Source organism: Myxocyprinus asiaticus, chromosome 41 (assembly GCF_019703515.2).
Source record: "Myxocyprinus asiaticus isolate MX2 ecotype Aquarium Trade chromosome 41, UBuf_Myxa_2, whole genome shotgun sequence".
NCBI lineage: Eukaryota > Metazoa > Chordata > Actinopteri > Cypriniformes > Catostomidae > Myxocyprinus > Myxocyprinus asiaticus.
Window position 1 is genome coordinate 10,140,450 of NC_059384.1, and position 119,998 is coordinate 10,260,447.

A 119,998-nucleotide genomic window follows, 5' to 3' on the forward strand; every position below is an offset into this window, starting at 1 on the left:
CCTTTTTGGAGCAAGGTTTTTTTTTAACCCTTTAAGCTCGGATGGGCCCGCTGGCTGAAGAATATTGATAACTACAATCTAGACCAAAACAAAGTAGGTATTGTATTAAAGCTTAGAAGCTGTACTTTATGTGTCATGGCTCTGGTGAGTTTGTCGGTTTGTCTTGTATGTTTTGTCATTTTCTCTCCCTCATGTCTCGCAGGCACGGCCGGCATGCATGATCGGCGTTTCCATGGGAACACTGATTGTTCCTGGGGGAACGCTGATCATGCCACTGATTAGCGTGCTGAGCAACACCTGTTCTCCCCTTATTCACTCCCTTCTTAAGCCCGTCGTGTTCTCAGTATCTTTGCTAGATTGTTGTTTGATGTTGAGTACTAGCCTCACTCTCTAGCCTGGTTGGTCTTATCTCGTGTATCTGTTGGTTGCCCATGTGTCGGGTGTGTGGTTGCCTTCCAGTATTGCTGTGTGTCAGCTGGTCTTCCACGGAGGATACCTCGTCTCTGCCCGCGTGTCAGGAGTTAAGTTCGCTCTTCTCTGCTGGGCATTGTTCTGCATCTCACTAAGCTTCAACAGAGGATTCTACAAATCTGTTCCTGACTTCCACAACGGACACACTCATCCTACGAACACACTCTTCACGGACTGCCCCTTGTGCGACTACGACGCGCACGCCATTGGAGATCACTCCCCGCTGCTGCAGCCGGTGTATGGATTTTCTACATTCTTCAACCCAGTGACTGCTCATTATTACTGTTAATAAATCCTTTGAACTGTTCCTCTTCTCTTGGGTCTGTTTGTCTCACTATCATTCATTACAGAATGACCAGAACTGAGCAAGTGCTTTGATATTTTCAGGCAAATCAGATGTGTTGCTTTTTGAAAAAGTATTTAAAATTTTGCACTGCACATATTATTGTAATTGGTAAAAACATTGAACTGATCAAATATGTCATATGTTGTTGAAAAGCTCTCAAACAGTAGAATACAACCAGCCCATTTGTTTTACTCCCAGACAAAAATGTAGCGAGTAATAAATAAGTATATGTCTTTGAAATACATGTTACATTGAAAAAGGTGTTGCTTTTATGCCACGTTTTTGCTTAGAACTTCACCAAAAATAAACAGAACATGAAATATCACATACTTTTATTTAGAGGAGCCAATTATCTTTAAAACAAGCCCACACACAATGTAATCGGAAGCATAGATCATTAGATAATCCACAAGAAGCACAATGTGTACACAGCACATAATGTGCTATTTGGCTAAAACACTTTAGCTTTCCCTTATCAGATGACTTAATCAGAAATGATGTAGTGCATTGTCCAGTGTAATGGAATGCAAATCCAATCACATTAGGATTCAGATCGCCTCAACCAGAGGTAGAAGTCATTCAAATATGGGCAGAGAGGATTGTTCACAATAATTACATATGGCCACCAGGAGATGGCACCAAGTACATGACACAGACTCAATGATGGCTCAAATGACACAGAATGGAACTGCATGAGATCTCGTAACTCATGCCTGCATGCTTTGGAGCTTACCTTTAGTCATTTTTGTGTAATTAGTTCTTATGTACAATTATTATGTTTTATTTGTTTGGAGAGGCTTTTGGAAACTTGGAGATGACTTTGGATACTAGGATAAATTATTTACAAATTATTTATAAATTATTTACAAATTATTTATAAATTATAACGTTATAACTTGATTGTTTTGTCGTATCAACACAACATTTTACTGTTATAGTTAACATGATTGAGAACAAAACAAAAGTTTTTCGGAGCTACCTTATTTATATATAATGTCAAATAAAAAAATGTACAAACATTTTCAACAGTTTCTTAGGCTGAGAGTCTCAGAACTTATCATAATCTATATCATTAAAACATTTGAACATTTTTATTTTAAATAATACCAAGCAATTTTTTTATTGTACAATATTTTTTTGTATGTACAACCCCAATTCCGAAAAAGCTGGGACAGTATGAAAAAAGGAGTTATTTGTAAATTATATTCACCCTTTGCTATATTGAAAGCACTACAACTAAACATTTTATGATGATTTACCTTGTGAATTTCATTGTTTGTTTATTTATTTATTTATTTATTTATTTATTTTTATGTACAGTAATTTCAAATCAGTTGATTGCAACACACTCCAAAAAAGTTGGGACAGTCGAGTGTTTACCACTGTGAAACATTACCATTTCTTCTAATAACACTTATTAAGCATTTAGGCACTGAAGACACAAATTTGTTAAGTTTAAAAAGTGGAATTTTTCCCCATTCATCCATTATGCAGGTCTTCAGCTGCACCATTGTATGGGGTCTTTGTTGCCGTATTGTGCACTTCATAATGCACCACACATTCTCAATTGGAGATGGTCAGGGCTGCAGCAAGGCCAATCTAGCACCCACGCTCTCTGCTTATTCGGCCAGTATGTGGTTTGAAGTTGTCCCACTGAAAATGCCGGGACATCCCTGGAAAAGACGGTGCTGGATGGCAGTATATGCTGCTCCAAAATTTGTACATATCTCTCTGAATGAATGGTGCCCTTACAGATGTGCGAGTTACCCATGCCATGGGCACTGACACACCCCTGGCCCATACAAATACTAGCTTTTGGACCTGACGCTGGTAAGAGCTTGGATGGTCCTTTTCCTCTTTGGCCCGGAGAACATGATGGCTGTGTATTTCACAAACCATTTGAAATGTGGACTCATCGGACCAAAAAACACAGTTCCACTGTTCTACTTACCATCTAAGATGAGACCGTGCCCCAAGAAGTCGGCAGCGCTTCTGGACTGTGTTGATGTATGGCTTCTGCTTTGCATAGTAAAGTCTTAACTTGCATCTGTGGATGCAACGATGAATGGTGTTAACTAACAAAGGTTTACTAAAGTAATCTCAAGCCCATGTTCAAGATATCCATTACAGATGAATGATGTTTTTTTAAGACAGTGACGTTTGAGGGATCAGAGGTCACGCACATTCAGAAATGGTTTTCGTCTTGCCCTTTACGCACTGAGATTTGACCAGATTCCTTGAATCTTTTAACTGTATTGTTCACTGTAGAGGGTGAAATGGCCAAAATCCTTCCAATTTGTCTTTGGGGAACATTGTTCTCAAAGTGCTGGATTATTTGCTGAAGCATCTGTTGGCAAATTGACAAGTCTCGAATGATCCTTGCTCTTGAAGGACTAGGCTGTTTTTGGAGGCTCCTTATATACTATGACATGATTGCCTCACCTGTTTAACATCTCCTGTTTCATATTGCCTTGTTATTTTAACTTGTCAAACTGTTATTAGTCTTAAATTGCCCCTGTCAACTTTTTTGGAGTGTGTTGCTATCATCTGATTTGAAATTATTGCACATAAAAAAAAAAAAAAAAAAATAAAAAAATGAAATTCACAAGGTAAAACATCATATAATGTGTAGTTGTAATGTTTTCAATTTAACAAAGTGTGAATATAATTTACAAATCACTTTTTATTAGCATTTTTCATACTGTCCCAACTTTTTTTGAATTGGGGTTGTATATTTACTCAGATAAAGTTAACAGAAGTCACCCCTTTGGGACAACGTGCACGTTACAGATGTAGGCGCTCTGAAAATCAAAGCAATCTTAGACCAGCATTCATTTTGGTCCCCACCACGGTAAACCACAGTGAAAATAACTGGCTTACAATCCCAGAATGTACCCAATGACAGTCCGTCCTCTGTCTAGAAAGTTTTACCTCAGGTAGTCTTCTCAAATTGAGTATTTTTTTTTATTGTTTCTCATAAGTTTAGGTTGAGGGAATGTGTTCTGTGGGAGTTCTTTATTAAAGACAGAGCACAGGTTGTATGTTGAGTGACTGAGCTCTCAGCCCGCTCTGGCCCTGACTGGACACAGAAAGAGCTCTTTATACTCTCTCAGGCTCTGTGTGTTTAGACCCTGATGGACAGAAGCTGGTGGCTGGTTAGTGTGTGCCTGTGAAAAGCTCTCCCCTTGCGATTCCTGTTAAGGTCAAATGCTCATGCAGGAGGAAAGTAATGTTGGTCAAATCCAAATGACCATTGTGTCAGGATTGTGAAACCATTACTGTCCACCAGAGCTGAGTAAACTGGTTGGTAATTTCCCTGCTAGTTGTCATTTAACATACAGTGTGGTCCAATCTCTTAAGGCGTGGTCACATGTACCTTCCCAAGGTGTAATTCCGCGAGCAAAGATGGCGTTGAACGGCGTGTGAAACCAGCAAAAATATAATTGTCAAGCAGCCTCTTTTTAATACTGTACTTTATACTCTGTGAGACTTAAGTTAAAAAGCAACTCACCGCTAAAATTATATCCTTGTCCACTGTGAATATTCAGTGTAGCTGTGAACAAAGCACTGCCCACACAAAGGTCACTGCCAAACCAAGCAACTTCCCATCGGTCAACGCAGCGAATTCACCTGTCAAAGTTCACCAAATTTCTGGTGGGTTAAAGTCATGTCGGAAAGATCGAATTTACGAGTTAAGCGCACATGAATGCCACCACAAAGTCGTCTTTTTGAGTGGGAAGCTCTGGATTTCCATCTAGCCACGACTTTCTGAGTTGGGGATGTGTTGATTTAAGAATCATGGCGAAAGCATATTGTTGTTGGTAATAATTACATTTTACTTGAGGATTTTGATTGTGCAGTTTAGTTAAAGTGCATTTTTTGTACTGTTCATGAGGAATAGCAACAAAATTTGCCAGAAATAAGAATCATTCAGCTGGTTTATGCAACAAAACTACATTTCCCATCTTTAAATGTAATAGCACAAAAATGATAATATAGGTAGATAAAGCATTAATTACACGCCTAATGCATGGCTTTGAGCTTTATTTTGTTCCATTGGTGCTAAAAAAGCTTTCTCCCTACGCTAGTATGTGAAAAAGAGAGAAAAAAAAGATGAAATTGCAAAACGGGTCTGTTTTATTAGACTAAAATCACTTTAACGCACATTGCATCGTATTTATGATTTCCAGACTTGTAAGTACAAACTTCCCAGGAGGACTTGAACGCACCATTGAACTCCACGCGAAATCTGCTTTGAGTCCATCAGACGTCCATTGTGCGAAATTCACGATCGTTTGGATTCCCATTGAGATGACTGTATTTTGCCTGTTTCGCCATGCAAAGGTATGAGTGACCGTGCCTTAAGACCATGTTTAACATCTTATTATTATTATTATTATTATTATTATTAATAAAGTTTTTTTGAAAATAAGAATTTTGACAAATTTAAAACAAAGAAAAGTTATGGCCTGCTCAAATGCATGCTTCATTAAAACAAATGGGCACACACCAAATACAATGAAATTCAAAAATGTATGTAAATTGTTTCACTGACATTGTTATGCTGATATTATCCTTTTTAATGAAAAGTTTTATTTTAAATCAGAATAGAATGCAAAGCATTTTCAATGATAGTCTCAGACATTTTGGGTGTTGAAATGATGCAACATATTATTTCTAGGTTTGGCTTTTTCTATGCGGTATGGTCTTTCCACAAACTGTTTATTGTTCACATAATAATTTTACTCAGTTTCAGACCTTTATAAAATAGTGAAGAATGTTTTATTATTTAGCTGGCTGGCAGCAGTATACAGTACTTTCATGTCATAAGATTTAGTCCTGCTGGTGCACAGGTCACCGATGAACAGCCTTGAATCTGAACCAGTATTCTTTTATTTCTATTCTGTCATGGAGAGATGCAACAGCCTTACTTGTCCAAGTCTTGTATCAGATGATAGACAGGAATTGTGTAAATGTGTTAATGAGAACTTGTTCTGCATACATCTTGACACATGTTCTTGGCAATGAGGAGTACTTTTTTGTATGTATTTATTAATTTATGGAATTATGATAGCTTTGTGATTATGCACCCTGACCAAATTAGTGCATTGGATAATGAATATACAGTGGAGTCCATACTGTAAGTCTGAGACCACAAGTGAAAATGCTTCTATTTGCATTCTTTTCTAATTTAACAGATTTTTCTCTTTGGAAAGTATATAAAAATGAAACATTAATTATGAATTTCAGAATTTCCTAGTATTTATGTCCCCCTTTTGCTTTAAACTTTGAACTTTGTTGGGACCCCACTGTAACAAGAATGTTAATTTGTTATATCTGAGTCATGTAACTGTCAGAACAAGTTTTGACTTTTGATCTCTGACAGCATCCATCAATAGAGAAAAGTGAATAACAACCACCACAGAGAATGTATAAATGCACTTCCTCATAATCAATTTAAAGTCTAAAATGTCAGCACTGTGGCATCCAGCACAAGTTTCTCATTTATTGTTGAATTAATAAACATTTTAATATATTGTTTCAATCATGGCAAATCATTTTGTCATTAAATCAGATATTTGTAAGCATGATCAATAACAATGTCAATAATCTTATCTCAGAATCTTGAGAATCTACTGTGCATGTTTCTGCAGACAGTTCACAGAGTACAGTTCCAACTGAGGTGATGACATAATGCTTTTTCTTATATGAATTACCTTACTAGTTTTGCTTTAATCATTTTACTGATTTGGTATCACAGACAAATGTCACAGATAGCCACTCATTCATTGTATCTTCTTTTTATTTAGTCATTTTTTTGTTTTTAAGTATTCTTCAATTGTTCACTTCAAAATGAAAATTCTATTTACTCACCCTCATGTTGTTTTAAACATATATGCCTTTTTTTTTTTTCTTGTGTGGAACACAAAAGCAGAATTTTTTTTTTTTTAAAGAATCAATTATTTTAAAATACTGAGTCTGCCACCATTAGTCATTATGTGATTAACTGGCAATGCAGCATTCAAATTTAGACTGGAGGGATCATATTGGAAAATATAACTGCATGTCAGTCTTTCTGTCGATTAAACTCAGTTCCTCCCTAACACAACCTCCACATGCACTCTTGCAGGATAGAAGGCTGCAAAACATTAGAAAGTGTTCCTGTTGCAATTTCCTTTTCTTTCTTCATTTTTCCCTGCTCATTGACATTCAAAGCCTATATGTTTGAACTTCACAAGGATTTCACAGTAAACATGAAAATTGACTGAGAATGAACCCATTTGACTGGGTTACTGCACTGTAAAATGTGGTAACCTGCAATGTGTTTTCTTAAGGAGATGTTTCTAACTGATAATCCTACAGTAGGGATAACGTAGAGTATTCAGATAAATTCAGTGATGTCAAAGAATTTTTTTTTTTTTTACTTGAATAAAACTTTAGTTAAATTAGATGTTAACATATGAAGTTGTTTATATATTTGTTTTAGTTAAGTAAATGCAAATTAAATTAAATATAAACAAATTAATGGAATCATATATCCAACATTATGTTATATTATGATTGACAGTAGTTCATGCACTTTAAAATATGAACATACACTATATAAAACTGTGTAAATCAAAGTCTTTTGGCATTCCTATGTGAATATACATTAATGATCTGTCAAGGATGTTAATGTTTGTAAGTGTTAAAAGGAGAGTTTACTCACTTTCATGCCATCCCAGACATGTGGCTTTCTTTTTTCTGCAGAACTGAATGTGAAGATTTTTAGAAACATATCTCAGCTCTGTTGGTCCATACAATGCAAGTGAATCTTGACCAGGTGTGTTTCTTGCCTAACTACCTGGAAAGAGCGAACTTGGAAGACATGAGGACGTAAAACGCAACTCTGTGAGTTTTGAGATGTGCTGCCTGAATTCAATAACCTCTTAACTATTTTCTTTTTTTTTTTTTTTTTTTGGAGGTGGGTGATAATATCAAACAAGTCCACAAGAACATAAGAAAGCAAAATAATCTCCACTTTCACTTTTACTTTCGCATTCTTCTTTTGTTTTTTGGCAATTCACATTCTTCATGCATGTCATCACCTACTGGTCAGGCTGGCCAAAGGTGGAGATTTATAGGGGGGACTTTAATATTGAACTGTTTCTCACCCACATCTAATATATCTCTTCTGAAAACCTGTATTAAACCACTGGAGTAATATGGATTCCTTTTATTCTACATTTATGTGATTTCTGAAGATTCAAAGTTCTGATCACCATTCATTTGCATTTTATGGACCTACAGAGCTGAGATATTCTTCTAAAAATCTTTGTGTTATGCAGAAAAAAAGAAAGTCACACATCTAGGATGGCATGAGGGTGAGTAAATGATGAGAGAATTTTCATTTTTGGGTGAACTATCCCTTTCAATTGAGGTTAATATAAATTGTTACATTAGAGCTCCCCATCTCTGGCTCTCTCTCTCATTCTCAGGCTACTCCAGGGAAATTTCTCCCGGCTTTCATGGGGGGACGCGCAAGAGGGCGACCAGGAGAGGCTTTGGAAAACTGATGGGTGGATCCCTAGCCAACTTTCAAGACCCGTGATTTGCTAATCGTGGTATGTTACCCTTGTCATTTTCTTGTAATCCAGGGTCTGGGTCCAGCCCTCTTGACGGTGAGGCGATCGAGCATTCCGCGTCTCATTTTGATTAAAGCCCGAATCCCTTCAGTCCGAAGGCTGGGCGCAAGGAAAGAAGGATCGAAGGGGGCCTGGCGAAACCAAATACATCACACCTATGGCTGTTTAGAGCACATCGGGCACATTTGGGATTGTAAAAGGGACACCATTTAAAACTAAGCAGAGGTCGCCCCGGGTTTTGTGCACATTTGTGGGCGCCCGACCATGGAGAGGCCAAGGTGGTCCCCAATGTGGAAAACGAAAAGGTGGCTTTTGGATTCCACTATTACCAAATTCATCGCAGTTTCATCCCTCGTTCTGGTTCTGCAGGCTCCAAATGTCAGAGCAGGTAAGGAAAGATAGACTTCCAAACTTTTTTATGAAGTTGTAGGGACCGTCAGAAAGAAGAAGCGCATCCATTACGTTGCGCCTCCTGAATTTTGTGCATTTGATATCGATTTTTCGCGACAGGTGATCGCAGATCTGCACCCCACGTAGGCTATGTGAGCTACTGGTTGGAATATTATTATCATTGTTGTCCCTTGAAATGAAGAACATTATATTCTTAAAGAAGAAAGTAGTGAGTGGAGTTCATTGAAATGAAGTCAATAGTTCCCCCAAAAGATTTCATGAGTGTTTAATGCTTTTAATTATGTAAATTTGGAAAATTATGAAATTAAGGACATTTCTTTATTAATATACTAATCTATTTTTATAGAAAGATATTAATTTTATTGCAAAATAGTCAGAATGTTGATTACATTGCAATTGTTTTAGCCTGTAGGCTACTTAAAAGTTGTCTATAGGCATGTTTAGATGAGTACATAAGTAAAACTATATAGATTTTACTCACAACTCAGTTTGTCCTCTCAACAATTTGCATAAGCCAAACTATTCTACTAATAGCATGAAGGAATTGTATTTTATTTCATTTATGTTTTCTGGTCTTATCCAATTTTGGGAGAGTGGAGAGGAGGAATGTGTCAAGAGAGTGTCATGGAGAAACAGTTTAGGATTTACTCTGGGAAAAAACAGCTCTTTGTTTGAACCTGTGGTCCGTTAGGTGTGTGTGGACATGGTTAGCAGGGTGGAATTCCTTGGGGTTTTACATCCATGCCACACATTTAGGAAAAGAAAGTGAAGTATCTTCTTGATTTGTGCGATTCCAGGAATACGATTTTTGACCAAATGATGTCTTCAAATAGAGGCAAACAAATAAGGAGGTTATCTGTAATTGCAATATTAATTTGTGTTTTTTACTTATTATTTGTCTGCATGAAATTGAAGATTAGTTATTACAGCTTACAGTCTTTGATTATTATAAGAGTTTGATTTATGTTGACTGAGAGCTGGGAGGTCCAATTTACAATGGGCGTGACATCACACAAGAACAAGGACCAAAACAAATGATTTGATTGTGAATACATAAAACAGACGAGTCTTTGATTAGTTCTGAAGAAGAGTGTCAAAATTTTGGTTACAGAAATGTGGAGAATGCACATGATGGAATGACATTACTGTTTGAGGCAATTATTGCTTCACCAAAGTGTTAGCATTACATAGTTTTCTTTCAATTTCAGACATTTTAGTCATCAAGTTTTTGTAGAAAGGGTATGCGTTTTACGTAATATTACTAGAGATTGTAATGAATTACATGAATTACAATAAATACTGGTAGGAGGCTATAACCACCGGTAATTTCCCCATTCACCCCAGGTCCCACTGAAGCCCAGGGGGGTCTCATTCAACATGGTGCTTATTTTTCTCCCTTTGGACTTGCATTTCTTCCTAAAAGTACTTACTAGATTTCCCCTACATTGTGGTGGGAATGTTTCTGTACTAAGTGCTGTGCAGTTATTTGATGACTGTCCTCTCTGCTCATCCCTATTATTTTGGAGGCTTCAAAGGGCCCAGAGTCATCTAGGGGCCCCAGCCTGGCCTTATGATAGGTCTTACTCACTCTTACAGGAACAAAGGTCCCTGTTGAATTGAATTAAGCATTTATTTTGTTGCTGAGTGTGAACTTGAAGTATGAAATGACTGAAAAGAGCACAATATTGTTGACTTTATTTTATACCCATTGCTACATTTCTTCAGTGTTGGCTTAACAATTAAAGCCACTTGAAAATAGTAGATTTGTTATTAGGTTTAGCCTTTCTTGTCCCTGGAGAGCCTGGATTTCATCAGCGAAACAGTTGGTCTAATAACCCCCCATTAAAGCTGATAATAAATGTTATGTTTTAATCTCATTTGACATCTGAAGCGACGCTTTACATCCCTTGCGGTTTGTGACTTGTGAATGCATTTCTGCTGGGTGCCCTCTTGAGCTGGCAGTGTACTGACACGTTTCTTCAGACCCTGGGGCTGAGGAACATCAGATGTACATTCCTTCAGACAATGCACACATTTAAGAAATATTTTGCTACTCTAATGGTAGACTGCCCCGAACAGGTCTTATAATTCACTCAAAAATGAACATTTGGTTGTTCCAAACAAAAATTACTTTCTTTCTTGCAAGGGAAACAAAAGGAGATGTTAGACAGAATGTTATCCTCAGTCACCATTCACTTTAATTACATCTCATTTTTTTTCTTCCATACAATGAAAGTGAATGGTGACGGATGCTGTCATTCTGCCTAACATCTCATCTGTGCTATTCTACTATGCAATGGCTAGTCAAAACTATACATGTGTGTTTCTATATTGCTTAATTCCATTTCCAGTCCATCCAAAGTAAAACTTTTGATGTTTTATAATTAAATGCAGTTTTACCTGTAATAAACTGAGTATTAATACTGGAATATGAAGTGAACTGCTAGATTATTCTGCATTTTTGGAAAGCAGATGGTTGAAAGGGGTTATTGTTCTTTGATGTTTCTTTACAGTGGTGTAAGGGGGGGAAAGACGGGGAATTTTTTTTTTTTTGTGCAGAAATTCCACCAGTAAAGTTGTCTCTCCGAGAGAGATTTTTTGCATAATACAGTCTTGTTCAAGTGGTAAGCATGTGTCAAAGAGTACAGAGAGAGGGGGGAGAGTGGCAAGAGAGAGAGGTAGAGAGAGATATAGAGGATGAGAGGGTGGGGGGGGGGGGGGGGGTATTCTGGCTGAATTCATTAAGAGAGTCTCAAGGAGCACCAGGTAAAAAGGTCTCCAGCATTTTCTGTTTCAGTTTACACTTTAAAACACACAAACACACACACACACACACACACACACACACACACACACACACACACACAAACTAATTTAACGCAGAAACTTTACATTAAACTTTAATTTCTTACTGCTCTGAGTGTTTCTCCTTACTTTCTCATGAGATCTTACAGATGCTGGTGTGTCAGTCAGTTTTTTATCAATGCATTTATACCTTCCTGCTAACACACCAGGCATTTTCATAACGAAATGATTTATGCAAATGTTAGACACTCCGTCCTTCCTGTAGGCCCCTCCCACTTTTAGTACAGTAATAATAATGGTGGGTATTTAATCCAGTCTAGTTAGTACATCCCTCCACATTTATCTCCACACTAAATCTTTAATCAGCCCTCTCTCTCTCTTACACACACACACACCCCTGTCTAATGCAAAGAATGATAGAGTGAAATAGATTGGGGTGTGTGTTTGTACAGCAGTCTGGTTAAAATCACACTAGCCCATCTGCTGCACTCTCCTAATGAAAACATATTCTCAGTTGGTTTTCGAAAGGATTTAGGAGTACTGACACTTTTCTTTGACACTTGCATGGCAAAAGGGCCAAGCCCAGGCTACAGGACTACATCTGGAATACATGAGGACCGAGGTTATGCAGAAAGACAGTTGCATTCAGAAGAAGCATCTTAGTTGAAAGACACATCACGCAAATGTTGAGATCCCTACAGCAACACTTCTCCACAACGTTTTTGTTGTCTTGGAGTAGTTTGAGATGTCTCTAGTTCGTATAATCAGAGCGAAACTGACATTGAAGCCCTCAGATGTGTAATGTATCGTACACTGTGAACTAAGCAACAATAGGTTGAAAGTTTTGCTTCTGAATTCGGTCTGTGCTTACTGAAATTTGAACCACTGCCCCCAGTGGCCGAAGCTGGAAGTGTTGTTGAACATTTGGACTTGTGTGAGCTCGGTGAAATGTCCACAGAGTGGTGCCAAAAGCGAGTTGTATTTTTAGTTGTAAATGATTTTTATTGTCAACAGGCATGCTTATTTTACTAACTCGAGCCTCTAACCCAAACCCCATCCCTAAACCGAACCATCAGTGGAGTAAGAATTTAATTTTAGAGAGAAAATGCAACTTCGGAATTGTGCTCACCATTGTTTATGTGAACACATTTACTTTCTGGTTTCCATGGGACCAGAACCCAAGTCTTAGAGTTTGGAAAGGTGATCACAGTTGAATTGATGCAAAAATGATGGGGGATGGCGCTTTTCAGTAATTTTTAATGTCGATTAATATCTAGCTTATAACAGTTTTACTCACCAAATAACAATGCATTAGGTAGACTTCTTTTTCCAAAGCAACTTACAGTACATTTGAACTATACATTTTATCTGTCAATACCTTCCCTGGGAATCAAACCAATAACCTTATCATCACTTGCACCATGCTCTCTGCCAGTAGAGCTACAGGACCTTGGACATGAAGGACGTGAAATATTGATTTAAATTTTATTGTGAGAAGAAAGGGACAAAGAGACATGTTGTAAATTGTTTGCCTAGGCCCTAGAACAACGGTCAGTTATGCATTTTAGCGGTCATCATTCAAATATATTTGCAATAATTGACCATTCCAAATAAAGTATTTCACAGAGCCTTGTAAGAGAGATAGTGGGGATTGTTCACTCTGTGAGCATGCAGATAACTCAACACAAAGAGCCGACAGAAGAATGTAGTCTCAGCTGTGCTTTTCAGAGATTTAAATGAGGTGGTAAATGTGTTCTTAGCACGGGGAATGCCCCAACATTTTTATTACAGAATTTTTAACCTCCCAGATAAGTCCAGCCCTTTGTGACGTAGCATGCCTTTATTGTTTGAAGTGAAGCTTATTTTTTATTTTTTTTTTGTGGTTGATGCCAAAGATGGCCATTCACTAAAATCTGCCTTGCAGACACATGTCACACTTTTGCCTTTAGAATCTGGATCACACATGGCAGACATACTATACATGTGCTAGTGGCTGATGAACTAATGCAGTTACAATGAATCATGGAGAAACTTTGGTTCTCTATTTCCTCTTCTATAAGGCTAAATGGACACATAAGTACAGCTATAGTTTGTTATACAACAATTATACAACAGCTAGTTCCAGTCCTTGAATATGGTTGGCCAAGCAGTGTTCACTTCACTATATGTATCACTCCGCTTGTCTGTGTTCATGGCTATCAAATAATAATGGGGATTTTGATTAGTCCCACTGATGGTCGGACACATTCTTGAATCCATTCATCAAAAACTTTTTTATTTTTTTAAGATTCATTCATTTATTTGTTGTCATTCCTACAAATTACATTTTTACACCAGTAGGTGGCGACAAATAAGTATCTTTTATGTTATAAGTGAGTCTTTGAATCATTGACTCTACTGATTCGGAAAAAAATAAAATAAATGATGCTCACCTGCTGAAACAATGGAAGTGAATGAGAACATTTAGTTTAACACGTTAATTCAGTGTGATTAATTATTTAAAAAATAATGCGTTAAAAAAAATCAATGCAATTAATCATGTCCTTGGACTGGAATAAGGAATTTCCTACCCTCGGAGCAATTCAGGCTTGCTGTACCACCTGTTTTCTCCAGGGGGCAGTAAGCGAAACTCCAGCTGTATAGGCAACGCACAGCTTAAACAGAGAACAAACCACACTCACCGACAGCAGACAGCACAACATGAGGACCAGAGACTATTTAGCAGAGACAGGCCACTTCTATTAAAATGAACTGGAGAAATTGGAACTCCCAGCGGTCAACAGAAGTAGAAAGCAAGTCCCGCCTTATAGGTAAAAGAGCCAATCACCTCTTAGATACAGATATCACCTGTCAATCAATTAAATAACGTGAATGCGCATTAGCTATTCAAGCCAGGAAAATTGGATTTTTAGTGTAGTCTGAGGTAAAGAAGCACATTTTATGATTCCAATGTTGTCTGATTTTACTGCTGATTTGAAATATGTTCTTCGATCGTAACCTTGACAAACTGTTGGAGATTTCGGTCTTTACCCATTCAAGTAGATAGGAGCTGCCTTTGCCGCTTGTTTACATAGAAAAATAGCTGCCCGAAAGCATTCCAAAGATGGCTGCCAGTGGACTGACTTGCTAGAAAAACTTTGATGAGGACGGACACATTCTTGCGTTCAAAGACTTGATGGAGCGCAAATCCGAGCACAGGGATCCCAAGACATGTTTTTTCTGAGTTTCAAACTACGTTTAGCTTGACACTAAAAATGGTATGTTTTTGATGCGAAATAAACAATATATTGGATTATAAAGACACTTTTTGTAGTGTCTTAATGCTTTACTCATCTGTCACAACAATATAATGGATTTTAATTATCTGAATTATAATAATTATATATATATATATATATATATATATATATATATATATATATATATATATATATTTGTTTATTTTATTTTATGTTATTATGATTTTTTTTTAAATAATTTAAATATAACTAATTATAATTATTTCATCATTATATATTACATAATTGTTATTTGAGGGGCTTTCTCTGCAAATATTTATATGTGCGATTAAAACTGATTAATTTGATTAATTAATCGGCATCACCATGTAATTAATTAGATTAAAAAATGTTAGCGATTGACAGCCTTACTTAAAATATTCTTTTAAAAACAATTATTACACAACTAGTTCAAAAAATTTTGCTGGTGGAAAAGAAATGCACAAACTAACTGGCCCATTTTTGTCTGAAATGTAAAATATTCAATATAAAGTGTTTTTTGAAATGTTGTATACTCTCTCAATCATGATGTTGTTCTGAATATCAATCTATTACAGCACTCTTGCTGTATTGTTTTTGTTCAGATAAGGTGACACTGAGTACTTATTTCTTAATATATAGTAAACTCTCAATGAAGCTCTGAACAATGGACATCCGGATGGATCCTGGGTGAACATTGTTTATCTTTCCTCTTGCTGTCATTTCAGTCATGAAGCAAAGTTAAACAGATTATTGAATTTCAGATTTTGGCCTAAAACTTTAATTTCTTTGTCATTCTTAGGTTCCATGAATGTTACCTTGAAGGAATGTTCTGGGTTCAATACAAGTTAAGCTCAATCGAAAGCATTTGTGGAATAATGTTGATTTCCACAAAAAAATCATTTTGAGTTGTTCCTCTTTTTCTTTAAAAAAAAGCAAAAATCAAGGTTCCAGTGAGGCACTTACAATGGAAGTGAATGGGGGCCAATTTTGTAACATTAAAATACTCACTTTTTCAAAAGTATAACCACAAGACATAAAGGATATAAGATGATTTTAGTGTAATAAAATCACTTACAAACCTTTTCTGTGTAAAGATATAACCAATTTTACAACTTCGTTACCACGAAGATGCAATGTCAAGAAACCCTAAAACGACTGTAAAAATGACAATATAAACAACTTTACAGCTCAAATAATACAGAAGTTTTAACAGAAGAATGAATGCAAGTGCTTTTATAAAATTATAAGCTTCACAGTTCTGTTTAAACCCTCCAAAAATTGGCCACGCTTACTTTCATTGTCACCATTCACTTCCATTGTCTCACTGTAACCTCGTTTCAAACATTTGCGTCAAATCAAAAGCTAATTTGCATGTGAAAATAATGAGCTGCAAATTTACGGCTAGTTTAGATTTTTTGTATGGGCGAGTCTAAATTAATTTTTGTGGTAATAAACATTATGCCACAAATGCTGTCGATTTAGCTTAACTTTGAATCCGGAACATTCCTTTAATTTGGGCAAGAATATAATGTTAGAATTCAGATATAATGTTTAGAATTTTGATACCCTTTCTCTGGTTGTCATTAGATTCAGGACTAGGCTTGCATGGTTAGAAAAAGAGTTCCTTATGGTTTGTGAGTTAAACTGTACAGCCCTAGTGCCCTCAACTCTCATGAAACTTACCAACCACAACCTGTTATATATGACCAGCTGTGGATACTTCATTATGGTGATCTTTGTTGGAGATTTGTCTTGTCAAATTAAACCAGCAGATGTATTTAAACATACTCCAGCCTGAGTGAATTTGTATGCCACTTTTTACCTTGGTCTTTTGTGTTTTAATTTAATAGACTAAGTGTTTGAAGGTAAAATGTGGCCAGTGCATGAGCTTTTTTTCTGATTTGATTTTAGATTTGTGATTATATTATATACATATATACATTATAAGAATACAGTATATGCAGGATATTGTCTTAAGTAAGTTTTATTGAGTCTTAATAAGTTGATTACATTTTTATATCTTTTATAAGTTCAAATGATTAAAATGAGAAAATTCTCGATTGACTAAAGGTTCAAGTTGATCAATGTCAGATTCAGAAGCAAGTAAATGCAGTAGAATGTCTAGCTACTGAACCCTTAGTCTTCTCATGCTAGAAACATGATGATACTGCATTTCTCCTTATTTAAAGCCTTCTTTTCTACCCCATACAGCAGAACCCGTGGATGTCCTAAAAGTATTGCAATTTCCCACTGTCCCAGAAGGAGTACAGAAAACCTCAGGATTTTGCACGAACCGAAGAGCATCACAGCCAGACACTGCCTACACAGTAGGCAAAAATGCCCAGATCACTGCCCCAACCAAGCAGCTTTTCCCAGGTAAGCCGAACCCCACGAACATCCCTCCAAATCCAGCCTACCTTTAGCTGCGTTTAAATGTGCCTTTTGTTGCGGTTGCCAAGGCTTTTGACAGGAGATGCCATCCCTGATTGTGGAGGGCCATGTTTCACTCAGACTCTTGTATTGTTAAGCTGCAGGAGAACTTTGCTGAAATCTCCTGACCACAGCATGACTTGTCTGCTTAGTTGCTTAAGAAATTAACAGAAACCTTAAAGGAATAGTTCACCCTAAAGATAATTTTCTCACCCTCTTGTCGTTCTAAATCTGTATGACGTTTTTCCTTCTGTGGAACACAAAAAGAAACATTTTGCAGAATGTCCAAGCAGCTCTTTTCCTTATAAGGATAGAAAGCAGTTTTTTAAACACAATACAATTTGGGATGTGTAATTAGAATGTGTGATTAAAATGTTGCAACTGATGCAGATGGTTTTTATACAGTGGAAAGCAGATGCATGTTTATGACTTTTTTATAAACTCATATATCTGTTTTTTTATTAAAAGTTTCTTGCATCTCCCCTTTTAAACTGGAAACAAAGGATTACGTCTGATAAATTGCCTAAAAGGCAAATATTGTTGAAAGGTTTTCTAATTTTGTGCTTATTAATGAACTATCCATAAAGGCCAAATAATGCATGCAATAATAAGGGATTCCTAAAATAATGCTATGAGTAAAATAGACATAAAGCCAGAAAATGTTTTGCTTGTCAACTCAACAAGCAATTAGCTGTTTGGAAAGAATTTAAACCAAATGAGCTCTTCAGTGAACTTTTTACCTGTCTTGTGTTGTTTTGTAGATGGTGTGTTCCCCAATGACTTTTCCATCCTAACCACCATCAAGCCCAAAGCTGGGATCCAGTCCTTCCTTTTGTCCATCTACAATGAGAAAGGCATCCAGCAGCTAGGTGTCGAGGTGGGCCGCTCCCCTGTCTTCCTGTATGAAGATCAGATGGGCAAACCTGCCCCAGAGGATTACCCCTTGTTCCGCTCCCTCAACCTAGCCGACGGAAAGTAAGTTAGGCCTGACGGCCGCAGACTAAGTGTGGAGTATTTTTTTAGTCCTATTTAGATCCAACCTCAAAGAGATAGACTGACTCCAAACAGGGTCAGACAGAGGTCAGTCATCAGCCTAATACAGCTGGAAATAATGTCTTGCCAGACTATGTTTTTGTACTCATAGCCAGCTTAGTCCACCAACTAGTCAATTTTGAAAATGTGTGTTTTGGTCATCCTTGGCAGATATACAGTATACTCATATATTGGAAACATTTATCCTCCTGATACCCGAACGTGACTGCTATGTGCATTTTTCATTTCACATTTTTGTTTGTAACTAGTAGCACCTAATATACATGCAAAAAATAATAATAATTCTAGAGCAAATAGTTTTTCTTAAAATTGATGGCAACATATGTGGACAGTGTGACTAAGTTATTCAATTTGAAATAATACCAAGCTATAGAAAGTCTGATTTTTTTGTTTTATCAAATTGTTTAGTATGTTTCCAGGAGTGCTGGTTATTCATGTTTTTAAGACGTTACAGACATTCAGAAATTAGCATTATTAATTCTAATTCAAAGTAATGGCCAGCGTCATCCAGTCACTGCCAACCATGTTAAAATAAAATATACATTATAAATTCTAACTCGATGTACTGATTATCATTGTCCTATGTCTGACAAACATGTTGAGTTGTCCAAACATCATCTGCAGCCTGAAACTGAACTTTTGGTCAGATTTGAATGTACTTAGATGTATAGAGAGCTATAGGATACTTTTAGCTCCCTATTTAGTGAATGACTTAACCTCCAGTGTGCTGTCTGCCTGCACTGGTCTCATAACAGTTTGAAATGCACCTTATTTTCATCCTATCTCAATATAAAGCTTCTGAAAGCAAAAATGGTCAGCTTTTGGATAACCCCATTGATTCTCAATGTGATAATGCACAGTAAATTTGTATTTCTAAGGAAACAATGCACTAAAGTACACATAGGTGTACATTGTGTTTAGCAGCATGGGGTTTCGTGATAAATCCCTCAAATTTAAAATGCATATCGGATGAAACTAGAGACTGTAATCTTTTGACTTAAACAGGTTTCAATGTAAAAACTTAATTAGGTTTCTTACCAGATGTCGTTACGTTGCCGTTTCTCACAAAGACAAACTCCGCTGTGATCAGCGCCATGTTGTTTGGTCACATGACTCCGTGCGTCAAAAATGCAACCCTTTACTGACAGAAAAGAGTCTTTTGAATTGAGATCAGTCAGTTTAAATGAATTTAAATCATGCATTGCATGTAGCGAAGCCAAAATACAACATCCACACATGTGGACACGGGGTCGCACAAGGTTATACACGCACTGTATATCACTGGTTTCCTCACTCAAATGACAATTTGAGAGTCATTTCAGTTGACAAGAGCTGACAAGTACACAAATAAGAAACTCAAGTGACTGTTGAGGTGTTAAATGTAGTTTATTTTGCAGGCGAGCCAAAGAGAACCCACTCTGACTTTGGATTGATGAACTGAAGCAGAGAGGGCCACAGGTGATCTGACCTCAGCCATTAGCCTTCAGTGTTCTGTTATTTTAGAAAGATGGAAAGTTGGATCCATTGGGGTAGATGTTTGACCTCTGAAATTAACCTCCTGGATTACGTCATCTAGTCGAGTTTCCACTTAGGTGCTCATACCCAAGCGAGGAGATACATGATAAGCTTGCATAAGTAATTGTATAAGCATAAACAATTGCAAAAGGATCTCTTGAAACTCCAAACGTTTTGTTTAAAACCCAGTTTCATTTAGATTTTTCTTGCAATTGACTCCTTATTGCCCTGAAGCAGTATTTATTTTCACAACCATTTTTATGTTAAATAAACTGACAGTGTGCAATATAATTCAATAGACATGTATTTTTGGGTCTTCAGAGGCTTTATTGAAGGAATCAGTGAGTCATAAGCTTTTTGAGTTATTCTTTAGGGCAGCCGGTCATCTCAAACACACCACTTTACTTCAGTGAGGTGTTTTGCTCCAAAACCAGCAATATTTTCTGTGTAGGATTTTAGAGCTTATGTTTCTGGCAGGGATTTAAGATTAAATAGACCTAGACTGGGCTAATTCTGCCATTCCAAATCTCTCATGCAGGAAGAATTACTGTGACAAGTGGAGTTTTTGTCATTTTTATAGCTAAAGTGATTAGCTATCACCATCTTAATGTAACTTTAAGGCCATGTACAATATTAAACAAATAGATGGAGGACCTGGATGCTAACTGCACTGTAAAAAATAAAATAAAATAATTTGCTTTATGTCTAAATTAACTCTTATTTGTTTTATTATGATTTACTTTCTCTGTCAAATTACTATTCAACATGAATAACTGAACCTAACTGCATTTCATTACCATTACAAAAGTAATGTTTAGGATTAGATCAAGTAGAAACAGATTATTATGATAACAATTTAATGTTACCACTTTTTATAGTGCATACAGTATTACAATCAGAAAAAGCATGCCGTCTGCTGAGACATGGAAAGATTCATTACACTGCTGTATATCCTTAGGGAAAATTGGTTATTTCTGTTCTGAATGGATCTATGACTCTAAATTAATGCACTTGGCAAGTCCTATAATATTAACAGTATGTTTTAGTTACCTAAAGGCATGAATGGTTTTACACCACACAACTATGAATGAGTTTTAGAAACAGCAAGGTCTGTTCCAGTTAAATGCTGCCAAACACTTAAATACACGAGCTAGAATAGAGGTTTTCCCTTCTAATGAAGTGGATTATAGGAAATTGATCACCCCCGTGGGTGCCATTGATATGCCTTTGAAATTTGACTGTGGCTTCTTACTAAGAGCCTAACCAACATTTTCCTTTTCCAACTTAATGTTTTGACTATACAGTTCAGTTTCTCTGTCTCACCTTCCTGACACACACTTTCTACAATGTTCACAGTGTCTGTCATGCCAAATAACTCACAGGGGGATTTGGTTTGGGGTTTAATGAGTTTAATCCAGTGTTAAACATGGCCAAAGTTTGAAGGTTGGAATGTGGTTCAATCAGGCCTGGAATGTTATATCTCAAAGAAGGAAGGCAAATTTGTCTAAGGTTTTATGTAAGGCACGTGTGGCGAATATGAGGGGTGAATAAATTATGACAGCCTTTAAAGGGACAGTTCACCCAAAATGGAAAATTCTGTCATAATTTATTCACCCCTCATGATGTTCTGAACCTGTCTGACTTTCCATTTTTCATCCGTGGGACACAAAAGGAGATGCTAGGCAGAGTAAGAGCTTTAGCCTTTTTTGTTCCAGAGAAGACAGAAAGTCAGATAGGTTTGGAACAATATGAGGATAAGTAAATGATAACAGAATGTTAATTTTTGGGTGAACTATCCCTTTAACTGTTTGCTGTGGTTGAAATAATCAACTTTTACTTCCTATCACAGGTGGCATCGTGTAGGCATCAGTGTTGAGAAGAAAACCGTGACTATCGTTGTTGACTGTAAAAAGAAGTTGACCAGGCCTTTGGGCAGAAGTGACCAAGCTGGTATTGACACCAATGGTATAACTGTTTTCGGCACCAGAATCCTGGAGGAGGAAACTTTTGAGGTAAAGCTGATTTCATTATACTAGTGCACATCAATTTAGGATCAAGTTTAAATTGTGCAGTAGTTGCTGTCTTTAACATTATGAATAACAACATCTGAAAATAGGAGAGTAAATCAGAGCTTTTAAAGGAGTTTACAGTCCAGCTTTGGAGATCTCTGCATGCAGCAAACTGTTTATTTAATCATAAATAAATCTAGCATGGGGCAGGAATTAAAGGAATAATTCACCCAGAAATGAAAATTCTCTGATCATTTACTCACCCTCGTGCCATCCCAGATGTGTATGACTTTCTTTCTTCTACTGAACACAAACCAATATTTAGAAGAATTTACCAGCTCTGTTGATCCATACAATGCAAGTGAATGGGTACCAAAACTTTGAAGCTAAAAAACACATAAAGGCAGCATAAAAGTAATCCATTCGACTCCAGTGGTTCAGAAGTGATTTGATGAGTGTGGGTGAGAAACAGATAAATATTTAAGTTCTTTTTATTAACAATCTCCACTTTCACATGATTCTTCTTTTGTTTTTGGCAATTCACATTCTTCATGCACCTACTGGGCAGGGAGGAGAATTTATAGTAAAAAAGAACTTAAATATTGATCTGTTTCTCACCCACACCTATCATGTCATTCTGAAAATATGGATTTAAACACTGGAGTCATATCGATTACTTTCATGCTGCCTTAATATGCTTTTTGGACCTTCAAAATTCTGGCCACCATTCACTTGCATTGTATGGACCTACAGAGCTGAAATACTGTATTCTTCTAAAAATCTTTGTTTGTGTTCCACAGAAGAAAGAAAATCATACACATATGGGATGGCATGAGGGTAGAGGTCTGCACTGGCCTTAAAATGAAACTCGACCCATACCCGAGACCAGGTGTACCCTACCGGCCTGAACAATACCATCAGATTTTAAGCCCAAACCCGAAATCACTTACTATCTAATTTCTTCTCCTAGCAAGTACTGTTGTCATTGGCTATGTTTTATGTAAGCATATAGGCAACATTTGTAACAGTACTGAAACAGTAAACATACACAGTTTTAACAAGACACCGCAGTCCCTTAGTACACTAGAGCAGAAGGGAAAAAAGCATTGATTTACCGTTTATTTGCTGAAACTTCACTTGGTGCAGAACAATCTGGAATAATATGAAACAATGCAACAGTCCCCTCTATGCAGCCTGAACTTGTTTAAAGTGTTGAACCTTTGTGGCAACTACGCTAAAAACAATCTAGACGCAGTGCAAAGAATGAAACAGAGTGCAGGTGTCTCAACATGTGGTTTTGAAAAAGTTATTTTTAACTTGACATGGTGTTTAAAATATGCTTGTCCTGCGCGAGACGCTGAAGAAAAAGCGAGACGCAGTGCAAATGTCAAAGACATTCATCCAGCTTGTGTTTGAACAATGGGAAAACAGAACAGATGCGCACAAAAAAACGTTCGGTGTGAACGGAACCTAACTCGTCCGTTTGCCCGTGTCTGTGAGTGAGAGCGCGTGCGTGAAACAAGGTTGGTAAGCCTGTTTATTTTTTTTCATTAATTACAAACCCGAACCTGACCCGAACCTGAAGTCCTACTTGAAAAACTGACCCGAACCCGGTCCAAAACCCATCGGGTTCTCGGGTCCCGTCAGGCCCGGGTCGGGTTGCAGACCTCTACATGAGGGTGAGTAAATGATAAGAGAATTTTCATTTTTGGGTGAATTCCTTTAACTAAAATAAGTGTTCTAAAGAAGTTTTTCAATCCTCCAGATTTTGTGGACAAAGAACACAGAGAGATTTTCACGAATGCCACAAAAATGAGTTTGTGACTTGTTGTGTTTGCTATCAGCTAACAGCCTTTTACATCAGCATCCCATTCATTTGCTTTACCTTTTGTCACTCCAAGAGGAAGATCTGTGTTTACGTTTGTTCTCCATGACAACCTGTTGTCACCATCTGTTTATGTAACATGATGGTATGCGGGGTCAGTGATCACTTTAACACAATGCTGTCTCTCCTGGTAATTGCCACTTAAAGGGATAATTCACCCAAAGGTGACAATTATGTCATTATTAACTCACCCTAATGTTGGTCCAAACCTGTATGACTTTCTTCTTCCATGGAACAGAAAAGAAGAGATTACAGTTCACTTTCATTGTATAATGTTTGAATATCATTAAAGTGAATGGTGAAAAGGCTCCTTTTAGTGTTCCAAAGAAGAAAGAAAGTCATACAGGTTTGGAACAACATGAGTGTGAGTAATGATGACTGAATTTTCATTTTTGGGTGAATTATCCTTTTGAAAAACAAGTCCCTTTTGAATCAAGTATAAATAATTCTGCAATGGTAAAGGTGGATATTTGTCTTTCTGCTTGTGGGCTAACTCGGGATCACACAGACAAGCCTTGTGTAGCTGTGTACCTTTAAGCGGTTGGGTTTTCCCCTCACTTTCTTTTATGAAGGCTTCTTTCAACTTGGAATTAAAGCTACTCAAAGCCAAAGGAGACCTCTTAATTCACAGATTGCTCTCAGCCTTACTTGTATCTGGTGGCATCTTTCGACATGACTGGCTCACAAATGGTCATTGTTGAAATTATAATGCCTTTAGACTTTAATAGAGTATCTAAATCTCTTATCAATATTTGTAAAACTTTAAAGTAAACCCTGAATACATTAAAGGAATAGTTCACCCCAAAATGACAATTCTGTCATCACCCTCATGTAGTTTCAAATCTATATGACTCTCTTCTGTGGAATGCAAAAACAGATATTAGACAAAACGTTAGCCATAATCACCACTAACTTTCATTGTATGGGAAAAAGAAGGTCGTATGGGTTTGGAACAACATGAGGGTGAGTAAATTATGAGACAAAATGTTCATTTTGGGGTGAATTATGGCTTTAATTGGTGCTACTTGTTCAAATATTTTCACATATTACAGTATAACATATTATAACATCAAAGTATTAGTAATTATTTATTCATGAACACCATTGTTTTTTGTGCAGTTTTGTTGGCCATGTAATTTAGCTATTTTTTTTTTCACACCCTCTATCTTTGTTTTACTTATGTGTGTGTTTGCTCTATTATGCTCTCTTAAAAGTCACAATTAAAGCAGTGTGGAATGTGCAGGGTCAAAATGAGTTAAAGTTGTAAATAATGGCATACAATGACCCGATTGACAGGTGATATTGAATGCATTGCTTCTTGGTAATGAGGGAGCCAGCTGAGGTCTGTGGTGTGTGTTTGTTTGTGCGAGAGAGTGTTTATTTAAGTGGGGGGGGGGGGGCACGACTTATTACCCCCATCATCTTATCTGACTTATTACTGACATGGCTTTAGCTTCAAAGTCATTTTTTACAGGGACTTGTTGTCACCTTGGTGATTTGACTTGTCTGATTGGCTGCCCTTTGCTGCCCAGTCTGTAGTACCTGATTCTTCAAGGGCATTTTCAATGCCTCATTATTATGTCTTTTTACCCCAAATACTATCCTTCACTTATTGGACAGTTATTAAAAAAAAACCTTCGATTTAATCACCTTGAACAAAACTGAAAATGATAAATAAGTATTTTGTCTAAAAATAAATGTGATTATTTCAGGGATTCTCATTAGCTACATAAATTTGCAACATTTAAATTTTTTTTAAATAGTTTATCAAATTACCTCAAAATCAAACTTTAGACATTGCATGCAATGATCTCATGGATGAGGAATAGTTTCCAGTCTGTAGTGACAAACAGGTGTTTAGGAAAGTACTTTGGTAGTTTTTGTTGCTGTTTAGTGTTTTGAGAGAAAATAAAATAAAAAATGCCTTTTACCCCGGGGAGTCTTTAGTCCAGTTGTACCTTATTATATTAATAATAAATTTTTACCATAATTTATTATAAAATGTATTAGTAAAATATTGAATAATTTATATATATATATATATATATATATATATATATATATATATATATATATATATATACTGTATATTTTAGAAATAATCAATCATTAAATAATTATATTAATAATATATATGTAATAAATATTATAGTGCTCATTGTTAGTTCATGTTAGTTCATAATGCATTAACTAATTAACATACTGTATTATGTATTTTAATGTTAAAAATGTATTAGTTTATGTAGAAATTAACATTGACCAAGGTTAATAAATGCTGTAAAACTATTGTTCATATTTAAATATTGTGTTAACTATGTTACCTTATATAACCGTATTGTAAAGTGTTACAATTTCTTGTTTGTTGCTAAACCTCCTGTTAACATTTGGTATTCCCTCTGCTTAGAAAGGAAAACAGATATCAATAAAATATTAGTAATTTAAATAGAGGTGGTCTCAAATACATTGTACCTGCAGTGTTTGGAAGTTTTAACCTAGGCAGATTCTTCATTTTACCCCTTTGCTCTTTAAATCAACATATTTATAAAAAGCTGCGAGAGGTATGCCCAGTATTTGGATTTGACATGTCAGTTGGGGATTGTATGGTTTGAAACACAGAGTTCTCTGTGTGAGAGCATGAAAAACTGTGTCTGTTCCCATTGCATGGCTACTTCAGAAGTGTATTCTGGGAATTATGGTGGAAATACCTGGTTAAACCCATAGGAGTGACATCCCATCCTGGCCCTGGATGAATCAACACTTTGTAAGGCATGTAAAGAAGCCTTTGCTTTTTGCGGAATCTAAATTAGTTTGAAAGTGTACAATGTACTATGCTAACAGGATTATTGCCCCCCAAAAATAAGGATATAGACATAAAAAAGCAATTGTAAGAGAGTTTAATTTTCTATCGCACTTAGTGTTACATTTCTCTATCTACTTAGAATGAATAAGAAGCTTTCTTTGGCCCACAGGGCTTCCTCATACCTATGGCCCTGCTACCCCCTTGCAAAGTCAATGAAAAGTGTGTTTGCCAGTTGCTAATAGCCATTTTGCCTGATAAAGCCCCCCAAATATCCTGGACAGTCATGTATAGTTGTTCTCCCTGACTGAACTAGCTTAAGATCAGAATGTGAGATACTGTAAAAGCCAAATAAAATTTGCTCGGTTTGTTTGAGTATCCCAACCAGCCAAATATAGCAACATTGGCTCAACCAATGGCATCGCTTTGTGACGGAACAGTCTGTTTTTCGACCAATGGAAGGTCTGTGTTTTGAACAGTGTTCAGAATACATCTATGAAAACAACTATTATTTTTTGCAATTTTGTTTGCGGCCACTAGAAGCATACTTCACCTGCTTTATGACAGAATCATAAATATTTATTTGTTTTGGTTCTGTTTTTAGTAAGAAATCTGACATAGATTGTTACGTTGGTTACTTATAGACCTTAGGAAAATATTTTTTTCAATGTTTTGTCAGTGGAATGATAAAAAAAACAAAAAAAAAACAAAAAAAAACACTTAAACAACTGTACAACCCATTGAAGAGACCGTTCGTCTATCCTCCACGCTACTGGTCATTCCTGTCAAAAATCAAAGATGGTGCTGCTGTGAATAAGGTCTATAAGCTTTGAACAATAGTTTGAGAAAAACATATTATCAGATCTCCTGAGTGGCAAGATTATTATCTTAATTGCTACATTGTCTGAGAGGTGAGGAAATTGTGCTGACCGTAGCTAATAGTGTTGGGTGTGTTGTGTGGCCAATCAGCTTGCGGCTCTAGGCTTGGGTACTTCAAAGGTCACTGCTTCTTTTGTTTCAGATTTTTTGTACACCACCATCGACTTACACCAGTTCTGTAATTAGAGCCATTAAGTACAATTAAATGACCAAAGAAAATGACCAAATTCTCTCATGTTGTAAAACTAAGACGTTATGGTACTTAATGGCAGCTTTCCTACTGTGCTACACCACTATTTGAACAGTTTACTGTAAGCTTACGCTGGGGTCTGTATCTTAAATAGTTTTTCACACACTGAGCTTTCAAGACAAACTACATTTTTAGAACAAGGCTGCAATATTTACAAATGACTAGTGGGTCATTAGCAAAAAAAAAAAAAAAAAAAAACTGAGTGCTGCCCTTGGGATGTTTTGTTAAAAGGTGTTTTAAGAAAGGAAATTGTATATCCTTTCTTTTATGCTAAAATGAGAACTTTCCTGACCCATGACTTATAAAGAAAAGTACATATTTTATATGTTAATAATATATTTATTTTCAGTATTACTTTTATATTACTTCTTTATCTTATTTATGTATACATTTTGGTTGGTTTATACATATTTTTTATAATTATTTTATTTTTTATAATTTGTATTTATTTTATTTTATTTGTGTATTTTTTTCCTTCACCTGTACTTGTCTTTATTCATACATTGTTTGATCTTATTGAACATTTATATAGAAAAAATCCACAGTTTTAGCACTATTTGCGAACTTTTCAGATGGTCCCTTTCCACACTCTCCAGAGTATTAGCATGTTTTAGCACAATGTGTGGACTTTTCAGATGGTCCCTTACCCACCTTAGGCAAATTGTCCAAGGTATATCAATGTTTTTTTTTTTTTTTTTTTTCTTTTCTCCCCAATTTGGAATGCTCAATTCCCAATGCATAGTGGCTCGCCTCAATCCGGGTGGCAGAGGACGAATCTCAGTTGCCTCCGTGTCTGAGACCGTCAATCCGCGCATCTTATCACGTGGCTTGTTGAGCGCATTACCGCGGAGACCCACATTATAGTGACCACGAGGAGGTTAACCCAGTGTGACTACCCACCCTAGAAACCTGGCCAATTGGTTGCTTAGGAAGCCTGACTGGAGTCACTCAGCACGCCCTGAATTCGAACTTGCGACTCCAGGTGTGGTAGTCAGCTCCTTTACTAGCTGAGCTACCCAGGCCCCCAACTTATATCAATGTTAAATTAGCGATCTGGAACGATTTCACCGTGATGCCACCTGACCAGCTTAAATACAGGACAAATTGCGTCCCGTATTGATTCGATATGGGATGCATAATGTTATGGGGGGTGGCAACCCTAGTTGTAAGCCTACATTACTGTGTATCTTTGCGTAGCTTTTTCCTGTAACATTTTACCTAGGTTACACAGGTCAATTGCTATGTCCCAAATTACGCACTATACACTATACACTTACAGAATACACTATGCCCTCATCCATGTAGTGTATACATTTTCAAAGTGTAGTATCATCCCAAATGTAACACTTAATATTTTTTTACTACATGGAAGCATTCACCACTTAACAGCTGATGGAAGTGACATTTCAAATGCACATGGTTGCCACTGTTTAACACTTATATCTAAAATAATGAACATATTCACACAGCATGGGTGATGGTAAAACATTCAACTCACATTTGTAAGGTGCTGTTTTCAAACTCTCATTTTTGGGTTTATTGGGTTCAAATTAATTGTTTACAATTGTTTTGTCAGACCAGCAACTCCGCCTAGCATCTCCGCCCCTTCCGCTATGTAATGCAAGCCACGGGCGCTGAGCAGGGGCAGGGCCAGAATGGTGGCATGGGGTGGCAGCTGCCACTCTAAAAATTAGCTTTGCCACCCCACTTGCCACCCCAACTCGTATCCCATTAGCGTCCTGGAGAGGGTGCGCAACAGCTTAACCCATCCGTGTCACGCATGGTCTATAACAACATTCCACCCTCTCCCTAAGTGTCCAACGTTCCACACTCCGTTTTGACGGCTGAAGCAGTGCATCATCTGGGTACTCGTAGTACACTTCTATTTGTTGCATTATCAGTATAAACATACTACTCACACTACTTACACTCCAAAATGACATAGAATAGTGCATAAGTGTGTATTTTGGGACGCACCTTATGTATTACAGAAGGTGTGTAAATTTTGTATCTATGGCAGCAAAGACAAAACTGCTGCTACTACTCTGTAAAATAGTGTAGTTATTACCTCAAGGGGCCATTTACACCAAACATGTTTTTGTGTCTGTCTGAGCTAGTTTTCAAAAAAATTTGCGCTGGATGGATGTCTTGCGAGTATAGACCATTGCAAGTTTCATTTGTTCAGCATCCTATGTGTTTTTTTTTTTTTTGGTGCATTTTTAGAACATTGCATTTTAAGTGTTTTTTAGCATATCAAGTTTAAAAGACACAGACACTTGGATTCTGCGCTTCTAAGGATCTATTTTTCCTGACCTGACCCTTTGTTGCTGTAATGTTGTCAGGTTGATTCACTCATATTAATTAATATTTTTGATTTGAATAAAACCAGTGAATCTACTGCAGATGTTACTACTCAAAGCACATTTTAGGTTACCTGACAGTGTATACTGCAAGTCAGACTTACACTGAAATGTGTTTAAATGAAATAGATGCTCGTGGGACCAGCATTACAGTGCGCTGGCTGGGCTTGATGCTTCTTAGTTGTTTTACTTAAAGGGATAGTTCACCCCAAAAATAAAAATTCTGTCATTTATTACCCTCATGTAATTCCAAACCTGTATGACTTTCTTTCTTTCATGGAACATTAAAGGAGAAGTTTAGCAGAATGTCCAAGCTGCTCTTTTCCATATGATGAAAGTGAATAAGGATCACGACTCTCCCTGTACACTTTCATTGTGTTGGACATTCTGTTAAATAGCTCCAAATATTCTAAATGTCTTTGTGCTCGTTTGGAACAAAATGTGTGTCTAAAGAGTGAGTGAGTGAGTGAGTGAGTGAGTGAGTGAGTGAGTGAATAATGACAGAATAAACAGGGTAAAATATCCCTTTAAGATTCTAACTTGAAGTTAACTATTCATAAAGATGTTATGCTTTGCCATTTTGTTTGAAACAACAAACAAGGTGTTTTAAAAGCATAAAACCAAGGCTGGCAGTTATGTAATATGTAGTATGACCTAATGCATTTCTTTTTTTTTTATCTCTCTCTTTCTTATAACACTTCAGTCCAGTTGCAGTTACACTTATTGCAAGCATGGAACAAGCCTAGAATTTTTTAATTGTTTAAATGTTTTATTTTTTATTTTTTATTATTGCGTACTGTTAGTCGAGCACTAGGCTTTGTGTACAAACTTGCTGCTGTCATGTGTATCCTAATCGGAATAGGCTCTGCAGGGTGCAGGGAGTTGTTAAAGGTACACAGGTGACACATGAGGTAATCGGTGTCACTTTAATTCAGCCATTGGCTTGATCTCACTGTTTTGCTCTCCTTCTTGGCACCAGTCTTTATTGCCAAGCCCGATGTTTGGGGCCAGTCCTGGCTTTCTTGGTCTGGTAAATGTTTGGAACATTTCCAACAAGTAATCAGTTCAAATTTAGCTTGGAATAACATTATTGCAGATGAGCGATTAACAGAAATAGTATTTATTGTGTTTGTTATTGACTATAATTGTGCAGGGACATAAGCTTTTGGAAGTCAGACCAGAAATGTGTGAGATTGTTTTCAAATATCAGACAATGATGAATGAAAGATGGTATTCAATTTTAATAAGTAAGTAAAGCATCCTCTATTTTACTGTTGGCACACCTTATCATTGTGTTTATACAGTATATGACAGAGTTTACAGAGAGAAGTGTAACACACACACACACACACACACACAAGCCTACTAACAAGTCCTAGCCTGCAGTTTTTCCCTATGGTTACCTTGCTGCTAAGTCTCATAGTCACTCTGAGGTGTGAAGTTTTCAAATGTGGCTTGAACAACCAGATGCATTTACACTTGTATGCATCTCAAACCATCTGTCTCGAATACGTCTTGAAGGGCATTTACACTTGGTCTTTTCATGATCAGATAGCTATCCGATCAATAAAAACACATAAAGTGACCAAGTGAAAATACCCCCCTACCCTCCTAATAGACATGTGGCCTAAAAATGCTTAAAAAGAATCACTGAAATCAAAGCCTCATATATTAAACGTCATAACACTACATTCCAGATGTTTGACCAGGTTGTTGCTCATATTGGCTGAATGACTGATACTGGACCTAATTTAATAATAGCAAGAAACCATAAACTTTGAAACTAATTAAAAAAAAAGAAGGTATGTGTTCCTTTTACTGAAATTGTGTGTTTAATGTGCTGTTGACAGTAAGGTTTTATGAACTGTTGCTTATCCATTGTTAAGCAGACTGAATAGATTTTATATGAGAGAAAACTTCCTGTGAAGGTTCCTGTAACCAGGTGTTTCATGATGACGCATGTTTTATTTACCTGCTTATAAAACAGCAATTTCCTGAGCCGTCTGACCTGTGTTTCCTTGTTGTTAAAGTCCGGATTGTTTGTCCTTTGTTGTTTTGTTGCCTTGCCATTCCATCATTGCATGCATTTCCAGCAGTAGAGAGTGGAGTTTTCTTTAAGTTGTTGATTTAAGGGCTGTTTGTGCAAAATCACATTTTAAATGCATAATGTTTTTGACCAACCATGTCTGTTGTCACTTTCTGTTGCATTCTTTAAAGTTAAGGGTTTCTTTATTACTAAAGTGCATGTGTCACATTATTATTACATTTTCCATTATAAATAGAGTCCAGAAGCCTGAGATCACTAGTGAAAATACTTTTTATAATTATTATTATTATTATTTTCATTACAAATTATATTATCAACACAACAGTTTGATTGATAATTTAATTGAATTTTGGTGTGTCACCCTTTTGCTTTAATGCTTAAATGTATAACTCTGGTCTTTAGTGCCCCAGAACCTCATTCCACCTCCTTTACCTCATCGATTTTTATGGAGTTATGCCCCATTTTATTTAGTATTCATTAACCTTTATCTTATGAACCGACTAACAATAAAAAAAAAAAGCCGATTTATTTTTTTTCTTTTCCTAATTGTTTGATTACCAAAAGTTTATTGGGTCTTTAGTGACCCGAGATAAGTAATAGTTTCACAATATATATATATATATATATATATATATATATATATATATATATATATATATATATATATATCAATTTCTATAAATCATATTTTATGATTATTTCAAGTTTACTATCACAGAATATCTATTTATGTGTTTATAACAAGACAAATGAGTGTCATATTCATAGAAATTACTACTATATTATGTCAATTTTCTGCACAATGGTGGTGAATTATCATTATTCCATATGCGTGTACACATACATATTATTCATGTTATTTGTTACTCAAGGTGGCAGAGTTGTTTCAGTGTTTGACTTGACTTAGATTTGGCATTGCTGTTTGCCGAAGAAGCAACGTGGAAGTAACCTATAGCAAATAGAACACATGAACAGTATGACATGGCTATTGACATTTGGGTGTACTACTGAAATTCTGTAAGTTGTTCATCTATTTAAACTCAATAAGTGCTTTAGAAAATACATACAGTATGTATTACTTATGTGTGGCTTATGTGTTAAGTGTAGCTCAGTATGCTTTTGAATGTTTAGTCTCATAAATTCTCAGCGTGGAAGTATTGAATCCTTGTTCTATCATCCCTTTGATATATGAAAAAGTAAACACCAAAATATAACAGAATATATTCTATTCTATTGTTTTTTAACTGTCTTAAAAATGCTTTGAAAATGTTTACACTATCTGGGCATTTTGTTGAACCATTTGTTGTCCATTCGCTTAAAATTCAAGGTATGTAATAATGTTTGGCAAATTGCCAATGCATTTTAGGGTTAATGACAGCATGGAAGCTTACAATACATGCTTACAGTACATGTGATTAGTACGGTGGCCCAGGGGTACACAGCACAACAAAATTTGCAAAGCAAACAAAAGCTGAAAATGCAACAGAAATAAGCCGCAGCACAAAAGAAAAGCAACAGCACAACAGAAATTAAGTCACAACACAACACAATTTAGCCACAACATAATGAAATTAAGCCAGAGCTAAATTAATATAGAATAAAATCATGATCTCACCTGCATCGAGTCACAACTGCCACACAACTTAAAATGCAGTGTTTAAAAAAAAATAAACATTTCCTGTTAATTGGCTTAATTTCATTGTGTTGCGGCTTATTTCCATTGTGTTATGGCTTATTTCTGTTGTGTTGTGGCTTGTTTCCGTTGTGTTTTGGCTTATTTCTTTTGTGTTGTGGCTTGTTTCCGATGTGTTGTGGCTAATTTTTGTTGAGTTGTGGCTTGTCTCCGTTGTGTTGTGGCTTATTTCTGTTGTGTTTTCAACTTTTGTTTGCTTTACTAATGGGCCACCGTAGATTAGTGACCTAGAAATAGTGCAGAGTCTTAAATATTTCTTCTTTATTGAAACTTTTTTGAATCCTTTAAAAATGTTTAAATGACAAATCCCAGGTTTTCAGTGTTGTCTCAGACTTTTGGACCAAACTGTACAGTATGTGTGTCTTTGTAGTAATAGAGGTATTTTGCATACTTGGCACATGTATCTCATGGATCTTTCTGTCTTCCTGTCTTCCAGGGTGATATCCAGCAACTGCTGATTGTGGCTGATCCTAAAGCAGCCTACGACTACTGTGAACACTACAGCCCAGACTGTGACGTCCCCCACAAGGACACACTGCAAGCACAGGAACCCGAGGAGGAGGTCAGTATACAGAACAGACCATAAGCCTTTCTGCACTGACCAGCAAAGGAAGGGCCAAAAGGGTCCCTGATGATCAAACGTTCCTGGACGTCTGACACATTTTTTAGAAGAATTCTTAAATGCACAATTTTCTGTTGGTACATTTTGTGCATAGTAGCCAAAGAGGACATATTTACAGTTTTACATACAGTATACATAGAACAAATATGAGTTATGAGAATGTTTCAGCATATGAAAATTAAGTTACAGCTGGATGAGTAATTAAGGGAAGAAATATCCCCTTTCAAAAATGAACCATGGTAACTATATTTTCTATGAAAATACTATTTTTACAGTTATTGTTTTTCTATAAAATCATAATAAATACATGTCTTCTTCTAACAAGGTAAGATGATTTTTTATGGAAGTTGTAGCTAACAAGTAGTAACAGTAAGGGGCTATTCACACGGAATACGTTTTTGCAACCGCACTATTATTCTATTGTTTTTCTATGTAAACAAGCATTATATGGACATTTTTGACTTTGCATCTTGCTGTGTTTTATTAGCTTCGCATTTTTTCAGACACCTTTTCAAGTTACAAATAACTTCAACTGTTAAAAACTGGTCTCGAAACACCTGAATTCTGCTCTATTTGTGGCGCTGCATCTAGTTTTTTTAAGCTCAAGGATACGTTCGGACAAACACCACATGCATGTCATTTTAACCTATTATATCCTGCAAAAACAGGGAGCGTCTCTCTCTTTTATCCTCAGTGTGAGATTTAATAGCTCTCTCTCTCTTGTCTTGATGCACCATGTGTGTAGCTGAGATGCTCTACTCATAAATTACCCTGGCGAATGGGGTCCTATTCTAAGTTGAGTGATCACCAGCCATGGAAAAGGGCCATATAAAGGTTTATGGTATCTGATTTTTTTTTTTTTTTTTTTTTTTACAATAATATCGTTATCTTTAGAAGATTGGTGTATATGAAAAACCCATCTTAAGTTCCCTAAGTTCTCTAGTACCCGACAAATAAAGTTTCATAGGTAATGGGACTTTAAATGTGGGAAATCTAATAGACTAGTGTTCTTTCTATAGATGTGAACCTTTAATATGCCTCTGCTTTAAAAGGCAGGCTGTAATTTACACTCAAATAAAGCAGGAAAAAAAGAGTTCCATGACGAAAACAGCAGACATATGGCTGCTATATCTGTTTCGTGGCAGTCCCTGATCTTATGGGCCATTTTATAGGGCTATAAACATCCACCTGTGTATCAGAATAAGTACATCACATGTTATACTTTAAAGTAATTAGTGCAATATGTGCATATCTCTCACACAGTTTGTCAATCTTTTAACACAAATGTTTTAGTTGTTTATAATGCTGTCTTTTTTTTTTAAGAATATTGAAAGCACCATCATAAAGGGGTTATGACATGAAGAATACAATTTTCCTTTTGACATATAAGTGGGCGTGTACTGTCAAGTCTTAAAGGAGAAGCAGCACCAAAACCGAATGTTTTTGACAGGGGGTCAGAATGAGGTGGAAAATTATCATGTTCTACAAATATATGGCGGGTTTTTGTTCAAACAACTTTACTAATATTATAAGTGAACATTAAGGAACATATTAAAATAATAGAAAAAGGAATGTCATGACCCCTTTATAGCAATAGTTCACCCAAAAGTTATTCACTCACCCTCGCTTTTTTTTTTTTTTTTTTTTACTAGTATGACATTCTCTCTTCCATGGAACACAAGAGCAGATATTAGCCTCAGTCACCATTCACTTTCCCATACAATGAAAGTGAATGGTGACTGAGGCTTTCAGTCCCTAATACGTATTCTGTCTAACATTTCCTTTTGTGTTCCATGAATGGTTTTAGATCTACATGAGAGTGAGTAAATGACGGCAACATTTTAATTTCGGATGAACTAACCCTTTAAGAAGTAGACATTCCATTTTACTGTAATGTGGCAAGAAATTCTGCGTGTGTATGATAAACTTGTGATCAGGAGGCTTTGTCTTACTCATCTGTACTCTCTAAAATCAGCTGTGTCTAACCATAACAGTATGTAATACACCCAAAGGGTAGATTACATTTTACATGTAACAAATGCAGTATATTGTTTAAATATGCTATGCTAACCTCTTTGTTGTCCTCTCCCTGTGCGCAGTACACAACTGCTGTTGAATATGGTGATTTATATGATTATTATGACGGAGCGACCCCTACAGCAACAGAATCTGAATATTCTGAGCCACAGGTAAATACAGGAAACATGTGAGGCATTTGTGATGTCATGTGGTGTCTAGCTGTCAATCATGGGATCCACTGGCTCCTCCCCTTTTCTTGTGCTATATATGTTGTCTGTCCAAGTTTTGTCATCTCTGGATGTCTATTCCATGTTTATAGGATCATAATCATTTGTGTGTTTACTGGGCATAACAAAAGAGAGACCTTTAGAGCCTGTAACTTGTCATATCATGGTTGCCGTTTTTTAAATGTAGCTTGCTTGGTAAGAAGGATAACTTGGATTTTCTGTTCTTCGATGCAGATTTGAAGTTTAGTCAAAAGTATTGACACACCTACTCATTTTTTTCTACAGTTAAGTATAATAGTAAAGTCATAAAAACTATGTAATAATATATATATGGAAATTATGTAGACCAAAAATCTGTTAAATCAAAATTTATTTTAAAAGTTTGTTTTAGCTTCTAAAAAAGTAGCCATCCTTTATCTAAATTACTGCTCTGCACACTCTCTCAACCAACTTCATGGGGAATCCATCTTAAAATTAACATTTTAATATACTGTAGTTAAGAACTTCATACTTGGTCATATTTCATACGAATTTGTCTACAAAACTAATTTTAAGTTTAAGCCTGTAGATCAAAGGGTTTTTAGTGTGTCCAAATTTTTGAGCTTTTTGTTATCAGAGCCACTTATCTGAATACTCAAACCTGCTCGCTAACAGACTAACTATTCCCTGGTTTATACCAAGTTATCCTAAAGCTAATCTGGCTAATTAAGTAAGCCATGTTTAAAGAATGGGACCTTGGTCTTATTTGTCTTCTTGGATGTTTTGATCTCTTGTGTTTTTTCCCTTCATCACAACCTCTTTCCAGAGAGTGAAACGTAGTGTCTCCATGAAAACGAAGAGGACGAGAAAGTCCCCTAAATTTGTTCCCAAACCCTTTAAGTACCCAAAACAGACAGCAGCAGCTGAAAAGTTAGCTCCTAAGAAGAAGAGATATGGATACCTGCCGACACCATCGCCAAGAAAAGCCATTCTAGGGGTAATAGTGCAAGCGTAGTTCAGATCAGAACACATCAAGATCTCTCTTTCGGCTAGAGAAATCTCTGATGATAGTCTGACCATGCCGCCCGCCCACTATTCTCCTCTAGTCTGAACAGAGATGCAGTCTGTCTCAGCGGTTCCAGCCTGTAATGCTTATGGAGTGCTTGTAGTGTGCTAATTCCTCCTTTCTTATCTTCTCCCTCTTTTCTTCTCACTATAAAACTGCTATAGATTAACAATGTAGATGGGGAGTACTATACAGACAGTGAAATTGACTACGGGACAGTAGATGCTTCCAAAACTCGGTCTCCTGTTGCAACCACTGGACCAGACCAGGTAATTTTTTATTTTCTTTTAAAACTGTGTGATAGTCTGGTAACAGTCACTAGAAATATGGGCTACTACTGGGACAAAAAGAGGAAAATTCGAGGAACTCATACTGTATGACAAGGAAGTATTTGATTTGAAATGACAAAGACAAAACAATTCATAGCAATTGTTCTTTGTTTTTTGACTCGGGGACTGTCACTACAAGGGAACTGTTGAATGGCAAGTTTATCTAACAACATAAAGCTGAAATTGTGCATAAAACCATGTTTTAAATGTAGCCAATCCACTGCCTCTGATGGAGTTCTGGTCTTAATTCTTTGAAAATGTCTAGAATTTCAGATGGCCATTTCTCAATGGATTGCCATGCCATTGGTTTTCAGCTTTCTGTTTTGAGCTCAATGTTAGTTAAGGCTGCATTTAAGGACTATGAAAAAACACATGAATGAAATCTATCAGAGCATTGACTCTGTTGTTAAATAAAAACCATATAATAAGAACCACAACTATTTGCAAGTCAAGACATTTTTCATCTTCAGATATGCAGCTTGAATGCAATTTTTTAAGCTAATAATGAATTGAATTGAAGCAAATTTGTGAAAAGATCACTGACCCTATTTTAAGAGCTAAGCGCAGCGCTATGCCATTAAGTCATACAAGCAAAGTCAATGGGCATGGCCATGAAGTTTTGGTATTTTCGTGCAAGCATGCACTAAATCTAGGCACAAGTGGGTTTGGCAAAATTACATACGCAATGCACTAATGGGCTGTGTCAAGTGCAATTTAACTCTGAGGTTCTTCTCCGGCACCATCTGCATCTATTATATAGTCCATTCCCTGTAAAGCACCAGTGATATAAACAAAGACAGCACATTCATAAGAAGTTGGTAGTGTAAATGGACTGTATGCAATGAATTAGAAGAATAGAAAAACAGTATGGGCTTACATTATTTTGTGCAACTTTAATTAACTTATTAAAACACAAAATAATAAACCAAAAAATATCTCTAAATTCAAATTACACTTCAAACAAAATAACTAGGTGGTAAAAAAAATCATACCAAATCCAAATATTGTACTCTCTCCAACTTAATCCACTGGCCCTTTTTGCAGTAACTTAAAATTCATTCTATGACAACAGGTTGAAAAATACCAATATAAACACCCACACACCCACAGTTTGCATGCATACACCCACAGATAGCGCAAACACTCCCATCCACGGCCACTTGCGCTTTGCCCTGGTACAAAAATTGCACTTAGAATTAGCGCTCTCAAGAAAATTGGATAAGACGTTGCGCAACAGTTGTAGCACATAGCACTGCACTTTGTGCACTCACGAAAATAGAGCCCCTAAACTACTAACAAGCTGTTGTCACATGGTCCATTTTGTAGCCCTAACCATTATTGACAGATTTCATGTCCAATTAAAAACAGTTCCTTCAGCAAGTGACCCAAAGCAGGCTGAAGTAAAGAGGTCACATGCTAAATGTGAGCATTTTTGACCTCTGAATGAAAAATCACAGCATTTGTCGTAGTCTGGTTGAATAGTTCTGGCACTATTTGTTGCAACAGAACTATACTCAATAAAATTAAACCCTTTCACAGCCTTTACATGTGTTTGAAGGGTGGTTCTTTGTTTATATTGGATGTATTGACACTGCAGACTTAAATAAGTCTGTATGGTTTCTTTTCTTACATACAATACTGTAAGCACTGTCTATACATCCGATATGCTTTAAAGTAAATATGAATTTGGTAAAATAAAAAAAAGAAGGAAAACTGTTATATATTTTGTTGTCATGCTTTTGTAATCTTATTGTAATTTTGTTATCTTGGCTGTATCAAATTCAGAATTCAGAAATACCCCCTCAAATCAACATCCATTGCACTTTTTTGTTACATTTAAAGATATAACTTTAATATAACTGTAATATAAAGTTACTGTACCCTGCATTTGAGCGCATCACTACTGCATTAATTATTGCATTTATAAACATTCTAGTGTCATTTCAGACTTCATTTATTTCTGTCTTGTTTTTCACCTCTAAACTTAATTCCACTCTAACATTATGTTTACATAAAAGACATGAATATGCTAAAGTTTGTCTTAAGCTTGTACATTTTAATTGTATATTTAAATGTAATAATGCTTTTTTAATTATTAACACTTTATCTGTCCCTCTTCTAATAATATGAAATAATATCACCAAAATTTAAAGACAAGTTCATATGAGAAACAGTTTTTAATATAAAATTTGCTAGAAACATCACATGATTTTAAATTGTTTATATTTACACCTCAAATTACACATTTTACACAGATGATCAGTACATATGTTTTCAGAAGGCAACTGTTCTTGCCACTGTTGACATATTGATGGCCCCAAACTTATGAGCATCCACTATGTTCCTTCATAAGTGCATATTACTCCTTACCTCTATCCATTATTGTGTGCTGTACAGTTTTATGATTGACCCAACGAGATTTAATTTAGTGCCATAAATTTTAATCACACTAGACCCCCAGAGACCAATCAGTCAGAATCTCTTCATCCACCCCAAAACTTGCCAAATTGAATGGGACAAAGAAGTGTTACCTTGCTGCTATCAATAATCGATGTGCTATTCTTAAAAAAAGTGCTGAATTAATTTTGCCCCTGCTCTGCATTACAACATGAATATAGTAGTATTTGCTTTAACTGCTTAAACTAACATCCATCTTCCCTCCATTGCTCAAACTTCCTTGCACCCCGCCCCTCCTGCCGCATTGCTTGGGTATAATAAGGCTGTGGAAGAGGAAGTTCTCAGTGAATATGTCACTGAGACCAACCAGGCTGGTCTGGATCCGACTGATGCCCCGGAGGCTGTGCTGCCCAGCGGCACCGCCGACCCAGTTGGAGTGGATGCGTATGACTTTAAGGAGTATGATCTTAAGGAATATGATGTGACGGGGCTTGATAAAGATCAGTATGAGTATGGGGCGTACGATGAGTTTGGCAATGTGGCTCCAAATCCTACGGCCACTTATGAGGACAGTTTTGGGCCAGGGGTTGCCGCTGAAACCGACATAGCCGAGACCGAAGTGGAGTCAAATGTAAGTATGGACCCTTCCCCCCTTCTTCAGTGGTAATGGAGGGTGATGTCCAGTGCAATGACTCTTGGATATGGGAATCTAACATGCATCCATGGCTTTGTAATGCATCACTTTGCATGGGGGTCCATTTTTGTAGCCAATCAAATTGTTTGTTCTGTTCAGTGGGTTGGGTTATGTTACAGGAATAGTTCACCAAAAATTGAAAATTCTGTCATCATTTATTCACCATCATGTTGTTCCAAACCATATGATTTTCTTTCTTGCATGGAAAACAAAAGGAGATCTTAAGCACAATGTCCAAGCCAGGGATTGTAAAGCTCCATAAAGGACAAAAAAGCCCCATAAAAGTATCATAAAAGTAGTTTATATGGCTTGTCCACTATATTCCAAGTCTTCTGAAGCCATTCGTTAGCTTTTTGTGAGGAACGGACTGAAATTTGTGAGAAAAATAGAGAAAAATAAATATAAATCCTGATGGGGTGATCAGGAACCTGACGCAGAGTGGAAGGGTCTTGTATCAGTCTGATAGGGTTTATTTTGGATAATGACCATCTGACTGTTCATTATCCTGCTTATTACAAAACTACCCGCCAATAAATAAATAAATGGACATGAAATATACATTTAAATAATTTATATTATTAACATACTTGTAGATGCAGTATATTATATAACACAATTTTGGGTGAACTATCCCTTTAGCCTTTCTCTATTGTATGTCATTGGCATGTTTTGAAACATATAGACATGTGCATCTCTTCATTTAGCCTGTGTTGGTTTCCTCTCCCTCCCTCTACCTCCCTCGCATTAGGTAAAATTGATCTTCAATAAATTAACTTTCTACAACTCACCCAAACAGCCATTCACAACCCACTTACATACATACAGATATTTACACACGCACACATGTTAGGGAGTCTTCCATGCTGAAGATATGAGCTGCTGTGGTTTGAACTCCCTGACTGTCCCAGCACCTTTTCTACCATGTTGCCCCGGGACACAGTAATTACCCCATACCACAGACCCAGCTGTCTACACAGACACACCCTTCTCCACCTCCTTTCCCGAGAAGAGATGTCCTACACTTGTTTAGCTCACACTTCCCTTCCTCCAAACACTTAAAGTGCACTAGTACCTGTCTTATCACCCACCTAAGCATGGTTTCAAGGGTTTGCCGATCACACAACTGTCCATATCAACAACAGAACACTCCTCATGCACTCAGCTTTCCTATCAATCAATCAGTCAGTCAGTCTGTCTGACTGTCTGTCTTTCTTTCTTTCTTTCTTTCTTTCTTTCTTTTTTCTTTCTTTCTTTGCTCACCTCTATCTTCCTTTACTGTATGTTTGCAGGTGGGTGGAGGTGCTCTTCTGGGGCAGAAAGGAGAGAAGGGAGAGCCTGCAGTGATTGAGCCGGTGAGTTTCAGACAAATTTTGGACCTGCACTATCAATACCATAGATGAAAGACCCCACAAAATCTTTATTGGAGTTTTTGGCTTGTAGTCTATGGACAATATTTTAAGAGCACTAAGCGCAGAGCTATGCCATAAGTCATAAGTGCAAAGTCAACTGGCATGGTCATGAAGTTTTGGTATTTTCATGCAAGCTTGCACTAAGTCTAGGCACAAGTGGGTTTGGTGAAAATCGGGTCAAGTGCAATTTAATTCAGAGGTTCTTCTCCGTCTGCATCCTGTTATAGACCATTCCCTCAAGAACCAGCGATATAAACAAAGACAGCACATTCATAAGGATTTGGTTGTGTAAATGGACTGTATGCAATGAATTAGGAGAATAGAAATATGAACATTATTTTGTGCATTATCTGTGTCCTTGATAAATGGGACACACTAATTTTATACACATGGAAAATGTGTTTCAGAATATAGATGTAAGCTCCGTTTAATTATAGAGAATTTTGTTTAATAAAAAGGCTATTGTCAGAGACATAATTTGATGTTCCACCATATTTTCAGAGTTTGGACATGAACTTTATTACTACCTGTTTGTGGAATCTCCAAACTGCAAATGCAGGAAATTAATTTGGACTTTGCGCTGAAAACAGACGTGTTATTGAAACGTCTTAATGCAGTTACCTATTTCTCAGGAAAATAGCGAATTGCACTTTGTGCCACTTCATAAGCATATAATGCACCCACAGTTTGCATACCTACACCCACAGTTAGCGCAAACACTCCCACCCACGCCCATTTGCGCTCTACGCTGGCATGAACATTGCACTTAGCACTAGCACTCTCACGAAAATTGGACACAGCGTTTTCAGACAAAAATGGATTTGTGTAGATGTGGCCGTAGTCCTTCTATTCCATTCCATTTTTTTAGATTGTGATTTGTTGTTTTTTTCACAGGGAATGCTGATTGAGGGACCTGCTGGTCCACCTGGCCCTGCCGTGAGTTACTAAATCTTTTTACCTGCATCAGTTAATACTGCATCCTGCAATATTTCAAACGTTTCCCATTCAGGGTTTTATAGGCAACAGTTCTGTTTTAAGTGTTTAATTTGGGTAATTGGGTTTCAATGTCCTCTCATTTGTTTTCAACTTCTTCTCTATTTTTGTATTACCTTTGTGTATTTAGGGTCTTCCAGGCCCTTCAGGTTTACAAGGCCCCCCTGGTCCGGCTGGAGATCCTGGTGACAGGGTAAGAATTTGTTCCTGTCTCTGAACACTCTGGAGTCTGCTGGAGGAAGGGTATTTTCAGGACATTAACAAGCTTTAGTCAAGGCCTCCATCTTTCTTAATTGTGGCTCTTGTTTTACAAGACATTTTATTTGTCGTGCACATAAATCTGTACTAAGGTGCTGATAAAGATGCATAAAGTCTAAGGTTCAAAGAAACATGACAAATTAAATTGTGATGGAAAGATTATATGAGAGACAGATTGTCTACCATAAGGCTTAAGAAAAACTGTGTTGTGTTCTAGAGACAAAGCAATAAAAAAAGGCCTAGGAAAACAGTCTGGCTGTAGTAAATGGCAAAACCTCATGAAGATGTGTCTGTAAACAGTACATAATGATAATTTATTCCAAGCAGGGTCATGACAGATTCCTGACCCTAAGGGCACATTTTCACCCTCCCTTGACACTTTTAGTTTTAAACCACCACCCAGAGCTGCTTTATTTAGAAATGCTGATTAAAGGAATTTAAATGAAATTTAGTTGCTGAATGTTATCCGGATATCCATCAATCACACATCAAGCAAATATAACATGTTTTCCTGTAGTTCAGCTTGTAGAGCATGGTGCTAACAATGTCAAGGATGTTGGATTGATTCCCAGGGAATACACTTAATGAGAAAATGAATGGACTGTAAATCGATTAAGATAAAAACAAAAAAATACTCAAAGTTTGACTTTATTGTATGATATTTCATGATATACCAAAGTTTGAGAAAATTGCATGATATACCTCTCAGTAGGATCTTTATTACAAGCAATTCTTCATTTGGTACATTTCTGATTAAATGCAACATAATACTAAACCTAAAGTCGTCTATTTATGTATGCACAATACACTGATGGCTTACGAAACAGCCTTGAGCTGTTTGAGGATAATTATCATTAGAAATTCTCACACCAGCTCCAAGCTCTGTCTGGCAGTCTGATGTTAGGTTTGTATTTTGGATATTGCACACCCTCGTAAACACAGTCTAGCTGAGAAGCGCACACACAAGAATGCTAATGATGAAACTAACTAACAAACTCGCACAATATTTGCTGTAAAACTATTGTGCTTTTAGTTTTAAAAGTGAAAAAAAAGGAGGCATACAATAGAGGACTATTAATCTAGAAATAGCCAAAAACGTGAAAAGGGACCTCAAGTTACGCTAGCTACAGCCTTGAGCACTTCCTGCTATTGCTATTGCCCATTATGTAAGGCCTTTACACCTCTGAATTGACATTAAATACCTTAATCAATGTTTGCTAAGGTTATTTAACATCTGGCCATACTTATTTCAAAGGTGAAACATTGTGATGGTTTGTAGTAATAGGTCACAGTAAAGACAGTATCTTCAGTCTCTCTCTCTCTTTCTCTCTCTCTGTTGTGTCTCTGTCTCTCTGCCACACTTTGATCCCCCTTCCTCTCTCATACCTCTCTTGGCATTACCCGGGTGTTGTCAAGTCAAGAAGTGTCAAGTTACTGATTTATCCTTCTCTCTCTATCTTCCTGCCTCCTCAGGGTCCTCCGGGCCGCGCTGGTCTTCCCGGAGCAGATGGTGTGCCAGGCCCCCCTGGTACTATGCTGATGCTTCCAGTAAGATCCACTAAAACCTCTAAATATTTGCATTCCAAACTCCCCAACACCGTACAACAGTTTCATGCATGCACCTTGTAATAATACTGTACAGGTATATGGAAATAATGACTGCATACAAGATGTTGTGTAGTTGTTATCAAACATACTGAAACATCAAAATCTGGAAATTCCTAATGAAATATCGAGAGTTTCTTAATCGAAATGTCAAAAATCAAAATGATTAAAATGCATAATGATGATACATATATGAAAATCATGATTCCATACTTCTTTAGAACATTGTTGTGTTGTAGTTTTCAAAATGATTGAAAACCTGCAAAATGATTGAAATCTAATTCCCCAATCAAAATGAATAATGCTGCTTTTCCTATAGGATAGTATAGTATACAGTAGCATAGTATAGCATAGTATAGTTTAGTGTCATATTTGTAATGCTGCTTTTCTTATTTGATGTACTTAGTAATATAGTATAGTGTAGTACAGTACAGTATAGCATTGATGATGCTGCTTTTCTTGTTTGACAAATGTAATAGTATAGTATAGTATAGTATAGTATACTCAGTGTTGGGTAAGTTACTCAAAATAGGTAATCCACTACAATTACTAATTACTTCTCTAAAATTGTAATCAGATCACTATACTGATTACTTAATCTAAAAAGTAATCACATTACTAATTACTTTACTTTTATGTTACTTTCTAAATCACTTTTCATAGAAAAGTTTTTGGTTTTCCTCTCAAATTCAAAATCTTTATATTTCCTTGTTATTCATTGTTCCACACCCTTCAGCTGTCACAAAAATGCTTACAGACATACATATTAATTCATATTTTAAATGTATTATACATTTTACTTAAGCACAAGTAATGTACTTAAAAGTAATTATTTTAAAAGAAAGTCAGTAACTGTAATCTGATTACAAGAATTCAAAATGTAATTTGTTACATTACTTTTTTGCCTAAAAAGTAATTAGATTACAGTAACTAACTACTTTGCAATCGGATACACCCAACCCTGAGTATACTACAGTATAGCATAGCATTCGTAATGCTGCCTTTCTTATTTGAAGAAAGTAGTAGTATAGTATAGTATAGTATTCATAATGCTGCTTTTCGTATTTGACCGACTAAGTAGTATAGTATAGTATAGTATAGTATAGTATAGTATAGTATCAGTGGCGGATTTAGGCATGGGCGACATGGGCAGCACAGACCCCCCCCCCCTTTATCACACAGTATAGTATCAATTCTTAAGTGTTGCTAAATCAAAATAGTAGTAATGAATATACTCTGTGTGTGTCTGACAGTTCCGTTTTGGTGGTGATGGTGAAAAGGGTCCGGTTGTGTCGGCTCAGGAAGCCCAGGCTCAGGCCATCCTCTCTCAGGCCAGGGTGAGTACATGAGAGCTGGACAAAGCAAGCAGAAGTAAAGGGCCAAATGGCCCCTGACCTTTACCCAGCTGTTTACCAAGGGGGGAGGCAGGGGACTCTTTACTGTAGAAAAGAGGTGGGGCAACAGGTCAAAGGGTGGGTAAGGGATTTGGTCCGACCTTGTTTGCGCTAAAACAAGAGTGAAACGGAGCAGCACAGGCTGCTTTGACTGTTAAAGGGAGACTGTTAAAAATACTAGCAAGGTTCATGACCCGCAGGAGGGCAACCTAGACAGGTGTTGCAGATTAGTGTGAGTGCTCAGATCTGTCCTTGACAAATATGGATACTGCCCCACCTCCTCTGGGTTCACATAAAATGAGTGGATGTCAGCTAGCTAGTAAAAGCTCAGCCTGTAAAAGTGAGAGATTAAAAATGTTTGAAGTCAAAAGTATGTTGGAAGATTTTACAGTGGTTTTGATTCTTTGGTTTCTGTCCACAGCTTGCCATGAGAGGTCCACCTGGTCCAATGGGTCTCACCGGAAGGTCTGGCCCAGTAGTGAGTTTCAGTTACACCATGACCTCTAAGAAAGTCTCACCCACTCAAACCTGTGAATGACCTGTTCACTGATTTTGCCCAGACTGAAAATCTGTGCAGTACAATTTTATGCACTGATTCAAAGTTCATCACTACCAGATATGCTAAACACCATCATACATGGGGTCCAAAATTGCTTCTATTTTATTTTTTTCTAATTTAATATAGTTCTTTCATTACAAATGTTATTATCCGCTTAATTTAAGAGACATTTTTAATTGAAGAATGTATATGAATAAGCATCTTGTGTGCTTCAATGGAAGCAATAAAACCTTACATTTTTGTACAAAAGAGTTAACATGGTCATTGTCACAAATTTGCTAATTTGATTAGTGACCTAGAAATAGTGCTTACATATATCTTCTTTTACATTATTACTTCTTTTTTTCAGAATCATAAAGCTATCTGTTTATTTCCAATGTTTTTTTTTTTTCTTTTACTACTTAATCAGTGAGTGATGAGACCAGGTAACTAGACTAATGATCTCAAAGTCTGTCTACTAGTTGACCCAGTCTTAGGCCTCTGTCTGTCAGCTGGTCTCGAGCAGACCTGTTCATACACGATCAGTCAGTCAGCTCAAGCCTAAACCACTTCGGGCAGGAATTATCTTGCTAAGATATGACAAAACTAATAGTGAAAATACAGAAAATGACCATTCGAGACAAGAAAACCACAGCCATGTCATGACATGACATGACATACTTATCGTGCGTGATTGACCAAGCATGAAACAAGCAGGTATAGTAAAAGAGAGACTTTTGAAATCATAATACTTGTCTTAGAAAAGAACACAGCAAACTGTTTAATGGCTAGTTGTGAATACTTAGATGTGTAATTTAAAAGCAGACAGATCAGAGTCCTTGAATTCCCAAATGATTCCTTGTGTAACTCTTTATTGTAGGGCATACATTTAGAAATATAAATGCAAACTCAAACTCTCAAATTATCTTTTTATTTAACTAAAAATTAAGCCTGTCTGAGAGAGTAGCAATTTTAAAATAAACAGTTTATTTCTTAAGTTTTCAGCCATCACATGGTGATGCTAAAGATACATTAGCAGAATTCTCCAGATCATAAAATAACTACTTCTTCAAACAATTCCGAGCTGTTATGTCAACCATATAAACTTCAGTAATTTTATATAAGGCCTATTTGATTCTCTGGGGGAGAAAATAACAATAACTGTATTTGTTGAGAAATATTGCCACCTTCTGCTTGTTTGTGTATAGTGCAGACAGTTCTTATTTTCTCTGCTAGTTTGGTGTAATGTTGGTCTAACCTTTCTTTCTCTGGTGTTAATCACATTTAGGGTCTTCCAGGCTCTCCTGGACTGAAGGGAGAAAGTGGAGATCCTGGTCCTCAGGTAAGATGGTTAACCACTTTACATCTTACCACTGCTTTTATTCTACAGTACATCTTGTAGACATAAATAACCATATAATCTTTTCACCACAGGGTCCGAGGGGTATCCAAGGTCCACCGGGGCAATTGGGAAAACTTGGCAAGAGGGTAAGGTTTTTATTTATTTATGTATTTATTTATTTAGGCACTAAATCGTGGGACACAAAAACAAGTCTTATGTTTCTCTTTAAAGAGATAGTTCAACCAAAATGAAAATTATGTTATCAGTTACTCACCCTCATGTTGTTCCAAACCTATATTACCTTTTTTCCTCAGTGGAACGTAAAAGGAAATGTTTAATGACGTTCAATCACGTTTGCTTTTTTTAAATGGAAAACAGATTCAATGAACATGAATGGTGACTGAGGCTATCAGTCTCTAACATTCTGCCTAACATCTATTTTTGTGTTCCACGGGATAAAAAAATGCATACGTGTAGGAACAACATGATGGTGAGCAAATGATGACAGAATTGTCATTTTGGGTCAACTATCCCTTTAAGGATACTCTTTAATCCAAGGACAAACCATTCCAGCACTTTTTGATCTGGCCAAAATTAAATTAAGACTAAAAACTTGCATGTAACTTTATCTGATTATTCAGTCATGTTTGACCTCTCTGTGACAGGGGCGTGCTGGAGCCGATGGTGCCCGTGGAATGCCTGGAGAATCAGGATCCAAGGTACACTGAACATTTTCTTACCTACATTCTTTTTAGACTAACATCTAACTACTAGAATCTATTTATTATGCATCTTATGTACTATACATCATATACTCTATATACTTTCTGTAAGCTAAATGCTTGAATGTGTTACCTGGTCTTCTTCATAGGGTGACAGAGGTTTTGATGGGCTTCCTGGGCTGCCTGGTGAGAAGGGACACAGGGTGAGTAAAGTCAATGGACACATACACAGCCAAAGGGAACCCTTTAGAACCATGACATTGTAGCAGAAATTGGATTGAGAAAATGAGCATTGTCATCTAGAGGTGGCAATCAATTTATAATAATTATAACAATCTTTTGCTTCAGACCTTGATCTGTCGCTGCTTTTGCCAAGATATTCAGCAATAATACCAAAACACTGGACAGTTTATGACTGCCCAAATTGATTCTTGGTTCTTGTATTTTACCATTACTATATACCTACAGTGTGCTAAATGATAATACCAAATTATAACAGAGGCTAAATATGTTTTATATGATTAAAACTTCAGTTTTTAAATCCTTAACAAAGAAAGGCACATTAAAGGGATAGTTCACCCCAAAAATGAAAATTCTCTCTTTACTCACCCTCATGCCATCCCAGATGTGTATGACTTTCTTTTTTCAGCTGAAAACAAATGAAGACTTTTAGAATAATATTTCAGCTCTGTAGGTCCAAACAATGCAAGTGAATGGTGGCCAGAACTTTGAAGCTCCAAAAAGCACATAAAGGCAGCATAAAAGTAATCCACATGACTCCAGTGGTTAAATGCATATCTTCAGAAGTTATATAATAGGTGTGGGTAAGAAACAGATCAATATTTAAGTCCTTTTTTACTGTAAATACTCCTCCCGCCCGGTAGGTGGTGATATGTACAGGAATATAAATCGCCAAAAACAAAAGAAGAATGTGAAAGTGAAAATTGTTAGTTGAAAATGACTTAAATATTCATTTATTCTCACCCACACCTATCATATCGCATCTGAAGATATGGATTTAACCACTGGAGTCGTACGGATTATTTTATGCTGCCTTTATATGCTTTTTTGAGCTTCAACATTTTGGTTAACATTCACTAGGATTTTATGGACCTACAGCGCTGAAATATTCTTCTAAATATCAGCAGAAGAAAGAAAGTAATACACATCTGGGATGGCATGAGGGTGGGTAAATCATGAGAGATTAATTATTTTTGGCTGAACTGTCCCTTTAAGACATACAGTAAAATCACACACAATAGCTCATCTAAGCAATACTGCTTTTTATCCCAGAATAAAAATAGATCTTTATTTTATAGGCAGAAATAGAGGTAGGTATACATTTTTAGATTGGTGTTTTGGAATTTACTGTCAAAATGCTATTTGCTTGAATAAAATTGAATTTAAACAAAATTGTATATTTCTTTATGATGACTTAAACAGTTATATTCATATGTCTTCTCCCTGTTTAATGTAATTAATTTACTCAGTTACAATATGTCTTACAGTATACATAATTTATTCTGTCATTGTAATAAATTGGAGTCCTGGCTTTTGCATTCTTCCTAATATAGTCGGTTACTGCACACAAATCCTTTAACTGAAAATGCCATGTTTTTTTAGGAAAGGTCTTAACCATTCATCATAATTTAGGCACTGAGATTCAGAGAAACAAACTGCCATTGTTTGTTTTCAAAAAAATATTTGTGCAAATTGACAACAAGGAAACACAGCAGATGTTGTAGATTATGCTTTTCACTGTACTGCACAAATGCATAATACATTTATGATGAGTAGGTCCACACAGAATCTGTGCACTTTTTTTTTCTTTTTTTTTTTTCTTTTTTTGTTTATATGCTGATTTTTTGGAAAATCTGAAGAATAGCTTTAAATATGAAAAAAAATAAAAATAAAATAAAAGAGTTAGATTGAGCTGAGAATATTGCACTCTTATTACTAGCTGGTAGAATTCTTATATATTCCAAAATATTAAATAGTTCCCACTATATAAATTAGGTGTCTTTAACTACTATATACTAACATTAAAATACACAAAATACAATGTTATTATTGAGTAGTTACATGCTGTTCTGCAAAATTCTCAAAAATGTCACATTTGCTGCTACTGAGTTTGAGGTACTGTACAGGTAGGTTTAGGAGTAGGTGTAGATTTCCTGCAGGCCTGGAAATAAGCCCTAATTTGAGCAGTATGAGGCTCATCTGAAGTGAAATTTTGGGCCTTATAAAAAGAGATTGGTGTTATTACTGTGGTGACCCTGTGGCAGGGTATTTCATTGCCTCTGATGTCAACACAGGTGATAATTATGGGACCTAACATGGCTTCCTAGATGACTAGCAAACAAAAGTCAAGAGAAGATTATTCTGCTGTTGGAGATAATAATGCCTGCCTCTTTCTCTAACAGGGTGAGAATGGTCCTTCTGGGCCCCCTGGACCTCCCGGAGAAGACGGACCAAGAGTAAGTGCTTTCTAAAACACCCGAAGAACAAGAGTGTCCTTCTTATCCTTTTGTTGATTCAGCTATAAGAATAACTGTATTCTCTTGACTTCTTCATAGGGAGAAGATGGAGAGATCGGACCAAGAGGATTGGCGGGTGAGAGTGTAAGTGTGTCCCACCTTGAAAAAGGCAATGGTTTTAATTGCAGTGTGCCACCGGGGTGATTCATCTTTAAATTCATCTGAGAGTATTTACACTCTGTAATCAGAACCTTCTCATCTAGGGGCCTCGAGGTCTGCTCGGTCCTAGAGGCCCTCCTGGACCACCTGGGCAGCCTGTAAGTGATTTTTCCATTTATAATTTTGTAGATCCGATGCGGATTGCTCGCTTCTAATCTGTGACTATTGATTTCTGCAGGGCATTGCTGGTGTTGATGGCCCACAGGGTCCCAAAGGAAACATGGTAAGAGACACTGTAGCTCTTATGTGCCAAAACACAAACAAAACAGTGGTTAGCAGAGGTAAAATATTGTTAAACCGTTTATTAAGTATAAATGAGAACGAGTTGTGACTGCTCAGATAAACTCAACAGCAGTAACTATGATATGCCATGAGAGAGAAAATGAGCATGTATATACATGGACAATCCTATACTGACTATGCTTAATAAGCAGGCAACATTTAAGGTCATAAATGGTTTTCCTTTATCGGGGTAAGGTCATAAACAGTTTAAGCAAAAAATAATCATCACACATAGATTTTTGCGCAACTGTCGTATGCATACCTTTGTATGTTTGACATTAAAAACAGAGAGTAACACACTGATTTCAAATCTAATGTAAACACTGTGTTGTCTGATTTTTTGAATGAGCTGATTTTTGGTAGTTATCAGAATATTGGTTTGCATGTAAATGCACTCTCTTTTCAAATTGAGCTACACAGATCACAGACATTAAATATTGGAACTAAGCACTCTCTGGTAAACATTGGCGTGAACACCATGTCTAACAGAAGAGGACAGTTTAGCCTTAAGCTATAATGTTCTTTTGACATGGTGGCTAATCGACTATGTAGAGTTTGTTTTGTGCAGCCACTAGCAAAAATATTGCCTCAAATATTTGTTGTTCTTACATTCTAACATCATATTCACATCACCAAACAGAGTGTATGTCAACCCACACTGGAATTTGATAGGGGTGGGTAAAAATATCGATTTTCCGATGCATCGCGATCTTCGTTTGAACAATCTCGATATCGATTCTTAAATCCCAAGATCGATCTTTTTCTCTATGCACAACCCTCCACTACAATGAGAGGAAACATTTGCATTTGCAACCAAATTTTGCGCTGTGTGACTAAAATGTATATATTTGGCAACTGGCTGGTAAATGTTTACATTTCACTTACAAGTATTTGTGTAGTATGTTGGTGAAATATTCAGCAGCTAGATCCTTTCACTGCATATTGAGAGTAAAAGTTGTTCCGTGTAATGTGTGTCCAAAGACGAGATCCATGCAACCGGTTTGTCATTGAATAATGTCTCTTTTAATACCCTTTCTGTTCTATACAGTCAGTTGTTGATCATAAACTGCAAAAAAATAAACATTTAATTCAGGTGTAGCACAGGTGAGATAAATCCATTCGACTCCTGTCTCGTTAGTATGCGCTCATTTACAGACGTTCTTTGTTAAAGAGACAGTATCGGTTTTAGCACGTGTTCAACAAATCAATGAAAATAACTGAAAATAGTACAAATTATGCAAATAAACAATAAATATGTAACAAAAATAATATATGAAATATACTGTAATAACGTATTTATTGATTGAATACATGGGCAAAATGTGACCAAAATTATGAAAAGCTAATAAAATATCATTAGTAAATTGTATATTTTCATAATGTACCTAGTAAGAACGGTCCCCTGTATAATTCACAGCATTAGCTGGGAGAAAATGTATTTCATGTTAGCAACAGGGACATTATAACTTAAATATACCCACATGAATTGATATCGAAACAAATCAAAATTGGAATCGAATCGAGAGCTTGTGAATCAGAATTGAATCGAATTGGGAAATCTATATCAATACCCAGCCCTAGAATCTGATAGAACATTGTTTGGTGATTTAAGGTAAGGTTGATACATACCATCTCTCTTTGTTGTTTAGGGACCTCAGGGAGAACCAGGCCCCCCGGGACAGCAGGGGATTCCAGGAACACAGGTGAGTCTTAGTGATTTTACATCAGTATGAATTGCACGTGCACAATCAAGTTTGCCTTTGGATCAAGCAGTCCTATCATGTACATTGGAATGTCCTTTATATTGTGTTTATATATTGTTATAAGAAATTAAATAGAGATTAAGGGCAAGGATTGTACAGTGGCCCCAAAAAGTATTTTCAGACATCTGGACACTTAAGTCACAATTGTATGTATGAATGTCATTGAGTTACATAACAAAATATCAAACATAGTTGCATCTGCATATGATTTATGCCAGACTTTTTCTCAGAACTAACTTGACTTTCTCAAACATTTTTGCAATGACTTTTAACCAGCTGGCCCCAATGTCATTCTTAGTCAATGTATGTCAGTCAGTTCCCCTCAAGTTTATACAAGTGTTTAGCAGAGCATCCACAGGTGTAGTTAATCACATTAACTATGGACAAGTCAAGTTTGGCAATCTGAAAGTTTCAAAATATTTTAGTATACCTTTTGTTTTATCATTTAAAACCAAAAACTACGAACTTCGTTGTTAAAATGTTTTGCTAGACAAGCATGCTTGCGCTATCGTTCTTTAAAATTTATGTCACTTGGTTTGATGTTTTATTATCTAATGCAGTGGCATTCATACATTTTTAAGAGTGGCTTAAGTGTACAAAAACGTTTTGGTGCCACTGTATGTTAATTGTCACAAAGCTGATAGTTCCATCATTTTTCATTCTCTCTCTCTAAACTGACTTGGGTGATTTCTGGGCTTGAAGACATTCATTCAAAAAAGGGCTTATCCAGCCTAATTAATTGAACCATTGTTTTTTGGTAATTTCTCCTCCGCACTGTCATTTGTCTCGCTTATTTCCAAACGGCTCTTTTTTTCTCAGAGGGCAAAGTTAAATTATCTGAAATATTTCTGCTGGGCTCAAAGGAAGTAGGCAGCTGAATGCTACCCATTCATAACGCCCCACCTGCAGCAGTCAAATCAGAGCAGTGAGCTCAAATTTCCCTAGAGTGAACTCCTGGTCGGCACACACAGATACATACACACAGAGTTAGCCACTGTAAACACACATCGTAAACATATGTGTATGCAGACACACTCAAACACACTATACAAACACAAGTGACCCTGCTAACACTCACAAAGGGACAATACAATAAGTCCATTATTGGGTATAAGTCAGCAGGGCTCCTCTCTACCACATGTTTGCCCCTCTATCCCCCCATCCTGCTGCCATGGCAACAAAGCCTGAGGTTGTCTGTCTATTTTTTTGTTGTACAGGGTCTTCCAGGTCCACAGGGCCCCATCGGACCGCCTGGAGAAAAAGTAAGACTTTCATAGTTTTCACACTTTTTTTTGTAGTTTTCTTACAGCTTTTTGTAATATCTTAAAACAGACGGAGAGCAGAAGGAAAGATTATCTTATATCATATAGTGATATAAACCATCAGATCATAATGTTAGACATAGTTGCCTTCAGTGCTCTGATCATTGGTGCTTCTTCAACTTTGGGTACTTGCATGTCTCAGGGGTTGATTTTCATCAAAATGCACAGATTTAAACTTTTTTCTGTTTGTTAAATGAAGTTCACATTAAAACTGACTTTTTACCAGGACATCATCATTTATTTTTGGTGCTTTTCAAATACCTTAATGTATAGATTTTTACTGTTTTAGGCTTGTCCCAGACCCAGACTTTCAATATTAAACTACAAAATTCATTATAAAATACATATTATTACATGTTTAAAACAAAGAGTGAAATAAACATAAACCATTAAAATATTTATTGTGTGAAGATTTTTTTTTGTTTGTTTTTTTGTATGTTTTTATATTTTTTTGCCCCTAATAATTGTTTTTTTTTTGTATTTTTTTAAGTTAGTTTAGGTGATACGAGACAATGTTGAGATATTTGAAGAAAACAAAGAAAAACAAAGGTTAATATCACTTGTGAGCAGAGTATTTTTTTGGGGTGTCACTACCAATCAAGATATAATTTTGTCAAATTACACAAAAAGTGTTATAATATTATTTCAATTGTGTGTATTTAGGATAAATCAAATGTTAGCTATGAAATTAGCCTAAAGCCTATTTTTATTAAATAAAATGTTAAAAATGTCATTTCCATCACTGTCATTTCCACCATAGAATTCTGTTAAACAATACAGAAAAGAGTCGTGACTTTCAGAAAAAAATAATAATAAAAAAATAACATAAATCTCCTCTGATGCATGTACTGTTGGACATTGTTAGTAGACAAATATATAAATAAATAAATAAATAAAGTGGAAAAAATTATTTAACAAAACTTTACTTTTTTAGAAACCCAAAGTGCTAAAAGTGCCTAAGGTTGAAGAAACACCCTTATATATTGTGGCACAACTATTACTGTCGGTTCTTTTTGATTAATTACTTGTGATGGTATTTTTTTCCAAATTAGTCATTTGATTTGGATAAAAGTATCTGCTAAATAAAAAAAATACAAAAAGGTTAATTAAACTGCGGTTTCAGTTAGATGTGACTCAGAATGCCAAAAGAGCATTTATTTTCTATTTGTAGCATTCATTTTTGAGTCTACTTCCTTTATCATAAGAAGCCGATTCACGATTCAGTGCATGCATGCTATTTCCTTTTTGGCCTTCTGTGGTATTATAGTTTCTTTTTCATCCAATCAAAGTTATCCTGCTATGTCTCTTTTTACAGGGGCCTTACGGAAGGTCTGGCTTGCCTGGATTGCCTGGTGCTGATGGTCCTCCTGTATGTATATGTTCTCACCTCTACTTTTCACTTTGATGTACTGATATGTTAAGATTTCTCAGTTTTCTGCATGCTTGTAGGCCAGACTACTCTTAGTTTGCAACACTTCCTTTATTAAAACACTTTTAATTAAAGAAAAAGAAGACATTTTGTTTGCTGGCTTACTCCACTTTAGTTTTATTGAGTAAAGAGCCATCATAGCAGAGGATGAGGTATGTTCATGAAAGCTCTCATCCATTCAGAAAAGCAAAGCCTTGAACAGATGTGTACCACTATTTTAAGGCATGTCCTGCAGTTATGCTAGTCACATACTGTACACACACCTGTCACATACCTTCTGCTATATCTGCCTTTATACCACAGGGACATCCTGGAAAGGAGGGTCCACCTGGAGAGAAAGGAGCTTTGGTATGCAGACTGGATTTTAGTATTTTCTTTTCTTGTTTGAAAAATCACAAATGAGATCTCTTTAATATCTCAGTTGTTTTTGCTAGAAAGCATTCAAATAGCTATAAACCTGTTGCTACATCAATACGGCCACAGATTTTCTTCACAAACTACATTTCATAATATTTCGATGTTGTCATCTTCAGGGCCAGCCCGGTCCCCAGGGCCCCATCGGCTATCCTGGCCCTCGCGGTGTGAAGGTAAAGCATTTTTTGTGTTTTATGGAGATTTGTTGGTGAGCATTGACATTGTGATCTGTGCCTGAATGCATGCTTTCTGTCTTATAGGGTGCTGATGGCGTTCGTGGTCTGAAGGGAGGCAAAGGAGAGAAGGTGCATATAGATCCACATCTCAACTAGGCACAGAACATCAGCTGTATAATTCATTACTGTAATGGCACCTCACAGGTCAAAGTGGTGGCTAAATATGCATAAAAAGAGTCTAAAAGCTGCTACACTGCTGTACACACACTCACTTTATATTCTCTCCACTTGTATATCACATCATATCAAGTGCTGTTTAATCATGCAGAAAGAGTGAGTGATCATAACACTTATCCCTGACTCAAAATCACTCCATCACTTTTTGAGGATGTCCACATGCATGCTCTTTTTAAGTACAGCCTCTCAAAAACTATCCGAATATTAAAATTAATCCTAATTAGAGTTGGCTGTCAGGTACTCCTAAAGTTGCATTATCTATCTACCTATCTACCTATCTATCTATCTATCTATCTGTCTGTCTGTCTGTCTGTCACCCAAATATAAAAATTAATTTCCTCACGCTCATGTTGTTCCAATCCTGAAATACTTACTGTATAGTACTTTCTTCTGTGGAACACAAAAGGAGATGTTAGGCAGAATGTTAGCCTTGGTCACCATTCACTTCTATTTTATGGAAGAAATATGCAATGAAAGTGAATGGAGACTGAGACTAACAATCTGCCTAAATCACCTTTTGTGTTGCACAGAGGAAAGTATTTTTATTTATTTTTTAACACATTTCCCTTTAATTAATTTAATAATATAGTAACTCAAATACAAAACAACAGACATGGAGTGATTTAATTTGTTTTAGGACACTGCAATACTGCATTATTGCCAGCAGGTGGGAGTCTAGTAAAACTCAGGAATCACAAAGCTGCTGTGTTTGTATGCAGAAACTATAGCTTCATCACTTGGTTTTCCCTAATGTTCCAGTTCATTTAACCCTTTTCTCTCCTTATAAATTTCAGGGTGAGGACGGTTTCCCAGGTTTCAAGGGAGACATGGGCATCAAAGGCGACAGGGTAAATAAACAGCATCCAGACACACTGGCTTCCAGCCCATGCAAATTTTACCCCACAGATCAAAGCTAACAGGCAGCACTGATTGGCTGATTTTCTGTGTATGATTAGGGTGAGCTTGGATTGGCCGGACCGAGAGGTGAGGATGGACCAGAGGGCCCGAAGGGTCGAGCAGGCCCCAATGGTGAATCTGGTCCATTGGGACCTGCTGGAGAAAAGGTGAATTTCCTATTTATTACAGTTTACTGTGATTAGTTTATTAATGAGGTATATTTTGAATATTAATACTGTTCAACAGTTCAACAAAAAATAACAATTCTGTCATCATTTACATGTTGTTCCAAATCTTTGTTACTTATTTTCCTCCATGGAACACAATGTTAGACAGTATGTTAGTCTCAGTCGCCATTCACTGTTACTACGAAAGTGAATGGTGACTGAGGCTGCCATTCTGCCTAACAGCTCCTTTAGTGTTCCACAGAAGAAAAATAAGTGAAGTTTGTAAAAACATGAAGATGAGTAAACAATGACAGAATATTCATTTTTTGGGTGAACTAGTCCTTTAATACCAAATAAGATGTTTGTTTTTCCAAAGACGTTCTTGCACTAATGATCCTTGGCGTGTTTTCCTCCAGGGCAAACTCGGGGTTCCAGGATTGCCTGGTTATCCAGGACGTCAAGGGCCAAAGGTACGCACTCAAAATGAACCTGACACCTGTACCTGCACCGCTGTTGTTACACTTATGTGCTAAACAGCAGCTCAGCTCATTACCATTAACTAATTCCCTTCTAAGAATGAATTATGCATACTGCACTGAGGAAGGCATTTTTTTATTATGAGCAACTCATGCCAGAATTGTTCCCTCTGCTGTTGGGGATGCTGGTCACGCAGGCTATGAGGAAAATTTTGAGCACAGCTGCCTGTGTCAGACCTCAGCAGCTTTTATCAACAACAGCATCAGCTTCAGCACCAATAGCCCAAAACCCGACCCTAGAGTGGCCTTGGAGTTTCAGAGACCTTCTACAGCAAACAGTGGCTGTATTACAGACAGCTAAATTCATTTGGGTTTGTACAGCAAGTTCGAGTTTGCTCAAAAGTTTGTGCATTGCTCTGTAAATCCATATAGTGGTGTAAGTCAATGTGTATTGTAAAGGAATGGTTCCCCCAAAAATTATAATTCACTCATCATTTACTCACCCTAATGCTGTCTCAAACTCGTATGACTTTCTGTTCTCTGCAGAACATAAACAAAGATATTTTAATGAAGATATGATATGAATATATCCATACAATATGTCACCATAAATCTTGACATCTGCAGTCTCCTTGGCACGATCATTATTTGAAGCTCAATTACACTTCCTCATGCTTGATGCATGTGCAGAGCGCTGTATGCATTCTGGCTTGCATTATTTATTTCCCACTCGTGTTCCGGCAGGTCCCGCCTCCTGCATTCAAATTGGCTAATAAGAGCTTCTTACAAGCTGTCTGCGATTGGACAAATGAGAAGTCGTTCATGCAAGCTGTGTCCCAATACGCATGTTACACTATGCACTTACATTATACACTATTCACTCAGCCGTGTAGTGTATGAATTTTCAAAGTGTAGTGTCATCCCAAATGGAACACTTAAAGTTTTTTGTTTTTTACTACACAGAAGCATTCGCCATTTAACAACTAACAGAAGTGATGTTTCAAACGTATGCGATGTGTTGCCGCTAGCTTTAGCGTGTTAGCCAACCTCAGTTCGACACCTGTATCTCAAAAAACGTACATATTCACACAGCGTGGGGTGAAGGTAAAGCATTCAAATTACATTTGTAAGGTGCTGCCTTCACTGAAGTTTTGCTAGTTGCTACATTCTCCATTATTTACAATTATTTTGTCAGACCAGAAAAGTAGCCAGGTAACTCCGCTCCTTCCTCTACATACGGCAAAACGTGAGCGCTGAGTGCATGAAGTGTCCAACATTTCACACTCCGTTTTGACGATTGAAGAAGTGCATCATCAGGTTACTATAGTGTAGAAGTGTGCAGTTTGGGACGCACATTTAGCCTTAGTTACCATAGTAAACAATGGGACATCACAGCATACAGTATAAGTTGCAGAAGAACAAACAGCTCTAAGTTGAGTGCAAACTTTTAACGGTTATCATTGCAAGATGTCTCTCCCCCGTAGAATATGAATATAGCCAAATTCCCTTTAAAGTTAAGTCAGTCAACTCGGTGAGCATCTTGGTAATCCTCTCTAGCAGCTATTTTCTATGGATACAAGCGACATGAAAGTAAAGCTCCTATCGACTTGATTGGGGAAAGACAGACATTTCCAAACGGTTAGTCAAGATGACAATCAAATAACATTTAAATATGATGTTCATTAGTAAAATCTGACAACAGTCTCATAAATTGTATTATAAATTGTGCTTCTTTATCTAATTTTTCCAGAAAACTTAAAGAATTGTGACTCCGAAGCACTATTAAAACATTTCAAAACATTGCCCTGTTTGTTTTTAGCATCCCAATCTGGTTTACACTGCAACATTAGATCAACCAATTGTGTGAGTTTGGAGCGGGATTATCTCTTTGTCCGACCAATGGCAGATTTGGCACATTTCAGTGCTTGGGGAAACATGCTTGATTTTTTGAAATTCTTTGTGCTGCTACTAGTGGCACAAACAATAACACTCTTCACCCTTAAGACTTATCTTGAATTTGCTGAAATGAGATGGAACAAAGCCTAGTCTGAGAGTAAGGTGCTGACTAAGGGGTAGATTTACAGTCCCATAAACCCGCTTTTATTTAGCAGGATTAATGAACGACAGACAAGTGATGTGATTACAAGCACTTTGACACACCATCATCTCTCCACCAGTGCGGAATGGATTCACACAGTCTGCCAACTTTCAAATTATCATGAAGTGCACTTTTGAAGACCAGCCATCACTGTCTGAGTGGTTACTGACTTCGGAAGTGGCATTTTTTTATGGAGTGTTATTGCATATTTGTCAGTGGCTCACCTTTTAGAGTTTCATAACATCATTTGTGGTAAATCAAAGCTGATTTCTGCAGTGCCCGACTTTGAGGTCTTGCTTAAAAATAAATGTGTAAAACAGTCTATTGATTTTCTTTCTTGAATGCTTATAACGCTGCCAGGACTGAGAATCGTGGGTTTTAATTTACTGTGTTCAGAATGAGCGAGAGAGACAGGAAGTGATTGAGCCGATTAAGTCTCATTAGTGGGGACACTTTATCGTATATCGGTTTGCTTGTTTCTCTGACAGAGTGTGTTTGTTTACATCCAACATTTGTCTGTTGTTTCAGTTGATTATATTGTCCGCCGCTCTCGGTAGAAATCGTTGTATTTCTATGCTGAAAAACAATCCTTTCCTGAAGCTCTCTTCTGCTTACTCCTGTGCAAACAAAACAAGGGAAGCTGATAATCGAGAACTACTTTGTTTATCGTGGTGTATATCATACGCATTTAGACACCTACCTCTCCACTCTTGAGTTATTCTAATAAAGAAATTGCCAACAATTGGGACAAAAAGTCTCACAGCTATTTTAAATGCTGGAAGTGTAGCAAAGCCAAAGATGGTAATGCTAACAGACTGTAATGGCATTTAACTGTTAGAATCAGAACCTGCCTCCCTGAAGTCTTTTTTTAAATTTTTTTTTTATTTTTATTTATTTCCAGGGTTCGACCGGTTTCCCTGGATTCCCAGGAGCCAATGGAGAGAAAGGAGCCAGGGTAAGATGCATTCTTCCAACCTGCTTCGTGTGCAGTAAACACCTCATTGCAATAAACACATGGGGAAAAAAAGGCTGATTGATTGCTTTTATGAAAGGATTTGTATGATGACGTTTTACAAAAACACACACAAATCAGTAAGTGACAACAAAAGATGCTGAAGTGATTGTGTTTACTGTGATTCAACAATGATCACCTGCCTGGAAAAATATTCACATTCAGAAAGTAAAGTGGGCAAAAGTATACTTCAGGTTAAATGTAATTGTGAATGGGAGTCTACATTTACAGTTTCATTCAGGTTTAGGTTTACCTCCATATTTATGGTTATATTTACCTTAAAATGGTTATATAAAGGCTGTTGAGGCTCTATATTTATGCTAAGCCTTATGTTTACATTTACCTTGACACTTATATTTATGCTTAGCTTTATGTTTACCATTACATTTACCTTAACACTTACACTTTTATCTTATGTTTTGGCTTATCTTGACATTAACTGTAATATTTATATTTACTTTTAAATTTACTCTTACCTACAATTGTATTTACCTTTATGCTTATATTGACATTGACGTTTACATTTAACTTTCCACGTATATATTTACATTTACACTTAGCTTTATGATTACCTTTTGACATTTCATTTACACTTTTATTTTCATGTTTAGGATTATCTTTCTGTTTACTGTTACATTTATATTTAAACACATTCGTGCTAGAAAACACCAAAACTTCATGGCCATGCCCACTGACTTTGCGCATATGAAGTATCCCTGAGTGCTGCGCTTTAGGCATAGTGCTCTTAAAATAGGGCCCTTAATATATCACTCTTAAGCTTCAATGGTAATTCAGTTCCACCATTCATCTACAAATGACTTTATTTAAAAATACTTTACATATCAAGGCGGTTTTTCTGATTTCTGAATTGCTGATATATGTTATTAGAAAGAGATTATGTGTTCTGTCCACGTTAAAAATATAAATAATGGCTAAATATAATTTTAAGTATATCTAAATATTATGATGAACATGTCAGGGTTTGTTATGTGCATGCTCAGGAATTGTTAAACACGTTTGTTACATTTATATTTATCTTTAACTTTGCAGTTACCTTTATGTTTGTTTACCTTTATACTCATTTTATATTTAACTTTACACTTATATTTACATTTCAGTTTACAATTAGCTTTACATTTACATTTTATTTTACGCTTAGATGTATCTTTATGCTTAGGCTTACTTTTCCATTTCCATTTACCTTTAAATGTACACTATCTTCATGTTTACCTGTACCCTTACACATAGACTAAATTTTAGGTTTTGGCTAACCTTTCTGTTCACTGTTAAATTACATTTAGCTTTACAATTACACATAAACTTATATTTAAGTTTTACATTTACCTTCACATTTACATTTTAGGCTAAGGCTTTTTTATATTAGGCAGAAGTGTTTGTGACTTCCAGTACAGCTGCAATGCAAGTCACAACAGATGGAAATGACCAAATAATTACAACACGTTCACTCAATTTGTGGATCTAGTGTAGACGTTTAAAAAAAAACAACAAAAAAAAACATTATCACTCCGCATACATTGTGTTCCTCAAACCTATATGTTGCTTAGAACAGTTACAACATGCTGACTACAACTAAGGAAAAGTAATCGAATATTTCCCTCGAGAGAGTGTGATCAATTAATTCTGTGGAAATTACGTACTCAGGCAAAAATAAACCTTACTTTGGTTCAATATTGTTAATGGGAAACATGAAACCATCTACATGAGAACAGCTGTGCCTTAAGCATTTTTGATTGAATGATTATTTATAAAAAAATATAAAGTTATATGCTATTTTTCCAAGTGTTTAAAACTTGCCTCTGTGCAAGGAGCAAAATGTGCGTGTGTGTTTGTGTGCTGCTAATACACCTACACCTCATATGAAACAAATATCTCTGTGGCTTCCAGAAATCCTAAGGGAAGATATCTAATGCTTGTTTTCCCCCCATACACACTAAACACACTGCCATCTCATCTTGGCAAAAAGAACTCCAATAGCTACAGCAATTGGATTTGCTGTGTGTAGCTATTGAATTCACCCTTAATATTTACCACACTCATTTTTCATCTTTCTTTTTGAAGGGTGTGGCAGGGAAACTTGGTCCAAGGGGGCAGAGAGGTCCAACGGTATGTAATTATCCAATACTTTCTCCAATCAGTTTTAATTTTCAATACAGAAATAAATATTGATTCTGAATTTAAAGATGCAACTACACTTAATGGCCGAAAGTATGTGGATAACCAAACACCATACCCTAAACATTTAATTTCAAAACCATCAACATTACTAGCCATTAAGTCCTCCCTAAAAGCTCCCAGTCTTCTGGGAAGCTTGGTGAATTTATAATTTGCTAAATTTACAGGGTCCCCGTGGTGCGCGCGGTGCCAGAGGACCAACAGGAAAACCAGGACCTAAGGTACTACTCTCTTCATACCATTAACCTCCCCATGGTTTATTTTTGTCACTCACTTCCTTTAAACAGTCCTTATGTTCTTTCTCATTATCTCACAGGGCACAGCGGGCAGTGACGGTCCACCTGGTCCACCTGGTGAGAGAGTAAGTGCCACCCAGAACACACTGCAGCAGAAAACATTCCTGTCACTTAATACTATCTACAGTGAGGTGATGAAGAGCTTGAAGTGCTCTGAGAAGGGTGCTTTTGCAGGAGTATTAGCTCAGCATGTGGGTGTACTCCAGATAAGAAGACTTACCACCTGTGTTTTTGTCTGGAAACTATTATAGATTTATGAAGAGCTCTTGAGCATTAGACCTCTGGAAGGCTGTTGTCCACCGCTAACATCAGAGCAAAATCTGATGTTGTGTTGTGTTTTTTCTGTTGTGAAATTCTGTTCTCTGTTCTTTCACTATTTTTCATTGTTTTCCTCTTTTATTAGGGCTCAAGCACTGAAAATGCGGAGACCCTATTGTTCTTTTAAGGATTATTATTATTATTAGGGCCTAAGCACTGAAAGTAGCTTAGGCTCTAATAATATCAGGTACATATCAGGCTCTGTAGCGCCCCCTTTAAAATGGGTGTGTAAAACGACATCTATAGCACCCCCATTTTCACCTACAGTCACCAAAATTGGTACATATATAGTTCTCATCAAGCCGGACAACTTTCATAATTATAGTTATTAGCTCCACCCAAGAGGAAGTTGGCCATTTTGGATTTTTAGAATATTGCAGTCTCTGAAGTTTGAAATACTCCTAGGTGATTCATGAGACTGTCACCACATTTAGACAACATTATGCCAAGACACTGAAGATGCTAAATTGCAAACAGATTTTGATATATCGAATGGTGTTGTCATGGTGAGGCATTAAATTAATGGCGAAAAATGGGAAACAGGAAGTGTCTCCCATCTTCTGTGTGCAATGTGTGATTTAGATCAAAATTTAGATGTATGTTTAGTCTTGGGGCTAATCACATGGAGTTGACTATTTTGGGTCACAGTCATAGCGCCACCACCTGGCAGCAGGAAGTGTGGCTCTTACAACAGACTTTAAAATATTCCTCTTATATTTACTCAAATTGCTTGACAAAATAGTGTCAAATGCCAAATGTGTCCACCTTGCATTGTTTTCCAAAAGCCACTGGGTGGAAATGGACCAGTTGTGCTTGGGCCCATCATCGCTGCTTGCAGCTATATTTTATTCTGTTTGTCAGTCTGAATTTGAAGGATGTTGAATGTCTGTTGACAGCACCTCCATTGCACTTTCAATATAGTTTCAGTTTGTAAGAATATATTAATGCTTTGTTATTGTGAGCATATATTAATGTTGCTTCCTCTTAATGGCTTTTACCAAGACTATCAGACAATATGCTGTATGTTGCCTCAGGTCAGCTAGACATTCACCTCTATTCGTGTGTATAGTACATAGTGCATTAACTTTTTACGTACCTGATATTGTAGTTTTGTGATCTTGTATATGCTGATTTATTACTTAATTACATAATTTTTAACTTGTTTGTGCGTTAGAGTAAATCAGCTAAAAGAGTATACGTTTGACCATGTCTATTTTTTTCCCTGTCTGTTCCAGGGACCTCAAGGGCCCCAGGGTCCAGTTGGTTTCCCAGGACCAAAGGGCCCTCCTGTAAGTACCTCTTTGTGCTATTTTTTGTCCTGTTTTACATACTGTGGGATTAAGAAAATGTCATGTATGCTGTATGTCATGTCAAAAACAGAAAATATCTGTCTTTATGTGTAGGGACCACCTGGAAAGGATGGGCTGCCTGGTCACCCTGGCCAGCGAGGAGAGACGGTGAGTGCTTAAGACCACTCCCACACCTGTAACTGTTGCCCAGCCTAGCTGTTCCTGAATAATAGGAGAAAGCTCAGGTGTATTCAGAGAACCCAACCAGGGGTCAAGTGAACATTAGTTCTCTCTGAGTTATGTGTAAACCTGATGGAGTTTTGGAGGTTCTGTTAAATCCAGGCAGATGCTGTATTAATAATCGTGCAACAGCGCCAGTTGTTTAGGAGATGGTTGTTACATTTAAGAGCAATAATTTTAGTGGCACACCCATGGCCACATTCTGCCCTAGAAATGTTGTCAAAAAAGCTACAGAAGTACTTGATGGTCCTTCAAAAGATGGATGGATGGAAGGATGGATGGATGGATGGATGGATGGATGGGTGGGTGGATAGATGGATGGATGGATGCATGGATGCATGGATGGATGGATGGATGGATGGATGGATGGATGGATGGATAGATGGATGGATGGATAGATCAGGGCCACTTTCATATGTAGAAATAAATCAAATATGTATCTGATTTTTTTCAATGCTCCCTCAGTGTGAACAGCAAGGTCGGATTTAATGTGATTTTTATCATCATCTAACTCATCTATCTAACTCAATATTTGTCATTTGCACACTTATAGGCCTGATATGGTTTAAAACTTTTAATTTCGAGTCATATCTTTTCTAGTTAACACATTCTGTTCCTTATTAAGGAAAGAAAATCAAATTATAGGCTTCAACAGCTGGGTTCAATGATTCATTTGCTTTGATGGTATTTAAATTCCACCATACATCTGCAAATGACTTTATTTAAAAAAAGTTTATCCATCAAGTTTTTTTCCATCACTTGATGTATTATTAGAAAGACATTAAGTGTCCTATCCACATTAAAATAAAAGTGGTGGCTAATTATAATTTTAAGTATATCTATAATAGTGCTTGGGAATTTAAGGTGTTCATTTCTGTGATTAATAGTTGACTGTTGACTGTAGTTAACACAATTAATGAATAGCAATGCAGTTTGTTTGTGTTAATCATTCTTTTTTGTAGGGTTATTTGAAATGTCTATCCTCAGTCCGCTGTTTTTTATCTTCCTATTTTCACAGAAAACCATTCTATGCTGAATATTGATATTGATGTAGCAATCATTCCTTTCTCTAAATAGTTTGAATAGGTGTTTTTGTTTCTCAGACATTTATTGCTGTTATTTTATCCCCAGGGTTTCCAAGGGAAAACTGGCCCACCAGGACCAGGAGGTGTTGTCGGACCACAGGTAGGCTTTTACGTATTTTTTTCATTATTTGTGCAGTATTTGTTAATGTTTTCTTTGAGATAAAGAGAGAGAAATTTAGCTTGCTGTGCTCACACATTTGTCCGACAGGGTCCAACAGGAGAGACCGGCCCCATTGGTGAGAGAGGACATCCTGGACCCCCTGGTCCTCCCGGAGAGCAAGGTCTCCCAGGTGCTGGTGGGAAAGAAGGTGCAAAGGTGAATGCTGTCAGATTTTATATTCATTGTTAACTAAATTGGTATATGGAATCCAAGGATGCAGGGCCATAGCCAACATAGACATCAGAGGGCTTGCCCCCCATATATTCAGATTTTTTTTTTTTACTTTGGCCCACCCTATATTACATATTTGGCTTTATCCCTGTATGGATGGCATAGACAAAATAAATTATTGAAAATTGTTTTTGAATATCAATTGTAAAAGTAAAAGTCAATATGTCCTGTAGGAAAGCTACATAACCCTGTTGAAAAAATGAAACAAAAACATCTTAGCTGGTGTTTGCTGGTCTCTTGGCTGGTTTTAAAGGGTTTTGGATGCTTTTCAGACTGGGAGACCAGCTTAAACCAGCTAAGACTGCAAAGCGGCATTGGCTTGTTTAAGCAGATTTTTCTGTAGGGAAATGAGACATGTTAGGAAAATGAGCCACCAAGATCAAACAGCACAAAATAGTCAACTAAAAATTATAATCAAAAGTATCTTTTTCTTTTCTTTTTTTCTTTTTTTTTTTTTAAGAAAAAGAGACACCAGTAAGTTCACCATTAGCACAATCTATCCAGGTGTATCCAAGTGTTTAAGAGCTATAAATTCAGTGCTGTGGAGAATGGCTGTATTTGCTCTCTAAATAGAGTCTAAATTGTTAATAGACATGCCTTTTGAAAAGCTGGACTGAATTTCTCTGTGCGCCCACCCTTCCTATCTCGGTTTAAATTTTTTGTCACTCCTGAATGGAGACACTTTAATCAGGCTGATCGGTCCACTTCAGACGGGCTGTCAGACGTGAGTGAACACCCTGGAGGTGGAGTGCACTGCTGCAGTCTAAGCGGTCAGACTTTCTGCAGTCATTTTCCTGATATCACTCATTTGTTTCCTCTTCTTACTTCAGTAGCTGCATATGACACTTTCATAATTTAAACTACTTAGTGGTCTCGATCAAAATGCAGCCCATATACTGGTTTATAAGACAAGGAGGTCAAGTGGAGGTCGTCTTCCGAAGGGAAAAAGATGTGCTAAGATTTCTAGCTATTTAAATTCTGAAACTTCACTCTTGAATTTCTCAAGCATCCTTAGTAACAAGCCCGTCTGATTGCAGTTTACTGTTCTAAGGCCCCACAAGACATATTTAGGACTTTTAGAATTTTTAGGCTTGCTACATCAATTTCTCATAGTCTTTTTGTCCATTTTTCTTTAATTAGTTGTGCTTTCTAAGGAATCACTATTTCTATTGCTCATACTTATTATTATTCTGCCCAAAATTGCGTATACCATCCCGCGTTTGTGCTGCAGACATGAATGATACCTCAAGGCTTGTGGCTTTAAAAAAAAGGTATTTTCACCTAGTTGACAAAGAACAAAGAAATCTTATATATATTCACTGAAAGAGGACCCTAAGTCATATAGTATCCAGGGTTTTAGATCAGTTTTAAAGTTCACCCAAAAATTACAATTCCCATTAACCCATTATTTTTATTTCTTGAAAAAAAAAAGAAAAAAAGATGCAATTAAAGTAAATAGTGACTGAGGCTAACATTCTGCCTAACATCTTCTTACCATTATCATTAGCTTCAGCTTAGAATTAAAAACTTAACAATTTAGTTTTTACATTGTATTTTCATTGTAATTTAAGTGGAATAAAATATTCTAAATGACTGAATCATTGCCAACTGTCTGTCCTCAGGGAGATCCAGGTCCTCAGGGCAGTTCTGGAAAAGATGGACCTCCAGGATTGAGAGGGTTCCCTGGAGAGAGAGGTCTACCTGGAGTGACGGTAAGATCATGTTCCAAAGAATAAATCAGACCAATTAATCCTCCTTATTTTAGAGGGAGACAGAGAGTTACATACCAGTGCTAGCTCAATACAGCCAGAATTGGACTCCGATGCACTCTACGAGGACTTTAATAGGAGGTAAAACCTCTGAAAAAGCAAACTTTGCATTGCTTTATCCAGAGACACATAACACTGATTTGCCTGCAGCTCACATTTAACTGTCCCTTTGTTTTAATACCTTTTGAAGCACCTTTTTTATGTATTATCTAGGCAGTGAATTATTTAATTGGAAATATTGCAAATTAGATTTTGGAAGGCGTGGTTGTTTGTTCATCGTTATTGTCTGATCTCAAGGTCAGTGGCAGAGGCTGGCTCTCCATATGCCACCTGATTGTTTTCTACTGGCACAATTTTTTTTTTTTCTGGTAGCAAGGCTACAGTCATTACTGAGACCACCCTGTGTGTCTGCCCTTTAGAGAGGCAATCTAAAACTTTCTCTCACACACACAACACAAGGGCACCCCAATGAACCCTTACACACACACACACACACACACACACACAGATGCACCTACAAGGACATTCATGAAATGTATACATCTCCAAGCTATATTCCCAGAAGGTGTGTGCAGTGAAGCCGTTATCTGTATCTGTATCTGTATTCGGAGATAACCGGATGTGGGCGGGACTTAAACCGGACGTGCGTCAAAACTAAATTAAAAAGACCATTTAAAATGTGACTCTATTCCATTTATAGTTTCCATATAACAAATATGCCTTGTATAATTCATAAAATTATTTCTTCTTATTCTTCTTCTTCTTCTATTTATTATTATTATTATTATTTAATTATTTGATTTTTATATATTTTTTTATTACAAGATAAAGCTGATTATGTGTTGTCAACTGTGGATTGCTCTACCTCATCATCCATATTGTCAAGCAAACAATAAAGCTAAAAAAAACCCCATTAAATATAAAGATTATTTTTGAATCAGAAATAATCAACAACAATCAAGTCAAGTCATTTTTATTTGTATAGCGCCTTTCACAACACACATCGTTTCAAAGCAGCTTTACAGAAAATCATGCATTAACAAAAAATGAAACTGTAATAACTATAAAGTCTTAAAGTCATCATTGTGTAGTTTGATTAAATACAATTATGAAGTGTGTATAAAAATAAGTAATTAAATAACAATTGTATTTAGAAACCCAGTGAGCAAGCCGAAGGCGACTGTGGCAAAAATAACCTTGGGAGAAACCAGGCTCACTGTGGGTGCCAGTTCCCCTCTAGCTAACAGCATGAATATAATGCCAATATTACTTATTAATGTGCAGTGCAAGTCATGGATTAAAATGATTAAACTAAGTAACTGTTAAGGCCCAGTGTTTAAACAAAGATTTTGTAAGAACTGTAAGATTAATGACTAATGTCTTTGAAGTTCATCCTGGATTAACTACAGAAGTTCAAATAGATGCTTTGTCCTTTGTTAGTTGGCTGATGAAGGCTTTTGTTGGCAATTAATTGATAATCTATGTATTCCATTTTTTTTAAAAAATTATAAGTGTAGTCCATCATTAGACCAAGGTGATGCAGGCCGAGATCAGTGAGGTGCTTCGCAGTTCAACTGGATGGTAATTTCGGTGAGGTCTATCCTAAATCCAAGTTTCAGGCAATGGCATATGAAGTATCCTGCTATTAGTCATCATCACTCAGAGACACGTAGCAGTGGAGTCCGATACCAAGCAGGAATAGAGATAGTTCCGGCTGGTTCTGGTGACCTCGGGATAGGAGTCCCAAGGTTGAGACATGGAAACAAATAGAATAATATTAGCGTAGATACCATTACATTTTTTGCAGATCATGATCAGTGTTTCAGGTTCCAGCAGACCTAACTAAAGCAGCCTAATTGTGTGGTGAAGAATAAATTAGGTGTATGCCTGGCTAAATAGATCTAGTCTTTAGTCTAGATTTAAACTCTGTGAGTGTGTCTGCATCCCGAACAGAGTTAGGGAGATTATTCCATTGTTTAGGAACCAAATAGGAAAAGGATCTACCTCTTTTTGTGAATTTTGATATTCTAGGAACTATTAACAGGCCAGAGTTTTGCGATCGTAATGAATGTGATGGAATATAGCATGGTAGAAGTACTTTGGAGCTAGACCATTCAAAGCTTTGTATGTAGGTAACAGAATTTTTAAATTAATGCGAAATTTAACAGGTAACCAATGTAACGACGATAAAATGGGGCTAATATGATCATATTTCTTGGTTCTAGTCAGCATTCTGGCTGCTTCATTTTGATCCAACTGATGTTTATTTATTGAACTTGCTGGACATCCTCCCAGTAATGCATTACAGTAATCTAGTCTTGAGGTCATGAACGCATGAATTAGTTTTTCGGCATCAGCAACAGAGAGCATGTGTTGTATCTTAGCAATATTTCTTAGGTGGAAGAATGCTGTTCTACAAACAATGGAAATTTGATATTCAAATGACATATTGGTATCAAATATAACACCTAAGTTCTTCGCTGTTGAAGACGATGTAACAGTACATCCATCGAGAGTCAAATTATATTTGAGCAGCTTATTTTTAGAGGGTTTTGGTCCAATAACTAGTACCTCTGTTTTGTCGGAATTGAGTAGAAGGAAATTTCTGGCCATCCAATCTTTGATTTCATTGATACACTTTGCAAATTTGGAGAATTGTGAAATCTCATCAGGTTTTGAAGAAATATAAAGTTGGGTATCGTTGGCATAACAGTGGAAACTTATTCCATGATTCCTGATAATATCTCCCAGGGGAAGCATATATAAGGAGAAAAGCAGAGGCCCTAAAACGGATCCCTGTGGCACTCCATACTTAACTTTTGTTTGATTTGACAATTCCTCATTTACACAGGCAAAGTGGTAGCGGTCTGCTAAATTGGACCTAAACCATACTAATGCAAGTCCACAAATGCCAACATAATTCTCTAGTCTATTCAAGAGAATATCGTGATCTATCTTGTCGAAGGCAAAACTAACATCTAAAAGCACTAGAAGAGAAATGCAGAATTAAATCTAGTATATGATTATGGCACTAGATTTAATTCTGTCATATGGAGTTGATTTTGATACTATAGAATTTCTACCGCAGAGCAATGACATCTCAGATCATTACCTTGTCTCTTGTATGCTGCGATCAGCTAATGTTACTCAATCTGCACCACGCTATCGTTCAGGTAGAACAATTCCTTTGACCACTAAAGATAGCTTCACTAAAAATCTTCCAGATCTATCTCATATGCTCAGTAAACTCCAAAGTGACTTAAAGGATTAGTTAACCCAAAAATGATAATTCTCTCATGATTTACTCACCTTTAAACCATCCCAGATGTGTATGTCTTTCCTTCTTCAACAGAACCGAAATGAAGATTTTTATAAGCACATTTCAGCTCTGTTTGTCCATAAAACAAATAAATAAAAAAAAAGCGAATGGTTGCCATGAGGCTGCTGGCTGTGTGACGGTCCAAAAGGCATATTTAGGAAGCATAAAAGTAATCCACACGACTCCAGTCAATCAGTGAATGTCTTCTGAAGTAAATCGATAGGTTTTTGTAAGAAACAAATAGATAATTAAAATGTTTTTAACTTTAAATCATTGCTTCCTCCCACCGCTGTTTTGCTGTTTGAAATGACCTGACTCATGTTACATTCGTTCCTTTGTTGTATACAAAGCACGCACTTCCGACTTCTTGCATGAACACGCCATTGCACTTACATAACGCGACAGCTCCGTGATGGGTTAACTGGTAGCAGCAAGCGCATTTTAAAAGTGAATAAAGTTTTAATTATCGATGTATTTTTTTACACAAACCAATTTGCTTCAGAAGACATTCATTGATTGACTGGAGTCATGTGGATTACTTTTATGCTGCTTAAATATGTTTTTTTGGACCGTCAAACCGCCAGACACCTAATCGCTTTCATTGTATGTAAGTTGAAAATAATGAAGGCATGTTTTTCAGTGAATGAACACAAGTAGGAATAATACTTCATTTTATAATCATTTTCATTTATATGCACAAATATACAGTATAACCATACAGTAATAAAATGCATCATTTACCTACATATATTTTTACTAAAAACATGTTTTCTGTGAAAGAACAAGGTGTGCAAAAACGTAATGCAATAGTAATTTATAGCACGAGAACCGCTATGTGCGTATCGATGAGCCCAAGCATGAACACAAAAAAGTGCATCACCCGTTCACTCTGAAGCACACACAAACCATGTAGGCTATTAATTTTATTTAATCACAGCTTTTTGTGGTTTAATAATCACATATGATCATATCACGATTTGTATGTTATTTTGATTAATTGTGCAACCCTGAAGGATTGTGAATTTTGTCTAATGAGGTGCTCTTTATGAAATCAAGTGGCCAAAAAAAGTGCATTAAAATCATTATGATATTCACAATATTGCTTAAAAGTCAGAGTTCATGGTAACATTTTTCAGTAAGGTTCAATACGTTAATGCATTAAGTATCATGAACTAAAAATGAACAATATTTTCACAGCATCTTGGTTCATTTATAAATATATACTAATGTTAGGTCATGTTAGTTCATAATGCATTAACTAATGTTACTACTTGGGTCTGTGGTATACTTGATTCTTAATTGGTCAATGGCACCATCTTGCGGTCTAATATTTCTAAGTAACAACCGCACATCTGGGAATTAAGACATATCAGACTGGTCATCCGGGTATTGCGAGTCATCTTTCCTACTTCTCATATCACTCTGCAATCTCTACAAGTAAGCTAATAAAAAAAAAAATAAAATAAAATAAAAAAAATGAAACTCTTATCAATGTTTCATGTACATTTATTTATTTGTTTGGCAAGTAGTCTTGTAAGACTACTATCATCTGTGATTTCTTTCTTCTTACATAATTTAAATGCAAATCAATATTTCATGTCCATTTATTTATTTATTTATTTGGTTAGTAGCCATGTAATAAACAGGATAATGAACAGTCAGCTGGTTGTTATTGCAAAAGAAACCCCTTCAGGGTGATACAAGACAAGTTTTATTTTGCGATAACAACCGGCTGACTGTACATTATCCCTTACTAAACGTGTACAACTTTTAATTTTAAAAATGTAATAGTATATGTAGAAATTCAAATTCATTTTCAAAGCTAAAAGTTCAAGTTCAGTGCCCAAACACACACAGAGACTCATACACACACACACACACAAACACACACACGTTGGTGCAGCTAGCATTATAAGGACTCTCCATTGACATAATGATTTTTATTCTGTACAAACTATAGATTCTATCCCCTAACCCTAACCCTACCCCTAACCCTCACAAAATACTTTCTGCATTTGTACATTTTCAAAAAAACAATTTTTTTAAGCGATTTGAATTATGGGGACACTAGAAATGTCCTCATAAACCACATTTATAGCATAATACCATTGTAATTACCAGTTTGTAACCTAAACAAATGTCCTGGTAAACCACCCAAACCCACCCAAACACAGATAAGCTCTTGTCAGCTCTTTGATTTTTACTGTGCCCCAGTTGACAACTGTCCTGTGAGAGGTAGAGGCCAATAAATATCAATCTGGTAGAGACAGGGCCAGCAGACAGTCAGAGTTTTGTGGTTTTCACTTTCACGGAGTAGATTAATGAAACCCACATTCAGAAGAGAACAAACCTGCTGTCAGTCTGCACCATAATAAGTTCAAAGATCAGTTTAGAAGCAATAGATCTGTACTGTCTGTATGTTATTTATGTAGTCAGTCCCTCACTCACTCACTCACTCACTCACTCACTCACTCATTCATTCATTCATTCATTCACTCTTGCTCAACACATTTTAAACACTCCCATTGATGTCAGTGAATATTCTCTCAGGCTTTCATGGGTTAAGACTGAGCTTATAGACCACCATATCTCTGATATTATTCATGGAATTACAGTTTTACAGAATAGAAGTTCATATGAGTGAATTAGAGAAAGGATCCTCTCAGGATTGAGTGTTAAATGTAATCTCTGAAGCAGTTAAGTGTACTGGAACAAAATTTCCAATAAATAGAATAATTATGATCCTGAACTTAGAGATAGATCACCCAAAAATGAAAAAAATCTTTCATCATTTGCTCACCCTCTGTCATTCCAAACCTGTATGACTTTCTTTCATCTGTGAAACACAAATGGAAATATTTTGCAGAGTGTTTACACTGTTCTTTTCCAGAATATGTATGTGTAGACAAACAAGAAAGCACCATGAAAGTCCATGCTACTCATGTGTTATATTCCAGTTCTTCTGAAGCCATTTGATAGATTTGGTGTGTCTCAGTCGGTTAAGAGACATATAAGAACTAATAGCGTGGCACGTCTTTACCTGATAATTTTGAGTAATTGCAAGGTAGAGTTCTTTTCAGTCAAGGTCTAGTAATATTTACCTGAGCTGCATGCCCAGTGTGCCTAAGTTGTGCAGTGTTATCTGCGTTACTTGTGAGCTACATGTAGATTTGTTTGCTCAGGTAACACGATTCAGGATTCTAGTCTGGATAGTGCACTAATACCTACATGTTTTTATTTGTCTCTGAACATAAATAGATGACACATTGGATAATGCTGAATAGAATATAATCAATGTTGGCACAGTGGCATGAACCTGCTTATTCAGCCTTTATTTACCATTTTTTCTTTCTCTTTTGCTCTCTGTAGGGTCCACCTGGTTTGAAAGGAGCAGAGGGCCCTCAGGGTCCCCCCGGCCCTGTTGTAAGTACTCTGTTCCCATGGTTTCCCATCATTTAATGCTAAAAGTTCATTCTCCCAAAAGCAACATGCAATATTTAGCAGTCTGAGAGGGTTGAGGGAGTGGTCAGAAACATCTAATGCTTCAAAACACCATTAAGGATTTAAAAAGTGTGTACTTCACAGAGGAGCACACACAAACCAAGAAGATTGCACATTTGATTCATACTTGCACTAAATAGATACTGAAGAGATACTGAACTGGGCTTTTTTGCACAGTTGGATCAATCTCCCCCACAGTGGCCCTTGAAAGAGCCTGCAGTGGCATGAAATAACACTAGAGGGCGTAATTTTGGCCACCAAGACAGGTTCTCAAGATAAATTCACAGTCGTAATTACCTTCTCTTGACATTTTACAGCATTGCTGTTTCATTAGATTTCATGTGATGACCAAGTCGTCAAGACCTTCTTGAATTAAAACCACATACTTTTCTTCACCAGTTAATTTCTCTTGAGAAAAAATTGATAAGTATTGTCACCCTGTAATTGCTATTTTTTGGACTAGACAGCGCAGTGTGAGATTTGAATAGACGGAGGAAAAGTCATTGAAGATTTTTCAATTCAGCTGTGACAGTCTGATAAAGGATACATTTGCATTTGTATGATGATGCAGAGTTTTAGAAATTAAACCACATTTATATGGAGAGATAAGGTGAAGTGTATGTTTGCCCACTAGTAAGAGCCCACACACTGCCACATTTGACACACAGAAAGTTTTACCAGAACTACACTATATGGCCAAATGTTTGTGGACATCCCCTTCTAATTAACGAATTTGGTTATTCCATTAAATCCAGTAAAGAAATATCTTAATGTTTCTTTATATAATGGCTTGGGCTTTGTGTGCTTCCAAATTTGTGGCAACTGTTTGGGGATAGCCCTTTTCTGTTCCAGCATGACAGTGCCCCTGTTAACAAAGTGAGGTCCATAAATGAAATGGTTTGCTGTGTCTGGCGTGGAAGAAATTGACTGGCCTTCACAAAGCCCAGACCTGAACCCCACTGATCACTTTTGGGGTGAACTGGAACAGCAACTGTAAGTCAGGCCCCATCGACCAACATCAGTTCCTGACCTCACTGATAGCCTTGTGTCTGAATGAGAGCAAATCCCTGAAGCCATGTTACTACATACAGTATAGTGGAAAGCTTTCCCAAAAGAGTGGAAGCTGTTGATGCCTAAGGTTTTGAAATCAAATGTTCATCAAGCACATATGGTGTCCACAGACTTTTGGCCATATAGTGTATGTCACAGTGTTGTTCTGATCCTTTGATTCTATCTTTCACCGTAACTTGCTATAGTTTTTTGGACACATAAGCAGCACAGTCAAATCTTCACAGTCGAAATGATAAATCAGATACATGCAGGTTTTTTGGGGCTATTTCAATATAATAAACCCATATTTGAAGAACCTCAGTGCTACACTTTGCCATGATCTAATTAGTGGATATTTCTAATGCAAGCATCACTTTACTATTGCTCATATTTAGTGTTAGGGATTTGAACAAAGCCTCAACACTAAGTATTAAACTTCAGCATGTAAATTGTCCCAAACAATGGTACCCGCATGATACCTTAAATCATGCGTCTTTGTTGAGGAGAGCTGTGCCAATACTTTTTTAATTGAATAGACTTTTGGACTTTTCTAAGTGATCGGAGTGGAATTTTGCCTGGTGGACTTTTCTAAGTGATCGGAGTGGAATTTTGACTGGTGGACAATAAAATGGGCAAAAAAATCCCATATTTCCACATTAGAAAATTGGGCAAAAAAGATCCCATTGATTCATATTTGAAAAATGGTCAGAAAATCCCATAGATTCACATTGGAAAAATGGTCAGAAAAATCCCATAGATTCACATTGGAATAATTAGCAAAAAATCCCTTAGATTCACATTGGTAAAATGTTTGGAAAATCCCATAGATTGAAATTGATAAATGGGCGAAAATCTAAAATTCACATTGTAAAAATGGGTGAAAAATCCCATAGATTCACATTAAAAAGTAGGCAAAAAATCCCATAACTTCAAATTGGGAAAATGGGTGAAAAATCCCATAGATTCACATTGGGATATGTTCGGAAAATCCCATAGATTCACATTGGAAAAATATGCAAAAAATCTCAACCATTTACATTGAAAAATTGGAGAAAATCCCATAGATTTACATTAAAAAAGGGACCCGAGCTATATCTAGGGACCAGAACCCAATAGAGTCGGGATAGTCTATACACCCTAGCAATCACCCAGAATGCCTTGGCAACCATTTACAACAGGCTAGCATCTGGTGGCTATTGCATGGACAAGCACCAAAATCTAATTTCTCAGCATGCTATTACACCAGCCGAGAGACTCTTCATGTCCAGCTTTTCAGGAGTAATTGTACATGGCTGAAAAATAGTAAGTAGGTTCAGCATCTACTGTATACAGTCCACAGAGTTTGGTCTAGCTTTCTATGCTTCTGCAGTAGACTCAAGAAGTCTGAATTGTTTGGTTGTTTTTGGGGTCAGAGCTAAATCGTTCAAAACAAAAACTCCTGTTCAGATTATCTCATTTGGATTCTCCAAAACTCCCATTATTGGATTCTAAAATGTACTTAATTGAGCGCAAGAGGTTTTGTTGGTGCTTTGGAGTACTTTTATACATGACTAATGAGTGAGGTGCTCCAGACATTTAGAAGCATATTGATGTAGCATATCCCTCAGTAAATCAGTCCTGTCTAGAATGTGTATAATATACTGTATGTACAGTCAGTCGGTTATTATCAAAAAATAAACCACAACACGGTGATCAGGACTTGTGTCACTCTGAAGGGCTTCAGTTTGCAATAATGACTGGTTGAGTGTACATCATCCCCCCATTACACTTTTGCTTAGCAAATAAATAAAATAACATTAAATGAAAATGTAAGTTTAAATTATCTTATTATAATATTATGTGGGAAGAAAGAGACCACATAGTGATACAAGAGTCATGAAACTAGCACAGCTACTGTATGTACAGTAGGAAATCAGTTGCCTAGTACAACAATTAATTATATTTTTTAGCCAATCAGAATCAATTATTTAAGATTTTGACTTCTTTGTGTTTTCTGTATGGTGGTCATAGGGTTCCCCTGGTGAGAGAGGAGCTGCAGGACCTGCTGGCCCCATCGGCCTGTCTGGACGCACTGGACCTCAGGGACCCCCAGGACCTGCCGGAGAGAAGGGTGCACCGGTAACTGCGCTGACTAGATATAAAGATGATCAATTAGTGTTTCTCAAATTACACAGGACAATTACTAGTGGTGCTTGTTTATGATTATTATTATAGCTATATATATATATATATATATATATATATATATATATATATATATATATATATATATATATATATATATATATATATAATTGTTTCAAACCCCTAACCTTAAGCATTACATTTAGAAACTCTTCCAGCACTGTTTTATGGTATGACTAGGAATGATAATTCAAATCATGAGGCTTGTTAAGCACAGGCTATTACATTTCTAAGAGCTCAGACTCAGACTCAAAACAGGTTGAAAAAATCCCATAAACTTATATTGAAGAAGGGACCCGAGCCATATTTTTGGACTAGAATATAAAGACTTTAGGGTGGGCTCTTTTGACTTGGGTCAGTAAGTTACCACCTAGTAACCACCCAGAAGATTCAAGCAACACTCTAGCAACCACCCAGAACACCCTAGAAACCACATAGCAATGCACCACAAACCACTCAGAACACCCTAGCAACCGCAAATGCAATGCCACCCAGAACACGCTAACATTATGGCGGCAAGTTTTGCACAGGCAAGCACCATTAACATTTCCTTCAGAAGTTAGAATATATCTGACTATTTATGTTCTATTTTTGTTCAGGGAGAGAGAGGCCCTTCAGGTCCAGCCGGTCGGGATGGGGTCCAAGGTCCAGTAGGTTTGCCGGGTCCAGCAGGACCTCAGGGACCACCTGGAGAAGACGGAGACAAGGTTAATTCTTGTTTATTTTGCATTAATAAGTAGGGACAGGAGGGGGGACCACATTACATTACAAAAAACAACTGATACAATAATACAATGCTTCTCTTGATGTGTCTAGTTCCCACAACAAATTTACAATAAGGTGCCATCACAGGACTGTACTGTAACTGATTTTAATTCATAATAATGCAGCTCTTAGACAGACTAAATGGAAGAAAGTTTTTAATCAACACAATATACAGACAAGGTTTCTAAAACCAAAGTAACAGGCTTACCCTCAATTAATCTTTTCTTAATCAGTTTTTTTTTTTTATGTTTTCCAGTTAAAATATCTAAACATCCCTAAAACAAAATTATAAGATAATAAGACTTCTTTTCAGAGAAAATATTGTATCTTGAATTAAGTTTATTTTTCTTACCTCATTGGCAAAAACACTCTCTGAGCACTATATTAGGAACACATAACACCTACTTATTCATGCGATTATCTAATCAGCTAATCGTGTGGCATGCAATGCATAAAATCATGCAGGTTTGGGTCAGGAGCTTCAGTTAATGTTCACATCAACTACCAGAATGAGGAAAACTGCTGATCTCCTGGGATTTTCATGCACAACAGTCTCTAGAGGTTACTCAGAATGATGCCAAAAACAAAAAACATCCAGTGAGCAGCAGTTCTGCAGACAGAAACGTCTTGTTGATGAGAGAGGTCAACAGAGAATGGCCAGACTGGTTCGAGCTAACAGAAAGGCCACTGTAACTCAGATAACCACTCCGTACAATTGTACTGAGCAGAATAGCATCTCAGAATGCACAGCACATCAAACCTTGAGGCGGATGGGCTACAGCAGCAGAAGACCATGTCGGGTTCCTCTTCTGTCTGCCAAGATCAGAAAACTGAGGCTGCAGTGGACACAGGCTCACCAAAACTGGACAGTTGAAGACTGGAAAAACAATGGACCCAGCCTGCCTTGTGTCAAAAGTCCAGGCTGGTGGCGGTGGTGTAATGGTGTGGGGAATGTTTTCTTGGCACAATATGGCCATGTTAATACCAATCTATCATCGCTTGGATGCCACAACCTTTTTGAGTATTGTCGCTGACCATGTGCATCCCTTCATGGCCACAATTTACCCATCTTCTAATGGCTACTTTCAGCATAATAATGCACCATGTCACAAAGCAAAAGTTGTCTCAAACTTGTTTGATGAACATGAGAATGAGTTTACTGTTATTCAGTGACCTTCCCAGTCACTAGATCTGAATCCAATAAAACACCTTTGGGATGTGGCAGAACGGGAGATTTGCAGCATAAATATGCAGCTGACAAATCTGCAAAAATTGCATGATGCAATCATGTCAACGTGGACCAGAATCTCAAAGGAATTTTACTAATATCTTGTGGAATCCATGCCATGAAGAATTGAGGCTGTTTTGAGAGCAAAGGGAGGCCCTACCCAGTATTAGTATAGTGTTCCTAATAAAGTGCTCAGTGAGTGTATATTTTTCTTGTTTTAAGCACAAACCACACAAAATGTGGCTTCTTTTTTAGGCTTTAAACAAGACAATTTGCCAGCTAAATTCAAGCATGTTCTCTGAAAACAAGACTTAATATCTTATACGGTTTTGATTCTCAAGTAAATTGGTCTTGGTTTAAGGATGTTTTTTACTGGAAGACAAAAATACTTTGTAGTGTACAGACTGTAACCAAATATGCTCTGCTAACATCCTAGTATATTGCACATTTCTTTCCAGAATTCCTCATCCACAGACACATGTTGGACAGAAAAGATCAGTTATCATTCTTCATTATCACAAACACACACTGCCCGACCATCTGAAATGCACGCCTACCTCTCCGTCGCTCTCCCCTGTTGCAGATCCATCATCATCAGCAAAGGCAGCCTATAATCGAATTAGTGCAGGACCATAAATGTTGTCTCTCCATCAGTATCGTCTAACAAGGTTCATGGGGTTACGTGCAAAGAATATGTAGCAGCGATGCTTTATCTGTCCATCTCGGCTTGTTCAGAAACAATATTAATCATTTCATTTACAGTAAAACTCCACACAGGTCAATGGCAATGTCATATTTTGTACTGCCCAGAAAAAAAGTTATCTTTGAAATTGAGTCTCTTTCTGTTAGAATCACCAGTGTGTGATGTATGCTTTAGAAACACTATATATGATTTTAAAAATGCACGATATTGTATGACTAATTTTGAAACTCATTCCCAGGGAGAAGTGGGTGAACCAGGCCAGAAGGGAAGCAAAGGTGACAAGGGTGAACAGGTTAGTAAATTTGGGCTGTTTCATACCTAGATTCCATTTATTAAAAAAATACTGTTACCGAATGGTCTTCACGACATCCGGTTCTGTCAATAGTTTTTGAACATCTACGTTCTTTCGCCAATGTGGACAAAACACAAAAATATTACCCCTAATACCACTACAGCTCTGTGTTAACATATTCATAACTGTCCTTTTTCTGATCAACCTGTTCTCTTTGTTGTCACCAGGGTCCTCCAGGTCCACCTGGTCTTCAGGGAACTACTGGAGCACCTGGTCCTGCTGTACGTCTTGACTGCTCAACCAAACCACCTCATCCATTTTTCCTGTCATTTTCAATGCAGTGAAAAATACACTGAGACTAACTTACTCATTACCTCTCTCAGGGTGCGGATGGAGAAACAGGTCCTCGAGGGCAGCAGGGTATGTTTGGACAGAAGGGAGATGAAGGATCCAGGGGTTTTCCTGGCCCTCCTGGTCCCATTGGTCTGCAGGTGAGTCCCAGTGTGCCAAAACACCTCGATATGAGTTTACTTGTTTAATTTGTGTATTACTGTGTCCTGAGTCTGTTAACCCAACTGATACAGCACAGACAACATTGGCCGGTGGCCTCGGGCAGTAGAAGAACTGGGAGTTGTTTGAGATGTGAATTGATTTTCCTTTGATTCCCCCTCTGCTGTAATCACCATGTGAATCAAACCAGTCTAACTACAGACATGCACAGTGCTTTGCATGAACAGTTTGAGTATCAGTTGGCTTGTAGTATAATAACTGCAGATTTAATTATACTATTAATTAGCTGGATAATCAAAAAGCACAGAAAAAGAAGCGATAAAGATTAAATAAAAATAGTAGTCAAAAGTAGAGAGAGTGTTTGCTCAATATTCCTCTAAAAGTACAGGTATATTAGATATGAACATATGATGAAAATATTCCTCCTTGATTTTATTTCATTGTTATGAGCATGTAGTACTAAAGTTTTATTGTCTCTTCAAGGGCAATTTTGTTGCATCTTACAATAAGAAACATTTATCAACATACACAATACCCACAGATATAAAATAATACATTAAATGTAACCACATCAACAAACAATGCACGCAGTCAAAGGGAAAATAATACACTTGAAAATACAATAAACCAGATAAAAAAAAATGCACTTGGCTTCCCATGCCTTAGATACAAATTGAAAGTTATAACATTAGAGCTTTTCAAGCATGAATGAATCCCACAAAACATTTTTGCAAATAAATAAATAAATAATAATAATAATAATAATTTGTAATGCTATATACTGTATACTGTATTGCTATATACAATGATGTACTGCGAAATGTGACCAGGACATGTTGCCAAAGCCAAAGTTTAATCTTCACAGGTTCAGCCATTTGTTCTAAATGATCTACAAACATGTACGGTCCTGAATGTAGAAGCACTGTATGCCCTATATAAGCACTATATTCTGAATACAAACTGTGAGAAGGTTAATCTGAAACACTCAGAGACTTTTTAAGACTGTTCGTAATGATAGAGCAAACCAGCAGTTTTTAAAAAGCTCTGACGCAAAGCACCACAGCAGTCATGTCATGTTTGAGTGATAAACACTGTATTTGTAGAAGATTTAAATGGATCATCTCATCTCCCCCTTTCCATTTGATGATATTACAATCTGAAGCCTCAAGATTCTGCCATTCCTCTATCCATCAATTAACTGATTTCTTTAAAGGGGAGTCATTGTAGTAATGGAGTTACTGCTTCTGCGACTGCTTCTGTAGTCCTCTCATGCCACAAAATCTCTGAGCTATTTGATTCAATTGAGTTTTAATTGGGCATAATGTGCTTCCATTTGGATTTTATTAATTGCATTTAGTGACGTGGTCCAATAGACATTAGGGCATTGCACACACACTCTTCGGGCAGTAATGAGTGTTTATGCTAATGGTCTCTGACTAAGGGCTTCTACCCTGATGAGACCTTTCACCAGCATGAGAATTGGCCAGTGAGAGCATCCGGAAACGTGCCAAGTCTGGAAGGGCACGTGGGTATTGGATGTGTAAATATCAGACAAAATTAGACTTTAGATGTCTTTCTCAAACATAAAGAAATGCTTCCCTGGTGACTTTCTGTAAAGGTTGTATCCCCCTTTCTGCTGGGTAAAACTTTTAACTGGCACTTAATTAAGCTGAAAAAGAGCATGATTTTTTAACTAGTCACTTAGTGGACATCAGAGTCCAATGAAAAGTAAGTTAAAGCAATATTTTTCTCAATAATGAAAATTCCATCATTATGTATTCACCCATATATCATTAAAAACCCATGACTGCTTTTTTCATGGAATAAAAAAGGAGAAATGTTGAAGAATGCACTGGCCACTCTTCTACATACAGTATAATGAAACTCAAATTATCAAGCACAAAAATGCACCATAAAAAGTTTAATAAAAGTGGTTAATGTGACTGTGTGCTACATTTCAAGTCCTCTAATGGCATACAATAGCTTTGTGTGATGAAGAGGCAGATATTTAACAGTCCAATCCCACTTCACTTTAATTTTATGGAAAGAGCAACCAGTACATTCTTCTGCATTTTTCAATGTCTGTTTCACGAAGGAAAAAAAGTCTTATGGGTGAGTTAATGATGACAATTTTTAATTTTCATTTATGTCTAAACTATCCCTTTATGGGTATTCAGCTCACTGCTGGCTGTCCTCAGGCATTCTTTGAATGGGAGGAAATATATGTGGGAAATGTGCATATGAGTCTCTTTGCTGAGTAAAATAGGATTTAATTTGTGCTTGGTGTTGAAAATTCTCTACATTTTCCATCGTTCGTTATTTGCAGACTATGAAAACAATGCTGTGTTCACACTGAACCTGAGATAAAAATCTGTCAATAGACACTTGCTGCTCTCTTAAATTTCAAGATGACAGTCACTGGAACTCGATAAACACTCTCTTACTTTGCCTGTACCTCTTCCATTTGCCATATGGCCCTTTTGCCTTTCTCTGCCAATTCTGAAATCTAGCATTATTGCTGTCCTCCAGTAATTGCAAGTGGGCCAGATAATTTCCCCTTGGCATCTGAAGGTCTGTTTTGGTGCCTCACAGCAACAATGTGTCTTTGAATATTTCTACATTATTGACATCAGTGTATCTATAAGTATGTATGCGTGGACATACTTTGCTAAGGATATAAATACATACAAATACAAGAACATGCATTCTCTTTTTGCAGGGTCTTCCTGGACCACCTGGTGAGAAAGGAGAAAATGGAGACGTTGGGCCTATGGTAAGATGTTTTACTTTTGTTTTTTAAAGACCCCATGAATTTAAATTTGAGTTTTGAGGCTTTTAGTCTGTCTTTTAATTTTTGGCTATCTATATGCTAATGTACTACTAAAACCAAACATTTAGCATAAATGCACATTTAAAATGTACAGTTGTTCGCTTCAGGGAAACAAAATAAAATATAGATTTTTATACCACCTACCACCAACTAGCAATAGCAAGTAACAAATCATGATTCATGGCTATGATGTCAACTAAAAGCTATTTTAGCTTGTTTTGTTTTGTTTTGTTTTGTCTTAGACCAAAATGAAGGGCTCAAAAATCTAAAGAGCATTTGAGTTGATCAGTTTCAACTGATCAATAATTATTGATGAAATCTCATCCCTCTCTCTCTCTTTCTCTCTATATTCTTCTCTCAATAGGGTCCCCCTGGTCCACCTGGTCCCAGAGGCCCTCAGGGTCCCGCTGGTGCTGATGTAAGAGCATCTTACAACAAAGAACATTTATCCCATCAGCAAATTGAACTAATTGCACAGCTTTGTTTAACTAAGTGGCTTCAGCAGTAATGGTTTTCCTGTATGCCTCTTAACAAATCAACTTTTGTATTGAAGGGTCCACAAGGTCCTCCTGGTGGAATAGGAGGAATGGGATCAGTTGGTGAAAAGGTAAGAGTATTCTCAGCTCTGTGTTTGTTCCAAGCCCCAAAAATGATGCCACATACAGGACTCCACAAGTTTACTGTCCTTTTAGTCACTGTATTCCCTTTCCTACTGCTCTGTTAAAGATTGCATTCATCGTTTTGTCTGAATTAGTGTAACATCTCGATTAATGCCCACTTTACTGCAGTTCTGACAATGCTCCTCTATTTCACTGCTAGTTGGCATACCCACAGGCCATCAATGTTTAATGCTCTGGCTAGCTGTGGAGATGAATCTAAAATATGTAACAGGTCACTGTTATGTGACATCCATAAGCAGCTGGGAGTTGTGTCCACTTCAGCCTTGCTAAAGCCTAGCCTAGCTATCTGGCTTTATTAAAATATTACTCTGCCCATAGGACAGAAAAATCTCAATTGATTCCCTATACAACAGTTAGATGGAGAAGTCCACTGCTTCTTAAATGTTTCTCCTGAGACAAGACCCTAGTAGTCTCACATGTCTCTCATCTTGTGTTTCAGAAGAGATCTCAACAATTAGATTTCAAACAGTGCTTAAATTTGTCAAGGCTGTGGTCAAAAGTCAGTGATCTCAATATGAACTTAAATGATGGACCAAATGATGCAATCCACATTAATTGTACAGTATAGCTCTATACTTTCACTGTGTCAAAAGTTGTCTCGTGTTTTATTTCTTCAAATTAATTTAGTAAGAAACGTCTTACATGAAACATAATTGAGGACTCAATTAAATAATAAAATGTTCTGTATTTTCTGTATTGTATAGTTACAAGGCTATATGGTTTGTGGGTAACATCATTGTATTGTGCCAAAACTTTTAATAAGTAATATATTTCACAGGGTGAGCAAGGAGAAGCTGGCAATCCTGGACCTCCTGGAGAGCCTGGACCTGGGGTAAGTGAAGTTTTCCAGGGAAATTTCTTGTGAGGAAATAACTCACTGTAAGCTTTTCTGGCTTTATTGATTGTCTCAAATTAAGTGGCCTCACTAATTGGGTCTCTAAAATGCAGGCATGATTCCTATAAAGGTCTTTCTACTCCTCATAGGAAAGAACAGCTTTATACAGTGACATTCATAATAAAATATTTCTGCTCACACTGTTGTCAGTTGTCTTTAAACAGGTCATATCATGAGAATCAAAGTTTCCTTAAATCTTTTGAAACAAAGAGTTCAGTGTGCTATGAAAACATGTCAGATGTCATCAGAAACAAGAATACATTGTATTTAAACACAAACACCCACATTTAGAAATCAGCAATGCCCTGTCATGGTGAATTAATTGGGAGGTAGTTGGATAGATACAGTCCTATTATTCCAAAAGACTAAAATAACTTTATTTTAGAGTAAAGTTTGGGAAATACCACCAAACCTTGTACTATTCCTGGCTGTGTGTAGCACCTGCACTTCTTCACATCATTTAAAAATAGTTGCCAACATTAGGAAAGAAGGGGTCCTTGATCGTTTCAGGTCAACTTAAACTGTTTGTGTGGCACATTGCAGTGCGGATCTATCAGTCACAATGTAATTCAGGCCTTGCAAAGGATAGAAAATGGTAATGAGAAACAAAATTATGATGCAAACAACCTTGACCTCAGAATTAAAAAAAAAAAGTAGTCTAATAAATGACCCCTACCCTGCTTACCCACAGGTGTGTCCAAAAGTGGGCACAATGTCACGAAAAAAGTTTACGCTTAAATTGTTCATGTCCGAATACACAAGTTAGGCTTACGTGATATTGTTTGAAAGCTTAGAAGCTTAGTAGTCACTTCTGCATTTATGTAGCATTTATACAACAAAATAAGGCCTGAAAACATTTGTGTCACAAATCAGCACCACCTAGAGGTCATGTGGTAGAAATATTCATATGAATATAAAAGTATATATTAAAGTATTTCAAATAGCATGTAAATAAACAAATCATATATCAAGAGAATGCTCTCATTCTAAGGAATTCCACTATACAGTTTATTTTGTTGACCTATTATGTGGTGATCACTGCTGCTGTAAGCCCCAAATAGCTAAAAACTTTATATCTGCTTTTACCTTTTTTCTAAAAAAAAAAAAAAAAAAGTCACAGTTTTAGCAGGAATGAGGACCCAAATGCAGGAATGACTGAAAAATAAATGATTTTTTTAAACAACAGAAAACAAACAAGCAAAACAAAATGCTCACAGGGAGAGGAACCAAACAAAACATAAACCGGAAAAAGATATAAACAAGCACCGAACGGAAATAGGAACGAACGAACGAACGAACGAACGAACGAACGAACGAACAAACAAACAAACAAACAAACCAACTCACAAAACAATCTGACAAATATGAGAGGGATAATATATAGAGGCAAAGCACATGAGGAACAGGTGATGGCAATTAACATGATGAGGACTAGACAAGAGGGCGAGGCCAGAGAGAATGAGGAGGCGGGTTCAGGAGAGAGCATGACAAACACAGACACAGCCATTTGCTCCTACTCACAACAAACACACACAGACAGAAAACAGACAGGGACCACAGAGCAAACAGAGCGGGATCATGACAAAATTAGCCATTTTTTTACTTGTCTGTGAGCTTTCTTGTGTGAATAATTCAATGTTACATCTTAGATGTCCAGACAAAATTTGCGCTCCAGCAGGACAAGCATGCTAAACAAATCATTGGAAATATATGTTATCGACAGTTGATGTTAAAATGTTACACATTTTCACAAAGGGGAGGATCTCAGGTTTCCAATGGCACCTAGATTGAGTTTCTAGTCCACTCAGAGGCCAAGATATTCGATGAAACAATGGGGTTGGTGCTTGAACTGAAAATTAGACTGTATGTCTATCGACGAGCACTTCTGTGATGGCTAAAATGAGTTAGAGCGCCACCTACATTTCAGATCGGCATTTTGTGATGGAAGGTGATAGAGGAAAGATTGCTTTTTTTCTAGTATTTGCTGCTATCTAGCTATCTTTTTGGAGGGTGATGGAGTGAACAGAACCCGAATTACTTGCTTTTTTATTCTATTCATCATAAGATTGTAAACGTACAATATTATTTATGAATAATTGGAGTCTTTTTTTAAATTGAAGTTCTGAAAAGATGAGACCAATTTTTGGCAATAAGTCCACAGTATACGTAAATGGTTACCTTTTAAATTTGAGTGTGAAAAATTGCAGGCAACAGCCCGAAAATGCACCAGAGTTGAAGAGGTTAAAATAGCTTCGGCCCTTTACCCTGATCGACCCTTTATACAGGTCTTTTAGATGTGGAAAGGTTTAAAAAGTTAACTTTTCTATAATATGTTGATGCAATGTCTGCTACATTTGGTAATACAGATGGAAATTCAGCCAATCAAAAGGCCAGCATATCAATACTGACATGAAAAGCTGATTAACTCTTTTGAATTTGCACATCAAAATGTATAGCGTGACTGCACTCATTGTTCTCAAGGTGTTTCTGTTCATAAAGTGCCTGAGGGCTCTGTATCGACCCTTTCATCTTTGTGATATATGCTGCAGGGCCCAAAAGGTGAGAGAGGAGAGAAGGGCGAATCTGGTCCCCCTGGAGCCGCTGGACCTGCAGGTCCCAAAGGACCGCCAGGAGATGATGGACCCAAGGGTAACCCTGTAAGTGTCTCATGGGCACAGTTGGAATGAGCCCCTCTGTTATTAAGCATTTATATACTGTAAAGTATCATGGCTATAACATTACAGCAGTGAGGCGAGAAGAGAGGTCAAATTAATATATTTAACTTTTTTATTATTCTTTAATGATCTCCTAGAGCCAATGAGCCTAGCTGGAACAGGAAATGGTATTTTAGATGGATTATGCTAATGAATATGAGATTTCCTGCATGAATTAACTTGTCCAAGATGAATACGAAAATTCAACTGATATTCTGCTGTAGAATGCTATGGTTGATACATTTAATTTAGTAACATTTATTAAATATATTAAATATGTATTGGAATTCAGTGTTTAAGTTACTGACGTGTCATTTTTAATCTGTTACTGTAGGGCCCTGTTGGTTTTCCTGGAGACCCAGGACCACCTGGAGAGCCAGGTGTTGCTGTAAGTCTCAAAATTCATCAATCAAATTCTTGTAAATGATTTTAGAATGAAACATTATTTTAGGTCCATGTCTTTGTCATTGATTTTGTATGATTTATATCGTCATTTACATTGTGAATTGACAGTAAGGTATTCTGGTGTTTTCTTCAGTTCTCAATTTCAACGTCTCTAAAACTTTTTCTCTAATAACATCTATCATATCAGGGAATAGATGGAGGCCCTGGAGAAAAAGGAGAAGATGGAGAGTCTGGTCAGCCTGTGAGTATTGACAATATTTAGGTGTAATACCTTTCTGCTGTATATATACATGTAAGTTTCCTAATTATGAAAGGAGCTACTCACACTGGGAGTCGACTGTTCTTTATAAAAGTTACTTTTTCAATTGTTGTTTGACTTCCTTGTGATTTCCTGCTTTCTGTATACTGCTATATTTAATTTAGCCAATCATTACCCTAAATGGAATGAATTGAATTAAATGGAAAACATTGCTTCCTTCCTTTGCAGAAGTATATCTACAGTATAAATATGTTAATATACTATGATTTAATATTAGGAAGTCAAGCAGAATTGCCTGAGCCCACAGTGGCAGCCGAAAAATTGTAGTCCTTATTAAAATGTATTATTGTAATTTGGTGTTGCCAGTGGATGGAAATTGTTTACTTTACCCTAAAAATAATCTGTGTATTTGATTCACCATCTTTACAGGTTTAAATGTCAAGTATAATCATTTTGAGAGTTTAATTTCAAGGCCCATTTTATAAGCTACAGTTAAGTTTAATGAGGGGAGGTTTGTTTTGTGCAACACTTTTACAGAAATGCATACAGATTCCTTTTTTCTGATTAGAAGTTTGTAATTTTAGAATCAATCAATCTCACATCTGAATAATTTTGCTAATTTGTATCCATCCTAAGTTGGAGCATGTTTTTGAAACTCTGGAGTCTCTTAATTGCATTCAGTTTTATTTATTTAGTTTTTTAGTTTTTTGCTAAATTGATTTAAGTCTAGCAAGAGGAAAGAAAAGTTTAGTTTTAAATCTAAAGTCTATTATCTACCATCTGCTAGTTTAATGAGGGTCTATTTGTTTTATATTTTGCTTTTATTCCATTTCTTTCTTCCTTACTGTTTTAGGGGCCTCCTGGTCCATCTGGAGAAGCTGGCCCACCAGGACCACCTGGCAAGAGAGTAAGTCTTTATTATCTCTATAGTTTAAGCAGGGGCAGTTTAGCATATTGATTCCATCAGTTTTTGGGCCATCTCTGGCATGGATAACAAGCCATTGTCCTTTGAGTCATTTGACATGCGTTAATGATACATCATAGCATTGGCGATGTTTTACTTGTTGAGCTTTGATTATAATTATATTCATCAAAGGACTTAACTTTTATTGGCTCCATCTAGATTTTGTTTAAAAATAAATTAGCAATTAAAACTTCGCTTATATGCTGTATTGCTCATTTGTAATAATTTATGACAAAAGCGTCTGCTAACTAAATAAATGTAAATGTAATGTAAATGTCTTTCTAAAAGTTTCTCCACAAAGAGTCCTGCTATGGGATTGTGTATATGTTGAGTATTAAAGGTTCCTTCAATTTGAGTTCATTTGTACATCTCTAAAGTTGTACATAAAATGAGAGAGTATTTTAGATGCTCTCAGTATGCTGAAATTATATGTTTTAATGTACTTCCTACCATAAAAATAAAATGAGGTGTAAAAGATACATACAAATGCCTTCAAATATTAATATAATCACCCTGTATAAGTACAAGTAAACTAAAACTTCTGTCGATCTATTAACTGAGCCATTAAATGAAGAATGTGACCTGTGTAAAATAGGTCACCATCACTCACATTTTTGTTTAGAGATTCATCCTCATTAGTACAGATGTTTGGTTGTTTTTCGCCCAGGGTCGTACCGTTCAACAGCAAACTAAAAAAAAAAGTCCTTCACAAGATGATGAATAGCGCATACTTAATCATCAGTCTGAAATGGTAAACACAGTTTAAACAGAGACGGCGCCAGAGCTCATTTCTTCCACTGTAGTCCTACATCTCTCTCAGGATGAGAGAGGAAAATCAGTCCAGACACCTTATTGATCTCGGTCCGTTTGAGTGACAACGATGAGGGGGACAGCAGTGTAAAGGATGTTACAGAGGAAGAGGAAATATAAATGTCACATTCGGGATGAGAGCCCAAGCCTCCGCTCTGCCACATCAAGAGTAATTTGTTCTGCTGAAAGACACCTCGCCTTGTGGAAAATAGTGTTGTTTCACCAGTCAGGAAAATAAATGCATCATTTTTACCAAACAGAGGGAAACTTAAGTAAACTTTCTCAATTTATATTGTGTTGAGGTGCGTTCAGGCCCACGGCACTCTATTGAACTGGGTAGCAAAATATTGTTATTTCCCCTTGTTTTGTCGCAATGTCATTTTCTCTTCTTTTATCAGTTTTCTTTGTGCCGAACTTTTACAGATCCTTTGTGTTTTTGTTTTTTCTGTCATATTTCGTGAAGGCAGTGATTTTCAACTGGAGAATGCATACCCCAAAGGACATTTAAAGGGGAAGTGTGTAAAGTTTTCGATGTTGAAATACTTTCTCCTATCCTAGTTTAACATGCAAAGACAGCTATAAGCATGCCATTAGTAGGTTAATTTCTGCCCAAATGTGTAAACATTGTGGCTCTTTTGTATTATCAAATATTGCTCTGTTTATTTGAGCATCCTGACCAGCCTGATACAGCAACATTGGCTCGATCAATGGTATAAGTTTGTTGTTTTTGCAGTTCTATTTGACACCTTGCTACAATATCACATTATTCCTCCATAGAGCTTTTTTTCATCTCTTTTCGCATACAAATACATTATTCATGCAAACTGTAGAGAAAACACCACCCACTTTCCCAATATGTTTGATGGCACCCTCCCTGGAAAAATGATACATGCTATCAGCATATGCAGATAGCAGTGACTGTGGCTAGAGAAAATGCCATTTCATCTGCAAAGGTGTTTTAATCCTCAAAGAGAAAGACCCTTATGGGAAGACTGATCTCGGCCAGTGTTGAGGTATTACCTCTCCTCCATCAATAATTCTGACTGGAGCTTGTTTTGCATCAAACATAGAGACGTTCTGCTTTCTCAGCATTTTGCTGGCTGCAGTTTGAAATGAATATGGAAATTCACTACCTTATTTTCTGTTTATTTCTTATTTCTTATTGGACTCATGAGAAAGACTTTTAACTTATCTTGATAATTACTGAATATGTTTTTAGTTTTTAGTTTTTTTTTTTTCCTGTGTGAATATTTAAACTTTTATTAATTGATTTCTTCCTGCTCTCCATTACCTTTCCCTGTGAGACCCACTAGACCAGCTAAAACCAGCAAATTATCTTAGGCTGACTTCAGATTTTATTTTATTATTTTCAGTAGGGTGAAGACCAGTTAGACCATATTAAACCAGTTAAAACCAGCAAACCATCTTAGGTGGCTTAAGAGCTTTATTCAACAGGGTTACTTGTATTTGTAAACATTACCCATAAACACCCAGAAAAAAAGCTTGTTTGCTGGTCTTAGCTGGTCTCCCAGACTGATCAAGCTAATCTGTTAGCTGTTTTTAGAGGAGTTTGGGCACTTTCAGCTGGTCTGACTGGAAGACCTGCTGTCTTGACAAGGTTAAATCAGCAAAAACCAACAAACAAGCTTAGGCTGGTTTAAGTTGTTTTTGTCAGCAAGGTGAAGATACCAGCTAGTCAGGTTTTAGGCTGAGAGATCAGCTAGACCAGCCTAAACCAGCTAAAACCAGAAAATCATCTTAGGCTGGTTTAATTAGTTTTATTCCACATGGTAACTTGCATTTGAGAACAGTCACCACAAGCATCCTGTGAAAAAATATCTAAGCTGGTTTTCTGGTCTTAGCTGGTCTCCCAGCCTTAATCAGGCTAATCTGTTAGCTTGTTTAAGAGAAGTTTGGGCACTTTCAGCTGGAAGACCAGCTGGCTTGACCAGGTTAAACCAGCTAAAACCATCAAGCCATTTTAGGCTGGTTTAAGCATGAAGACCAGCTTTGCCAGGTTGGGAGACAAGCTAGACCATTTTAAACCAATTAAAACCAGCTTAGGCTGGTTTAAGCTGTTTTATTCAGCATGTATACATGTGAAAAAACAAGTATTTGAGAACAGTAACCAGATCCTCCTGTACAAACAACAGAATCAGTGTGTCCCCAAACAGAAGACCTTCAAGAAATGCAAGCGAATCCATTCGATCATTAATAGCCATCAAGAAAGATCCCCCAAGTACTAATATGATGTCTCTCCATGACCCTTTCCACATTTGTTTTATAGCCCAGCAGAGACAAATGCTCAAATGCAATGTCCTTTTCTCTGTCCGCAGGGACCCCCGGGGGTTGCTGGAGCTGAAGGCAGGCAAGGAGAGAAGGGCGCCAAGGTAACATCATTCCAAATCAATTCAACCCAGGCACATACTGCAGCCTCCACTGCCATAATTAAAGCACAGGCAGCAAGGGGAGAAAGCACTTCTCTGACAGAGTGACTCTCTGTTTATACATGTGGAAAGCTCTGTCACAGTGGCAATTTAGGGATTGGGACTGAGAGTGTAATTGTGTTTTAATTTGCAGGTTATGTTAGACAAAGCACATGCAATATTTGGACACTTAAGTCACACTTAAAATTGCATTAATGTCATTGCATCAGATTACAAAATATCAAACCAAGTGGCATATGCAAACAAATGGTACCAGAACTAACCTCACTTTTTTGTAATTACGTTTAACCAACTGGTCCCAAGGTCATTTAGTGGATGTATTAAGTGCACATAGATGCCCTAACAGAATAACCACAGGTGAAGTTTAGCTATGGACGAGTTCCACTAAGTTTGACAACCAAAAAAGTGTCAGAATGGTTTGTGTCTTCATTTTGAACAGTTTTTGTAATTTAAAGCCTACACAACTTCTTTTTGTGAAATGCTCTGCTTGAAAAGTGTGTTTATGCTATCTTTTAAAAAAATAAATCACTTAGTTTGATATTTTGTTATCTAATGTGCTGGCATTCATACATTTTAAGTGTGGATTAAGTGTCCCAATACTTTTGAGAAACACTAATTTTTTTTACGAAATTGATCTTTTTTTTTTTCTTCAATATTATATAATAATATTATTTCAAATTTGATTTGATTAATTCATAATAAATATATCTCTAGGGTGAGGCAGGAGCAGAGGGTCCTCCAGGTAAAACTGGACCTGTTGGCCCTCAGGGTCCCGCTGGAAAGCCTGGTCCCGAAGGACTTCGAGGAATTCCTGGCCCAGTGGTGGGTCCCCATTTCACGCATCATCTCATTTAACAATTTCATCATTATAGCCTACACTTAAGCAAGATACAAGAGACAAGGTGCCTTGAGTTTTCAGGCACAGTAGCCATGATTACATTCAGAATAAAGCACAGCCTCACATTCCTTATTGCTTTTATAAAACGGTTACTACATAATAAACATGTTTTTTATTCAAACACATTTTTAATAAAACTTTCTTTTATTATATTATTTTTAAGCAAATTCCTTCCACTAGAATATATCGTTTCTAAACTGAGGTTAAAAGTTGACCTTCATGGGTGCTGTACATTGATAAACACAGTAGCTAGGTGAATAGATGTTTCGCGTCATAGTGGTTTCTGTATCATGAATTCAAGCATGGCTGGAAATCTGTATTGACCAATCAGCATCCAGAACCTGAACTATCCATTTTATAAACATATAAGTAGCCTAAATATAAACACACACACACACATACACATAGGAACACCTACTGTACATAACTCACAGAAAAATAAATCACCTCTTTTTGCTTGTGCAATCTGTATCTTATTCTTGTCTATTTGCAAACATGTTTTGCAGTATCTGGGCTATTAATCACTGTTCAATGCACAGTAAATCAATGGCAGACCATAAGCAAAACAGGGTGCAATAATGGCTGATGTAATTGGATGTATTTTTACAGGGTGAACAAGGACTTCCTGGTGCTCCCGGACAAGATGGCCCACCTGGACCTATGGTAAGAAGAAAGATCCCAATCCCCTTGCTTGTTCTTTCTCTCTTTTCTATGTGTGTGCGTGCAGTTTGAATTCACATTGTTTGCTCTCTGAAATTTAGGGACCTCCTGGTCTCCCTGGCCTGAAAGGAGACCCCGGCTCTAAGGGTGAGAAGGTGAGTGGCATTCTATTTATTTTCTGGCTGAGGGTCAAAGCTAAAGACTGACACTGGGTGACTCTGTGGAAACCGGGGCAAAAGTTTCACAGCTGGGGGGAAAGCTGCAACATAATCTACAGTCTACACAATAATTTCATATTTTCTCTCTCTCTTTTAACACAAACTTTTTATTTTAAGCCCTTTTTATAAATTTATGAAACCTCTCTGAAGTTATTACAGAATATTTGATTTGATCTTAATCTTTAATTTAAAATAAATTTAAAAGATTTCTTGTTTTATGTTTTATTTAATGAGACACATTCTACTCTATCTGGAATTTTGTATCATCCAGTGTACTAATGTTTATTCTAGTCTTTTGTCTCACATTTTAAGGTATAATCATTATTTATTTTAGGTTGTTTAGTAGCCATGAAAATGTATTTGAGTTTAGTTGCAGTTTTTCTTATTAGTTTACTTCTTTATATATTTTATTCAGTTACACTTTATTTTACAGTGTCCTTGTTACAGTGTAATTACACAAGTAATTACTGATTATTACTAATTAACAACATGTACTTTGGTTTAGGGTTAGTTGCTTATAATTATGCACAATTGACTGTTATTAATATAGTAATGCATGTAACAAGGACACTGTAATTTTGTTTTACTATAATATTGATTTCAGTTCACAAAGATATTATATTAAGCTGTTTATATATTTTACATATACCATATAAATTTATACAGTACTGTGCAAACATTTTATGCACTTGTGAAAAATGTTGCATAATGATATTTTTCTTCAAACATAATACCATAAATAGTTTTCTTTTATCAATTAACATCATACAAAGTCAAGTAAACATAAAAAAGCTCAGTCAGCATTTGGTGTGACCACCTTTGCCTTCAAAACAGCACCAATTCTCCTAGGTACACCTGGACAGCGTTTTTAATTTTTGGTTGTTGGCAGATAGGATATTCCAAGCTTCTTGGAGAATTCGCCACAGATCTTCTATCTATTTAGTCTCAATTGCTTCTGTCTCTACATGTAATCCCAGACTGACTCATTGTTCAGTAGGGGGCTCTTTGGGGGCCATGCCATCTGTTGCAGGGCTCCCTGTTTTTGTATTCTATTCTTTTTGCAAAAGGAATGTTTGGGAGTCTAAAATGTATATTTCCTATTGACACACTAAAGCTGAAGATTTAAATAACCATCATAAGACAAATGTTTTTGTGAAACATCTTATGTGCCTAATACTTTTGCACAGTACTGAGTAAATATAAATTCAGTTAATGTAAATGAAAATGAATTGTGTGCTCTGTACATACTGTATATAGGTTGACCATCATCTACACTGATCCACTGATCTGTGACATCTGTTATCATGTGCGTTCTTCTTCCAGGGTCACCCCGGTCTAATTGGTCTCATCGGACCCCCCGGTGAGCAGGGAGAGAAGGGAGATCGGGGTTTGCCTGGTCCTCAGGGACTTGCCGGCGGTAAGGGTGATAATGTAAGTCGCTAATGATTTATTTGTCCCTTCCACCTCACCACACAACATATGCCATACCTCCAACCGGCAAGGATTCTCTCTGACCATAGAGGCCCTTGAATGCTTGCAAATTACAGTAACGACCACCTGAAACAATAACATCTGCACTTATTGCATCTGTGTACATCATCTTAATCGTGTTATAGATGAAACTGCCATAAAAGGCAGAGATCAGTGACTAAGCAGTAATTCTATTATGCCAGACGTTCCTATCAAACTTTTAACCAGCGCAATAAAATGTTTTCACTGTAGCGGTTTCACAGTCAAGCTGCAAAGTGCACCACAATACAATACAATCAAATGCAAACAGGGCCCAAAATTGGCCTTTTCTTTCAATTATTCAATTTACTGGCTATACAATTTCGTACCAGTCATGAAACTGTATTCTGCAGTATGTTCATTGAAAAAATATCTTTGTGTCTGTCACAGCGTGAACCCCTTTTGTTGTCTTTCTGTGTCCAAAGACTCTTATGTTGAAATGTTCCGGGACTCTTTGTTTGAAATGTATTTTTGTCTGCCTCGTCAAGACTGTGTTCCAGATTTCATCCCTCATTTTACAGCTGTCTCTCGTTTAGTCATTGGTCTTCGTGTGTATATATAGCCTTCATGTTTCCCTTAGTCTTCGTCTTTTCATGTTTGTTTGTCTGCTTGCTTGCTTGCTTGTCGGTAGGTTGTTACATGGTTAGCCAGCAAACTGCTGTGATGTTTTGTTTTCCTTTTGCTCAAGTGTTTTGTTTTCATCTTCATTACATCCTCTTCTTCATCTGAGTTAATAAATACTGCATTTGGATCCATGCCTCTCACCTCGTCCTTCCAAACAGCATGACAGAAGAACCAACCTTACAAAAGATGGATCCAGCAGAACAACTCGATCGACTCACCCAAGGGTCTTCTTCAGTGGAGAATTATTGTACAAGGTTTTGGAGCTTGGTGAGCTTGAACTGGGGTGAGAGAATCCTCAGGACCATGTTCTGGTTGGGACTGAATAAACCTGTGAGGGAGATGGTCCCTTTGGACTGCGATGTTCTGCCCCTTGGGAATTTCATTGCTAACATCGTAATGGCTGGCTTTCTGCTATCTCCTCGGCTGGCCTTCTGCTATCTCCTCCAGTGGTCAAGAAAATTTCATCGACGGGGGCCATTTCTCCACTGCCCTCGCCTGCCATGCTCAACGAGCCAGCGTCCACGCCTGCCACAGTCAACAAGCCAGCGCCAACACCTTCCAGGGTCAGCGAGCCAACGCCCATGCCTGCCATGGTCAGCAAGCCAACGCCCACGCCTGCCAAGGTCAAAGAACTAGTTCTTGAAGCCGTGTCCGTCCCAGAGCCAGCGTTTGAAGCCGTGTCCGTCCCAGAGCCAGCGTTTGAAGCCGTGTCCGTCCCAGAGCCAGCATTCACGCCTGCTCCAGCCCTAGAGAAATATTCGGGGGGGGCGGGGGCAGCTACTCTGGTTCCAGTGTTCTCAGAGTTCCCTTCAACTGAGACCCCTTTCTCTCCAGCCTCGGTGGTCCCGGAAATCTCCTTCATCAAACCTCCCACGGCTCCGCCCACTCCATCTGAGACTCAAATCCCTGCTCCTCCTGCCTTCTGCCCACTCTTCCTCCAGCGGCTCCGCCCACTCCTCCTGGGACTCTTCCTCCAGCAGCTCCACCCGCTCCTCCTGGGACTCCTCCTCCAGCGGCTCCACCTGCTCATTCTCCAGCAGCCCCGCCCACTTCTCCAGAGACTCCGCCCCAGAGCTTCCTGATGCTGTACTGTTTGGGCCTCCTGTGGCTTCTTCTCATGGGCATCCATCCATGGCAGCTCTGCCCTTGGAGTCCCTACCGCCAGCTCCGCCTCCTGCGGCTTCTTCCCCTGAGACTCTCATTCTTGTTCCTCCTGCAGCTCCATCTGCTCCACCTCTGGCTCCACCACCGGATCCAGCTCCACCTTCGGGATCTCAATTTCCTGATCCTCTTATGGCTCAGCCCAGCCACAGACCCTCTGCCAGTCCCATCTTGGTGTCCTGATGCTCAACCAGTGGCCTACCTGGAGCCGCCTCCCAAAACTCCGGAGCCTGTTCCCTTCCTGGAGCCGCCTCCTAACCCTGCTCCCTTCCTGGAGCCACCTCCCAAACCTTTGGACCCCGCTCCCTTCCTGGAGCTGCCTCCCAAGCCTGTGTTCCTGATTTCATCCCTCATTGTTTCCAGCTGTCTCTCATTTAGTCATTAGTCTTCATGTGTGTGTGTATATATATATATATATATATATATATATATATTAGCCCTCATGTTTCCCTTAGTCTTCGTCGGTTCATGTTTGTATGTTCGCTTGCTTGTCGGTAGATTGTTACTTGGTTAGCCAGCAAACTGCTGTGATGTTTTGTTTTCCTTCTGCTCAAGTGTTTTGTTTTCATCTTCATTACATCCTCTTCTTCTTCTAAGTTAATAAATACTGTTTTTGGATCCACGCCTCTCACCTGTCCTTCCAAACAGCTTGACAATGTCCATGTGACATTGGGAATATTTAGCTCTTTTTTCCTTGTATATTTGTGACAAACAGTGCAGGTCATTGTGTCACTCTAGTGCCATATGTGAGAGTAGCCAGTCTCCATTTCTTTGCTTTGTTTGACTTATTATAAAGAATATTCCACATGAAGTTCTGGAGAAAAATAAAATAAAAGGCATAAAGATAAAAGTTGTTAGAAGATTCAAATTTTAATCCAATTTAAAATCATATATTATGTTGCAGTTCTTTTCAACGTTACCAGCTAATTGTTCCTTGCATTTAGCACTAAATTTTGGACTCTGAATGCAAATTCAGAACAACCTTGAGCTGGACACGCTCAAAACGGTGGAGATCATTGTGGACTTTAGGAGGAACACCCCAACACTGACCCCCCTCACCATTCTAAACAGCACTGTGGCAGCAGTGGAGTCATTCAGGTTCCTGGGCACTACCATCTCACAGGACCTGAAGTGGGAGACCCACATTGACTCCATTGTGAAAAAGGCCCAGCAGAGGTTGTACTTCCTTCACCAGCTGAGGAAATTCAACCTGCCACAGGCGCTGCTGATACAGTTTTACTCAGCAGTCACTGAGTCTGTCCTCTGCACTTCAATAACTGTCTGGTTTGGTTCAGCTACGAAATCAGACATCAGAAGACTACAAAGGACAGTTTGGATTGCTGAGAGGATTATTGGTGTGTGTGTGTGTGTGTGTGTGTCTGTACATATGTGTATAATTATTTATTTATTTATTTATTTTTATCTATGTCTTGCTGCTGTTTTTATATTGTTTCTGTATTGTTGTACACTGGAAGCTCCTGTCACCAAGACAAATTCCTTGTATGTGTAAGCATACTTGGCAATAAAGCTGATTCTGATTCTGAAATATATCAAAATCAGATGAAGAAACACAATAACCCTTAAATCCATCAAACACTGTTACGTATTCGGGTCGTTAGAGATCTGGCGCTTAAGTCTATCACAAATGGATCTACAAAATCCAAGAGAGTTATACATTTTCTAAAAATTTTCAAGACAATTTGAAAATAATAGAATAAAATATATTTTGATGTTTTATTTTTCATATATCAAATGAAGAATCCAACAAATCAGAACAAATCTAGAACAGGATTCATTACTTGCTCTTAACTTAACACACATCACACTTAAATTTCCTGAGACCTAACTGGCAGTCAAAAACGTATTGAGCTACACATTAAACAAAATCCACATAAACTGCATGAGTATATACTCAGGCACATATTGAGTCTAAATAGATGCACAATTTACAGAATTTCAGTAGTACACCCAAATGACTATAGTCATATCATACTGTTCATGTGTTTTACTTGCTATAGTTTACTTCTATGTTGTTTCATCAAATAGCAAATGTTAAATGCAAATCGAGTCAGTCACTGAAACAACAGTGCCGCCTTGAGTAAGAAATAACATGTATAATATGTATGTGTACACGCATATGGAATACAGATAATTCATCATTGTTGATAATTCATTGTTGCACAGAAAATAAAGGTGATATAGTATTTATTTGTATGAATATAGTACTCATTCCTCTTGTAATAAACAATACATATGTGATACTACATTTATATAGATATTAAATAATAAAAAATATAATTTATGGAATTAAAAAAAAAAAACAACACTCTTACATACCTTGGGTCTCTAATGACTCTATACACTTCTGGTACTAAAACCATTATAATTTGTTTTTAAATAATAATAATAAAGGGGGCCTGGGTAGCTCAGCTTTTCATTTTTGGTGAACTATCAATTTAACATTTTATCGAAGTCATTGGGTGATTTTTAGACTATTACTGTATCTTAAATTTCATTGAAAGCATCAAGTTTAGAAAAAAGTGTTAAGTCGGGGCCTGGGTATCTCAGTGAGTATTGATGCTGAATACCACCCCTGGAGTTGCAAGTTCGAATCCAGGGTGTGCTGAGTGACTCCAGCCAGGTCTCCTAAGCAACCAAATTGGCCCGGTTGCTAGGGAGGGTAGAATCACATGGGGTAACCTCCTTATGGTTGCGATTAGTGGTTCTCGCCCTCAATGTGGCACGTGGTATGTTGTGCGTGGATCACGGAGAGTAGCATGAGCCTCCACATGCTGGGAGTCTCTGCGGTGTCATGCACAGCGAGCCACGTGTTAAGATGCGCGGATTGACTGTCTCAGAAGCGGAGGCAACTGAGACTTGTCCTCCGCCACCCGGATTGAGGTGAGTAACCACACCACCACGAGGACCTACTAAGTAGTGGGAATTGGGCATTCCAAATTGGGGAGAAAAGGGGATAAAAATAATAATAATAATAATAATTTGCATTTTGGATTTTTTTTAAATAATTTTTTTACTATTTATAAGAGAGAGCTTAAGGAATAATAAAGAGGTGTGGGCTCAACTCCAAAAAATGTATGAGGTACAGGGGGTGGAATGAGGTCTCGTGTCACTAAAGACCTGAGGTATGCATTTAATGCATTAAAGACTTTCTTTAAATAAACCTTTAGTAATTGAGCAAGTAGACAATTCAAAATTTGCCTTTGCCCTCAGCAGCCCTCTTGTGCTGTGATTTAAAGCAATACATCTTTAATCACACTGAAATTAAGCATATTACAATTTTAATTTACCCTTCTGTGGGTTTAAAAAAACAAAAAACAAAGGAGAAAACGATCTCATCTTATTAAAGTTTCCCACTGGGCAGATTGGCAATCTGTTGCTACATTTAGTAACAGAGGCTGCAGTTCTCCCAACAGAACAACTCCAAAAGTTCTTGACTATAATAAAGTGGAACGATCAGTGTGAAACACTTCAGATGAATATACAATTAGCAAGAGTCATTTTTGTCTCTGTGACCAAAGCATTGTCCTTTTTTGGCAGACAAATCCTAGAGAGAATATCAAACTCTTGTTCTCACTTGTTCACAGTGTTATTAAGAGTTCTGTGAATCCACATTTTCACAAATCAATCAAGTCTGCTGTCTTTTCTAACCTCTATGTCCTCTTTGAACTGTAGGGTATTAGTGGTGCTCCTGGTCCCCTTGGTCCACCTGGTCCTCCTGGATTGCCTGTGAGTCTTTTTGTCTGTTTCTATTATGCATTCCTTGCCAGTCTTGCTAATTTCAAATGGCACATGGCACTTTCCAAGAATAGGGTGCAAACTGATCCCATTACTGTTAAAACCAATAAAGGCATAAACCATATGTTCTTTGGAATGATGAACTATTAGATATGTTAGACAAACAATTATCTTATGTAAAATTAACATACAATAAGTAACCAGTTTTACACGTCAGATGTCTGCACCACAACCCCAAAATGGTGATTTTGGCCTGATTGGTCAAAATATGGATCCAACATTTAAAGTGATGCAACTTCAGTGTAATAATTTTGACCCTTTTTATTTTTATTTTTTTTATTATTTTATTTTTTTGTGGAAAAATTAACAACTTATTTGAATGAACAAAACTATAATATTTCGCTAAGTTTCACATTGTTAGCAATGCAATCATTATTTTTATTTATTTATTTATTCACACATATTTTTCATAGAATCAATGTAATTAAGTCACTTTTCACAGAATGCTTTTTCTTTTTTCCTTAGGGTCCACAAGGGCCAAAGGGAGCCAAAGGTTCAACTGTAAGTACCACTTTATGACTAATTGATTTGGTGAGCATGTTATACTGTTGTCTGGTGAGGAGCTCATGGTTTTTAAATCATCTTCCTGCAGGGTCCCGCTGGTCAGAAGGGAGACACGGGCACGGTTGGACCTCCTGGTCCTCCTGTGAGTATCTAACTTGTGTTTCAAGGAGCACTGGAAGAACTTTATAACAAAAAATGCTGGAGGCCTTGTAGAATGCTGACTCTGAATACTCTTTTTCTGGGTCTGTAGGGTCCACCTGGCGAGATCATCCAGCCTCTGCCTTTCCAGATGCCCAAGAAGTCTCGTCGTTCTGTTGACATGCAAGCAGATGAAGCCATGTTGGACTATGGAGAGGGCATGGAGGACATCTTCAGCTCCTTGAATAATCTCAAACAGGATATTGAGCGCATGAAGTACCCCATGGGCACGCAGATCAACCCGGCAAGAAGCTGTAAAGACCTGCAGCTTGCTCACCCAGAGTTCCCAGACGGTAAGTGAATTAAATGGGGGGAGGAAGACAGTCTAAATCCAGGGATATTCTAGTTTAGAATTTTTAATTAATTAATTTTTAATTTGCCCTTTTATTTAGTTTAGTTTTTTGTTGACTGTTATTTTAGTACACTGTATCCTAAACAGACGTGATGCGATAACATTCCAGCAACAAGCAATTTGTCGGTTTGAACTGAATGTGATACTGCTGCGTGATGTGACAATTACAGCCAATCAAAACATATTTGAATGTTAAATGTAAATGTGGAGTGAGATTTTGGACCAATGAGATTTCATACTGGGTGGGGCTACCCCACATAAATAAAACAAGCAATTGTCAAAATCTCCTGTCATTCTTTGTCATGGTCATGGCTGGATAGGACAAAAACGTTGAAGAGGTCACAAGATTTATCGCGTGTCTATTATTTTTTCAAAATTTTCTAGTATTTATTTTAGTACAAACAAATGTATTTAATTTTAGTGTCAGTTTTTCCAGTTATTCTTTTATTTTTATTTCATGTAACTAGGGACGTCGCGATTATACAGTTTCACTATTAACATTTGTCACATTTAATTTAACTGTAAGAATTTAGAGTCCAACATTAAAAACCAGAAAATGTTTAATTTACACGTGGCAAAAATGTTATATATATAATATGTGACGTAAAAGAGTTTTTCGGTGTAAGCCTAAAACTGAAAGTCTCTACACGCGAACTCCAAAATATAAAAATCGAATGGAATTCAATCTACCAGACTCATTTCCATCAAAAAGGCAACTTAAACCGGCTGTTTGGGAGCATTTGAATGACTAAGGGTTACTGAAGATGGGAGATGTAAAACATGCAAACAGAAATCATATAAAGGTACACATCTTACAAATGGGACAGGATGTTCCACTAGTTGTCCAAAAACATACTAGTGAGTTTAATATTTTGCAACTTTTTTTTCAGTACACTATCGGTGTGGTAGTTCACCCAAAAATGTAAATTCTCTTATCATTTACTCACCCTCATGCCATCCCATATGTGTGACTTTCTTTCTACTGCTGAAGACAAATGAAGATTTTTAGAAAAATATCTCAGCTATGTAGGTCCATGCAATGCAAGTGAATGGTGACCAGACCTTTCAAGCTCCAAAAATCACGTAAAGTCATCATAAAAATAATCTGTATGACTCCAGTGGTTAAATCTATGTCTTCAGAAGCAATATAATTGATGCGGGTGAGAAACAGATAAATATTTAAGTCCTTTTTTCTGAAAGTGAAAGTGGAGGTTTACACTGGCGGCCAAAAGTTTGGAATAATGTATAGATTTTGCTCTTATGGAAATAAATGTTGTACTTGTATTCACCAAAGTGGCATTCAGCTGATCACAATGTATAGTCAGGACAATAATAACAATTAATAATAGTAAGATATGCCGAAGGGGGCCGCGATATGCAGAAAAGGACAGCGACACCACCACCCAACACCCCTCCATCGCTCAACAACATTTTGGCCAGTTTCTATGTAAAATCCAGGGCCAATTTCTCTTCCCAGTCCGCCCCTACGTCCACTAACACGTTCAATTATGAAATTACTTGATTGCCTCAGTGTTTTTGCATAATAAGAAAATTTGCAAATAATAGTAAAACCAGTTAGCAACAGATGGTAATCCAATACAATAAAGGCAGATTTGTCAAAAATTGTCAAAACGAATTGTCAAAAACTCACACCGTGGCATCTTTACAGTACATACAGTCTAGAACCAGGGCTGCTGTATTCTAGTTTATATATATTTTTTTTATTTAGTTTTATTTATATTTTATTTTACATTTTTCCTTACAATTTAATTTCGTTTTTCATTCGTTTTAGATTAGTTCACATTGTATCCGAGCCAGATGCGTTAAGATTCCTGTGGCAAGCAATTCGTCTGTCCAACTGTGCAATGCGGCACAATTACAGCCAAGCAGAAAATATTTTATGTTTAATGTGTACTAATGAGGAGTGAGATTTTGGACTAATGAGATTTCACAGTGGGCGGGGCTACCCCACGCAATGCAACATAAACAGAAACTAAGCGATCAGAAAAATATCCTGTCGCTCATTACTTATCGTGGCACGACTGGTTAGGAAAAACTCTGATGAACATGAAAGAGATTTTTTTTATTATTATTATTATGTTAGGATTTATTTGTATATAATTGAATGACAATGTTTTCAGTTGTTTTTTGTTTTAGTTTTAGTAAAAAATAAATAAATAAATAAATAAACACTTTCCAGAACAGATAAATCCAAAAAACAAACAGGGTTTTCTGGTTTCTCTGTGGATATTGTCAGCGCTTGAAAAATTCCAAGCTTGTTACTCTGGAGAATTCAAATAATAGCAGAGTAGAAGGCTGATTGGGAAGGTGTTTAGCATTCTGCGGACTCCAGCGGGAGCTAACCTCTCCCTTCCAAATCATGGCTTACAAAATGCCAGCACTTACACTGACCTTTCAGAGTGGGTTTTTACCGCAGTCGCATTAGGATGCTGTTTTATTTACACAAGGTATTGCCACCGCTGCTGTCTACAAAACATGTTGTTTAGCTGCCAAAATGAATAAAAATCCAGACAGATCTCAGAGCTGAGGGAATATCTTCACATGTTATCATAATGACAGTAGTAATGCCTGATTTTCTGAGTCTTATATCTGTGGATTTTCAAGACCCAGAGAGCATCTTCAAAAGATGTTGTGTATGGTTTTTCTTCTCAGGTGAATACTACATCGATCCCAACCAAGGATGCTCCGGGGACTCCTTCAAAGTGTACTGCAACTTCACAGCAGGAGGCGAAACATGCATCTTCCCAGATAAAAAGTCAAATGGAGTGAGTGTATTCTGAAAGCCCCCTATGGAAGAACTAGCCAGTAACAGTCAGACAGGACCACAGCATCTCACCTCTGTCACATACAGAACAACACATACAAAGGGTTTACTCGGTCACTTTAAAGTATTAACGTTTTCTTAGTGTAATTGTTGCCTAATGGAAGTGCAAAATATGCACAGGTCATATTTGACACCAAAATCAAAAGAAAAAAGTAGGACATTTTACTTTGTATTAGGGCTGCAACTAACGATTATTTTGACAATTGATTAATCTTCGATTATTTCTTCAATTAATCAGATTAATCAGACCTGTATTTTATTACAATATAATTTTTTTTAAAAAACAGAAATGATAAAGGGTGTAAGGATTTGGTTCGATTTACATTACTGAATTCATGATTCTATACTCTCACAAAACTTTAAACAAAGCCTGAATCATGAAAAGTTAAGCTTGAATTTATTATTATTGCGCTCCCTTTCTCCATTGTGATTGGTTTGATTGATGCGGATGCGCACGCTCGTTTGTTCAGTGAAGTTTAACGAGACTCGCTTGTGATGAAAACAAACAGTTTTGCGAAATACACGGAAATACATGCTTTATTTTGAACTCATAACATGCATACACTATAAAACAGAAAATAGCAGTAAAATGAAAGTCATGTACTGGAGAAAAACAACTCTTAAGCGAATCAAACAGCATATGCGCTCTGTCAACGCACCTGATACAGCAACCGCACCACATTAAATTGTATGCTTATTATGACCTTCTTTGAGGTGTTTATAAAGTGCTCTCGTGCACTGCACATCTTGGGTCCTGTTTTTTCCGCTTCAATTTGTCTCCGTTGTTTATCAAATAATTTTCATCATGCAACACATTTTTCACCGGGCTGTAAAGTGACATCACTGATGGAGCTTCTCTGTGCTCAAATAATGAAATTCATTGTCGATGATTTCCATTATTGGTAATCGATTTTATTGATTAGTTGTTGCAGCCCTACTTTGTATAAAGAAAAGTAAGCCTTTTTTAGGACCATTGAGATTTCTTTGCATTGTGATACTATTCTTATGATAATTAAGCACATTTCCTCCCCAGTTCTCAGAAATAGGAAATTGTAATTCTCAATGGTGAGTCTCTCTAGTTTTTTATTACTGTTATAGATTAATGAAAATCATCTTGTCTGGACAATTTTTTTTATTTTTTTATTTTTTATTAAAATCTGCATAAATTAAAGGCAGTATAACACATATTATTTTGTATAAATGATGTATGAATATTTTACAATTTTAATAATACATAATTATTTTTTGTGTTACTGTCGCTTAATAAGAATGAGATTGTCACAGTGCAAAACATCTTAATGGTACTAAGAATAGGCTTTAATTTATTTATGCAAAAGAATTTTTGTTATAATTATAGTACATTTTAAATAATAATAAATAGAAATTAAATTAAGAAAAAAGACAAAATATTCAAATCAGGTCGAATTGCAGTGAAAATCTCTCTAAAGTTCAATTTCAACATTAAAATAATTTGCATTGTATTTTCAATGAGAAGCCGTTTAATTGAATTTTAATTGTTGGACCAGATGCTGCACAAAAAAAACAAACAAACAAAAACAGCAGGGTTTCATTTTATTTAATTTTCTGCTAAAGTAAAATTGCTGTTCATCTAAAACTATCTGCACTATTCTGGCCCTTTGCTATTCTGTTCTTCATGTCTCTTTCTGCCATCCTATAGGTGAGGATATCTTCATGGCCCAAAGAGGTTCCTGGCTCCTGGTTTAGTGAATTTAAACATGGCAAAATGGTAAGTGCACTTTCTCGACCATCTTTCATCTTCTCCTCTCCGCTCCTTTATGAAAAACATCATCTTGTCCTTCGAAACTAAAAGGAGCTGAGTGGTCGGCTTCGTCTTTTCCCTTTTTTCTTTACTCAGCCATTGGACAGACACCAATAACAGTTCGGCTTTTAACAGATGCTATCACTACAGCCTGGGATCCATCAGCAAGCCAAGCACACCCACAAACACTCATACAAAACACATCCACAGTCGTGCACATATATATTGTATACACACACCACATTTATATTTGATGCAGACTAAAGTCATGTAGGTGTCACGGGAGCCAGCTGATAGATAGCTGTGCAATGTGTATAAACCTCACTCTCCTGACCTCAAGAGGTGCACTAGCGACTGACGCTAGAGGCTGTAGCCTTTAGCCTCCTTGTTAGCACACCCGCCTCCCATGCCGGAGGAGTCTCGTACGGAGCGGGTAGAACAGGAGCATGACATAGGCATCTCTGCACCTCTGAGAAATTTAACATCTTTATATATCTGGTGTCTGGTGACCCTTTGTCAGAAACGTAATCGATTTTTCTATCAGAATCGAAAGGGATTGTTTACCCACAACTGAAAAATCTGTCATTATTTACCACCCTCATGTCATTCCAAACCCATATACTATGATTTTTTTTCTCTGTAAAACACAAAAAGAGACATACAGTTCATAGCAACCAGTGGCTGTCAAACTCCAAAAAGGACAAATAACACCATAAAAGCTTTGTGTGAAAAAGCAAAATTTAATATCACTGTAATGCACAGCCTACTGGATGGCTTATTTGTTTAATACATCAGTTTTTTCTTGGTTTCATTTCTCTGCATCTCAAAACTCTCCTTTCATTTTTACCCCAAGCTTTCGTACGTGGACACAGAGGGCAACTCAATAAACATGGTCCAGATGACGTTCCTCAAACTACTGACAGCCTCCGCCAGGCAAAACTTGACCTACAACTGCCACCAGTCGGTAGCCTGGCACGACGCCACTACGGACAGCTACGACAGGGCACTACGCTTCCTTGGCTCCAACGATGAGGAGATGTCTTACGACAACAACCCCTTCATCAAGGCCCTGTCAGACAGCTGTTCGGTAAGACCTCTGTCAAACAATCTATACAAATGAAATCATAGAAATGGATGTTTTTTAACTATGGTTACTTTTGGCCTTGTAGACTTTCAGAAATTAAATCACCATTCATTTTATAATGGTAACATCACATATCTCTCAGATTTCATCTAAAGCATGCTTTCATCACTTTTGTCTCTTTGGTAAACATGTACACTAACTTGAAAGTCTAAGTCAAGATAAAACAATAAGTTCTGTATATAAAAAGCATTTGAAAATGTGACCTTCACTGCAAAACAATGTTTTTCTTAGTATTTTTGTCTTGTTTTCCAGTGGAAATATCTAAACCTGTTTAGAAACAAGATTCATTTACTTGAAGCAAAATTACACAAGATATTAAGCTTTGTTTTCAGAGAGATCTGACAAAATTTAGTGAGGTTTATGCTTAACCTCCTGAGACCTGATTGTGACTGCTGTGTGCATTTTCCATTCCCCTTTTTGATTTGTAACTAGTAGCACCTAATAAAAATGCAAAAAAAATAGTTTTCCCCCAAAAAATTATGTCCACATATGTGGACAGTGGGACTAAGTTGTGAAATTTTAATTAATACCAAGCTATAGAAAGTCAGAAATTAACATAAATAATTCTGATTCAAAATAATGGCCAGCATCATCCAATCACTGCCAACCATGTTAAAATAAAATTTTGCATGAAAATTCTGAATCTATGTACTGATTATCATTGTCCCATGTCTGCCAAACATGTTGAGTGGTCTAAACATCATCTGCAGCCTGAAACTGAACTTTTGGTTGGATTTTAGGAGTGAATGCACTTAGCTGCATAGGAAAGCTATAGGATGCTCCCTTGCTCCCTAATTAGGGAATGACTTAACCTCCAGTGTGCTATCTGTCTGCACTGGTCTCAAAACAGTTTGAAATGCACCTTCTTTTATCTCCATATAGAACCTCTGAAAGCAACATTTTCCAGCTTTTGGATGTATCCATTGATTCTCAATATGATAATGCACAGTGAATATAGAATATTTTAAGGAAAATTAGCCTATAGTCCACATACGTGGTCATGTTTAACAGTGTGCCATTTTGCGATAAAGCGATGACATTTTTTAAATGGCTTATAGGATGAAACTAGAGACTCTACTCTTTAGACTCAAACAGGTTTCAGTGTAAAAACTTAATGCGGTGTCTTACCAGATGTAGTTCTGTTGCCATTTCTCCCAATGACAAACTCAGCTAATATCAGCGTCATGTTATATAGCTATTTTGCCTGATAAACAAGACAAAAAGTTTTTTTTTTTTTTTGCAGTGTTCATGTATCAACGTTTCTAATAAAAATCAATCTCTGGGCCATAAAATTTCCTATAGTTGAAAAATCACCCAAATATTCAAACAAGTTCTGATGATCTTTTTCTCGTCCTACAGGTGCGGAAAGGCTATGGAAAGACTGTACTGGAGATAAACACTCCCAAAATCGATCAGGTTCCAATCGTCGATGTGATGTTCACTGATTTTGGAGATCCCAACCAGAAGTTTGGATTTGAAGTTGGTCCAGTCTGCTTCCTTGGCTAAAAAAACTAAACAAAAAACAGACAATAACGTGGCAGGGTAGGACGGGTTAGCGCACGCGTTCCTGCCACATGCAAGCTTTGAATAGAAAAAATGGGGTTGCGAACACGTCTTGCCATGTATGTATGTATGTATTGCCCAGGAAAATACTTGTTGCCCTTGTGGGGCAAGAATCACGTGACATGAAACCTGTTATGGAATGAAAGGTGAAGGACAACGTCAAGCCAAGGCAAACGGTAAACCAGGGAGGTCCACAAGTTGGATAGAGGAAGGGAAGACCTCTTATCCGGAATCTATCAGAGCAGTAAAAAAAAAAAAAAAAAAGACGACAACAATGGTGCTTGTTCAAACTACAAAAAAGAGGTGCTATGAGAGAGAGAGGATGTATTTTGATAAAACTGTAATTATTATTTTGTACATTATTGTTATTTCTAAATCCACTTTCAAAACTTGCATGTGTATCACAATTGGATCTGGCTTTTAAATTCAAAATTCCTCACAAACATTTTATAAGTTATAGAACTGAATAAATAAAAAATTAAATAATGATATTTTGTGGATGAATACTGTGTACTTATTATCAAGCAAATAAAAGACAGCATTCAAACAGTTCCCTATTATTAATTGTAATGTAAGTCCTTTGTATATATATATTGACCATCCTGAAGTTCTGGTTACTCGCAGTTCAGCCCACTAGACACCCCGGCAAACATGAGAGGAAGATTCATCAGCACATGCAAAGCAACGTTTCACTAATGTGCTTGATTTAAGTAATCGTGCCATTCATTCACTTTAATTTAATTGTTTGTTATTTGTTTGTTTTTAGTTTTTATTTTTCAGTTGTAGTTCGGTCGTATACCTCAATCTATCTTGAAAACCATTCCGATACAAGGATGGTGTGCCCTGTATATACCTTGGTAATACAGTTAAGTTTATATATTTTGGGTGGGGATTTTTTTAATGGGAAAAATACATATCTGTTAGGCCTCTTTTTGTTCGAAACCTTTTGTGAATGCAATGATAAGGCCTTTCCGATGACCCATTTTTGTAACTAAAGTGAGAAATTTATTTGATGTGCTTTTTATGGTTCATTTCATTATTAAAAACTGGATTCCAACCAACCGCGAAACAGCATCTGCTTTTCTTGTCTGTTCAGTTACCTTGTCTCTCCTTAATGTGTGGTTTTATGGTGCACTAGGTTTAAATGATATTTGTTGTATTTCCTTCAATCCACAACCAGATCCATTTAAATGCCAGTAAATGAGCTGCAATATCCCAAAAATATGTTGCTTAAAATAATTGTTTGCCAACTCATGCATAACGTTAAATTAATTATTTCCTCGTATCATTTATCATGCACTACAGCTCATTAGCAGGTGTCTTAGGATGAGAACAGTGTGTTTACTAGGGAAAAACTTTCGTATTCATTTCATTGGTCCCTCTGGTTCATTTCCTAATAGAGCAATGGAGGCTAAAGTATTTGGATGCGGCTGAACCTACCCATGGAGTCTCATTAGGCATTGTGTTTAATATGAAAGGCTCTTTTGTTGTCATAATAAGACCTCTCTCTATTCTCCATTTGATGTCTGCACATCCACACGAGTTAGATCATGAATGAATTCAATGAATTCTCAGAATTATTATTGGACATCTGTATTCACGCTTTCAGAGAAATGCCAATTTGATATTTTTCTCTGTAGGCAAAGACTTCTGAGTTTTGCCATTTCACCATGCCCCTTTGTGGCAGGCATTCTCTGCTTAGCATTTTAAAAGTTTCACAGGATTGGACTGTCACTAGATAGAGTCCAATTATGCCAGTATTTCGCTGTTCCTCTCTCTCTCTCATTCTTTTTTCTGTCTTAAGAAAAGAAGGCATAAGAAGCCTTCAAACTATTTCATGTTTCTCACGAGTTATTGTGTTGTATTCAGTGACCGTGACATGAAAAATAGGCATTATGCAAAGAAAATAAAAGGGAGAATTGTTTTAATTGGACGGATGCAGTTCTCAAGATGTCTTGAAGGCTTGCTAAATCAAAGAGCGGTAATAACCTCTTTATAGTTAAAATGAAAGCAAAATGGCTGTCCCACATTCTGTTAAATCCATAAACCTAAAGCTGAAAATACATTAAAGATTATGTGCCTGCGAAAATGTTTTTGTTCTTAAACAGCACAGAGAAAGCCAAAGCAAATTTTCATGTATATGCTTAAAAGTCCATTCACAGTCTCTTACTGGAACATTGAGGAGGCTGTTCTATATGTTTTTGTTTCTACTGGATATGAAAAGTGCATTCCAAGCTGCTAGCCAACACAGGTTTAGAAAAGAACATCACAAAGCATAAAGAACTTTTATCTAAAATCTAGAAGAAAACAAAAGATCCCTGAATTTCTAGTCTAAAGCTTACAAACATGACAAAGCAAAGTCAGAAATTGATGTACACGGTCCCTTTTAAAACTTTTCAATGCTAACGTTTGGAAACCCTTCCCTGAGATCTGCCCGAACTCCAATGCCTGATTGACACATGTATCATCCAATGACAAGACGATGTGGCTGCAAACCCCGCCCACTCCTCACCTGCATTGCTCAGCTTGGCGCAAGAATATTTGAGGATACAGTTTGTTTTATCTGTTCTAACTGACAAACTGTAAGAGAGGTCTTAGTCTGTGTTTTCTGTGAGTAATTACCTGAGCTGTCCAACAATGTCCAATTAATTATCAGCATGTAATGACTTGCAGCATCATTTGAGAAGAAAAAAACACCCACACATCTCCTCTCTTCAGGAGTCATATGGGACCTATATCTCTCTTCTCCGTCTCCTCAAAGTCAGATGAACAAAGATCAAACAGAGACTGCCCAGTGGCATTAACTTTGAATATTCTAAGTCGCATCTGTACAGAGAGATGCCACGCAACTGCCAGTCCATAATTCCCTCAAAAGGAATGCTAAGCCACAACTCATAATACAGCCACCCATTTTTAAGAAATAAAGAGCAAGCGAGTTTCCACTGCTGTCAATCAAGGCAATCCTCAAAGAGAAAAGCCAGAATAGTATTAGATATTCTGAATAGCTAAACTAAAAGGTTACCATGCTCTAAAATGACTCTGAAACTAACCTGTAGGAATAGTTCACTCAAAAATAAAAATTATGTCATTGTATACTAACTTTCAGGTAATTTCAGATCTATCAGGAAGACTCGCAGACTTGAGTGAAATTTAAGACTACTTTTATTTGATGAATATAAAACAGAAATGTAATGTCTCTCTTTGGCGTAAGCCCCGTCTGGCAGTCCAAAGAAGTTGTACTCGGAACCGTCATATCCTGCTGGAGATAGGAGATAGGGGCGAGGAGCCTACCCCTGTGCAGGACAGGACTCAACTGGTGGTGGTGGGGTGGTGGAGGTTGCCGTGTTAGCACATTGAAACAGTAATGTGATAGAATGTGAGCAGACTTATAAAGCAATGGCTTACATGTGATTGGCTAGGAGTTACTTAGCTAATGGTGCGATGATGTACAGCTGCTAGTCTTCCCGCAAGAACTACGCTGTGCTTACATATCCACATGCTGTCATTGTTTTATGTGGGACACAAAATGAGAATTCTGAAAAAACTTCGTGTATTCCCCACCCCATATAACAGCAGTTCATTGTGACCATAGGCTGTCAAGCTAAAAAATAAAAACACTACAAAAGCATCATAAAACTTGATTTGAATAATTACTTAAAGGGATAGTTCAGTGAGATACTATCCACTCAAGCATTGAAAAGAAGGTCTGTGATATTCATTAAAACATCTCCTTTTGTTTTCTGCATAAGACAGAAAGTCATATGGGTTTGGAACAAAATGAGGGTAAGTAAATAACGACAGAATCTTCACTGATGGCTAAACTATTCCTTTGAGGTAAAATACAGCATAACTGGGATTTTTTATGACTGTTGCAATGAGGATATGAAGCTCTATGCAGATAATTAAATCTGGCTATTAGGAAAATGAAAAGGGGAGAGGTATTGTGAAAGGAACACTGATTATTATGTGAAGTACAGCAGGTGGTGTGAGGATTGTGCTACCACTTACAAAAATGAACATTTAACGCCTGGTGGGCAGGTGTAATTGTACACATAACCTTCAGGACTTAATTGCCACTGACATCACTTCACTGCTGAGAGACAGCTGCTCTCTGCATAATGGGGTTTGGGCTCTATTACTGATACATATTACATATAGATGCCTGATATTGGAATGTAAAAATGACTTTTTTTTATGTATAGGATTTCTTTACACTTGAGAGTGCCTTAAAAAAGACACTGACACTCTGATGTGAAGCTCGCAGAAAGTGAGCACTCATCACATGTTTGTCTTTCAGCACGCACCCACAGACTTCAAGGGTAAAGCTGAGACAAGAGGCGAGGTGATCAGAGAAAGAAGAAAAGTGATGCTGAACAGGGCCCGAGGCGCTCAGCAAGGTCTCCCTCTCTCAGAGACCTGAGAGACTGTCAACACAGAGCCCCATTGGGGCCACCCAACAAAGCTTTCCATCTATCCTCTTCAAAGACACCCCAGCATTTAAATAAGTTCAATCAGGTCCTGCTGCCATGCACTGTATCGTGATGCAGCCGAACGTCGAGGCAAATTAAGCTCAAACCCTCGGCTCTTCCACCTCGATACTCATTGTTCTCAGAAGACGGTCAGCAGCAGAATCAGAACAGGTTGAGAACTGGGTGTGCAAAGGACAGGTGAACATATTGCAATCACAAAGCACGAAGGCTTATCACTTGACAACTATGATCAGAAGAGGGGGAACTGACAGCCAATGTAGAAGGATTGTGAATACAAAGTGGGTGTTATCATAGAATATTCTGTAAAATGTTTTATGGATGTTTCAAGGATGTCCTCTTGGGGTGACTTTTACATTCACATCTCTGCATTTGGCAGACACTTTTATCTAAAGTGATTTGCTGTGCATTCAAGGATCACCAGTTGGTATGTTCCCTTGGAATATAGCCCATGACCTTGGCATTATGAGTGTAGTGTGTAGTTTTTTGTTTTTTTGTTTTGTTTACTTAGCAATAAGTTCTATTTTTCAGATGTTTGGGGGGCCATGTTATAATTTGGATCCTATTTGGGTGAAAATTACCCCATATTTCAAAAGGTGGTTTAGAGCCAATAGAGGAAAAAAATTACTTATGGGCCTTATCCTGTTGTCAAATACAAAACATAACATTATAATACCATATCAATGATCTTAAGATGAATCAGTGGCTAATTTTAGATTTAGACAAATTAAGTTAAGATACATGTAAAACAAAGGCACCAAAAGACCTCTGTGTAATGTGGAGAAGGCATTGCATTGTTTCTAAGTCATTCAGCCAGAATCCTGCTGTTATTTGACACTGCAAAGAGAGAGAGAGAGAGAGAGAGAGAGAGAGAGAGAGAGAGAGAGAGAGAGAGAGAGATAGAGAGAGAGAGTCATGCTGGTGAAATTGATTGGCTGAATTATTGATGACTGTGAAATGCTGTGTTTAGATGGCTTAGTAATTACTGCTGTCTGTATTAAGAATTGAACATATCTCTACTCAGTGTCATTAGCCAAGATTGTTTTTTGAAAGTTGATTACTTTAAAGCACAGATTGGCTAGCAACTTTAATTTTTCTGATTGTAAGTTTAGGAAAACAGTTTAGATTCAACATGAAATGGCATTCATAATCCATTTTACTTTCATAATATGTTTGCAACACACTATCATAATTAAATTATTCCTGCACCACCAAAACCTACAGTTGCCAAAAGTCCCTTAATAGCCAGGACATCCTGTATATTGGGCAAAATTTGACTGTTATAAAGCAGTTATCATATATTGTAAAGCTCAAGGGATTCGTTATGTTTCAGTTCTCACCGACAATGTGGTGGTCCTTTAGTTAAGAGACTTAAAGTAAAATGGTATTGTTCAATTAATCTAAAATTGTGTTTCCAGGAAATAGGATACTATATAGACCATAGGAATGGAATATTTGGAATTAAATATTTGGAAATGTGCAACATGCAGTATGGTGAGTTTTTCTGTACATTCATACGCAGCTCTGTTCTCTATACCCACGCCTCATGCGAGAACTCACTATTTTGGATTCACTTTATTGGATTTCGCTCCTATGGACACAGTGCCAACAAATGTGCCTCTTGTAAGAAAATCTTTTTTTCATTGAAACCTGTTTGGTTGTAAAGAGTAGTATCTCTAGTTTTGTTTGATATGCTGCTTTTAAAAATCTGTTCATTTTTCGCATGTCAGCACGCTGATAAACATGATGTCTACATATGTGGACACTGGCACCGCATTTCCTAAAAAAACAAACATGTTAGTTATTTTGAATAACTTTCAACTCTAACACATCTGTGGGTCATTTAGCCTCATTTTAATATACATTATGTTATGTTTAATTTTGATATCTCTGTGCAATACGATTCTATTCATTAACATTAGTAAATGCATTCCTATATATCTACTGTTCATTTTCATATTGAGAATAAATGGGTTCATTCAAAAGCTGAAAAACTTTGCTTTCAGAGGCTTTATATGGAGTTAGGATGAAAATAAGGTGCATTTTGAACTGTTCTGAGACCAGTGCAGACAGACAGCACACTGGAGGTTAGGTAATTCACAAAATAGTGAGCAAGGGAGCATCCTATAGCTTTCAATGCATCTAAGTGCATTCAATCCTAAAATCTAACCAAAAGTTCAGTTTCAGGCTGCAGATGATGTTTGGACCATGTTTGGCAGATATGGGACAATGGTAAACAGTACATAGATTCAGAATTTTATAATGCTACATTTTATTTTAACATGGTTGGCATGGATGATGCTGGACATTACTTTGAATAAGAATTATTTATTCAGCTTTATAGAAAATCAGCTGTAATGTCTGTAACATCTCAAAAACATAAATAACCAACACTCCTGGAAACATAATAAACAATTTGATTTAAAAGCTTTGACTTTCTATAGCTTAATGTAATTAAAAATATCACATTTTTGTCTTTAATGTTTAGGAAAACTATTTGCTCTACAAATTTTTTATCTTATTTATTTATTTATTGCTTGTTTATTAGGTGCTGCTACTTGTTACAAATGAAACAGCGAAATGGAAAATGCACACTGCAGTCAGGTCTCAGGAAGATACGCATACTTAAAGGGTTAGTTCACCCAAAAATAAAAATAAAATTCTCTCCATTTACTCACTGTCATACCATCCCATATATGTATG

The 119,998-nt window shown here is 37.0% G+C and overlaps 1 protein-coding gene across 2 annotated transcripts; it reads left to right on the forward strand.

Moving 5' to 3' along the window:
• The first annotated feature begins 8,533 nt into the window (after positions 1-8,533).
• Positions 8,534-113,869, forward strand: LOC127432052 (collagen alpha-1(XI) chain-like). Of its 2 annotated transcripts, XM_051682824.1 has the most exons (67): positions 8,534-8,830; positions 17,130-17,294; positions 18,110-18,323; positions 21,766-21,928; positions 34,273-34,398; positions 36,558-36,647; positions 37,914-38,018; positions 40,798-41,106; positions 42,459-42,521; positions 43,473-43,514; positions 43,702-43,764; positions 45,303-45,377; positions 46,688-46,771; positions 47,250-47,306; positions 48,655-48,708; positions 48,801-48,854; positions 49,374-49,427; positions 49,580-49,633; positions 51,854-51,907; positions 52,007-52,051; positions 52,171-52,224; positions 52,305-52,349; positions 54,058-54,111; positions 55,389-55,433; positions 56,809-56,862; positions 57,226-57,270; positions 57,456-57,509; positions 57,597-57,641; positions 58,544-58,597; positions 58,706-58,813; positions 59,230-59,283; positions 62,289-62,342; positions 64,479-64,523; positions 64,760-64,813; positions 64,909-64,953; positions 66,442-66,495; positions 66,610-66,663; positions 67,867-67,920; positions 68,029-68,136; positions 69,834-69,923; positions 76,669-76,722; positions 79,861-79,968; positions 80,634-80,741; positions 82,969-83,022; positions 83,250-83,303; positions 83,406-83,513; positions 86,252-86,305; positions 86,727-86,780; positions 86,916-86,969; positions 87,821-87,874; positions 90,487-90,594; positions 90,986-91,039; positions 91,244-91,297; positions 92,169-92,222; positions 95,426-95,479; positions 96,251-96,358; positions 97,044-97,097; positions 97,196-97,249; positions 98,636-98,743; positions 104,300-104,353; positions 104,888-104,923; positions 105,015-105,068; positions 105,177-105,417; positions 108,150-108,262; positions 110,000-110,068; positions 110,955-111,188; positions 112,605-113,869. In XM_051682824.1, exons 1-67 carry the CDS (start codon positions 8,707-8,709, stop codon positions 112,749-112,751), a joined length of 5,463 nt encoding a protein of 1,820 aa, XP_051538784.1. In that variant the 5' UTR covers positions 8,534-8,706; the 3' UTR covers positions 112,752-113,869. The 2 variants fall into 2 exon arrangements, with proteins under 2 accessions (XP_051538784.1, XP_051538785.1); XM_051682825.1 differs by lacking the exons at positions 37,914-38,018; positions 40,798-41,106 and adding an exon at positions 37,510-37,680 and having other exon boundaries at positions 8,535-8,830.
• Positions 113,870-119,998: the final 6,129 nt, after the last annotated feature.

Excerpts from the sequence above, each read along its gene's own strand:
- LOC127432052 (XM_051682824.1), top strand. The coding sequence starts at position 8,707 with ATGGAGAGGCCAAGGTGGTCCCCAATGTGGAAAACGAAAAGGTGGCTT. Across the intron at positions 104,924-105,014 it reads AGGGAGCCAAAGGTTCAACT|GGTCCCGCTGGTCAGAAGGG; the intron begins GTAAGTACCACT and ends ATCTTCCTGCAG. Across the intron at positions 111,189-112,604 it reads CCCTGTCAGACAGCTGTTCG|GTGCGGAAAGGCTATGGAAA; the intron begins GTAAGACCTCTG and ends CTCGTCCTACAG.